The sequence below is a fragment of the Oreochromis niloticus genome, linkage group LG3, assembly GCF_001858045.2.
Source record: "Oreochromis niloticus isolate F11D_XX linkage group LG3, O_niloticus_UMD_NMBU, whole genome shotgun sequence".
Taxonomy (NCBI): domain Eukaryota; kingdom Metazoa; phylum Chordata; class Actinopteri; order Cichliformes; family Cichlidae; genus Oreochromis; species Oreochromis niloticus.
Window position 1 is genome coordinate 1,803,411 of NC_031967.2, and position 106,315 is coordinate 1,909,725.

Consider the following 106,315-nt stretch of genomic DNA (forward strand, 5'->3'; position numbering starts at 1 on the left):
TCTCTACTGCTTCTTACGCCTGCTTGGCTGTCAAAGCCTTGACACCAGGACTCCTGACGAAGCCATGCAGATAGGTCGTACAGAGTGTAGGTGCTCCCAGGCTGCTTGAACTGGTGTCGACAAAAATCAGGTCTCTGTTCGGCAGGAAGCTTACTTATTAGTCGGGCAACGTGGGACCCACAGTTCAACTCCACTTCTCCTTCCAGTCCTAATGTTTGTAACAGCCCAACTAGTGACTGCACCTGAAGGGAGAACCTTTGGAAGGCTACTGTGTCACCTCTCCTTATTTCAGGACCATCCAGGACACTTGCTATCTTTCTCAAGGCGAGCTGATGAGGTTGTCCAAATTTGTCGTGGAGGGCTGCCATGGTGTCAGTATAAGGCTTGGGTGAGTTCAGGTAAGCATCGGCGATAAGTCGAGCTTCATCTAGCTTGAGGTGGTCCACAAGTATCTGATACTTGAAGAGCTCAGTAGCATTAGGAGGGAGTAGGTTCTCTAACGCCATGCGGAGCCTAGCAAACTCAGAGGGATCAGAATGAATGAACCTTGGAGTGGTTGGTTTGGGCCCTGTGTACACTAGCTCAGCTGAAAGAGGAGCAGATGGGTTATTGCAGTGCCCAGTGGTTACTCCAGCGACCGGAGAGGGAGGACTGGCTGGAACATGCTTGGTTGGGAGCAAACCTGTCTTACTTGGTGCCCAGCAGGAGGCTGGCACAGATTGTTGTGGAGGGGCATAAAACGTGTTTCCATCCTTAACCACAGGGTCCTGCGGTGGGGTGCAGCGTTGGCTTGGGAGCGAAGGCTCACCAGCGAAATACGCTGTGCGGGGCAGAGGGTGGTACTGTACACCATCATCGGGGAATTGGTTGTCAACCTTCATTTGGGAGAATCCTGTGTGCAACTCTTCCACCGTTTCAGGCCATGGTGGTGGGTCAGGCCACACCTCCTCATCGTCCTCCTGTGGCATTGTCTCAGGGGTGGTGTATACCTCTCCTGAACCGCACTTGGGGGGATGACTGGTGCTATACTGTGAGGCAGTCAGCTGAGCCATATCCCTCCTCAGCAGGTGTGCCACTTCAGCTCTCTGAGGTCACTCTTTGCCTCCTTCAGTTCTCTGAGGCCCTCCTGTAAAACTTGCTGTGACTGGAGTAGCTTCTCTTTTTCGGCCTGCAAGGCTCTGAATTCCGTATGGAATGGGTGTATTGAAGACCCTGGCCAATTAGAAGGTGGAAATTCAGGTGAGAGGCTCCTATTAAGGTCCAAATCTTGTTCACTTCTTCCCAGTAGAAGAGGTGTATTGTAATACGTCCCATCCCTGTCGCTGTAGAGGGGTGGCGTATGACTATACTGAGGCTGAACTCTCCCGCTTCTTGTGTGAGGCTGTGGGGTGTCCCACTGCAGCATTTCCCTAAAGGGGTGGCCTGTGTAGTTAACATCAAAGTCCTTAAACCGGCTTGGTCGACGTGTGTGGCATTTAGGCTTTACATCCAGACATGTCGCTCCATCTGGCTCCATCTTGATAACTGCTCCGGCTCGAAGGACCAATGTTGAGGAGTACTTGGTGAGGGCTAGTTCTTTTAGGTTCAGCAGCTAACAAGATGGCGTATCGGTCAGGATACAGGAAGGAGGACAAGAGGCTTCCACTTTGTTGTATTGTCACCGCCAGCTGTTTATTGCCACTTAGATGCTCAGTGTTGCCAGCAGTCTGTAGTAACAAACAAATTGCCATGAGTATATAAATACATACAGCAACAGCTCCACCAAGATAAACATAAAGTAGTAAATGAAATAAACCAACACATCCATCTGAATATTGAGAGGAATAGAAATATTTTCCTGCTATTATTTGCTGCTATTTTTATAATCATCATTAACATTTCAGTGTTAATAGTGATGTTGCTTTCCTAGATGCATTCAGATGTTCAAACATATTGGTATCATATTAGTCTTTATTACAGGTCCAGTAAGAACCACTTTAAACTGTTGAGTTGAATCTATAACCCGAAGTGCAGACTGCAGGGTGAAAGAGTAACTCTGTGCTAAAAGAAGACAGGAAGTTATATGTCTTTGAAGTTGCAGGCTTCTGCAGAAGTGAAACTGAAAGCAGAGTGAGCGCAAGCCAAAGAGTAGGGTGTTTATTCAGTAGATTACATATATAGTTCCAGTTAGGTTATTATATGTAAGGGGGAGCCTCTGTTCTGGTGAAAGGTCAGAAGTGTAATGGGTGAGATGTGAGAGCATTTAAGGGCGAGACACATACATACAGACACAAATAGTGAGAGGTCATGACACGTACGCAGTACACAGCATGCACGCGCCCCCGCACGTGCACACACACACAGATATAAACTCTTACCTAAATGAGTCTAACTGCGGGGTTGTGCCTGTATGAGTGACATTTTGTACAGGAAGTGCACCTGATGTCCAGGAAGATAAGCCTGGGCAGGATGGAGACAGGAAGCATCAGCCGTTGACACGAAGATGATGTTCTATGTTAAAAGTCATGGTGGTTTTGGAGTGACGTATGCTTTGTTTAAATCTGCCTAGTAACAGAAAAGGGGCTGTACTATCTTAACCCTATAAAACAGTTGTCTGAATATGATAAAGACAGTTCAATACTGATTGGGTTGTTGAACTCACACATGTGTTCATTAAAATGCCGTCTAAATTGCACACGCCTGGATCTGTGGTTATTTATGGATTCCTCTCTCAACATTGAACCCTAACAATATACACATAATATAACATATATGATTTGAACTATGCCAATCTTACATCTCTTGCTCCAAACACAGAAAGGACACAATTAAACAGTGAGAAAGTCATACATGGTCGAAACATCCACTCTAACTGTGGACAAAGGGACTTTGGCACCATCGTGTGGCGGAATAAAATTACTACATAATGGCGGTGGCCAGCGGCACATGCCTCTAGTCACGAGATGAAAAAAAACTCGCTGCTATAACGCGGTAGAAAGTAACTAAAGCCGCGGCAAACACCAGGATCGGAAAATAACCATATTGAAGGAAACTTACTTCCAGTCATGAACTTAACACTCGGAGCATCACCGGGAAGGATGGCAACCAGGAACACAGCTTACAAGGTAAATAGAAATACCACGGAAAACAAAAGCCATTTCTCAATTCTCAAGTACGCGAGTATGTACTCGCGTTCTCGGTGAGTACGTACTCGCCGAGAACGCACGGGAGTACGTACCCACCGAGAACGCGAGCACGGACTCGCGATATGTACAATTGGAACACCTGCGTACGTGATGATGTCACAGGTCCGGAGTTTTTACTGCCGTCCCCTCTTAATTTAACTGTGAGTAACATGTTATGAAGCTTAACTGTAATCACAGCCAAACCGGTTTACTCAGGAACAAATAAAACACTGAAATAAACCAAACATTAACATTTAGAAGTGATCTAAGTGACTTATATATCATTTTTAACCTCAGTAGTGAAACCTCTATTAATAAAAATAGTGTACATGTACATACGTGTACATACCTTAATAAAAACAAGTAGGTGAGATGTTAGAACGCTTTTATTTCTATTTTAGTGGACACTCAATACTATAGACAGCTGCTGGAGTTTCTTTAACCTGAGTAGTGAGAAGACCGCGAGCGGGGGGGGGGGGGGGGTTGAAAACGATGTGCCGGGAGTCCGCTGTTGAGTTCTGGACGAAATGCATTCTGGGATATTTAGCTGTACCAAGTCCACACCGATGCATGCTCAATAAAACGGGCGGAGCGAGAACACATCCGGAACTTTTTCGCGTTCTCGGCTTGATGCGTACTTCGAATTGGAACAGTACTTGGTCTCTGACTGATGACGTATCACGAGTACACGAGAACGCAAGTACGCACAAGTACGCATATTGAGAAACGCCCAATCTCCCCTTCTCGAGTAGCATCGCGTTACCCCCAACTTCTGCCTACGTCATTTCCTACGGCTCCACCCCACACAATATTGCAGAACATAGTTGTAAAATCCCAGACCCTTTTATACAAGTGCATATTATGTTAGCGCGATCTGCCTCATTACAAAACCTGCCATTACTGTGCATTTAGGTGACCATGATGAGAGAGACAGACAGAGTCTGGCTGGCGCTCGCTGGCAGTTCTTGCTGCAGTCTACCGGTAGCGTCTCCTTTCAGGCCCGAATGTCACCGAGCAGTGACTAAGTTTGTGGTAAAAGCCTTGCACCCGTTTGCCACAGCAGATGGTAAGTGAATGTGTTTAATTGTAGGCAGGGACATTACTCGATATTCTTGTGTAATTGCTACAGAATAATTTATGTTATACTTTGTTATTGCTACAGAAGAATATTTATTTTATTATTTTACATTTACAATTTTTTTCCCCCGGGGACCCTGTGACACCCCATTGAAGAGGCGTAGGCTGGATTTCTTAAGGATCTCTTAAGATCTCACTGTTGGGTTTGTAAGGCCATATTACTCCTAAATTTCTATTTTGTTCAAAGAGAAGATATAAAACAAAATTCTAAGCTAATCGACCTTAGTGTTCTCCTTTTTAAAAATAAGAATCGATAAGAGAATCGATAAAGAATCGAATCGTTAAACAGAATTGAAAATGGAATCGGAATCGTGAAAATCTTATCAATACCCATCCCTAATCCTGCCTTGATGAAAAAGGGCTTTTTGTTGCTGATTATCAAAGAAATCAAAGAAATATCATCTCAATATTAACTTAACACCAATTTAAGATCAACAGCACCATCATGTGGCCAAATGCTTGTACTACCAGTTACCAATCCAACCCCCATTTTCAAAATGGGAGCAAAGCATGTAAATGGTAGCAAAACTGTAAATGTGTAATGTTTGTGTCTGGCTAAATAAGCCATATGCAGAACATGGGCTAGGTTCTATGAATGTGCTGCAGTGGTGGTTTGAAGGGCAACCCCCTCCCTCCACCTGAGCATTGTGCTCTATTGCTAGTGAAGCATAAATGGCTGCACCTTGCTAAAAACCAAAGCAAATTCAGTTTTTTTTGGATTGCTGGTTTTTGGTTTGTTTTTTGTCTTTTCGGGAGCTGACACAGTCTCAATGGAGATGGGTTTTTTTTTTTGGGGGGGGGTAGCAGGAGGAGAGAAGCTGCAGAGAGGCGTGTAAGACTGCACCTCTGCTTCCTGGTCCCAACTCTGGATAGTCATATTTTGTTTTTTTTTTATAAATTTGTCCATATTTATAGAAATGAGAGCTGCTCCATCCAAAGTGGGATGGATGCCGTCTCTCCTAACAAGACCAGGTTTCCTCCAGAACATTTGCCAATTATCTATGAAGCCCACATCGTTTTTTTGGACTCCACTCAGACAGCCAGCAATTTGAACAGAATTCAAACTATGAGTTTGTCTGTGAAAAACTAACTGCCGCAATCATTCTGTCTCTCTATACTGTCAAGGTTTGCCAGGGCAAACCGTGGGGATATGAGGAAGGAGGACCCAGGCGCGGAGCTCTGAATATTAGCAGTGCGTTTATTTACAGAAAGTGGAAAAAATGACAATAAATCCCCATGCTCTCCATTTCTTTCCCTAAAAAGTCCGTGGCTTTGTGCTCTCCGCTCCCGTGTCTCAGCACTCCTCATGCTGGCTGCTGTCTGGCGCTCCACACTTCTCCTGGGGAAACAACAGAAGCAGCCGTGAGGACATTTTGCATCTGCGGGCATACACACACTAACTGTACGAAGCGGAAGACTAAGGTGGAGTCTCATGCAATAATCCCGCATCGAGAAGCCCTCAGCAACACCCCTATGTAGCTTCCCCGACGAGCCAGATCAGCTGCAGGTGTGTGTAATTTTCCTCTGCAGGTGTGGCCAGGCTCTTGGCAGATACACCCACACACATCCACCTAGAGCAGGGGTGGGCAACTCCAGGCCTCGAGGGCCGGTGTCCCTGCAGGTTTTGGATGTGTCCTTGAACCAACACAGCTGATTTAAATGACTAAATTAGCTCCTCAACATGTCCTGCAGTTCTCCAGAGGCCTGGTAACAAACTAATCATGTGATTCAGGTGTGTTGACCCAAGGCGAGATCTAAAACCTGCAGGACACCAGCCCTCGAGGCCTGGAATTGCCCACCCCTGATCTAGAGACAAGAACCTGGAAACAGGGAACAGCAACAACAAAAACACACGTCCATAATGCCTTGGAGGCCCTGGGTCACCCAGACCCAGGTCCCATGACATATACAGCATGCACTCCGATCTCCGCTGACTGATCAGAAATCTGTTTTTATTCTCCTCCCTCCACAGACCCGGACAAAACATTATTTTTTTTCCCCCACCGGATGCAATTAGTCACACATATGGAATCGATTAGACACTTCCAGAGTACCCCCCCCACGGGATGCAATTCGTCACGCATATGGATCGTATTACACACATCTGGAATCGATTAGTCACTTCCGGAGTACTTCCAGTAAGGTCAAAAGGTCAAAGCTAGGGTCATCAATCGAATTGAAGACACAAGGTGGGGTGGATATCTCTCTCATGTAAATGTAGTTCAGTTAAACTCTAACACATGTATCTTGGAGAAATCTCTACTAACAAAATACTGAGGATTTTTTTCAAAAGGACCCACAAGATAATTTGGCTGATATCACAGGTGTCAGAAGTGTCCAGCTCAACCTCAGCGATCGGCAGCGGCTGATCAGATGAATCTGGGCACGGTCACTTTTATGTAGCAGATATCAAATGGAAGACTGCGTTGTGACGACAGACACAGACTGGCTGGATTTATTTTCTAAAAGACAAAGTGCAGCAGCAAAATCAGTGCCACACAGAAACAGCAGGCCTTTCCTCATCCCAGTGTGGAGTCCATGCAGCTCTGCTCAAAATATATAAAAGAAAGTACAATCTATCAAAACAACGGTGTGGTTTCTCTCAACAGCCACTTTAAAATAAAATGTAATAGTGGGGTAAAACAGAGACAAATATGAAGCAAGGTGTAGTCAAAAATAAGCCACTAATAATAACTTGTAATATTTAAATTCCCACTAAGATGGATCAATTACACAATACATTTTCAAACAACTGTAACTTTTCCCAACATGCCTGAAAATACTATTCAGTGTGCAGCCTCAGATCATGAACTCATTATACACATGAAACAAAACCTATACATTTACACATGCCTAAAAGACAAAGTGCAGGAGCAAAATCCGTGTCACACAGCAACAGCAGGCCTCTCCTCATCCCTGTTTAGCACAAGTAAGGAACACATAAGTGGATGGTGTAACAGATAAAAGGCAGTTCCAATTACTATTTTCCTCGTTCAAAGTAATCAAAAACACTTTAGCCATGAGAACTAATAGTAAAGAAAAATACACCAGATTTAAACATATAATTTATTACCGGGAGAGGAGCTACAGAAAGTGTGCCTTACCAGTGTGGAGTCCATGCAGCTCTGGCTGGGAACCCCCACACATGCAGCATGTTTTCAAGTGGTGTCACACTGATTAATGCCCCACTTCAACTGTGACATGTGGAACCTTAGTTTTACAAAAAATAAATTTTCACAATAAAAAATAAACTATATACAGTACATTTTTGAGAATGTTCACACTCAGTATATTATATCTCAGCTACACATGTGCAAACCATTTTTAATGCCAGGTTAGCCTTCACCATCTTGTTCATGCTGTGATTGCAGCCATTCCACAACTCTGTGTTTATCTTTAAACCAAATCATCAGGGCTGGAAGGATGCAGCAGTCTGTACTTCACCTGCTCCTTTCTCCTGTTCTTAGAATATTATACTGTCTTATCAATTTCAGTGAACACATCAAAAATCCTCACAGACCAAAATAACCACTTTGTATCCAAAATAACTCAGCTGGACTCTGAATGCTCCGTATAACAGCCACACATGAGTCTGGATTCACTCAAAGCATTGAACAAACTTTATTGTGACATTTATTCTATGATATTTGCTCTTCGGCTCGAGTCTCCATCAGTGGGAACATTTCCTGATTCAACTTTTCTTCTGTTCAAATCAAACTCCATGAGAATCAAAGTGTGAATCAGAGTCCTGATAATCAGATTCTATAGAAACATGGAGACTGCAGAGGATTTACACTCAATATGTTCATTTGTTCCCTTCAATAAAAATCAATCAATTCATCAAATAAAATCAGTCATTGATTGACTCAGTTTGATTGACAGGACAGATGATCAGAGGTGCAGAATTTTTACCTCCATCATTCAGACAGGGTTCGAAGAATGGGTGGAGTTTCTGAGTGAAGGAGTAGCCAGTAAAGGAGTAGATCAGAGCTGCAGCACCTACATCATAAAAGGAGACCAGACCCTCCTCATAATCCACAAACACCCCCACCTTCTCAGGACCAGGATGTAGACAGAGGCGGACTAAAGAGTTATCACAAGCACTGTACTCATTTCCATTTCTCAGCCATACAGTCCAGAAACCATTCTGAGGACTCAGTGTGATTTTTCCCTTCCTGTTGATCGTCTCTCTGGCCACTCCTAAAGTCCACTCAGTCTTTCCTTTAACCTGAACCTCAAAGTAAAATCTGCCTGAAGAGAAACTCTGCTCTCCTAAAACCATAGCACAGTAAGAAAATCTCCCTGGGTTGTCTGGAAGTTTCTTCTTCACATCCCTGTGATAAACTTGTTTTCCATCATCAGACAGGATGAGTTTAGCATGAGCTGTATCAGGATCCAGAGTCACATCCACTGCATACTGCTGGACCCTCTTCAGCTCAGCCTCAAACAGTTTCTTCTTCATGGGTTTCCAGAGTGTCTCCTCCATCTTAGCCACAGCTCTCCCCACAGTCCCCTCATATGATGGTGGACGGACTCTAACCTCTGTCCAGCCCTTGGTGGGTGGAGCAGCTTTCAGGGAGGAGAAGCTTTGGAGGAGGTGGAGGTGGTCTTCAGAGCATGAGAGTTGCTCCACCTTAGAACTTCTCTCCATCAGCTCAGAGATTTCCTGTTCCAGCTCTTTGATGAGACCTTCAGCCTGTTTCTCTGTAGTTTCCTGTTTGTCTTCGATCTCCTTTATGAGCTCCTTCAGGAGTCTCTCAACAGACTTCTTTAGAGCATTGAAGATCTGAACACCTTCTGCTTTCTGTCTGTGTGCAGCACCTTTACTCATCTTCACCGACTCTTTGATCTCCTGAATTTTCAGTCGTCTCTTCTGGATCATTTGCTGAATCTCAGCCTCTGTCTTCCCCAGCTCTGCCTTCTTTACTTCATATTCTTCTTTCAGAGGAACAACCTTGTGGTTCTTGTGCTCTAAAACAGAGCAAAGCGCACAGACACATTTCTGGTCAGTCTTACAGAACAGCTCCAGAAGTTTATCGTGCTTCGTACACATCCTGCCTTCCAGCTTCTCTACAGCATCAATCAGCTGATGTCTTTTCAGACCTTCCTTTGTCTGATGAGGCTCCAGGTGAGTCTGACAGTAGGAGGTCAGACAGACAAGGCAGGACTTCAGGGCCTTCAGTCTGGTTCCAGTGCAGAAGTCACAGGGAACTTCTCCTGGTTTGGCAGCTTGTTTCTCCGAGCTGCTGCTGCTGGCTGTCTGCTGAACTTCACGTCTGAACTGAGTGACCATCCCAGAGATGAAGGTGTTGACCCTCAGCTGAGGTCTAGTGTAGAAAGTCTCTTTACACATGGGGCACTGACACCTCTGATTCGTGTCCCAGTGCTGACTGATGCAGGTTTTGCAGAAGTTGTGTCCACATGGTGTAGTGACTGGATCAGTGAACACATCCAGACAGATGGAGCACAGAAACTGATCTTCAGATCGCATATTGCTGGCAGCAGACATGTCTGCAATCTGGGGGAGAAAGAAAAAACATTTTATATTCAAAATATACTTTAAATTTCAATTTATCAAAGAGACAAGATGGCGGTGCATGAACAACGCGAGGCTCAGTATCTCTCCAGAATCTGCTATTTAGCGGCATTTTATCTACTTTTGACCGGATTATTCATCCAGAATTGCTGTGCATTTCTCACCTACAGCAGACAACAGCTTCTGGACATTTGCACTCATAACTCCAGTAGTTTTATCGCATCCCAGAGATCTCCAGAACACCGGAGGCTGCCCACTCTTCCCGGCCGGGCGGAAGTGCATGCAGGGGGTGCCGAGAACGTAAACAAAGACGAGGTAGGCACGGAGGGCTACGAGCTAAGCTAAAGCTAACACCACACCGTCTGCCATTACCCAGCATTTTCCTCACTAATGTCCATTCTCTGGCAACCAAAATGGATGAGATACAGCTCTCCTTCACCAACAACAGACGTATTATGGACTCAAATGTCATGTTTTTCACCGAAACATGGACAATGCTATTGAGTGAGCAGGACGCCGCACACACAGAGCCGACAGGCTAGCAGATGACTCTGGCAAGACCAGAGGTGGAGGTTTGTGCATTTATATTAACAATGCTTGGTGCATGAACTCTACTACTGCTGAGAGTCACTGCTCACCTAATGCAGTTTTTAATGGTCAAATGCAGACCTTAATATCTCCACAGAGAACTCACTACTATCATACACACTGCAGTGTATATCCCCCCTGATGGCTATGACAGAACTTTATACAGCCATTAGCAGACTAATGGAGAGCAGACACCCAGAGGCTGCTTTTATTGTTGCTGGTGACTTCAACCACCAGCCATGGTTCTCAGCCAGAAAAGGGTGGAGTGCCCACTCCAGGTGAGGGATGAGTTCCTGCTCCAAGTGGAGGAGTTCAAGTATCTCGGGGTCTTGTTCATGAGTGATGGGAGAAAGGAGCAGGAGATGGACAGACTGACTGGTTCTGCTGCTTCACCACAACGATGTACCAGTCCGTTGTGGTGAAGAGAGAGCTGAGTGTAAAAGCAAAGATCGCGGATACAAACGGCGGAAATGAGCTTCCTCCGAAGGGTGGCAGGCCTGTCCCTTAGAGATAGGGTGAGAAGTTCAGCCATCCTGGACTAAGAGTAGAGCCGCTGCTGCTCCACATCGAAAGGAACCAGTTGAGGTGGTTCGAGCATCTGCCAAGGATGTCTCTTGGGCGCTTCCTGGGTGAGGTGTTCCAGGTATGTCCCACTGGGAGGAGGCCCCAGGGCAGACCCAGGACACGCTGGAGAGATTATATCTCTCAGTTGGCCTGGGATAGCCTTGGTGTTCCCCCGGACAAGCTAGAGGAGGTGGCTGGGGAGAGGGAGGTCTGGGCTTCTCTGCTTAGCCTGCTGCCCCCGCAACCTGGCCTCGGATAAGTTCAAGTTCAGATTTATTTATATAGCACTTTTTAAAAACAGCACGTGTTGACCAAAGTACTGTACAATAAAATGGACAAGGCAGTAAACATAAGAGAAAAACATAATACTGTTTTAGAAGAGAATAAAATCATAAAAATAATAATAGTTGCAAATTCATAATGAATCAAAAGCCAGAGAATAAAAATGGGTCTTTAAACGAATTTTAAAAATATCCAGTCTTGGGGAGGACTTGATATGCAAAGGCAATGTATTCCAAAGTTTGGGGGCAGTCACTTTAAATGCCCGGTCTCCTCTGTGTTTTAATCTGGACCTAGGGACAACCAAAAGCATTTGGTCTGCAAACCTCTTGGGGGAGAATACCAGGTTAGGAAATCAGCAACATATGTAGGGGCTAGTCCATGCAACAACTTAAAAACAAGTGTTAAGATCTTAAAATCAATTCGAAAGCTGACTGGCAGCCAGTGTAGTGATGCAAGTATAGGAAACATATTATCTCACTTGCATGTCCCAGTTAGGAGCCGTGCTGCAGCATTTTGAACTAGCTGCAGTTGGCCAATTGATGAAGAGGTAACACCAGAGAAGAGGTTGTTACAGAAGTCGAGGCGCGATGAGATGAAGGGTTAAGCGGAAGAAGATGGATGGATGGAAATAGTTTTTTGAACTTTAAGCTGAGATTCTTGTATTTCTGGCAAAATACATTTATATTTAAAAATCAATTCAGGATTTAATGAATCGTTATCACTTTATTCAAGCTAAAATTGATTTGAATCTGACTTTGAATCAAATTATTGATACCCATCCCTAGTTTGAAACAGCAGCTCGATGTTCCTACAGTGGATGTGTGGTTACATGAGCAGATTTCCATGGAACCAATGTGACTGTGCAACACGTTCTCACTCCCAAAGCTTAACATATCATCCTATGTGACAAATTGTTGGTATGTTTCGCTTTTGGCCAACCAACACGTTCCTATGTAACACGTTCGGAAACAGAAGGAAACACTTTAATTGCTTTGGAAAACACCATTTTCCAATCATTAAGGTTGTGGTTAAGGTTAGGATTATGGTTAGGATTGGGGATGGAATACATGGCTGGAACGTGTGTTACCACAGGAAGCGAAACTCTATTCGATTTCATCAACAATCTGGTGCGTACCATAGGAATGCAGAAGGTTACCTTTCGCGTTCCCATGGGACGCCTCAGGACGTGACAAATCGTCGGTATGTTACGACTGTGGGATCGACGGTGATGAGTCAACATGAACAGGGCTCTAGACTAACTTTTTGCCATGGCTGCACTGGTGCGCCTAACTTTTTTTTTATGGTGAACGAGCACAAAACTTAGGTGCACCCAAATTTTTCAACTGCATCACTTAACACATCAGTTTTACATGTTCACTTTCTTATTTGAAAATTGCTGTCCATGCAAACAATATTGATTTGTAAGTGATTTACTAACAATCTTGTCAACACAAAGTTCTTTAGTTGGAACACAGATCTACAAGAAAGAGAAGTTACTGAAAAAATGCTTGAGCTTAAAGTGCTTTACTGAGCTAAAATTTAAACTATATTGTAGGCAACGTTAAACTTACTCATCATCTCAGCCTCCTCTGATGACCTGTTTGCTGCTGCCTGCCACTGAAAGGCAGCGGGGAGAGGGGACAGTTGAGCAGGGCATTTATCGCATTCCTGACGTAGGGGAAACATATTCTGTCAGGGATGCCTACCTTGGCACAACACCAGCTATGGTCTTTCCACACTCACCACAGTAAATTCAGTGCATCATGTTGTCAGCTTGACTGTATCTTAGCCAGGGAAACTGGTGAAGCCACTATATGCCGAATGTATACACTTCCCCTTTTACTTTCAGTGGGCTCTGGCTCGGAGTTGATCATATGTAGCTCATTATCTGAGTGTGATCTGCTGTACTCACCACTGTTGCTGACAGAAACCTGATGGAGTCTGGTGAATATTCTTTTAGAGACAAACGGGACTCGACTGCAGCTCTGGTGCTGCTCTCTCACACTTTCACTTCTGGAAAATGACGTTGAAACTCTCGTCTTTGCTCCGCCTCTTCCTGTCTCTCACTTTACAGGAAACAGCTGGGCTGTACTCAGTGACTTTGTACAGTGGGTGGGAGGAAAGGTGTGTACGTAATTTCCTTTTTCCACAGTAGACTGACGCTGTGTCCAAATTCAGAGGAAGGATGCTTCAAATGCCGTATTTGTAGGCAATTATGTCACAGTTACGCGATGAAGGCTGTCCAAATTTGAAGAGTCCTCCAAATGAGGTGACAAATGTGTCCTACTTTTCCCCAGATTTGAAGGATGGGTCGGGTGTGTACTACGTGGCCCAACGTATCCCAGGATTCATTGCGGGTCATGCAGGAGAATTTTTCTCATAAAATCAAATCAAATCAAATCACTTTTATTGTCACGTCACATGTGCAGGTACACTGGTACAGTACATGTGAGTGAAATTCTTGTGTGCGAGCTTCACAAGCAACAGAGGTGTGCAAAGTACAATAACATAAGAACAAGCAAATATAAGAATGGCTAAATCTGAGAATTATATGAATAAATATATGTACAATATAAGAGTGTATGCATATTACTGAATGTGTATACTAAATATGTATATCTACGTGTGTGTATATGTGTGTGTGTGTATACATATTTCACAAATTAAATAGAGTAAAAATAAAATAAATATATAAAATATACAGAGGTTGGTAGTTGGATATTGTGCAAAACAAGTGGCATTTATATACAGTATGGAGTGCATAATGTTGAAGTTCCAGTAGTGAAGGTGAGGTGTCTATGAAGTGTTCAGCAGTCTGATGACCTGGTGGAAAAAGCTGTCTCTCAGTCTGCTGGTACGGGACCGGATGCTGCAGAACCTCCTTCCTGATGGAAGTAGTCTGAAGAGTTTATGGCTGGGGTAACTGGAGTCCTTGATGATCCTCCCCGCTTTCCTCAGGCACTGCTTCCTGTAGATGTCCTGGAGGGAGGGAAGCTCACCTCCAATTATCCGTTCAGAGCACCGCACTACTCTCTGGAGAGCTTTGCGGTTGTAAGCACTGCTGTTGCCGTACCAGGTGGTGATGCATCCAGTGAGGATGCTCTCAATGGCACAGCAATAGAAGCGGCGGGCTCATGCCAAATCTTTTCAGTCTCCTGTTTATGAGCATAAACCATCATGATGGGGAGACATGCATGCAGAGGGTCACAGCAAATCTCAAACTGGTGGAGGGTTACTCAAGCTCTTATAGCCTCTAGTGGCCCCCACCTAGTCGTAAAAGCCTAAACATTCACATTCTTTCTCTCACACGGCGCCTAAGTTATGACCTCGGCTCCTTGTTTTTCTGCTCCCAACAAGGTGGTGGGGTGAAGCTCCTGTGGAATGTGCTCTGTCTTCTCTGCTATCAGAACAGCAAGGCCCTGACTCTCTGCACACAATATTCTCTTCTTAACTCAGCAGTATAGTGCATCATAAAACAATATCATCCATTCACAATAAATCAGCAGTCTAATGTAATACAAATCAGTTTAACAAATGTAATAGTTATCACCTTCTTCTAATTCAGGAGAATAACGCAAACTAAAACTACATAACAATTTTACAATCATTAATCAGGGGTATAACATGGCATAAGATAATATTATAATCTCACATTACATACAGCTAATTTTTTATGTTTTTTTAATTAACCTTTTTGTGATATGTTTTAGGGAACAATGACCAGCTCAGTTTATCAAACTGAGAGAAGAAAATTCTGCCACTGTGGCATGGAAGTACAAGAATAAATCAATATTACACATTATGTTCATCTGAGTATGGTTTTATTAACCCTCATGCTGTACAGAACCTGTGATGTCCAGACGGTATTCCTCTGGTGTTCTGCTGTGAAAACCTTTGGATTTAGGGATTAACATAGTTGCCATGGTTTTCTCTCTCCTCTTATTTTTGGTGTGTGATCAGGACAATTCTGGAGAAGATGGGCCAGCAGGGGAAAGTCACCCCCAGAAATAAATGGGGATAATTTGTAGGGGACCTGGCTCTGAGGGACCCAGGGTCCATGAGCAGTTTTGGACTTATATTATTTGTTATATGTATATTTGATGTATTGGGTGGTTGTCCCTGGTTTCCCTGCTTGCAGGTGTGTGTGGGTGTGGGTGTATCTGGAAGGCTGGTTTACAGGCACTATCTTCCCATACGGTAAAAAAATATATTTTGAAATATATAATATGTGGGTGTGTATGAACATAAAACATACTTAAAATGTATTTTAAGTGTCTGAGTTCCCCAGGCTTTAAATTCACTGCAATCCCCTCTGGATACATTGGGGAACCTCTTCCTTACTGCCACTGCAACAAACAAAAGTCACAGTTCTAGTACTTTTATCAGAGTTAAAATAAAAACATGATTTAAATTAGCTAGCTTCATTTAGCAAACAGATATTTCTGTTCATTGAGATACGGATATATCTTTCACATAATTTTACCTTTTTTTTTTCCTCGATGGAAAGTCTATCCAGTTCACATTACAGTAATACTAACACCCCTTTTGGTCATCTATCCTTACGCTCCAGCATTAAATCTCTTGACCTTCTTTGTCTGAGACCAACCACTACAATGCATCATCACCTATTTGTGCAACTTTTTTATGGTTGCAAAGTGAGCTACTTGTGCAGTATGCAATTTTAGATACACAGAAAGTCTTCACTTACTACATATGGCTGCCATGGTTTCTTTATCAAGGGCCGTTCTTTGCTCTGCGCTGATGTCTTTTTTTCTGTGTCCTATAAAAAGCATGAACATTTGAGTGTCTGACTAGTTTTAGATTTCCAAAAATCTGATCTTTGTTCATCTAAATATTATGCTTTTTGGTAAAGAAACTGGTGACAGAGAAGTAGGCTTTTTAAAATACAATTAACTAACCATTTGAACAAAGTTTCAAAGTTGTTTACCTTTTAAATTGCTCTGGATCAAATGGGAAGGCGGCCATCAGAAGAACACGCACCATTCAAGTGGGTGTTTGGGCCTGAAGAGCAGCAGCCCACTGATGTTTAAGAATTTTTACCCCTGTAGCATGTGCTATCTCGACCTGTGGTTGCAATCACATAAAAAGAGTGTTTCAATATAAATTGTTTTTAAAAAACACATTTGAGTATGCACCTACCTAAATTCTCAGCAAACATTAGTTACATATTCAGCATCACAACCCTTTAAATAAATAAATAAATACATACAAAGTCAACAATGTTGTTACAGACAGAGTATTACTGGTAAACTAAAGGAAAGAAGGAAGAACTTAGGATAACTTAGATGATCAAGTCTTAACACTTTATTAAGAAAGAATGACATTTCTTGGTGGCACAAAGCAGAAGCAAAATACTTACTTTAGCATAACCAGACATAGAAGCTTTGCATGAAGAGTTTGGCACTTATAAAGGAGAATATTTAAAGATTAAAAACAATACACATAGCATTGACCACCATAAAACCACTGAATAAATATCAGAATGTGACAATGTTGCACAACAATCTAAACCTTGTAAGTCATGTGACATATTTTGATGACGTGAATATATCTATACAATGCAAGTAAATAGGTACAGCATAAATATTTGATTAGTATTAGAATCGGCCCGCAGGTCACAGCCGCCTGCTGGGGTTTTGCACGCACCAATACTCCATTTCCCACAATGCAACGGAAGCCTGCGAACTCACTGCAGTGCCGCAAGCGGGGCTCGGCTTCATTATTCATTCAATATTCATCAGCATTAAGAGCAGATGTCAACTTTCAGCAACCCCCCTCCCCAATAATGGCTAAACGGAAGGTGGACAGTGAGAACAGGGAATTTCAAGCCAGGTGGGAGGCAGAGTACATGTTCACGGAGGTAAAAGGCAAACCTGTCTTCTCTGTGGAGAAAGTGTGGCTGTAATGAAAGAATATAATCTAAGAAGGCACTATGAAACGTTTAAGAAACACAAAGACAAGAATACGGACAGGGAACAAAGACTACAGAAAGTGGAAGAATTAAAACGAGGTCTTAAGTCCCAGCAGGCTCTGGCTGTATCCCAATTCAGGGTCTGCAGCCTTAAAGTACGCAGCCTCAACGGTCCTCAAGGGCTGCGTACTCAAATATCTTAGGCCGGAAGTGCGAGGCTTGTGAAATGGGATGGTCTAGCCTCCGTCGCGCTGCCCAGGTTGCCTAGCAACCATGATAGCTGGAAACGTGTGGTTGACAGAAATGAAGGAGAAAATATGTTGTTCGTTTGTTTGTTTCTACATGAGCTTTGTGTGATTTGATAAGTATCTGAGGCTGAGACCACAGGACTGTAAAACATGATTGCTGGCCTTCATATCTGTACTGAACAGTCATTTCAAGATTAGCTAGTAAATAACAATTAGCTAATGTTGTTCATGAGACTAAAGTCAGTTGTAAATATGATATGGCCAATATTATAGTTATTATATTAATCATTATTAGTTATTACAGCAGTGAGTTTGAACTCTCAAATCAAATCACTTGTTTTGTCACATCACATGTGCAGGTACACTGGTACAGCACATGTGAGTGAACTAAAGATTCAAGTTCCAGTTATTTATATGTCCTATTACCTTAAATCTTCACTCAAAGACAAGCATCTTTGACAGTGTATATACAGATGTATTATATATAAGAGACAAATATTGTTCTTTTGATTTGTTGGCATTACTGAATTTGGCTCAATGCTTACATATATGTATAAAAAGCAAATGTACGAGCTGTGATAACTGTTTCTGATAGAATGAAGATCAGACTGATATATTAAATATTCCTTTATTGGGTGATAAAATCAGACCATGTCATAACTGCTTTAAGTCATACAGAATAGATATCAGAGCCTTAAACAGGCTGACTTCTGCTAAATGGGTCAAACTGGGCAGAAAGTCTACAAACACATAACATCCTTATAGAATATGATGTAACACTATAGATCAACTTACCTCAGAATATATAAAGCATATAAACAATTACAGCAATATGATGCAACAAACACAGCAGTGCTACTAATCCAAAATACTCAAAGCTTCATAGAACTGAAACAAACATTTATTTTTAGCTCCATTCTGCTGCTGATACATACTTTAGGTTTCTGAATATTAAACTTGTTGCTGCCTTTCATAGTGTGTAGCTTGAAGGCCCTGAGTACTTTCTCCCACACTGAAAACACTGGGATGATAACATTATTTGAACATTACCTAATAAGACTGATTCAGGACAGACAATTAGTTATGTTAAACTTTCCTAGCAGTCCTTCACAAACAGTGAACAGTCTGTCTATTCTCTCCATCTGTCAGCTGCTGCTGGCTCTTCCTCCTCCTCTTCCTCACACACTGCTGAGTTTGTCCTGGTGGATCATCAGGGGTGCAAAGCCTCACAGATGATGTGCAGCAGTGGGTCCCTCAGTCTGTCCTCACTCTGGACACTTGTAGTTGTCACACATGGGGTGGCTGTAGCTCAGGTGGTAGAGCAGGTCATCTACTGATCGGAAGGTTGGTGGTTCGATACCTGGCTTCCCCTAGTCTGCATGCCAAATATCCTTGGGCAAGATACTAACCCCAAATTGCTCTCCGATGCATCCATCGGAGTATGAGTGTATGTGAATGTTACTTAGAAAGCACCTAGAAAAATGTGCTTGTGTGAATGGGTGAATGCACAAGTTGTGTAAAGCGCTTTGAGTGCTCAGAAGAGAAGAAAAGCGCTATATAAGAACCAGTCCATTACACATGGAAATCAAATGTGTGATAAGCTGCAGGATTCAAACACAAGTGTAACTTATAAATACATGTTCATACTTTTATTCCACAATCAGTGAGAAAGAAACAGAGAGAGAGTGCAGGACAGACAGACAGGTGACAGTCTCAGGTGTACACACTGCTACAAAACAGCACAAGAGAAGGAGGATTTAGTGTTTGTGTTATTACGAGTGCTAAACAAGAAGAGTTCCCAGATGGTCCAGTGGACACATGTGTGACTCCTGTGATTAAAGCATCTTTCTTTCAGCTTAACGAGTGAACCGTCAGCTCGTTCAAACACACGTTAAAGTCCGTTTGGCTCGACACCACCGAACAGAGGCAGCAATATAACATAGCTAACATTAACAGTGCAGTGAATCCTGCTTGTGCCGTCATATTCAGGACTGCAAACCGAGCAGCATCACTGACTTTCAGCTTGTTGTGTTTGTGGATATATGACTGACTTTAATTATCCATAAAATCATCACATTCTCTGTAGGATTAAGGTCGACTATTGAACAGCGAATATTTTAAAATAAAGGCTTTAAAACCAAGTAAACGCTGAAAGTACAAACATCACTAATGTCACATAACTTTGCCAACATGTGGCCAACAGTAATGATTTAATGTTCTTCATTATTAAACATTTGCACATAAATAAGTGACATAATATTCAGTACTTACTTTAAAAGTTTACTCTTCCGCCGTTTTTTTTGGCAAAATTATCCAACTATGGAGTCTGGGATATGTTGGGTCATGAAGTCTACACCGCCACAGCCTTAAAATTCAGGGAAATGAAGGACACATTTGAAGGCCGCATTTCGAGCAGTTGCGTCGCTGTGACGTAATCGGCCTTAAAATGCGGCATTTGAGGCTGCAGACCCTGAATTGGGATAGAGCCCTTGGCTGATTGTGACCTACACCCGTTTTCACAACTTGGCTCGTGTGATTAGGCAGAGGATCAATAGGGAGTCCATGACACTCTTAGGGGGACACTCACACGGGACCTAAACCTGGGATTCTTCACGAGTCGCTCTCAGAACTGAAGAAACTTCTTGGATAAAACGTCTTCAAGAAATTTAAAGCAGCTCAGACACTTTTCTTTCCCAGCTCCTCAGACTGTCCACCCTGTTAGCTTGGTTAAGTAGCCATGAAGAGTAGAAGGCTAAGTATGAGTTTCAAACAGTAAACACATTTATTTTTAAACCCTGCAAATAAACAACATTAACATCAAAAGTTTTACATGTTCTAAATGTATCCCACAAATAACACCCACTTCCCTACATTTGATCCGCTGTGTTAAATATGATTAAGAACAGAATGCAATCATTTGCAAATCCTATAAACCAGTATTTTAAATAAAGTGAGAAAATGAAACATTTAAAGAAAAATATTAGCCCATTTTGAATTTGATGGCGGCATCCTCTCTCCAAAAACTAAAGGCTTTGCGATGTTTAGTGCTGGACCATGTTGGGTAATAAGTAAACCTCTGAAACGTTCAACAGTTTCCATTTTGATTAACCTGACCAACATATAACATAGAACACCTTTGAAGTGGACCTTGCACCCTGTCGATAACTTCAAACACGTCGAGGTCTTCAGAGGCTGAACTTTTACCCAGCATCACAAGGAGCGCCATAAACACTTGTTACGGTTATTAGAAGGAACCCAGCCTTTAGACATCCCCACAATGACATCGTGACCAAGGGTCTGTTGCATGATTTTTAACATGGCTACAATGTGTCGTCTGCTGAGTCATCGTTTAATACAACAACGTACTGAAAGAGAGCATTCAGCCTCTGACTGAGCTGGACTAACCTTCCCTTTCAAAAGTGAAAACTGCAACATAAAACTGGAATACAACCAACTTCTAATGAAATGTAACATTTTATAACATGAACACAGATTCCAGGTGAGCTGTGTCTTCCAGGACTGGATTTACCAGAACAGGTATGAGGATGGTGCCTGATGGGCATGTACGAGCTGGAGTGGATCCCAGCTAACACAGGGTGAGGAGACAGACGACCGTTCACGCTCACACTTATTCGCCAGTTAACCTAACCCCACTGTGTCTGTGAACTGTGGGAGGAAGCCAGAGTCCCCTGAGAGGACCCACACAAACACGGGGAGAACATCCAACCTCCACAGAGACTCTCTCTGCACTAAAAGCACAAAATAAAAATCACACCGTCGTGTAATTGAAGAAACTGGTCTTAAAAAACAGTTAATCTAATATGTCCACATGGAGCCCGTGTTAAGGTCCGTACTGGGCTTCAGAACATCAAGTGAACAATGTCAAATGGGACCTGGGTGCGTTGTCTCCTGATAGAAAGTGCTGAGGATCAGAAGGACTCAGGGACAACACGATATCTGTCCAGCAGAGGGCGGCATTATTCCAAACGGCTCCATCCTAGAAACATGATGTGGAACAGCTGACCTGTAGATCTGCTCAAGACAGGGGTGGATCTAGAGAAATTTTCTTAGGGTGGCAAAGAAATCAAATGGGGTGGCAAAATCAAAGCCTTTTTTTTTTTCAAACACATATGCAGGTGGTTACATATGGTTAAAATAATTCAAATGCAGTAAGTATACACGTTTTTCATATAAATATAGTCTATAACTTAATTATTGTCTGTAGCCCACATAATTACACACATATACATATTACACATAATTACATATGTACTGTAATAATAAATAAATATGTAGCCCAATAAGTATAAAATCCAGAAAGTTACACAACACGGGGCGGTTCATTTACAAACACAAGTTTAACTTAAATTTCACACTGTTTTTTGTTAGTAAACAATCACATTGTTACAGCTTAAATTACACAAAATGTCAGAAATCTGCACCGTCATGAGCAAAAATTTAAACCTAATTTTTCATGATTTGTTGGATTCACCCTCTGAGGTCTGAAATACAACCGGACATTTTTGACCCTTTAGAGTTTACGTTTGTATTTCACCCTCAGATTGTTTCATTTTATTTTTTCCTCTTGCCTTGTTTGGTATCTTTTCAGCTCAACTGAATTTAGTTGTTTTTTCACTGACATACTGCATTAGCATTACCGATCTGAAATCACACAAAGAACTTAAAATCCTAGTAGTATTTTTCTATTGTAAGAAAAACCACAGACATGTTGAGTAAATTTTTATAACTTGAAATGCAAATATAAAATGTAGATTTTGTAAAAATATACAACTATTTATCTAAAAATGCAGCCAATACACCTGTCGTTTTTTTCATTTTGTACAACCATTTAAAAATATTACTAAAACTTAAATGAGAGAACAATCAGGTGTCGCAATAAGATGCCCCACAAATGATGTGTGCCAGTAAAAAAAAAAAAGTTTGTCCACCAAAAGACAGAACAGCACAGGGACAAACCTGCAGGCCTGACAACAGCAGGTGTATGTAAAGAGGTGGCTTTTTTTCCTTTCTTTACTGTTTTCGTGCTGTCCTTAGAAAACGCTTAAAACACACACACACAAAAATGTGACGACAGTATTTAGTAAAAAGCGTGGGTTGTATATATTATCATAACTCTGGATTTACTGGCCTGTAATTAAAATTTAAAAACTTTGAAGTCCGAACTTTCAATGTGGGCTGAAACAGAGACTCAGCGTGGCTGCAGCTTATTGCTATGTCAGCTTACATCAGTCATGTGATTTGTAGGTGCAGCGCGGACCACAGAGGGTTAATAACACTCACCTTCCTTCCATTTCCAGAGTGTAACATCCAACCACCTGTGTAAAAAGCGAAATTCCCATGGTGTTGTTCAAAATGTGCTCTGGCACAATCATAAGCATGCTTGCTACTGAAAACAAGAAAAAAGCCGGTCCTGCTATGGGCTGAACCATTTGTTAATGGTGCAGGGGGGGAACACTAGGCAATATATTCAGTTTTATGATTTATATTCACTGTTGACTGTAACTATGCTCAAACTGTTAATGCTATCTTATTTTAATAAACAACACTGTCATATGCAAAACTGGGGTGGCAAGGGATCATTTTAGGGTGGCACTTGCCACCCCATGCCACCCTTCTAGATCCGCCCCTGGCTCAAGAACAATCGTTACAGTCTGATCACAGTCAGTCCCACATCTGCCATGTTCTCAGCTTCCTTTAGTACAGGTAGCTTTAATGATCATTTCAAGTGTGGTTGTTTCATGGAAACAGAGAGCAGACTGCAACATCCGTGACACCACCTCTAACACTCTGATGGACGTGTGGACAGCAATGCTGCCTTGAACAGTAAATTTGCTTTACAGAAAAATAACAGCATTTGTCATCCCTTCACAAACACACACATCGATTTAAACCTGACAGACACATATTTGGAAATTAGACGAGATGAATCAAATCAGAAAAACAGTTATTAGTTATTAAGTTTAGTGACGGCAGCAGGGACAAAGCTGCTTTTATAAGACTTTGTCCTGCATCATTCTCATGATAAAACAGACTCAATGGCCCCAAGATATTTATATGACTGCACTTGCTCAGGTTTGTCCGGATTTCAAACTGTTCTAAAAGTCTTTTGATTCTAATCTGGCGCTGTGTTATTGAAAGCAGAAGAGAAATCGATGAACTGAAGTCCTTTACTCTCTACATGTTTGACAGTCAGGTGAAGTAGAATCAAAAAGTAGAATCAAAAGCACATCCTCCACTCCTCTATTGGGCTTATGTGCAATCTGCATTGAATCAAGCTTAAGTTCAGTGTCTTCCATAATCACATTTCTGATGATGTTTTCAAAGACTGAGGTGAGGGCAGCAGGCCTGAAGTCGTTTAGAACTTTTGGACGACTAGATTTAGGAACAGGAACCACGACAGCTTCTTTCCAAAGAGAGGGCATGAACGATTTATTCAGAATAACCTAAAATATAGGACTGAGTTCTTTAGCACAAGTGTAGGAGCCATATGAGTTGTTCCTTTTTGTTTTGGATTAAGAGGGTTAGTTTAAATGCACACCTTGTATTGGTGCACGGGTGTGGGACGTGACTCGTGGGCGTGTTAGGTAATAAATGTGGTTGCACTCACCTGTTCACCACACCTGATGAGCAGAAAGGTAGGGTGAGCATGAGGGGAAACCTGTTGACCCCATCTTGAGTCATTTTGATGCATTTTTGACTCTAACTTGATGTATGTTTTATGCACTAATTGATGCCATAGGCTGATGTTGTAGTTTGGTGTAGTAATTGGTGTAATTCTTTGAGAGTTGCAGTCATTGTGTTTGTGCAGTCTGTGCATTTGTTTAATAGTTTGATGTGCTGATTTGTAGTGATGGTGAGATGAAGCCTCATGATGAACTGAAGCTTTCCACCCAATTGGTCGACTCATGGTTCGAAGCATTGTGATGATTCATTTGCTCTACTGCGTCATCAAGTGGACAATTCAAGTAAAGCGGGCTCTGTGATTATAATGATGTGTAAACCTCTAAACTGAATAAATAAATTGTTTTCATGGTTATTTATCCCGAATATTGTCTCAGTATGTGTGATACAAAAGAGAAAGTGGAAACTATCAGGACAGAGTTTTGGTATGATTGTGTAACTGTAAGCCTCAAACTGTCAGTCAATAGTATAATTCACATCATAGATCAGTACATTTGCATATTTTTATAACTATAAAAAGAAAGCTGACACTTTCGAGACTTTATCTAATGTGTAAGCATCACAGCAGATGCCTTTGTTTCAGCGTAGCTGAGGCTAAAACAGCGCTGTAAACAACGGTAGTCGTATGCGTAACAAACAAGCGAATAATGCAGAAAACAGATTTTTAGACGGGAAACTGTTCTTGAAGTATACTGTGTGTGTGTGTGTGTGTGTGTGTGCGTGTGTGTGTGTGTGTGTGCGTGTGAGAGAGAGAGAGAGAGAGCTGTGCATGAAGTGTAATTTTTATCCTGGTGAAAGCAAAACAGCAAAAGTAAGAGGAAATCCATGACGATGTTTATGTGAAGCGTAGTTTGGATCTTCTTTTGCTGCTGGTTCGGTCAATATTGTTTGAAGAGAAATAAAACCTGCAGCTTCAGAATCAGCGCAAAAAAGGTGTAAACACGAAGCACGGACCCGCCGACAGATCAGAATCAGTGAGCTGTCGGCTTTCACCCCCGACCGTGTCCATGCCTTCTGGTGAGAAAGGCGACATCTCACTGATTCTGATGCGTCAGCGGGTCCGCGCTTTGTGTTTACGTCTTTGTGCAGAATCGGTGTACCTGCTCTCATTTACTGTTTTAGCTGTTTGGTGGTTGTTGAAATGTAGTAATATTTATATTAAAAATCAATTCAGGATTTTAATGAATCGATATCACGTTATCCAAGCTAGAATCGATTTTAATCGATAATCAAACCCGCTCCTAGTAACTGTGTAATCATGCTTATGTACATCTGGATAATGAGACAAACTAGTGTTCTGTTTGTAGGCCAAATTTAATTACTTGAAAGGTTAGAGAAGGGCAGTCAATATTTTTAGAGGTTAACCAGTACTGAAAATCATCCCAAAAAGATCTGGAACTTTCACATGAATAAAAAAGGTGCTCTGTTATGGAACGCCAGGACTGCCAAAATGAATTAATTAAATACACCATTAAATAATTAATTAAATGTGGCAATAATTAATTAAAATTGGAATTAATTAATTAAATAAATAGTTATGACACATGTAATTAATTAATTATTGACACATTTAATTAATTATTTATGTATTTCACATTTTAATTAATTATTGACACATTTAATTAATTATTTAATGATATATTTATTTATTTCATTTTGGCAGTCCTGGCTCTCATCTTGAATTAATTTTATCTGTCAGACTCACCCATCAAACCCAGGGGGCGGGGTTAACGCTGATCGAGTCAAAACCATTGCTTTGGCCTGGTGGCCATTGTTTTTAGCACACAACAACCGGCATGTGGAAACTAACAGAACTGAACTTTGAAAAACCCTGTTTGTGTGTCACCAAATACAGTTTTAATATTTTTTTAGCCGAGAATGTAGCGGTTTAATCTTCATATGTCTGGTCCGTTTGTCAAGATACAGCCTCTTTGCAAAAGTGCTTCGATGATTTCGGAGATGTCTGCCCAGTCTCACGGCAAAGCGTGGGATAGACCCGCTCGCCTCACAAGCAATCGAGCTGTTATTACCGCCGACAAAGCGCAGGCCCCGGTACACAGCTGTAATAACCCTGCTGTACACTGACTTCTTTTACTGAGGTTATATTTATCGGGGTTTTATTTCCTGATGTTCGTATGTGTCCTATGTGTTTCAGTCGCCAATTCTGAATTATAACTAACATTAAAAACATGTTTAAAGAGGAGAGAAAGCAAATAAATTCGATTAACAGCTGATCTTTGGGTTTTTGTTCAATAATCAGCGTGACCTGCGTATAAACGCATAAAAGAGAAAACGTTGGTGTTTCCGTCATGTAGTAATGCTGGCTTTAACTGTACAAAGGTTGTTCGACACTATGAAACACATACAGACTTCATGATGTTCGGCTAATATTTTTATTGTGAATATTAATCATGGGTTGGTATACCACGGAGCAAGGTCAGCAGTTGTCTACTTTTCATTTTACTAAACGTTATTGAAAATTCTCTAACTTTAAATTTAAAAAATTCCCATCTTTGTATGGAAGTACCAGTTGTTCCATCATTGTAAATTGTATGGAGGAGGTCTTTAACCATCTTAACATACCCATCATCAATTAACAGATCTGCATTGAATTTCCAGTAATCTTTTTTAAATTGTGTTTTATTTTCAGGGTTAAGCTTAAGAGTAATAATACTGTGATCTGTCAGCGGGGCTGCTGAGATGGAAACATGTGAAACATATCTATATAGTACAGACGAGACCAACCACAGATCTAATCTGGACATATTATTACCATTTGGTTTAATCCAAGAGAATTGAGTAACTCCAGGGTTTTTCTCTCTCCATATGTCACTTAAATTGTTTGAATCAATGAACTTTGTTAGAATTGGATTCCTCTGATTAATACTGTATCTAGGAGGATTTCTATCCTGCCATTCATTTGGAACAAGATTAAAGTCACCGCCTAGTAACACATGGTCTGTGTGGTATAAAAGTTTATACTCGGAAAGGACATCTGTTATTTTTTCCAGCATGAGCTTATTTAGAGTTACAGAGGAGTACCCATAAACATTTACTAGAATCACAAATGAACCATCAATATTCAATACAACTGCCAGCCAGTGTCCTGAATTATCAGCCTGAAAAGTCACGACCTTCCCTGGACAACGGTAGAAAGAGAGAGCTACTCCAGCAGAGTGGTTGGATCCGTGGCTGAAGAGGATTTTTTCACCCCACTGATTTGACCAGAAGGTGGCATCAGCGTCACTTGAATGAGTTTCTTGTAGTAAGGCGCAATTCGCTTTTAGCCCTTTGATAAACATAAACATTGCTTTTCTTTTAACATTATCCCTGAGACCTCTAACGTTCAACGACACAAAGGATAAACACGTGTGTAGCATTAAAAATAAACAAAAATAGAGTTCAAAATATTAAGAATATCAAACTTGAATATATACAAAAAAGAAAAATTTAGTTTACTTTGTTTCCCCTGCGTCGGGAGCACACGCTGGACTGTCCAAATCACGGACAAACAGTATCCCACATTGTTGATTTTTAGTTTACAAACACTTCTTATAATGACTAACTACTCCTGACATTTTTGAGATATTAGCTCTTTATACAACGAAGTTATACTGGGATACAAATAATATCAGGCTGATCCTGCCACAATTTGTCCCCCCTGTGTAAATCACGGACAAACAGTATCCCACATTGCTGATTTTTCGTTCACAAACACTTCTTATTATGACGCATTACTCCTGAAACTTTGGAGGATTTAGCTCTTTATATAGTAAAGTTACAGGAGAATAAAAATAGTTATCAGCCAAAATGTTAATGGTTTATTAAAATAATCCCATCTGATACCCTGTGAGCAATAAATATATAATTTTCTGTTGTAACCCTCAAACTGAATGGTAATGTAACGATACTAATTTTTCACTTTTTCACAAAATGAAAACATCAGTACTTCCTGCGTGCTCCCAGCACAGGGGAAACATTCTGTCGGGGATACCTACTTTGGCACGACACCAGCACCTCCTATCCCGTTTAAAACTGTCAAACGTCCCTCTTTATGTAGAGTTCAGAGAACAAGTAAAAGTGAACACTTTTCAGCCATACGCCAGAACGCGACGGCCGTTAATATAACCGACAGCTCCTCTGTAGTAAGTCTTCTCCCCCGCATTTCTGGCTTGTAAAATTTTCGGCCAAACTTTCTCCTTTTCCATACGATCCCCCTTCGTCAAGTCCTCCGGAAAACGGATTTTTTCACTCTCACAAATCTGAACATTTTTGGACTTCTTCCATATTCCATCTCGGTGTAGGCGCTTTGTGAACTGAATTATGACTTGGCGATTTCTGCCTTCTTCTTTTCTTCCAATCCGGTGCACAGTGTCCACAATGTCCTCCATATTATCTGACCATTCTGGGGCGATCAGAAACAGAAGAGTGAAAACATTTCGTGTTTCTAGAAAGATCTTTCAGCTCATAGCTGCTCACAGACTGTATTTACAAGTGACAAACTGCAACTCTACAGTACATCTACAGTATATATCAAATCTATTCTGTATTCAAATCTATTGAGTGATGTTTGAAAGTCTTTCCAGGTGAGTTTGATCCAGGAGGGTCTGAAGCCAGAGTCAGACAGAGACTGTGCAGAGACTGTAGAAGGACAGAGCAGCAGCAGAGCAGTCCAGATACACTGATGATCCTCTGTCAGATCCAGAGGGACACACAGGGATGATGCTGGACTCTACATTGTGTCTGACAGTGGAGCTGTTCTCAGAGCAGTTCACTCTGCAGCACTGACAGTCATCTGCACTTCATTCCTCTGTCAGTCACTGCTGGATGAAGCTCTCCTCTCCACCTCCCAGTAACATGGCCCAGTCAGAGCGTCTCTACACACAAGCTGCTGCTGCTTCAACCTCTCTGGATCATCAGGACACAGCTCCTCCTCTCTCAGCACACACACCGTCCTGTTTACCATCATTACCTCAACCTGCAGAGAGAAGAAGGAAGAGCAGAGGAGATAAACGAGTGTTTCCAGAGACTCTTCATCAGCTGTCAGTCAGTGATGCAGCACATCCAGTATAAAGAGCAGCAGGGACTTCAGTGCTGGGACTGTACTAGGACTCATTGTTGCTTCACTTTTTCTAATCTTTGGATTTTTATTGAAGTTGATGAAAATGTTTTTCCCTCCTAGTTTGAGTTTGGACTTTCATTCATTAGAAGAACCTTGGTGTGTCCACTCTGAGCTCTGTAGGAACCCCAACAACAAGCCCAACAATCCAGATGGACGGTTCCAGCTGTTAACTGGAGGAATTCCATCCAAACATCTGCTCTCACTAAAGTCTTCCTCACCTACAGACTGTGTTCTTCACTGCTTTAAACTTGGAAATGAATGCAGTCATTGGTCTGCGTGCTGCTTTGTTCAGAGAGCTGATTGGCTGTTGACAGTGTTTGATCACAGCATGTAGGCCGTTACTATGGTGACCATAAAAATCAGAAACAGCAAGTGTTTGTGTCCAATCCTGAAGCCTGTCACCATTCTCCTCTCACAGCTTCACTGAGAAGCTGCAGCTTTACAGGAAACACTGGATCTTTGTTTCATACTGACTGTGTTTAGTACAATACTGCTGACAGCACCACCCACTCACTCCATCACTCTACTTACACCAGAGTCTCCAGTCTGTAGTCTGGACTCTGCTGAAGATCAGACAGCTGCTTCACATCTGGATCCTGCAGGTTGTTGTTGTTACTCAGGTCCAGCTGTCTCAGATGGGAGGGGTTGGACTTCAGTGCTGCTGCCAGATAATCACAGCTGATCTCTGACAAACCACAGTCCCTCAATCTGTATAAAGAATGAAAGATGTAAGTTTATTAGACAAAGTGTGAGCTTGAAATCATTCAGTGTTTCATCATCTGTTCAGAGCTGAAGAAGGTTCAGAATGTAGAAGTTTAGAAAATGGAAACTCCAAACAGCTGAAGCCAACAGGAAGCAGCTTCAAACAAACACAACAAGAGAAAAAACTCTGAATGTTTCACATTAAAGTCGTACATTTCTCATAAAAACAGGACAAAGACTTGAAAAAGTCGTGTTTTTCCTTCCAGGAACCACAAGGCTTCACTTTTAAAGGTGAAGTGTGAAAGAAACGGACATATTTGAAGTCCAACACCTTTTTCCAGTCACATGATTAAAGCAGACAAACTACAAGCTCATTTTCATTCCAACAAGTCATCTTCTGACCTGGACTAACAACACTGGTCTCTATGTGCAGCTGGCTGTGAGACCAGTGCTCAGGGAGCGTCTACAAAGTGCAACACTGAAAGAACATCACACACTCATTTGCTTCCAGCACTTTCACACAAACATCTACTGTCATTATTGTCACCAAACTCTGTGGATCCTTTATTGCTAATTCAAATGGGATCAAATGGTCAGACAAAAGAGGGTTATGAGGAAATATGATGAAATGTTGTGTATTAGCAGCAAGTTATTGAATCATTTTCCTCAGAAACCAAACAAAATGATTGACAAACATGTTTTTACAAACTCAGTGTTGGACTTGGATCAGCAGGATAAGCTGATGTTTAAAGGCATTTGAGTCTCGCTGTATGAGAGTCCAGTTATTCCTCAATATTTATGGATGATGTTCTTTCAGTGTTGCACTTTGTAGACGCTCCCTGAGCCTCACAGCCAGCTGCACATGGACCAGCTGACATTACCCAGCATTAGAGGCGGCTGTAAAAAAATGGATTTTCCTATTTAAATGGTTTTAATTTGAATAAAGCGATGTTGATTCATTCAATCCTGAATGGATTTTTAATATAAATGTATTTTGCCAGAATCTCAGGTTAAAGCTCCCAAAAGTATTTCAACAACAAGCAAACAGATAAAACAGTAAATGAGAGCAGCTAAACACACAAAGATGGAAACACAGAGCGTGGATCGTTCACTCGACGGCACGTACATGGACACGCCGTCGGGGCTGAAAGTGGACAGCTCACAGATCCTGAAGCTGCAGGTTTCATCTGTCTCCAACCAAAACTGAGTGAACCAGCAGCAAAAGAAGATCCAAACTACGCTTTACGTTTGATGAACATCCTCATGAATTCTCTCTGACTTTGACGTTTACTTCCTGCACAGCTCTCTCTCTCTCAGTGTACTTCAAGAACAGTTTACCTTCAAAAATCTGTTTTCTGCATTATTCACTGCTTATTACGCACCAGTCTGCTGTTGTGTTCACTGCTGTCGGCCTCCGAAAACAAAGCCTCATTTCTGCTGTTCAATACTGAAGAAATTGAAACCTTTTAAAATGATGACAGATTACAAACTCTCAGCTGTGTCTGTAATCAAACCTCTGTAACTTTGCTTCACTTCAGCAGCATCAGCTCATGTTCACATGTTGATTCATGGTTTGCTTCAGTTTTTGATCGACTGCAGAATATTTTGAAGGTTATCTGCTATAAAAAGCCAGAAGAGGAAAATCTGCTTCACGTGTTTCTGTTTGATCCTCAGTGACTTTGACACAAAGGCCTCTGCTGTGATGATCACACCTCTGATCAAGTCTCACAGTGTCAGCTTTGTTTTTATACATATGGATATGTGCTGATAAATGATCAGAATTAGAATATTTCCCACTGTCTGCTGTGTGCCGTGACCTTTGACCTGCTAAAGACAGTCAGCTGTGGATTATTCATTCTTGTGTCTGATACTTAGAACTGTGAGGAAGAACACTACACAGTTAATCAGGGTCCCCTCTCTCTGAATCAGGAAAGGTGGGCAGGCCGCGTGTGGGCCGCGGGCCATACGTTGAGTCTCACTGTTTGAAATGTGAACATTGTTCTGCTGCAGTCAATGGACTAAACCAGAGAAGAAGAAAACAGACTTTACCATGAAGATCCTCAGTGTGGATCAGTATAATATCAGCCTGATGTCTGCAGTTTAGTGTCAGCACAACTTTCACATCATATTCATCTCAGCACAACTAAAACATGCTGACTGACCTCAGAGTTTCAAGTCTACATCCTGGACTCTCCAGGAAACCACACAGATGCTTCACTCCTGAATCCTGCAGCTTGTTGTTGATGCTCAGGTCCAGCTGTCTCAGATGGGAGGGGTTGGACTTCAGTGCTGCTGCCAGATAATCACAGCTGATCTCTGACAAACCACAGTAACTCAATCTGTATAAAGAATGAAAGATGTAAGTTTATTAGACAAAGTGTGAGCTTGAAATCATTCAGTGTTTCATCATCTGTTCAGAGCTGAAGAAGGTTCAGAATGTAGAAGTTTAGAAAATGGAAACTCCAAACAGCTGAAGCCAACAGGAAGCAGCTTCAAACAGGAAACTGTGCAGAGTTTCAGACTATATGTCCTGATGCAGCCAGTTGGATTTTGGAGATTTGAATCTCTGTTCTGTGACTAAGTCCTTGAATCATTTCTTCCAGTTGGTCCAACAAGACAGACTAAGTATTGGACATGTGTTGTGGCTCCATCAGGGGAGCTTCTACATGTGATGTGATGGCCCCTCTGGGTCTGTCAGGTCACAGGACTGAAGAGAGCTCAAACTGGGCACACAGTTGTTCCAGTCTGGACCAAAGACTCTATACTGGGACTGAGGGACTGCTTTGACTGCACCCACTGGGACGTTTTAAAGGCTCATGTTCTCACTTAGATCATCGATTTCTACTTACATTTCTTTCTGGGAAAAATGGCGATTACTTTGAAGTAACAGGAAGTTGCAGGATTTGGGCTGAAATGGGGAAAAGTGGTTAGCACTAGTGCCTTAAAGCAAGAAGGTTGTAGGTTGAAGCTTGTTGGCCTTTCTGTGGAGGTTGGATGTTCTCCCACAGTCCAATGAAATGCTGCTTAGGTTCATTGGTGCTTCTAAATTGGCTGTAGGTGTGGATGTGAGAGAGTGCTTCTCTGTCTCTCTCTGTTGGCCCTGTGATGGACTGCTCACCTGTGCAGGTGGACCACACCTCTTGCCCTATGACAGCTAGGGCACAGGCTGCAGCCCTGTGAGCCTAAGCTGAATAAACAGTTAGCAAAAATGATCCATAGATGGCCTGAAATCCCCCAGTTAGCAGTTTGGTAGATAGCTATGACATGCTAATCCCATCCAGCAGCTGTATTCTACCTGTAAGCTGATCCCTGCTGAGCCAAAGCACTTTTTCAGAGACAAATTACAACCTTTAATAGAAACCTATTGGTCAGCATCTTATTAGCCTGCTGTTAGCTTCATTCCACAGAAAACTGAGAGAAACTAACAGAGTTGATAAAGAATAAAGAGAAATGTGCTGATTTAAAGCCTTTGAAGTGCTTCAGATGATCTGTGTCCACTTCTGTCCACTCATTCATTCATGTAAGCTTCTAATGCAGCTTTGATCTTCACAGTCTGCTTCATGAAACTCATTCTAACCCTGAATGTCAGAGTGTTCCTCCTTCTCTTTCCCATCATTCATGCTGCAGTGGAGGAGATTTGGATGTTGGACTGTGTTTTGGATGATGTGTGTATGTTTGTGTTGGACTGCTGTCTGTAAAGCAAACGCACATTTTGCTTTGGATTTCAGTGTCAGACAGACTTTAAGGTGGAATGAAGAGTTGGAGAGTTTCACAGTGAATTATCCAGTGGAGGATTTTTCTTCTTCTTTGAAGGTTTGAAATGTGAACATTGTTCTGCTGCAGTCAATGGACTAAACCAGAGAAGAAGAAAACAGACTTTACCATGAAGATCCTCAGTGTGGATCAGTATAATATCAGCCTGATGTCTGCAGTTTAGTGTCAGCACAACTTTCACATCATATTCATCTCAGCACAACTAAAACATGCTGACTGACCTCAGAGTTTCAAGTCCAAAACCTGGACTCTCCAGGAAACCACACAGATGCTTCACTCCTGAATCCTGCAGCTTGTTGGAGCTCAGGTCCAGCTGTCTCAGATGGGAGGGGTTGGACTTCAGTGCTGCTGCCAGATAATCACAGCTGATCTCTGACAAACCACAGTGACTCAATCTGTATAAAGAATGAAAGATGTAAGTTTATTAGACAAAGTGTGAGCTTGAAATCATTCAGTGTTTCATCATCTGTTCAGAGCTGAAGAAGGTTCAGAATGTAGAAGTTTAGAAAATGGAAACTCCAAACAGCTGAAGCCAACAGGAAGCAGCTTCAAACAAACACAACAAGAGAAAAAAACTCTGAATGTTTCACATTAAAGTCGTACATTTCTCATAAAAACAGGACAAAGACTTGAAAAAGTCGTGTTTTTCCTTCCAGGAACCACAAGGCTTCACTTTTAAAGGTGACGTGTGAAAGAAACGGACATATTTGAAGTCCAACACCTTTTTCCAGTCACATGATTAAAGCAGACAAACTACAAGCTCATTTTCATTCCAACAAGTCATCTTCTGACCTGGACTAACAACACTGGTCTCTATGTGCAGCTGGCTGTGAGACCAGTGCTCAGGGAGCGTCTACAAAGTGCAACACTGAAAGAACATCACACACTCATTTGCTTCCATCATCCAACCTGAAGAGGAAACAGAGACCGCTCCCCTTCAAAGTAAAAGCTGCTCCTTTTGGACACAGTATCAAAGAAAGTCTACAGTATAACATAGAAAAGACAGAACAATGTTTTGGTTGTTTTTAAATTGTGCAGAAATGAAACTACACTAAGCTCAATTATGTGACAGACATTTCATCCCATGTCAGTTTGGCCTCATCCTGGGCGGATTATCCAGCACACACTCTGACCACAGGCCCAGGGGCCACGCACAGCTGGGCTCCATCCAAGAGACAGGAAACAAACCAACACAATAATAAAAAGCACCATGTGATCTCCTTACATCTTCAAGACAAACATAGTAAAAACATGAGCATATTTGTTTCCTGATAAAATGATGTGACAGGTAGAACAGAGTAAAGTGGTGGTGTTACAGCCTTTCTCCCCTCTGCTGCCGAGGCTGTTAGTCTCTCCCAAACTCAGCTACAGGACTTCCAAATGAATGAAAGCAGCAGAAGTGGCTTTACAAATGAAAGAGGAAGAGGAGAAGAAGAGGAGAGGGAGGCCACCCTGACCATCACTCCAGCTGAAAACATCACACTTCCATTAAAGTTGGTGAGGAAATGTTGAGCAGGATGAGCTGCTGGCTAATCTGGAGGCTGTAGCAGCAGCTCACAGTCACAGTGGATTTCCACTCATGAAAAGCTCTGGCTGCTTCATTTCTCATCTCATATCAGAGACTTTAGTGAAGCTGTACTGTGATGCTTCCATATTCCAGTGAGGCCTCCAGAATGATTTCAGCTGTTCTGTACACACACTGTGTGCCCTGTATGGCTCAAAGTCTCTGCAGCCTGTTTTTATCTGCTATCATCAGATCTTCATCATCCTCATTCACATCCCTCACACACTCTACAGCCTCATCAGCACTGACTTCATCTTCACTGACTGATGGAGCACAACATGAACCTGTGGAGGCTGAAACACTGTCCTGTCAAACATCTCCCCGTCACCACTCCACTTCTGTCAGCCTTTAAATGAACCCTGCTCAAGTCTGTCACTTCTGTTTGGAGCCAAAAGGAAAAACTGTTGTTCAGTTGTTTGGAAAGACACAACATTTCTGAAAGCACTCAAACTTCTTCACATTTGTCTTCAGACACATCCTGAACATTTAGGAACTAAAGAAAGTTTCAAACATCAATCAAAGACCTGAAATATAGAAAAACAACAACAGCCGCAGTCAGTGAACTCACCTCAGAGTCTCCAGTCGACAGTTTGGACTCTCCAGTCCAGCACACACAAGCTTCACTGCTGAATCCTGGAGGTTGTTGAAACTCATGTCCAGCTCTGTCAGATGGGAGGGGTTGGACTTCAGAGCTGAGGCCACAACTTCACAGTGAGACTCTGAGAGTTGACACTGAGTCAGTCTGTGATGATAGAAAATATAAAATGTGTTATTATAAAACAACCCGTTCTCACTCCCAAATCGTAACATTTTACGCTAGGTGACAAATCGTCAACATATTACGTTTTCGGGCACCCAAGGCGTTCCTACGTCACGACATCAGAAAACTGCGGACACATGAGAACCGTTTGGACTCAATCTACACATCTTCGCTTTTCCCCTTAAAATCGCTTTAGAAAACACTATTTCACCTCATTAAAGTGCTGGTTAAGGTTAGGAATAAGGTTATGGTTAGGTTTAGCGATAAGGTTAGGTTTAGGCTTAGGTATACGGTTATGGTTAGGTTTAGGCATAAGGTTATGGTTAGGCTTACGGATAAGGTTAAGTTTAGGGCTGCAATACAGGGCTGGAAACCGCCGCGTACCATAACAACGTGGAAGGTCACCTTTCGCGTTCCTCAGGAACGCCGCGGGACATGACAAAACGTCGGGATGTTACGCCTCGGGAGTGAGAACGGGCTCTATGAAAGCAAAAAATCTGCATCATAAACACAGACTGAATGTATATGAAGACAAAACAGAGTGAGGTCATAATCTGATGAATCTGCTCTTCACATCTGTGCTTCAGCTCCTCTTACTGTGTTTGACATGACACAACGATTGAGTCTCTCTCAGACCTGCAGACTTTTAATGAGAATCTTTGTTTGGCTTTAATCTGCAGATGAAGGAGGAAGATGGTGTCACATTTAGGCTTCCATAATGTCCACAGTCTGTCACTGAGATCTGATCCAGAGTCAGAGTGAAGACACACATTTGGACTGTTTCCTGTTTTGACTCCAGAACATTTTGAATGAGTTCAGCTCAGTGAAGAGTTCCAGCTGGAAAGATGATCTCTGTTTGCTACCTGCTGTCAGGTACGACTGTTCACGTCCACACGCAGGAAAAACCTGCTGACTGTCACCAAACGGAGCAGAAATCTCATCACTGGACAATAATGATGAATGAACTCAGAGCTGCTGATATCAGATCTGATTTCAGGGGAACTAAACACAGAAATGATTGGCTCATTTTAGCTTTCTGAGCCATTATCTGCTGGTGTGTCGCTAGTTGGCAGAAAATGATTTGTATTCCTGTTCAGGGCTTCAGTGTTTATGAGTCCAGATCCAGGTGACAGCAAGTCAAAATGATGTTACCTGTCTGTGTCCAGCAGCAGCCTGTATTCACTTTGAATATTGTTATAACCTGACATGGATCAGTTTGTCTTTGATTGGTTTGTAAATGTCACTGTTTCCATTGGACCTGAGTGACGGTACAAAGACAGAGAGGGAGAGAAAGGAGAGAGAGGATGGAGACAGCAAAGAGAGAGCAAACACAAACAGGTGAGAGTGGACAGGTGACCAAGGTCAGCAACCAATCAGAGAGCTTCTGTTTGACCCACAGTCACTGATGATGACTGCACATAACCAAGCAGTGTGTTACTCTGATATCAAATATGGATCCTGCTCTTATAATAATGATCATCAGATGATATTATTGTGTTATTTTGTAGCTGAATACGATGTTTGTGTGATTATCAGTGAAAGAAGCAGTGAGGAGGATGGAGAGAGAGAGAGGACAGAGGGTGAAGTTAGAAACACTAAAAGGATTTTTCATGGATTTCATGGATGATTTGAGTGATTTCCAGCAGAACACTTAAACATGTCAGTGGACGTCCTAAAGAACATATTCACTGATATGAAACGTGTCATTGAACAGGATTAATATCAGTGGAAACATGGTGGAAACAGCTGTGAGTGCATGGATGTGACACACTTCAAATCTGTTCTCCACTCTTGGATTTGGGATCCATGGAGCTGCTGCTGAGTCTGTACAATAAAGGATGGTGTGGAAGGTTGCAGCGTACGGACACAAACACTTTGTGCTTACAATCTGATTTTATTTTCAAACTTAAACTACTAACCTACACTGATCAATGATGTTAATGATCACATCTGGACTCACCCAGCCTTTCTGCAGTTCCTCACAGCTGGAATCAGTCTCTGTCGTCCCCGCTCTGATGTGTTGTACTTCTGCAGGTCCAACTCATCCAGAACCTCCTCTGACATCTGCAGCATGAAGACCAGAGCTGAGCACTGGATCGCAGTGAGTTTCTTCTCTGATCTGTTCTCTGACTTCAGGAACTCTTGGATCTCCTGAAATAATGAGAGGTGGTTCATCTCCATCAGACAGTGGAAGATGTTGATGCTTCTGTCAGGAGAGATTTCATCACTGTTCATCTTCTTCAGGTTGTTGATGACTCTGTGGATGGTTCCTGGACTGATCTCTGTCTGACCCAGCAGACCTACTAAGAGTCTCTGGTTGGACTCCAGACAGAGGCCATGAAGGAAGCGAACAAACAGGTCCAGGTGGCCATTTTTACTCTGGAGGGATTTCATCATGGCTCTCCTCAGAAATACATCAAGGGATTGGAGATCTTTGTTATCAAAAACACTGAAAATCATCTTCATTAAAGATTTTGATTTTAGAAACATCTTCACCACCTCTGTCTTCCTGTTGGTGAAACAGTGGAACATGTAGACAGCAGCCAGAAACTCCTGAATGCTCAGATGAACAAAGCAGTAGACTGGTTTCTGGAAGATCACACACTCTCTTTTGAAGATCTCTGTACAAACTCCTGAGTACACCGAGGCCTCTGTCACATCCAGACCACACTGCTCCAGGTCTTCTTGGTAGAACATGATGTTTCCTTTCTCCAGATGTTCAAACGCCAGCCTCCCCAGCTTCAGAAGAACTTCCCTGTCAGCCTCCGTCAGCTCCTGTGGACTCGTCTCATGTCCCTCATGGTACTTGTTCTTCTTCCTCTTTGTCTGAACCAGCAGGAAGTGTGAGTACATGTCAGTCAGGGTCTTGGGCAGCTCTCCTCTCTGCTCTGTAGTCAACATGTGCTCCAGAACTGTAGCAGTGATCCAGCAGAAGACTGGGATACTACACATGATGTGGAGGCTCCTGGATGTCTTCATGTGGGAGATGATTCTGCTGGACAGCTCTTCATCACTGAATCTCCTCCTGAAGTACTCCTCCTTCTGGGCGTCAGTGAAGCCTCGTACTTCTGTTAGCCTGTCAACACATGTAGGAGGGATCTGATTGGCTGCTGCAGGTCGGGAAGTTATCCAGACGAGAGCCGAGGGAAGCAGATTCCCCTGGATGAGGTTTGTCAGCAGCTGGCTGACTGATGACTTCTGTGTGACATCAGACAGCAGCTTCCTGTTGGTGAAATCCAATGAAAGTCTGCTTTCATCCAGGCCGTCAAAGATGAACAAAAGCTGAGAGACAGCCAGCTTCTCTGCTGTGACCTTCTGTAATGTTGGATGGAAAACATGGAGCAGCTCCAGAAGACTGTACTGCTCATCTCTGATCAGGTTCAGCTCCCTGAATGAAAGCAGAACCACCACACTGACATGTTGGTTCTCCAAGCCCTCTGCCCAGTCCAGAGTGAACTTCTGCACTGAGAAGGTTTTTCCAACACCAGCCACGCCGTTGGTCAGAACCACTCTGATGGGTCTCTGTTGGTCAGGGAAGGCTTTAAAGATGTCCTGGCACCTGATTGGAGCGTCATGGAGGGCGTCCATCTTGGAAGCTGTCTCCAGCTGCCTCACCTCATGTTGGGTATGAACCTCTTCACTCTGTCCCTCTGTGATGTAGAGCTCAGTGTAGATGGTGTTGAGGAGGGTTCTACTTCCTGTTTCATCACTTCCTTCAGTCACACGTTCACATCTCCTCCTCAGACTGATCTTATGTTCATCTAAAACCTCCTGCAGACCAACATCTGCTGAAAGAAAGAAAAACAATGAGACTAAAGAGAAAGAAAACTCTTCAATGTCTGAACAACACAAGAAGTCCAGTTTTCAGAAATGAGTCCATCAGCAGACAGATGTTCAGTCTTACTTTGTACACAGCTGCTCTGACTGGCTGTCTGCAGTCCAGCTCTGCTTCTGGATCTTTCTCCACACTGTGCAGAAGCTCTGATGGTGACACAGAAAAGTCAAAGTGGAGATACTTCTGTGCACCTTTGATTAGACTCATTATAAAAAGGAAAAGTTTGAACACAGTCATGTTTCCAGTTCACTGACTTACATTTATTCCATGGACACTCACTCTAACCTGAACCACAGCTACAACCCAACATTGTTGAGGCCTCATCTCCTCCTTTCCTGACTGTAGAGCTTAAATATGCAACAACCAACAAATAAAAGAATTTGGTTCATTTCAAAGAAATTCACACGGTGACCAAGTAACGTAACCGTAGTAAAGGAGACAACATCCCGTTGATGGTGGGATTATTTGAAAGATTTGCTTTAGTCACGTCACCAAATGCAGTTGAACCACCCGTGGATCCATGTTTGACCATCTACCACTCTGAGCTCTGCTTTTTAATCATTTTATTATTATCATCATTCATTCATTCATTCTTTGGAGGGGGGCTATTTCCTAATGCCGCACTAATAAGGTGATGTTCAAGGGGAAATATAACAGAAACTCTTTCAGTGTTATTCATGAATAAATTAACAGATAAACTGTGAAGAAGAAAAAAACTGAGATTTAAAGGAGAGAGTGAGAAACTTGATCATCCATCCTCATAATCCATGTTTATCAGTATCTGCTGTGACCATCCTGCAGTAATAACTACAAGTCTACATTTCTGTGACTGTTGATCAATCACAGCAGGAATCTGAGCTCATCTCTGCACACAGAGCAGCTTCAGCTCTGGGATAAACTGCTCGCTTCACGTCCTTCTCAGCTCACAGACACTCATCCTGATATTTTCCTTTAACATTTGATGGTATAATTCATCTGAGTTTACACTTTATCTGCATAAAACACAGGAAGTCAAAGCTGTTCTCAACATGAAGAAGTAGGCTTTCAGGAGCAAAGTGAGGAGATGAAAGCAGCACAGCGGGAGGTGAAACGCTGCCTGAGGGAAGCAAAGGACACCTACAGGAGGAAGGTGGAGCAGAAGTTGGAGAGAGACAATATGAGGGAGGTCTGGAATGGTGTGAAAACCCTCACAGGCCACAACACCAAGAAAAGCAAAGTGGGGGGGACTGTGGAGAAGGCAAACAAACTCAACAACTTCTTCAACAGGTTTGACCAGCCCACAACCACCCCCACCCTCACCTTTACCACAGAGCCCTCTCCCCACTCTCCTACCTCCCTCGCTTCCCCCCTTCCTGACACTATGACACCCCCTCCTCCAACCCCTCAACAGCAGGACACCCCCCCTTCCAATCATCTCCCATTGTCACAGTGGATCAGGTCAGGAGACACCTGAGGAAGCTTCGCCCCAGAAAGGCAGCAGGTCCAGACAAGGTGTGTCCTAGAATGCTAAAGGCGTGTGCTGCTGAACTTGGGGAGCCGCTACAACGAATCTTCAATCTCAGTCTGCAACTGGGGAGAGTGCCCACCCTATGGAAGACATCCTGCATCGTCCCAGTCCCCAAAAGGAACTGGCCCAATGAGCTGAATGACTTCCGACCGGTGGCACTGACGTCACATCTGATGAAGACTCTAGAGCGGCTCTTCCTCAACCTCCTCCGACCACAAGTACAACATGCCCAGAACCCACTACAGTTCGCATACAAGGCGGATGTCGGAGTGGAGGATGCCATCCTGTACCTCCTGCATAGAGCCCACTCACACCTGGATGGGAGAAAAGGCACGGTCAGGATCCTGTTTCTTGACTTTTCCAGTGCCTTTAATACCATCCGGCCCTGTCTGCTTCAGGAAAAACTGAACAGGATGCAGGTGGACCCCTGCCTGGTGGCTTGGATCTCTGACCTCACTGACAGACCACAGTACATCAGGCTGAAGGACATCACGTCTGACACTGTGGTCAGCAGCACAGGAGCACCACAGGGAACTGTGCTGTCCCCTCTTCTCTTCACCCTGTACACCTCTGACTTCTGCTACAACTCTGAATTATGCCACATTCAGAAATTTGCAGATGACACAGCCATCATGGGGTGTATCTGGGATGATCAGGAAGAGGAGTACATGAGTCTGGTGAGGAACTTTGTCGCATGGAGTCACACAAACCACCTGCAACTCAACACCTCAAAGACCAAGGAACTGGTTGAGGACTTCGGGAGGTCCAGAGCAGGTCCACTGCCGGTTCAGATAGAGGGGGAGGAGGTGGAGGTGGTCAACAAGTACAAGTACCTCGGGCTGTGACAACAAACTGGACTGGTCATGCAACACAAAGCACCTGTATAAAAAAGCCCAAAGCCGACTGTACTTCCTCAAGAGGCTGAGGTCTTTTAACATCTGCAGGAAGCTCCTGAGGATGTTTTACCAGTCGGTGGTTGCTGGAGTACTTTTCTATGCTGTGGTGTGCTGGGGGAGCAGCACAGCTCTGTGGTCAGCATGAAGCTGGACACTCTGGTGACAGTGGCAGAGAAAAGGACACTAAAAAAACTGCTGGACATTATGGACAATGCTGGGCATCCTCTGCACACGGCCATAAACAACCAGAAGAGTCTGTTCAGTGACAGGTTGCTTCTCCCAAAGACAAGAACCAACAGACTTAAAAACTCCTTTGTCCCACACGCCATCAAACTGTCCTCTGTGGAGGGGAGAGGGAGGGGAAACAGGAGGACAAAGGAGGGGGGCGAGACTAAGCTGTAGTGCCTTTTCTCTTCACTTCACTGTGCAATACTTTTTGTTAATAGTCAACGGTGCAATAGACTTCAATACTTGAAATGTGCAATTCACTTGTATTCATATTCCTATTTATTCTATTTAACCCCTTCGTATATTTTATTTATATGTGTCTCTGTATTTATATATGTGTATTTATATATGTGTGTGTATATATATATATATATATTATTCTGCTCACACTCTGTAACTTCTGTCGGTGCTGTGCTTTTGGAAACCGAATTTCCCAGAGGAACCCACCCGAGGGACTAATAAAGTTTTATCTTATCGTATCTTATCTTATCTTAAATACAGAAAAACAGGCCCAAACACCATAAACCATCAGTTTCACCATGTAGAATATATTGTTGTTTCCTTGTTTTTAATTCAGAGAAAAACTCTGATTTTGATTTTCTCTGTTCTCTTTGCCACAGCCCATCCCAGCAGCAGCTGAAGCAGCTGACTGTCACAACACTGAACAACCTGGCTGGCACACATGTTAATGTTAGCCATTTAAATATTAGCAGTTAGCTGAGGCCACAAGAAGAAGAGGCCCTAGAAGAACAATGGATGATAAGATTAGATTTTCAAGACTAGGCAGAGACGTGTTTTCCTTTACTGTCTCTTACAGAGGAGGGAGCAGATACCAGACGAGGTCACGGAGGTACGGGGAGGATTCGCAGCAGACAGCAAGACTGCCACGTCCATGCGAGAGAGCGATGGCTACGATAATCTCTGTTTTTGTCTCACTATATAATGTTGTACAGCCCAATTGAGGGTTATCCTCTCTGTGAACCAGATGCTTGATTTCACACAGAGGTCCACCAACTGAATTTGATCAGTTATGGAACGATTTACCTCGACAGGCTCCTTCACTCGCTGCTTTTAAACCTCCTTTAAAACACACTTTTACTCCCTGACCTTTGACGCACGCACACACACATCCTCCAACCACACACACCCATATTTTGTTCCATTGCGGTTTATTTCACACCTCAGACATTTAGTAAACAATTAAGCAAATACAAGTAATCTGTAATAAATTACAGGTAGTAATAACATAAACTACTAACTCTTTTACGCTACGTCCGCACCTACACGGGTATTTTTGAAAACGCAGCTGTTTCGTCCACACGTAAACGGGGTTTCGAATCACCGAAAATGGAGATTTTTTAAAACTCCTTTTTTGCGTTTACGTGTGGACGAGGAATACAGAGTTCGTCACGCAACGTCAAAGGTATGTGCCTTTATTCACGTCACGCTGTGCGCCACGTTATTGTTTACATGAGAGGAATTGCAGAATGACAGATAGTCAGATTAACAGTATTTTGTCTCTATCTTCAGGTTTTACACGCTTACATATACACACGCAGTTACTGTCCCTCCATTTACAAAGGCAGAGGCGTCAAGGTGTAATTATTTTACATGTAGTTTTTTTTCCCTGTTTAATAATATTCAACATTGCTATCAATACATTTTTCAAAAAATGCCTCTCTGTGCAAAATGGGTTTAAAAACATAAACAGCTGTTAGTCCGTGATTTAGACCGGCGGACAAATCGTGGCAGGATTAGCCTGATGTTATTTGTATCCCGCTGTAACTTTACTGTATAAAGAGCTCCAAAATGTCAGGAGTAGTTAGTCATTACAACAAGTGCTTGTGAACTAAAAATAAAGAATGTGGGATACTGTTTGTCCGTGATTTGAGTTGGTTTGGATGCTTCATCTCCTGCTTTGCGTTTGTGTGGGAGCCTCGTCAAAAACCTGTCAATTATGCTAGCAGCATCCAAGCATTCTTTTTTTTTTCTCCTTTTGATACCCCCCCCCCCCCCCCCCCCGCTGCAATGGCTCTGCCCCCCCGTTCAGCCTCAGATACTCAACAAATCAAAACATGTGATAAAAAACCAAACATTTTTTCCCTTCATTTCTGTCAAATAATTCTGTATGAAATGTTTCTAGCTGTTAGTGTCATGGTTACTAGGCAACCTGAGCAGTGCGATGGAAGTTAGATCATTTTGCAAGTCTCGGACTTCCGCCCTTCTAGCTCTTCGGACATGTAGACCGCGAAGGCTGGGTACTCCGAAGTGTGCAGCCCCTCAATTGGGACACAGCTATCAGCAGTTTGACTGAGCCTCTGGTGGGCCTTCACCATCAAAGGCTCAGAAACAAACTGTGAGGAAGAGGAAGAGATCTGGCAGACCCAAAGACACAACTGAATCAGAGAACAAGTTTCTGAGAGTTAACAGCATGCGTGATAGGCGGCTCACAGGACAACAGCTTCAATCACAGCTTAATAATGATCCTAGTAAGTCTCAGTTTCAGCTGTGAAGAGAAGACTTCGAGCTGTAACTTGTACAGAGTGAGAGGCACCCGGACCCAAACAGCTACCACAGCATTCTGCAGCATCATGCAATAGAGAGACTGCAGCTGCAGATCTTTTTTTCACCTGGAAATTTACTTTAAATGTTAGATGGAAAATGTATTGCTCAGTTTAACCAAAGTAAGAACAATAATCCATAAACCTTCATAAAGACAAACATCTCCCCAGAACATTGAGCTGCTGAAGTGTCACTGAAGGGAAAAACTATTTGTCCTCCTCCATCCAGCAACACCTGAAACACCCGAGTGGAAGCTCCTCCCTACACTGTGTTTGACGCAAAGCACAAAGGAGACACCTGCTGGAGCAGCTGGAGTCCTACAGACACTCAGCCTCTTCACTACACAAACACCTCCTACAACATCCACTCTTTCCACTCTGACTGCTGTGTTTGTGGAAACACTCCAACACACACCGCTTCACACACCAACATAGAAATGTGTGTGAAAAAGAGCTGAGCTGATATTAAACATGAGGATTTATTCAAAAATACAGAGTCAGCAACAACATCTAGACACACATTACCTCTCAGCAGCAGAAGAACAGCCTTTAAAGTTTACAACAACTTCCTTCGACACGTTGCTCTTTAAGGAAACACAGCTGGGTTCAGGTCCAGGAGATTCTGGCCTCTTATTGATCCTAAAAGAAAAACAATAAATGTAACAGCTTCATGAGATAGGAAGGAAAAACTGGAAATATTAAATTAAAGACATGATGAACAATCTGAAACTCATAAAAATAATGTACTTACTCTTTGTCACATAACAGTCTTTTGTTAAAGTTTACAGCAACATCCTTCGACTCGTTGCTCTTTAAGGAAACACAGCTGGGTTCAGGTCCAGATTCTGGATTAGTTTTAGGGTTATGTCCAGCTGAGCCTGGTACGCCCCACAGCTCTGGGCTTTAAAACAACACACACAGAGGTATGAGTGTGAATAATGATGGAGCAGTGATGTGAGTGCTGAGCTGTGACATGGAGAAGAGTCACGGACAGTTAGAGATGGTCATCTCACCTCTGAGCTTTGGTCTGGCTCTCATGTTCCCCACACAGAGTGCTTTTAGAGGGAGGGACTCCCTCCTCTCTGTCCTCACACTCATCCATGCTGCTCAATTCACATCAGCTCACACACACTTTCTACCTTCACCTGCAGAGGAAACACAAATCAGCCCAGCAGACACACTGACTGACCCACTCAGCACCCACTGATTAATTCAGACACGTTTTAATCCCCAAAAGTTGATTCTGTACATCTGCATGTTTTCAGTGGGAGAAACGTTTCGTCACTCATCCAGGTGACTCCTTCAGTCTCAGCTGACTGCAGGTTTCCAACCTTATAAACAGGAAATTTGCACAATGGCTGGGAGGTCATGACCATTGATCAACAACCACTGATCAGTGGCCATGAGTCCCATTCACAGAGAGTTGGGGAATGTCTGCAATCACAGCATTGCCTAACCCTTACCTGGATGATTGAGCATCAAAACACTTTTTAATATTTTACTAGTTTCTGAAGCATTTTACCAACTTTGTTCAAATTGGTCTGCTGTCATTTTATTGTTGACAAAAAGAGATTTTAAGTTTGACTGTTGACGTTTTCATGTGGGACTGTTGCTGCAACACCATAGGATGTTACTACAGAATACACTTTATATTGTGTGAACTTGGATGTTAGTCCTAAACTGACACACCTGCATTCATTCTGACCAGATTACCTCAAGAACAACAGGCTGAAGAACATAAAAACAAACGCAGAATTTCTGTCTGATGGTTTGAACATGAAACAGGACTTAGAGAGCAAAAACGGCCAGTTTACTAACTAACTTTATGAACTAACATCAGCGCATTCACCTACAATACACGAATGAATATCACCAGTTAAACTGAAAAATGAAAAAGGAAAATAACCTGCATACAAATACGACAGCAGACTATAGCGAATGAGCAGAAAAATGCATTTTATAGATGAAATGTTGGCAGCGACTTCCGAAAAGCAACTCTTAGGACAGCCCTGTCTCACTGTCAGCAGTGAATAAACATCCGCCTATGGGCTCAAATTGTGGTCATAAATATTTTGCACTTGTAAATCAGGATTAAAAACTGTAATACCATTCAAGGACCTGAAGCTTAAAGCACCCCTCCAATAGCCAAACCCATCTGTTCTCTGATTGGATTGTTAAATTTGTGATTGACATGACATTGGCCAATCAGATGAAAGGAAGAAAAATAGGGTCGTACTTGTAACTTGAAACCTGAGTGCAGAGTTTCACACGTATTTCTTGGCTAAGTCCACACACAAATTCTTTTTACACATACAAATAAATGTAAATGTACTTGTAAATCCCGATTTACAAGTACAAAATATTTATGACCACAATTTGAGCATACATCCACAGACTGATGGAGGCAGGAGAAGCGACGCAAGGAAACGATCAGAGAGGCGTTTGAGGGACGTTCAGAGTCAGGAACCTCAGAAACGGATCAGACTGGAGTTTAATTCTGTTTTCATCTTTAGAAACATCTGGAAATAGTTATAAAAATGCTGCGTAATAAAGAAAAATAGTGTAGATTAGTTTGAGTTGTGTTTAGCTGAGCTGTGTCATTTTGTGGAGGAGCAGCAAGACTTTCAGTGTGACTCTCAGGAGAAAGCCTCCCACATGTCTGTTGTCTTAATAGTGGAATTATCTGGAAAATGAACCAGTTCTTATAAGCTGCTTTTCTATATGAGCAGTCAAAGCATTTTATACAGCGTGCTTCATTCACACAAGCACTTCTTTTTCTAACAATGACTCTATGATGGATGCATCAGAGAGGAAGTCGGGGTTCCATATCTTGCCCAAGGATACCGTGGCGAGCAGACTGGAGCAGCCAGGGATCAAACCTCCAACCTTCTAGTTAGTAATTCTACCTGCTGAGCTACAGTCTGTACTTCCTGAACACCACACCCTCCTTTTGCTTCTTTGTTTCCAGTGGCAACCAGGACCATAATGAACCCTGACTCCACAAGACACTCAGGATCCACCTGCCCAGTAAGTCACCCACTAACTGTAACTATCAGAGCCCTGACCTTCTGCAGAGACGAGTCACACTGAACACAGCAAGTGTCCCTGCTCTCAGATACAAAACCTGCCTTTAAAAGTTAAGAGTAATGAAATCAGCAGTTCTGATTCTATCATTTGTAGTCTCACACACTTGTGCACTTTTGTTGTTTGGTTCACATCGGTTGATATTCTGCTGCAAACAACTAATGAGAACATTTTATGAAAGCTTTGAGTGTCCATCAGGATCCTGTAGAAACAGCTTCCATGTCAAAGATCAATATTCTGAATTCTGTTTAGAAAGAAAAAGATTTCTAGAAAATTCTGTAAAGAATTCAACATCTGTCCCTCTAGCACAGATTTCTTTAGCCAAACGTCTTTCTGTGTCTTCCATACAAACTTTAAACATGCAAACTCTCAACACAGCAACACTGAAAGCATTTGAGAGTAACTTTCATTCAAATGAAACTTTATACACAATTACAAAAATGGAAAAAATGACTAAATATTAAAACACTACAACCACTGAAGAAACAAATAAAACCAATCACAATCAACATCAAAATATGATCATAGAAAAATAGAAGAGACATATCATACAATTCATATACGTTGATGTGATCTCTACGTTCAAAAAACCCAATAACCTTCAATCCTTCATTTAAATTACATTTAAATCTCAGCTGGCAGCTGTTGGAGTCAAATTGTTAAATGTTGTCATTGTGTTACTTAAATTTGTAAGTCTTAGTTCAAGCAGCTGATCAAAGACATTCCTTTGTCTCTGACCACCTCTGCAACCAGCCTGTTGGTGGGGAGGCTGTAGTGTTTTATTATAGGGACATCCTATCTGAAGGTTCTGTTTTCTTGGTTAATAAGCTTCCTGCTTTTATGACCCTTTTGGTGAGCAGGAGGTCACACAAACGCACCTCCAAACACAAATACACACACACACACACACACACACACACACACACACACACAGTGCCTTATCTTTCGTAACCATAGGGGGGTTTTACAATGGGAGGTGCTTGTGTGTACTGTAACTGTTTTCAATAAAAGGCACCAAGGAAGGCTGTTTATTTGATGCTGGCTAGCAGACAGATGATGTCAGGTTTCCTGGGTCGCTGACCCAGTGATTCAGTTCTGTTCATGTTCAGTTTAGTTTGCCACATTAATGTTCTCACTTCCTGTTTTTCCTGTGTCAGCTTGTGTCATTAGTCAGATTATGTTCAGCCCTGTACTCACCTGTTTCCAATCATTGTCATCATTCAACCTGTGTATTTAAGCTCCTTGGTTTCACCAGTTCTTTGTCGTGTCATTGATGTTCGTGTGATGTTGTGCTTCCCGTGTGTTTTCTCAGTTCATTCAGCCATTCAGTTGTCCAGCCAGTCAGTGTCCGTCCACCCCCTGTTCATCCACTCCTTATAATAAACCTTCACCAGTCCTCACCTACCTGTGAGTCCTGCGTTTGGGTTCTTTCTTCCTCGCCTCCACACAACACCTGACAGGTGAGGAGCGTTTAGCTCCAAGAGCCTGGTTCCAACCAGCCTCCCTTGCTACAAGTAAAAACCGGTTGAAGATGTTCGTCTTGTTTGCTTGCTTGTCGTTAACGAGAATAAGTTTCTAAACCAGGAGGCCTGTGGAAGTGCAGACCCGACATTTATTTGGTCCTTCCGAGCTGGAGCCCAACGCATCGCGTCCACCGAGGAGAAGGAGAGGAGACACTGAAGTCTGCTAGCAGCCAGGAGGTCTGGGACACCTGATGAAAGATGGTGCTTAATTTTGTCGCCAGGCCGGTGAGTTAGCGTCTGAACTCCCCTTGGGTTGGATGGCAATTGACGGGATCCAGAGACTCTTCCCGTGAATGAAAAGCAACACAGACTGTAAATACAGAAGGCCTTATGCGTCACCGTGACTGCGCGTGTAGACGCGAGTCCGGGGGAGCGCTGGTTGGGCAGGTGCACGTGGACCTAAAACAATAGAGCGGCTACGTGAGCGTGTGGTTAAACGCAGGTATGGGAGCGCGCTAGCTGTGCATGCAGACGCAAGCTACCTGGTTTCTCCACCAGTTTTTTTTTAATTTTTCTAAGGACGTCTGGTTTCTTCGCCAGTTTTCAAGGAGGGTTAAGGATGGTTTCTCCACCGAAAGGAGGTTTTTCCTCCGCTGCTGAGGGTGTTGAGTGTTTGGTTTATCCACCAATATGTAAGGAGGATAGAGCTCTCATTGGTGTGTGAACGCACGTGTGAGCGAGTGCAGGCCAGACGTGGTCTGTGTGAGTGTGGCTGATTGTTGTCTTGTAATGGGGAATAAACTGAGTACGTCTGCCTTGAAAGGGGATGGAATACATTGCAAAGTATTCACTGGGCAGCACGTAGTATGTAGATCATTGAAGGAAGAAAGTAATGAATTTGTTCACAAAGGAGATGAAACAGTGAGTGTGAATGTGTCTGACATCACTGTGTGTGTGAGCCACAGAGAGGTCTAAAGACAAAGTCAAACATCCAAACTCAGCCTGCAGTTCTGTTCTGTGATTCTACATTTGACTGTCCATTGAGTTTGGTGTGCACTTCTGCTTTGTTCAGATGCATTTAGATGCATCACCTCCACTCTCCTGTCTTTCCTTCTCTACCATTGCCTCCTAACTAGGGATGGGTACTGGTATTCGATGCCATTATAGCACCAGATCTGACATAAACAGTAGTAACCAGACCGAAAAGCAGCGCACATTTCGGTGCTTTTTTTTCCTGAGATGTCATACACTTTGGATTCTAGCCAATCAATTTAACCTTTCCAAGGATAGTAGGCGGGCCCCGGTACGTACGTTCTTTTAGAGCAGAGCTACAGATTAAAAATGCCCAAGGTGAAGCGGTCAATGTCTGGCTGTACTTCACAGCAAAAGATGCAAACTCAGCAGCCTGCAACAAGTGCTTTAAGGTGATACTGTGCAAAGGAGGTAACACCTCGAATCTGATGAAACAGGGTGGCTGTAGCTCAGGAAGTAGAGCTGGTCACCTACTGATTGGAAGGTTGATGGTTCGCTGCCCGAGGAGCCTGGTTCGATCCCAGGCTCCTCCAGTCTGCGTGTCAAGTATCCTTGGGCAAGATATTAACCCCAACTTGCTCTCCGATGCATCATATATATCTATATATACATATAGATATATATAGCGAATCAGTCCATTTACCATGAAACACCTGGCAACACATAGTGGTTTTTTAAAAGCCGAGAAATGCACCGTATTTGATAGCTTCCTGCAAGACCTCACACCGAGCACATCTACTGCGGGTGTGGTGCTGTATTCTACGCTAGATTCGACACAGCGAACACCATGAGACCGGACAGTGTGCGCACCGCGGATGACGTCAGTGCGCACACTGTGTCTGAGGAGGATGTGCGGAAGTACTTCAGGAGAGTGAACCCACGCAAAGCTACTGGTCCGGACGGGATTCCCGGCCGCGTCCTCAAGTCATGCGCGGCTCAGCTGGCTGGAGTGTTTACACACATCTTCAACCTTTCCCTCTCTCTGTCTGTAGTCCCAGCCTGCTTCAAAATGGCCACCATCGTCCCTGTACCCAAATCCTCCACCATCTCCTCATTGAACGACTGGCGAACTGTAGCCCTGACCCCCATCGTGAGCAAATGCTTCGAGAAGCTGGTCAGGGACTTCATCTGCTCCGCACTACCCGACTCACTGGACCCTCTACAGTTCGCATACCGCCACAACAGGTCCACTGATGATGCCATAGCCCTGACACTCCATGCTGCCCTGTCACACCTGGAGAAGAGAGACACGTATGTGAGAATGCTGTTTGTAGATTACAGCTCAGCATTCAACACCATCGTTCCCTCGAAGCTGGACAGGAAACTGCAGGATCTAGGACTGAGCAGCTCCCTCTGCAGCTGGATCCTTAACTTCCTGTCTGACAGACGCCAAGTGGTCAGACTGGGCAGCACCACCTCATCCCCCATCACACTGAACACTGGTGCTCCACAGGGGTGTGTACTGAGCCCTCTCCTGTACTCACTCTACACCTACGACTGCACGGCCACTAACAACTCCAACATCATTGTGAAGTTTGCGGACGACACTACAGTGGTGGGTCTTATCACCAACGGTGATGAGACGGCCTACAGGGAGGAGATCAGCGCCCTGACCCACTGGTGTCAAGACAACCATCTCACCCTCAACGTCGCAAAGACAAAGGAGTTGATAGTGGACTTCCGGAGGTGCAGAGGAGTACACACCCCCATCACCATCAACGGCGCCGCTGTGGAGAGAGTGAGCAGCTTCCGCTTCCTTGGTGTACATCTGGCTGAGGATCTTACGTGGTCAGTACACATAAACAAGACAGTGAAGAAGGCGCAGCAGCGCCTCTTCTTTCTCAGGAGACTGAAAAGATTCGGCATGAGCCCCCGCATCCTCAGGACCTTCTATCGCTGTGCCATTGAGAGCATCCTCACTGGATGCATCACCACCTGGTATGGCAACAGCACCGCTTACAACCGCAAAGCTCTCCAGAGAGTAGTGCGGTGTGCTGAACGGATAATTGGAGGTGAGCTTCCCTCCCTCCAAGACATCTACAGGAAGCGGTGCCTGAGGAAAGCGGGGAGGATCATCAAGGACTCCAGTCACCCCAGCCATAAACTCTTCAGATTACTTCCATCAGGAAGGAGGTTCTGCAGCATCCGGTCCCGTACCAGCAGACTGAGAGACAGCTTTTTCCACCAGGTCATCAGACTGCTGAACACTTCATAGACACCTCACCTTCACTACTGGAACTTCAACATTATGCACTCCAAACTGTACATTAATGCCACTGTTTTGCACATACCAACCTCTGTATATTTTATATTTTATATATCTTATTTTATTGTTTACTCTATTTCATTTGTAAAACATGTATATACACACTCACACACACACACACACACACACGTAGAAAAACATATTTAGTACACACATTCAGTAATGTATATACCTTTATATATGGTACATATATTTATTACTTTTTAGATTAACCATTTTTATATTTTGCTTGTTGCACGTTATTGTATTTTGCACAACTCTGTTGCTTGTGAAGCTCGCACACAAGAATTTCACTCGCATGTACTGTACCAGTGTACCTGCACATGTGACGTGACAATAAAGGTGATTTGATTTGATTTGATTTGATTTGTTATCGAAACCGGAGTTAGCAACATCCCCCAAGAACCCGAAGAGGAGAGTCCTGGCCCCTAGCCCTGCCAGTGTAGCAGAAATGATGAGGATGATGATGATGGCAGCAGCAGCCGTTCTTCTCTGCATGAGTAGCTTAATGTTGTTCGTGTGTAATTTACGTTGAGTAGGCTAACCACGTTATTACATTAATGTAAGGTGAACTAGCAAACACGTCGTAGTTACATGCGGCTGTCTTCTTGTTTGATAGAGTGATACCATATGTGCACTATAGCTGCAGAAAAGGCTAACATTGTTATCTTTTTACAAAAAAAACAACTAAACATGAGAGCTTTTTGGAGTTTGTGTTTTCCATTCTTTAAGCACCGGTTCCAACCAACGGATGTATATTGTTTCAACAGAAAAGGCTGACTTGGTTATCATTTTGCAGAAAAAAAAAGACTGGTAAAAATAAAAACATGAGAGGTTTTTGGACAAAGTTTGTGTTCTCCATTCTTTAAGCACTGATTCGAGCACCGATTAAGCACCGGCACCGTTTCAAAAGTACCGGTTTGGCACTGGTGTCGTATAAAACCTAAACGATACCCATCCCTACTCCTAACATGCCTCCTTCCTCCTCTCCTCTTCCTTTTCTTTCAGCCATCAGTAGCATGACAGTCTTATTCATTATGATCCACACATTTTATTTGGTACAGCTTTAGTTCAGAAGGCCCTTACTAATGCAACACTGCTGCACAGGAAATAACTTTATTATAAAATAAATAATAAGACCGAAACTTTATTTTTCAAACACAAGCTTTACACAACTTGTACATTCACACAAGCACGCTTTCCATGTTTCTAAGTGCTTCCTGTCTAACATTCACACTCTAATGGATGCATCGGAGAGCAACATGGGGTTAGTATCTTGCCCAAGGACATCATGCAGACTGGCATTAAACCACCAACCTTCTGGTTAGCAGGTGACCTGCTCGACCACCTGAGTTACAGCCGCCTCATCAAAGTGACCAATCACATTAGAATCCTGTCCTGCTTTGGGCTCCGCCTCCAAACCATCCAAAGCGGGTTTATTTGCACCATGTATGCAGGTAAACTCAAACATCCATTCAGCTGCTTCAGAAGGAAAATGTCAGCTTGTGGTTTCAATCACAGGAAACTCACAGGTTAGAGTCCAGCCAGAGGGCTGCTGTTGTTTATCTGTAAAGTCTTTACATTTACAGAAATAAATAATTATGTGGACACATCTGGATCATCAGCAAACATGAAACCAGGCGACCACCAGGACCAAGCTGACTGCTGACACAGAGTTCATACTCTAACTGCTAGCTGCTCTGCTAGCTAAGTGAGCTGATGTTAAAGGTCAGAGTAAAGAAATGACGTGATGCTGCTGGGAGTGACACCACAGACTAGCAGCATTTAGTTACTCAGCATATAATACAGTTAATCTGAAATCTCTTTTTCTCTCTGAAACAAAGTGACAGCAGCCTGAGTCAAAGACAGAAACCTTATTTAAACAGCGAATATTCACCGGCTTCACTTCCTGATCCAGGATTCAAAGAGGACGTTGCACTTACTCAGCTTCTTCCCACGAACGTCTTCACTCTGCAGCTCTGCTGTCTGGACCAGGTCTGTGTAGAAACAGAGACAATCTTCTGCTTCATCAGTCCTCTGTGTCTGCAGGCTGAAGTCACATTAAACACTTCACACCAGCAAAGAGTCTGAAGCTCACAGGTCAAAGGTCAGCTGCTGCACCTTGTGTGATATTGTTTGATCAATAATTAACCTGCAGCAGGTTTCTGCTCCAACTGCAACACACTGAACAACCCTGAGAACAAATCAGATGATGTGGGTGTGTCTGCAAGCTTCAATAGTATTAAACACCTCACACCAGCAATGAGTCTGAAGCTCGCAGGTTAAAGGTCAAAGGTCAGCTGCCACACTGTATATAACATTTCAACATGTATACAACCTGACTGTGGGCGTGTGTGCAGCCATAAACAGTTTAAACATTAAACACTGAACCATAAAAGAAGCTTAAGCTGCAGCTCACAGGTCAAAGGTCAGCTGCTGCAGCCAGTTATGACTTTACATAAATCATCATGTTTTCCCTCTCAGCACTTGGGCTGTTTTGACTCAGCTACACTATGGGAAACGGCCAATGGTTCCACAGCTGTTCTTGTTCACAGCATCATCCAGTTAGAGAGGAAACTGTATAATGCAATGATGTTGCTCCTCCTCCACATGCTTACCTGCCACAGTTTAACTCCGCCTCTTAGACAGTCATGTCACCTGATCTGCATGTTTTGTTGTACGATGACGTCATCTTGCCGTTGACGAGGAGGGCGAGAAAAACTAGTTTTGTCCTGCAGATGGCGATCTTGCACCGTGTTCAGAGAGCCGACACTTTGATGATGCTGGTCTACTCAGCTTACTTTTAGCCTGGGTTGGACTCTATATGAGCAGCTTCCACTCTGGTTTTCATTGTTAAATACACTTGTTTGATTTCACTTGTAAAGTTGGAAAATAAATATAAAACATTTGTTGGTACATTTGTTTGAGGGTCAAATATCTTGCTTCATTTGAAGAATGAACTGTTAAGGTGGAGAAATGAATCAGGTTAAAATACTTTAAATCAGTGCAGATGTATAATGTAATTTAAATGTTGATAATGGTTGTAGTGGGCTTGTAGTGTAAATGTGGTCTGATTAAATGTGACATTAGTGGTGACGCTGCATAAACCTGATAAAACAGTTCTATTAGTGGGTCTGTGTGATCAGCATCAGTGGGTTAAGGTGAGGCCGTGACTAGTAGAACGTCATGTTGGTGTATGACAACCAGTGTTGGGTAAGTTACTTTAAATTAGTAACTTAGTTACATTACTAGTTACTTCACTAAAAAAGTAACTCAGTTACTTCAAGTTACTCGTTACTTTCAAAGTAACTAGTTACTAGGGAAAGTAACTTTGGTTTTACTCAGAATTCTCTTGTTAATGTGTTGCTTCCGTAACTGGATACCCAGCAAGAGTACCAGTCTTCTAGCTTGCTTACTTGCCACAAGTGCACTGTGCCACCTACCAATAGAAAGGAAAAAATAATGTGCACATTTCCACGAGAGAAATCCCACGCCTGGACCGTCGTTGACCGCCGCCATGATTCTAGCCTGCTTTTTACATCCAACACAAAAACTGCAGTCGTGGTGCTTTTGATTGTACTCAGAACTTGGAAATTCTGCCTTCTGAATAGGAAGATGTAGGTAACACCAGACTGCAGATGAGCTGCATACAGAGCTGGACTGGGACAAAAAAATCGTCCCGGGCATTTTGACTAGAGACCGGCCCACCATTATAGGAAAAATCATAAAGCCTTTGAATGAAAATAAACACTGTTGTGACAGTGATGTACACTGTTCTGATGGTATATATGTATCAATCTATCAATTGTTTGTTGTAAGACTCAGATAATTATTTTTTTTAAAAGCGAGACATTTTAAATGAGAATAATAAAGAAAAGTGTTTCCTTGTCCCCCCCCTTTCCCTGTTAATGCCCTACATGGACCCCTGGCAAAAATTTGCTAGACCCGCCCCTGCACAGTTACCAGCTGTCAGCTACTTAGAAAAGGATCCTGGTGTTATTTGTCTCTCAGAAACAGTTCATAACTTCCCTTCAACTCATTCATGTCACCTAAAAGGTAAACCTGTTTCTCCATCACCTGTTCAGCTCTGATGATTCAGTAAGGACATCTCCTGGTTTCATCTGCATGTTTCCCTCTCACCAGATAACCAAACCGATATCATGACCAGCAGCTTTACAGCTGTGGCTCCAGCAAACATCAGCTGATACTAGAAATTAATATTAAATAAATTCTAACAACAGCTGATCAAGCTTAAACGTGCTGCTGTTGTTTAACGCGACATCCGCTGGTTTCCTCTTTCTGGCGTAAAGTGGGCGATAAATAAACAAGAGAGAAAAGCCGATCAGCTGATCATTGATCAGTTTCATGATTGAAGTAGAAACAGGAGAGAATGAGAGAAGAAGAGGCAGCTGTGCAGCTTCAGCTTTGTGTCTTTTTCATTGTAGCTGAAGTCCGGGACAAACTGTGTTCCTTTTCACCTCAGTACGAAACGCGTAATATTTTCTCTGAATACCAGACGATTCTGTTTTTTACGGGACGGTTGGCAACTCTAATAATTAACCATATGAACAAAATAAAGTTCAGCATCAGTAACATAGCACCCACCCAGCTGTATAGAAACTCCGTCATGCTAGCTAGCACGCAGTACGAAAATGTCAGCATACCGAAAATAAACTCCACCTAAACTTGGTTTATATCTGACCCAGATAGACTGCAGGTCATAACTTCTTACCTGAAGTTCAGTTCACCTGACACGCGGACCGGCGGCCGCTTCGGGTCTCTCCTCTTGCCTCCCTTTTCCTTCATCCACCTGCTGGCCTCCACCACTTGCTAATGCTCCGCGATATCCACCACACGAAGTAACGAGTAACGAGCCTATCTAAATCCCAGTAACAGGTAACGCGTTCCTGGTTTTGGCATAATAACTAGTTACCGTGCTCGTTACCACAATAATAACGTAGTTACTGTAACGCGTTACTTAATAACGCGTTAGTCCCAACACTGACGACAACACATGAGCAACATCAGACTCCGAGCGCTACGATGCTAAAGATCAGAAGATCCAGTGTGACATCATCGTTACCTGGCAACAGCAGCCCTCATCTGACTTTATTGGAGGATATTTACACCAGCAACACTGTTTAGTTTGATATGACGGATTAACAACATGCTGTGATATCCAGTTCATCTGTAATAGATACTGGATCTAATCAGTCAGCAGATATTTGATCACCTTATTTATAACTGTACTAGAAACAAAAACAACTGTGTTGGTGATTCATGCAAACTTGCATATCAGCCTTTTAAGGTTTTGTAGCATTGAGAACAAAGAGGTTGTGTTAGGGCTGAAAAGCCCGACTTGTTCTCCTCTGCAGGTCATCAAATGCACCACAGAAGTTTGTATTTGCACAGCCTGTATATGTTTGATGGCTTTATTATTCTCTGTTCAAAGACAATAAATGTGCAAAATGTCTCATGTAGTATCAGCTTCATTTAAAATGACTGCAAACATTTAGAGAACATGAGCTGCTGTTTGTCCTACATTTCCAACACTGAGTTAACCCTGAAAACGTGATGGCAGGTGGCAGATTGGAGTCCACATGAAATATCGGCTGTATGAAGACTGGAAAATACAGATGATAAAAATATGCAGCCAAACATTTGTGGACATGGATAAACTATCTGATCCAAAAAGCAGGAAGTGACACAGCTAGAAAATGAAAGTGTGTAACAGCTGAAGTCAAATGTAATGCAGAGTTGAATCTGCACTTGGATCCATGTGTGAAAGGTCCACATGTAGGGATCACATGAGTCCTGATGTTTGTCAGTCCAGCTTGATAACTCCATCTACTGTGGGCTACATATACTGGGCTGGTAGCTCCATAGTGTTGGAAAGAAACTATTCAATGTGCAAATTTTAAAATCAGAGGCTCTTCTAACACAGGAGCCATGTTGAGTTTAGATCACAGCGACCACCAGCAGTCTGAAATGGAATGAAGCCCATTGACAGCCAGCAGGTCTGAACAGGAACGCACCCATGGATAATACACCACTTTATTTGAAGACATCTGTAGCACTGCCTCAGTTCTGGATGTTTCCACAGACTCCTCTGTGCACCTAAAGAAAAGGTCAAAGGTCAGCAGCACATGTAGTTGGGACAATCCTTCATTTACAAACAACAGTCGCACAAACTATACAATTATTTTCCTCCAATTACGACTTTTGACTTGCAGAAATGGTCCTGTGTGATTTCTAAGCTGTGATATGAAAAACTAGTTCCTAATGGCAGTGATTCACTCAGTAAACATGTGTTTCCTTCACCAACCTCACACACAGATCCAATAAGATCAGGAAGTGGGCAGTATAGTACAATATGTGTTATTTTGTACTGTACTGCCCAAACTAAAGATCTGCTGAAGTGTTGGAAATGATTCAGATGTTTATTTTGGACGATACAGCAGAAGATCAGACATGAAAGTGGAGATAACACAGAAGACCTGCAGCAAAGGGTCAGAGGTCAGACTGGGCCACGTGATTCAACAATGAGCCAATGATCATCAAGTAGTGACTAAAGCAGAGCCCTGACGTTCTGACATTTATCACACAGTTAGAACAGAAGAACAAATTGTTTTATGGTTTATGCTACAAACCTATCAGACGTCATACAAAATGCACTTGTTTCCTTTTTCAATGCTTTCAATGCTGACAATGAATCACTACATATTTTTACTTTTGAACTTCTGCTGTCATCCACCCATTCTAAAGCCAACAGTGTTCATTATAAAATTCTTGACAAATATCTGTTGTAAATTTCCTCCTCTTAGTCTCAGTTAGTCATCTGTCTACTTTAATGTGTTCCCATGTCCAAGTGGGCCGTAAAGGCCACAAGACTGTCTGGCTGTTACGCCCCTTGTCTAGGCGTGTAGAGACGCACAAAAAATGAGAAGCAAGTACCCGCCAGAGAAAACTAAACCCTAAGAAAGAAAGAAAAACAAACAAATGACAACAACTATCCCTCGCTTCCTAGCCCAGAAACAGGAGAAAAACAGTTCAAAAGAAAAGGCGGCTCACCCCTTCAGATTCAGCCTATGCACACATAAGCACTGAGTTTATACACACCAGTGGCGGCTCTCACAGAGCACGCTCACACATACACAAAGTAACGCAAAAAGTTGGAAACCAGGGCCAGGTCAGCGTCTGCTTTCAAAACTGCTCACTCGCTTCTCTCTCTCTCCCAGCAGCTGTCAGAGCAGCTTTTTTAACGCAGTCACGTGCTCCATGGTTCAATCAGCAACTCACTGCTCTTCATTATGGGAAGGACCTGCAGAGATTCTTAAGAAACAGTAAAGAGACCCAGAAACACAGTAGCTCACACAGACTTTTTACGGCCTCAGGCCGTAACACTGGCTGAATTCTTTTTTTTTTTTTTTAGTTTTCGTATTAACATCAAACAGACATAAGAAAATAATTATCATTACATAAATAATCACAAAACAAAACACCTGCACAGCTCAATATATATACAAACTTACAGCAGATGTAGGAAATATGGGAGGAGGCCATCTCTCTCAGTTTACTTATTAAAGTAATCTATAAAGGGTTGCCAAATTAGGTAAAACCGTTCTACATTATCCCTCAATGAAAACTTAATCTTCTCCAACTGTAAATGATACATTGTGTCTCTTAACAAAGCAGAGTGAGTTGGGGAAGCTTTATTTTTCCAGTTTAGAAGTATAAGGCGTCTAGCGAGCAATGCTATAAAACCCAAAGCAGGAATTTGTTTGTTATTTAAATCTTTAACTGTAGCTACACCAAAATGTGCCATTACTGGGTCCGGGGAAAGCTTTTTTTTTTTTAAATAACACACAATGTTTTAAATATTTTGGACCAGTAGGTGGCGATGTTGGGGCATGTGCAAAACATATGTGAGGCAGAATTCTGGCCACACCGATCACAGCTTGAGTCCGCCCCTGGAAACATCCTTGAGACCTTCAGTTTGGACAGATGGAGCCTATGCAGGACCTTAAATTGTAGTAGTCCGTGTCTGCAGCAAACAGCTAGTGTGGAAGGTTTAATGGAGGGGTTTAAAAGAGAGTTATGTGGGTCTGTCAGTGGAGGTCTTTGTTCAACACGTGCCTGCTTTGTATTTTCATCATCAGGGGTTATTAAAGCTGCTGCTAATTGTTTTTTCTTTTCTCCTTTCTTTTTTTTGTTTTCAGTTCTCTTTTCAGTTTCGTTTTCCCATGCTTGGAAAAGTCAATACTCTTCCTTACATTTTATTTTTTTCTTTGGGTCTTTTGTTAATGTAATTTCTTGTTTCAGGGCAGCTCTCAGCTGGGTAACAGCTGAGGGATTGCATTTCCCTTCCCAGCTATTTTACCTGCTCTGTTTTGTTGTTTTTCTAACCATTCCTCATCAGGTGTTAATTTTTGCTTGTTTATTCCCCAATTTTAAAGATTTTGCTGGGCCGTCACTGGCACGCTTGACTTCAGAGTGGTTGCTGATACGGCCTTCGACTTCACCCTAGAGGTGAAGCGGTATCAGTTTTATGAGATGAAACTCAATCGTTGTCCTTTATCATCAGTATGTGAGCCTTAAGCAAAAAAAAATAAAATGGAAGTAGTTCAGCAGCGTATTGTGCTGAAAAATCAACTTACTTCCAGACATATACACACATAGACATTTGTGCGCTTTTACAATTTGTTACAAAGTAATTACGGCTACCTCTAAAACCTAAGTCTAATTCGGTTCATTTCGGCGAATCCTAAACTATTTTGTTCTTCTATTTTGTTTGTTACTTTAAACCTTTGCGGCAGTTATATACCAAAATAGTGTTTCTCACCCTCAGACGTCTCACTGGTGGTTCGGATCGTCAGACTGAATCCCTCCGCCGTGGAGCAGACTATAAACACCGGCCTGGACCCGAATTCACCTCCCGGGGCTTTCGTCCTCGTCTAAGAGGGCTGTGCACAGACTTCGGTGCTGGCTTCCCGCGGCATCAGGAATCAGTCCTGCCAGATCCTGGAACAGAGTCACAGATAACAATTCTGATGTTTCTGATCCGGCTCTACGAAGGACCAAAATAAATGTTAAGAGATATATTCTTAAACACTTCTTCAGCTTCGAATCAGAGAGGAGAAACACACAGTAAGGGCAGTCACAGAGCACTCGCACAGGAGTGAGGGCTCCGAGACTCGCGCCCTGCCACTGCCCTGGTCTTCATTTATATACATCAGTGGGTGCGTTTGTTCATTACATTGGAATGTGGATGTGTATACGTTGCAATGTGGATGCGTATATGTGTGTGTGCGCGTGTGGGCGTGTGACAAAGGACAGACTCCTCTGTCTGGTACGAAGTGAAGATAAGAGTGTCCAGCTGTCACTATCGCTGTGGGAAGAAATTTATAACAAGTCTTGTAGTGAACAACAGCCTAAGTCATCAAAAGGTCAACATGCAGTATTCTACAGTATGCAAACTTATATAATTAAAAGATTATACTGACTACTAAGTACAATTTTCTATTGACACATTTTAAATGAAATTAATGGATAATTCATTATTATTGTATTTCTTTAATTGATTATGTACATTTTTTAATTAATTACTGAAATAATTAATTAATTAGTGATATATGTATGTAATACAACCATAAAATTATTGCTAGTTCACGTAAAATAAATTTAAGACATCAATTTTAAATGGTTAAATTATGATAATGAATACATGCAACTATAACTGATTACATAAAAATGAGGATTTCTTAAGCTAAAGCCAAAGTGCTGACTCACTTGGCATGTTTCTCTCAAATGTTTTCCTTAATAACAATAACATAATTACACTTTAGCCACAAGAGGGCAGCAACATTAATATAAGTCACATGTATATAAAGGTACAGTGATTATATTACAGTGATTTTGACAAAAACAAAACACAAGTTGATGGCAGTGTGTTTTTCCATGACAGAATAATTACGCACACCCCACTTTGCAGTTATTTATTTGTAAAACATGTTTGGAATCATGTATGATTTTCGTTCCACTTCTCACGTGTTCACCACTTTGTGTTGATCTTTCACGTGGAATTCCAATAAAATTGATTCATGTTTGTGGCTGTAATGTGACAAAATGTGGGAAAGTTCAAGGGGGCCGAAGACTTTTGCAGCCACTGTAAAGTTCACTATCAGTAACATCATAGCACCCACCCAGCTGTATAGAAACTCCGTCATGCTAGCTAGTACGCAGTACGAGTTATTGTTACTGACTGTAAAAAGTCAGCACAAGGAAAATAAACTCCACCTAAACTTGTTTTATATCTGACCCAGATAGACTGCAGGTCATAACTTCTTACCTGAAGTTCAGTTCACCTGACACTCGGACCGGCGGCTGCCTCGGGTCTCTCCTCCTCCTGCCTCCCCTTTCCCTCATCCACCTGCTGCCTCTGTGGAAGCTCCGCCATAGCCACCACCAAACGACTGACCTATTTTTACACATCGACCAGAATCTGGCCAATCCACCACCTTTCATTGTTTATGCCGTTACAAAAAAAAAACTAATCATAAAAAAACATCATCGGCCCATAAAAACGAAAAATCACCATCGGTATGCCTGATGGCCAGTCCAGCTATGGTCGTGCCATCAGTTAACCCTTCACGTGCCAGCTGTGACACGCGTGCCCAGGGTTGCCGACCCCTGCTCTAAAGCATCTGATTTGGATTCCTGAGATCAAATATATTTTCCCTTGGGTTTGTTTTCTTCCCATTTGTGGCTTTAATGTAGTGTTACATCCTGTTTGTTTGCTCCCATCTGTACACATGTCCAGATTCACTGTTATGTTTCTATTCTTACATTGCTGTGTGATCACTGTTCCCTCTGCTGACTGATGTGACCTTTTGTATCTCACACTGATACTTGTCATATTTGTATCTGCGCCTAAAAGATAAAAAGTTTTCCATGCTAAAACACAGCTCCACCTCCTGCAGTTCTCCCTCTGAACCACTAGATGTCTCTGTTATCTAAATGAAGACGTGCAGCACAGCAACCACAGCAGCGCTCAGATCACACGTGTCCTGTTCTTATGTATAAAAGCATGAAACAGGTGAGACAGGTGGGATCAATATTAATGTTGTGGAAATATATGAAAAAGCAACAGAAGAGTGAAAACATTTCGTGTTTCTAGAAAGATCTTTCAGCTCATAGCTGCTCACAGACTGTATTTACAAGTGACAAACTGCAACTCTACAGTACATCTACAGTAGGGGAGACCGGGGATAGTTGTAACATTTTTGACATTTCTGTCTGTAAATTGGAGCTCTTTTAAGGTAGTGGATTCAAACTGTAATGCAAAGTATTTACATGTCTCTGCTATTAAATAGTGCAGCTATTTTCTCTGCAGCACAATTACACATTGCATGGTATGGTCTCAAACACAAAGAGTGAAATGTTACAATTAACCCCATAGTCTGGGTTAGTTGTAACATATCCTGGGGGGAAATGTAACACAATGAAATAAGGGTACTGACAAAACATTAACATGTAATCTTTTTTATTCAACACATGAATGCACATAGAGCCATTTATGTAGCTATGTGTGTGTGACAGAATGCAGAAATCTAGCTTTTGCACATATTCCAACCCCCCCCTAAAAAAGACAAATGATGGAATTTTCTGCAACTGAATATTTCATTAATTTTGGTTGGTCTTCCTTGAGTTTGGCCTCACTGGCTCAGTGGGCATTGTAACCTACAACTCTTGCACCAACCTTTGAACATAACAATGAAGCTGAAAAAATGTAGTTGTGCACCAGCATCGCAATTCCATTACATTTTATCATGGCTTACCTTGGTGTGGTTTGCAAAGTGCTTGAGAAAGATGAGGAAATCTGTTTCTTGCACCCATCCAGATTTATTTCCACTACCAATACTTCCTACTGGTCCATCTCTGACACAGTGGTCTGCATAATGTATGTGTGGGAACACAAACAGTGGAGGAATTGTGTTGCCAATGGCATTAACCGCATATACAAAGGCGACCAGTGAACCTCTCTCTGCTGATGTCATTGCCCCAACTTGTTTAATATAAGTTAAAGTAATAGTGTGGTAAGTTGTAACATCTGCATTATTGTTACAACTAACTGTTGCTGTTACAACTGACCCAGACTCCTATAGCCATGAACTAGCTAACATTACAGCCAACGGCTAAAACATTAGCACTAAAGACCTACACAGAATATATCCCCATAGACATACAAATAACATAATTTAAGTTTGATGAGTTTAACTGCAAAGCAGATAATGCTATTAGAAATTGAAATAAAGTAGAAAAACTTACTTTTTGGCATACAAATTACTTTTTTCCGTGTTAAATTGTCTGTGTTTGACAAAACGTGCTGATTTTTCACATGTGATAGCAGAACTGAATTGGGCATGCACAGGATGAATCACATCATTTGAAACTTAGCCCTGATTGGAGAAATTGGAAGTGTTACAACTGACCCACGTTACAACTATCCCCGGTCTCCCCTATATATCAAATCTATTCTGTATTCAAATCTATTGAGTGATGTTTGAAAGTCTTTCCAGGTGAGTTTGATCCAGGAGGGTCTGAAGCCAGAGTCAGACAGAGACTGTGCAGAGACTGTGTGTCATCCAGGGAAGGACGGATGTTGTTTTTGCTTTGTGTTTTAATGTGAAGTGTTTATTTATTTTGTATTGCATGTTTTGGTTATATTTTGCGTAGTGTTTTATTTATATTGCATGTTTTTTAGTTACACCGTCAATCTGTCCTGGAGAGACTCCGCCCTTTTCCCATTTTACTGATTGGACACACCTGAGAGAAAAGGAGTGAATGGTAAGTTACAGGGAGTGCTGAGTAACACAGACAGGCTGGGAGAGCTTGGCGTGAAGCGAGCCAGGAGGATACAGCGCCGATACGCAAGGACGCAGGGCGAGGTGTCCGACTGCTTCAGCAACTGGAGGCCAGATTTCGCGTCTGCGGAAACTAGAGGCAGCGAGGCGGGCCGGTGCCGATTGGCGATTACAAAGAAGCAGCGGGCAGAGTTAAGAGCTCTGCCCACCTGGGGTAAGTCTTTTGACTTATCCCCTTTAACGAATGATAGCTGCCGAAAAGAGTAGTGACTGCCGCTGCCTTTCTTCCTTTAGCGCACCGGGGCGCAGAATGCGAAGAGGAAGACGAGGACGCCGCCGGGTTTTCCTCCTGCACCGCTTCACTAGATTTTTAAATTTTTAGTGACTTTTGTACTGTGGCGATCGCCACTGGACTTTTAATCTTGTGTTTTATTGATGTTTATTGTGTTCTCCCCTGGCCAGGGCTGTTTTAATCTATTTTGTAATAAATTATATTTTATCTTTATGGTTTTTAAATTTGTGTGCATTCCCTTGGCTGCCCCACTGCTCTGTCCGTTTTAGGAGGGTTTCTCTCTTTTTAACATCTGTGCAAAGAAACACCTTCCCCCTCCGTTACATGTGCAGAGACTGTAGAAGGACAGAGCAGCAGCAGAGCAGTCCAGATACACTGATGATCCTCTGTCAGATCCAGAGGGACACACAGGGATGATGCTGGACTCTACATTGTGTCTGACAGTGGAGCTGTTCTCAGAGCAGTTCACTCTGCAGCACTGACAGTCATCTGCACTTCATTCCTCTGTCAGTCACTGCTGGTTGAAGCTCTCCTCTCCACCTCCCAGTAACATGGCCCAGTCAGAGCGTCTCTACACACAAGCTGCTGCTGCTGCTTCAACCTCTCTGGATCATCAGGACACAGCTGCTCCTCTCTCAGCACACACCCCGTCCTGTTTACCATCATCACCTCCACCTGCAGAGAGAAGAAGGAAGAGCAGAGGAGATAAACGAGTGTTTCCAGAGACTCTTCATCAGCTGTCAGTCAGTGATGCAGCACATCCAGTATAAAGAGCAGCAGGGACTTCAGTGCTGGGACTGTACTAGGACTCATTGTTGCTTCACTTTTTCTAATCTTTGGATTTTTATTGAAGTTGATGAAAATGTTTTTCCCTCCTAGTTTGAGTTTGGACTTTCATTCATTAGAAGAACCTTGGTGTGTCCACTCTGAGCTCTGTAGGAACCCCAACAACAAGCCCAACAATCCAGATGGACGGTTCCAGCTGTTAACTGGAGGAATTCCATCCAAACATCTGCTCTCACTAAAGTCTTCCTCACCTACAGACTGTGTTCTTCACTGCTTTAAACTTGGAAATGAATGCAGTCATTGGTCTGCGTGCTGCTTTGTTCAGAGAGCTGATTGGCTGTTGACAGCGTTTGATCAGAGCGTGTCAGCTGTTACCATGGAGATCATAAAGGTGACAAAAAGGTCAGAAACAGGAAGTGTTTGTGTCCAATCCTGAAGCCTGTCACCATTCTCCTCTCACAGATTCACTGAGAAGCTGCAGCTTTACAGGAAACACTGGATCTTTGTTTCATACTGACTGTGTTTAGTACAATACTGCTGACAGCACCACCCACTCACTCCATCACTCTACCCACCAAAGAGTCTCCAGTCTGTAATCTGGTCTCTGCTTAAGATCAGACAGCTGCTTCACATCTGGATCCTGCAGCTTGTTTCCCCACAGCTCCAGCTCTCTCAGATGGGAGGGATTGGACTTCAGTGCTGCTGCCAGATAATCACAGCTGATATCTGACAAACCACACTTCCACAATCTGTATAAAGAATGAAAGATGTAAGTTTATTAGACAAAGTGTGAGCTTGAAATCATTCAGTGTTTCATCATCTGTTCAGAGCTGAAGAAGGTTCAGAATGTAGAAGTTTAGAAAATGGAAACTCCAAACAGCTGAAGCCAACAGGAAGCAGCTTCAAACAAACACAACAAGAGAAAAAACTCTGAATGTTTCACATTAAAGTCGTACATTTATCATAAAAACAGGACAAAGACTTGAAAAAGTCGTGTTTTTCCTTCCAGGAACCACAAGGCTTCACTTTTAAAGGTGAAGTGTGAAAGAAATGGACATATTTGAAGTCCAACACCTTTTTCCAGTCACATGATTAAAGCAGACAAACTACAAGCTCATTTTCATTCCAACAAGTCATCTTCTGACCTGGACTAACAACACTGGTCTCTATGTGCAGCTGGCTGTGAGACCAGTGCTCAGGGAGCGTCTACAAAGTGCAACACTGAAAGAACATCACACACTCATTTGCTTCCATCATCCAAACTGAAGAGGAAACAGAGACGCCTCCCCTTCAAAGTAAAAGCTGCTCCTTTTGGACACAGTATCAAAGAAAGTCTACAGTATAACATAGAAAAGACAGAACAAAGTTTTGGTTGTTTTTAAATTGTGCAGAAATGAAACTACACTAAGCTCAATTATGTGACAGACATTTCATCCCATGTCAGTTTGGCCTCATCCTGGGCCGGATTATCCAGCACACACTCTGACCACAGGCCCAGGGGCCACGCACAGCTGGGCTCCATCCAAGAGACAGGAAACAAACCAACACAATAATAAAAAGCACCATGTGATCTTCTTACATCTTCAAGACAAACATAGTAAAAACATATTTGTTTCCTGATAAAATGATGTGACAGGTAGAACAGAGTAAAGTGGTGGTGTTACAGCCTTTCTCCCCTCTGCTGCCGAGGCTGTTAGTCTCTCCCAAACTCAGCTACAGGACTTCCAAATGAATGAAAGCAGCAGAAGTGGCTTTACAAATGAAAGAGGAAGAGGAGAAGAAGAGGAGAGGGAGGCCACCCTGACCATCACTCCAGCTGAAAACATCACACTTCCATTAAAGTTGGTGAGAAAATGTTGAGCAGGATGAGCTGCTGGCTAATCTGGAGGCTGTAGCAGCAGCTCACAGTCACAGTGGATTTCCACTCATGAAAAAGCTCTGGCTGCTTCATTTCTCATCTCATATCAGAGACTTTAGTGAAGCTGTACTGTGATGCTTCCATATTCCAGTGAGGCCTCCAGAATGATTTCAGCTGTTCTGTACACACACTGTGTGCCCTGTATGGCTCAAAGTCTCTGCAGCCTGTTTTTATCTGCTATCATCAGATCTTCATCATCCTCATTCACATCCCTCACACACTCTACAGCCTCATCAACGATATACGATAGAAACGATATAAATTTGGCCAACGATAGAGATTTTGACTATACCGCTCTATCGCGATAGCATAGCGCATGTTGATGATGTCATAAAGATGCGCCTGTTTTGGTCGAAAGCATTGCAGCGGCTAAAACCATTATTATCTGCAAATTATGCCGGGCGACAGTCATGGCAAAGAGATGAAGCACTTTTGAAATATGGGGAAAGCCAAAAAATGCGCTTCCTCCACTTCCGTAACATTGATTCATTAACCTCCTAAGACCCGAACTCTCTCTCTTTGATATTTGGGCATATTGGGGCCCGATGAATATAAAAACAAAGAATTTCCAGGTTTTTTTTTTTTACCTTATTTTTGTTTTTAAGAAAAATGAGAGCCACAAATGAGGATATTCATTTAAAAATTTGATAGAACAGTAGCAGTATAATGTCCTCTTAAGTGGATATCAGGCCCATGTAGAGCAAAATTGAGTATTTTAGTCAAAATAACCAAAAATGTGATGTCCACATATGTGGACGGCAGGTCCTAGGAGGTTAATGTTGAATTCTCTCGCTGCTGTTCTATTCCCATATTGTTGCAGTATATTAATAACTGACCTCGTATTGTGGATAAATAATCTCAGTTGTTCTCCTGACTGAAGTTTGGCCCGTGTATAGCATCCTGCTATGCGACTGCATTTGTCCCTAGCCACCAGAATCCCTCACCTTAACACCTTAAAAAAAATTTGGCGTTCATTCTCCAGCTTCACTGTGCTAATGTTATGCTAACATAGCTGTGTCGCTAGCAATGACATAGCACAACATTATATACCAGGATGTCCAACTTTAGTAACCCTGCAAATGCCATTGCTGTTTAGTTTTCTGTCTTCATTTATGTTGGAAGTGACAGCAGAGCTGTACGTTTGAATTAGTTTCAAAAATCTCTCAGTCAGAACATGATGTGTCATGTTTAGGTGGAAACTAGCGAGCTAACTTCCTGTTAACTTCTAACTTCGTTAAATTTAATAAATTCTGTTTTCATGGATGCATGGATGTTAAACTTAACTGTTACACCTGGTAAAGCAGCAACGCTGATGATTTTATTAAAGATGGAAGAATTTAGACTGTTTTTAAATCTCAGTGTTCGTTTGACTTTGTGGCCTGAAGCAGACGGAGTTTTGGACTGAGATTACTCCGCGAAGCTCCTCACTATGGCAGACATAATGCTCTGACATCAAAACATTTTTTAACGGATTTCCGCACGCTCTGGTCTCCCCAAAAAGAATATTTCACCTTTACAACTTTTACAAAACTCTGCAGCTCGTGTGCTGACGAAGACCAGAGGGCGGGCCCACATTACACCGGTTTTAGAATCGCTGTATTGGCTCCCCGTGTGTTTCAGGATCGATTTTAAAGTTCATTTATTGGTTTTTAAATGTCTTAATGGTCTTGGGCCTTCTTATCTTTCAGATCTGCTTTTACCATATGAACCCTCACGGACCCTGAGGTCCTCTGGTACTGGCCTTTTGATTGTCCCTAAAGTCAGGACACATACTCACGGAGAGGCAGCTTTTCAGTGGTATGGTCCTCGACTGTGGAACAGCCTGCCGGAGGAGCTCAGGGCCGCAGAGAACGTACATGTTTTTAAGAACAGAGGGAATGTGTGTATTCATGATCATTTATGTTAATGAGTGGGAGGGTGGGGTGGGCTGCTTTTAACCATGTAAAGCACTTTGTGCTACAGTTTTTTGTATGAAAAGTGCTTTATAAATAAAGATTGATTGATTGATTGAAAATCAGTCTGAGGTCAGTGAGCGCAACCAGAATTCATACATAAGGCACAGTTGATTTTTGAGAAAATTAAAGGATTTTAAGTGTGCCTTATAGTGGGGAAAATACGTTATACAGAAGAAAAGAATATATTGCGATATATATCGTTACCGCACGTGCTTCAAATTATATCGCGATATGGATTTTAGGCCATATCACCCAGCCCTAATCAGTACTGACTTCATCTTCACTGACTGATGGAGCACAACATGAACCTGTGGAGGCTGAAACACTGTCCTGTCAAACATCTCCCCGTCACCACTCCACTTCTGTCAGCCTTTAAATGAACCCTGCTCAAGTCTGTCACTTCTGTTTGGAGCCAAAAGGAAAAACTGTTGTTCAGTCGTTTGGAAAGACACAACATTTCTGAAAGCACTCAAACTTCTTCATGTTTGTCTTCAGACACATCCTGAACATTTAGGAACTAAAGAAAGTTTCAAACATCAATCAAAGACCTGAAATATAGAAAAACAACAACAGCCGCAGTCAGTGAACTCACCTCAGAGTCTCCAGTCGACAGTTTGGGCTCTTCAGTCCAGCACACAGAAGCTTCACTGCTGAATCCTGGAGGCCATCATTTCCACTCATGTCCAGCTCTGTCAGATAGGAGGGGTTGGACTTCAGAGCTGAGGCCACAACTTCACAGTGAGACTCTGAGAGTCGACACCAAGTCAGTCTGTGGTGATAGAAAATATAAAATGTGTTATTATAAAAGCAGAAAATCTGCATTATAAACACAGACTGAATGTATATGAAGACAAAACAGAGTGAGGTCATAATCTGATGAATCTGCTCTTCACATCTGTGCTTCAGCTCCTCTTACTGTGTTTGACATGACACAACGATTGAGTCTCTCTCAGACCTGCAGACTTTTAATGAGAATCTTTGTTTGGCTTTAATCTGCAGATGAAGGAGGAAGATGGTGTCACATTTAGGCTTCCATAATGTCCACAGTCTGTCACTGAGATCTGATCCAGAGTCAGAGTGAAGACACACATTTGGACTGTTTCCTGTTTTGACTCCAGAACATTTTGAATGAGTTCAGCTCAGTGAAGAGTTCCAGCTGGAAAGATGATCTCTGTTTGCTACCTGCTGTCAGGTACGACTGTTCACGTCCACACGCAGGAAAAACCTGCTGACTGTCACCAAACGGAGCAGAAATCTCATCACTGGACAATAATGATGAATGAACTCAGAGCTGCTGATATCAGATCTGATTTCAGGGGAACTAAACACAGAAATGATTGGCTCATTTTAGCTTTCTGAGCCATTATCTGCTGGTGTGTCGCTAGTTGGCAGAAAATGATTTGTATTCCTGTTCAGGGCTTCAGTGTTTATGAGTCCAGATCCAGGTGACAGCAAGTCAAAATGATGTTACCTGTCTGTGTCCAGCAGCAGCCTGTATTCACTTTGAATATTGTTATAACCTGACATGGATCAGTTTGTCTTTGATTGGTTTGTAAATGTCACTGTTTCCATTGGACCTGAGTGACGGTACAAAGACAGAGAGGGAGAGAAAGGAGAGAGAGGATGGAGACAGCAAAGAGAGAGCAAACACAAACAGGTGAGAGTGGACAGGTGACCAAGGTCAGCAACCAATCAGAGAGCTTCTGTTTGACCCACAGTCACTGATGATGACTGCACATAACCAAGCAGTGTGTTACTCTGATATCAAATATGGATCCTGCTCTTATAATAATGATCATCAGATGATATTATTGTGTTATTTTGTAGCTGAATACGATGTTTGTGTGATTATCAGTGAAAGAAGCAGTGAGGAGGATGGAGAGAGAGAGAGGACAGAGGGTGAAGTTAGAAACACTAAAAGGATTTTTCATGGATTTCATGGATGATTTGAGTGATTTCCAGCAGAACACTTAAACATGTCAGTGGACGTCCTAAAGAACATATTCACTGATATGAAACGTGTCATTGAACAGGATTAATATCAGTGGAAACATGGTGGAAACAGCTGTGACTGCATGGATGTGACACACTTCAAATCTGTTCTCCACTCTTGGATTTGGGATCCATGGAGCTGCTGCTGAGTCTGTACAATAAAGGATGGTGTGGAAGGTTGCAGCGTACGGACACAAACACTTTGTGCTTACAATCTGATTTTATTTTCAAATTTAAACTACTAACCTACACTGATCAATGACGCTAATGATCACATCTGGACTCACCCAGCCTTTCTGCAGTTCCTCACAGCTGGAATCAGTCTCTGTCGTCCCCACTCTGATGTTTTGTACTTCTGCAGGTCCAACTCATCCAGAACCTCCTCTGACATCTGCAGCATGAAGGACAGAGCTGAGCACTGGATCTCAGAGAGTTCCTTCTTTGATCTGTTCTTTGACTTCAGGAACTCTTGGATCTCCTGATGTACTGAGAGGTGGTTCATCTCCATCAGACAGTGGAAGATGTTGATGCTTCTGTCAGGAGAGATTTCATCACTGTTCATCTTCTTCAGGTTGTTGATGACTCTCTGGATGGTTCCTGGACTGATCTCTGTCTGACCCAGCAGACCTACTAAGAGTCTCTGGTTGGACTCCAGACAGAGGCCATGAAGGAAGCGAACAAACAGGTCCAGGTGGCCATTTTTACTCTGGAGGGATTTCTCCATGACTTTAGTCAAAAAGACATCCAGTGATGGGAAGCTATTAGACCTGAACATGTTCCTATAAAAAGATCTGTTTTTGTATTCCTCTTGGAAATTCCCTAGAAAACCTTGTACCACCTCTGTCTTCCTGTTGGTGTGACATTGGAACATGTAGACAGCAGCCAGAAACTCCTGAATGCTCAGATGAACAAAGCAGTAGACTGGTTTCTGGAAGATCACACACTCTCTTTTGAAGATCTCTGTACAAACTCCTGAGTACACCGAGGCCTCTGTCACATCCAGACCACACTGCTCCAGGTCTTCTTGGTAGAACATGAGGTTTCCTTTCTCCAGATGTTCAAACGCCAGCCTCCCCAGCTTCAGAAGAACTTCCCTGTCAGCCTCCGTCAGCTCCTGTGGACTCGTCTCATGTCCCTCATGGTACTTGTTCTTCTTCCTCTTTGTCTGAACCAGCAGGAAGTGTGAGTACATGTCAGTCAGGGTCTTGGGCAGCTCTCCTCTCTGCTCTGTAGTCAACATGTGCTCCAGAACTGTAGCAGTGATCCAGCAGAAGACTGGGATACTACACATGATGTGGAGGCTCCTGGATGTCTTCATGTGGGAGATGATTCTGCTGGACAGCTCTTCATCACTGAATCTCCTCCTGAAGTACTCCTCCTTCTGGGCGTCAGTGAAGCCTCGTACTTCTGTTAGCCTGTCAACACATGTAGGAGGGATCTGATTGGCTGCTGCAGGTCGGGAAGTTATCCAGACGAGAGCCGAGGGAAGCAGATTCCCCTGGATGAGGTTTGTCAGCAGCTGGCTGACTGATGACTTCTGTGTGACATCAGACAGCAGCTTCCTGTTGGTGAAATCCAATGAAAGTCTGCTTTCATCCAGGCCGTCAAAGATGAACAAAAGCTGAGAGACAGCCAGCTTCTCTGCTGTGACCTTCTGTAATGTTGGATGGAAAACATGGAGCAGCTCCAGAAGACTGTACTGCTCATCTGTGATCAGGTTCAGCTCCCTGAATGAAAGCAGAACCACCACACTGACATGTTGGTTCTCCAAGCCCTCTGCCCAGTCCAGAGTGAACTTCTGCACTGAGAAGGTTTTTCCAACACCAGCCACGCCGTTGGTCAGAACCACTCTGATGGGTCTCTGTTGGTCAGGGAAGGCTTTAAAGATGTCCTGGCACCTGATTGGAGCGTCATGGAGGGCGTCCATCTTGGAAGCTGTCTCCAGCTGCCTCACCTCATGTTGGGTATGAACCTCTTCACTCTGTCCCTCTGTGATGTAGAGCTCAGTGTAGATCCTGTTGAGGAGGGTTCTACTTCCTGTTTCATCACTTCCTTCAGTCACACGTTCACATCTCCTCCTCAGACTGATCTTATGTTCATCTAAAACCTCCTGCAGACCAACATCTGCTGAAAGAAAGAAAAACAATGAGACTAAAGAGAAAGAAAACTCTTCAATGTCTGAACAACACAAGAAGTCCAGTTTTCAGAAATGAGTCCATCAGCAGACAGATGTTCAGTCTTACTTTGTACACAGCTGCTCTGACTGGCTGTCTGCAGTCCAGCTCTGCTTCTGGATCTTTCTCCACACTGGGGACAGGAGGAGTCTCCTGATGAAGCAGACTGGTCCCAGTATGAGGAGATACACTGTCTGCAGAACCAGTGTCCACAGCTGGTAGAGACTGGATCCTTCAGCACGTCCTGACACAAAGCACAGCAGGACAGCTGCTCCTCCTCACAAACACCACTTCTCTTCCTCTCTCTGTGAACACATTTCTTCATCACTAAAAACATTTACTGTCAGTGAAAAACATCCAGATGTGACCAAACTGCAGTTCCTCACAGTTCCTTTGATTTCATCAACACTAATGAGCTGCTCTTACTGTCTGCCTGTCTTATTAAACACTGAGTGATGAATACAAACTCAACACTTCCTGCAGACTTCCTGACTTCACAATAAAAGCTTTCCATCAGAGAGAGACACTTATGACTTTCACTGTTTTACAGCCGCTGTGTGCAGATTATCTGGGTCAGTTCACTCTGAAGCAGCTTAGAAGTGTCCGTGTAGAGCCGTGGTCTGACTCACAGAGACTTCTGATTTTCTCTATTTAAATAAACATGATGAAGATGAGCAGGTTTGTCTTCTAGTATAAACTCTGTGTCTCTCTGGCTGGCTCATGATGGCTTTTCAGGTTTTATGTTTTGCTCTCTCCTGCTAGCGTTTTGCCTGCCTAGGTGGAGCTTGTAATGGCCTCTCGCTCTTGGTCCACACAGTTCTGATTATTACACCACCTGTTGCTGATTCACCTGGGCTTACCGGTAACCATTTAACACTGCGGCATGGAGCAGTTCGTCGCTGGGACATTGAACCTCCTGTGTTTATGATGTCAGCTCCTTGCTAAGAAATCTCTCTAAATTCGACAGTTGGGTTAACTGAGTTGAGAGCAGGATAAGAGTGACTGAAGAGGAGTGAGTGTGGACTCCCTTCCCTCTTTTCCCTGGAGCCCTGGACCCCCTCCCCAACTTCCTGTACATATATAGAGCACTGTGGTTCACCCTTTGGTAAATAAACTGTCACCTTTTTGTTTGTCAGAACTCAGTCTGTGCTTGAGTTCCTCTGTTAGCCATGACATTTTGTTGGTTCTCTCTCTTCAGGTCCCTGTAAGTGTTTGATCTAAAACATTATATTTATTCTGCTTTGATTGTTTTGTGTGCTGAGGGACATTGTTGCATGATCCACTTTTTCTTATCACTCAAATATCCTGATACTTTCAGAAAGTTGGAGAGCTCTCCTGGCTTGCTTAGTCTTTGCTCTGTACTGCAGTACTTGCATTGGTTTCACTGGACAAGTCTGCATGTGACTCTACAACTGATCTGACATTGTGGCACAAACACAGTAAACAAACACTACGAGCACCTTGTTTCATGTGCAGTGGCTTTCTTCTCATTCTGTTACTGAACACTGTATGAAAAGCCTCTCACTGCCAGCATCCTTCCAGCCCCACGACAACAGGACCAACTCACATCTTCACAACACCAAGAAATTTTCTCCTTTTCGTTGGAGAAACTGAGAAGCCAATAGGATTGTAGCTCAAACTTGCCCACAGTCCTGCTTCATCACTGCTCACTCCTACCTGTGTTGGTGCTGAGTGGACAGTCATAGCCTGCTGCTAGCATGAATGCTAAACGTACCGCTGTGGATGATCAGCAGAAAAAGATGTTGTCAGTTTGACTGTTTGCTGTGTTTAAAGTGTTTTTCTCAGTTCATCTGTATTCAAAGTGCATTGGGGGCTTTAGCTGACAGCTCTTTGTGCTAACAAACTAAACTCTCTTAGTTTAAGCCAACAGACTTTACCAAACACAAAGCTGCTGCTGCCTCCATGGGTTAGCTTGTGTGACTGGTGTTTGCACCAATGAAATCTAAATCACACTAACGTGTCCTCCAAGGTGTTTGGTGGGAGCACTGAGTGAAACATAAGAGCCGTGGTAAAATAACAAACAGGGCTGTGAGAGCAACTGAAGTGATAAAAATACTGTTTAAAGATAAAAAACAGTTTGATGTTCTCTCGTCACCTAACAAAGTCCAAACCCTGTGAACTATTTTAGCTTTAATAATTGTGGATTCAGGTATCCTGAACCCATCTTTGGACATTTGTAATTAAATATTTTAAAACTCCATCAAAGACTCCTGATGTGGCTGTTTGGAGAAGCAAAAGAGGGACAAAGTGGAGCGTCGAGCTGAGGCTTCATTCACTGCAGACCTACAGTTATGTTTTCTTATTTCTGCTGTTTGCATGTTCACAGCTGAAACAAAGCTGCCTCTTTGACTTCATCCTGTTGTGTTTGGGTCCAATCCTGCCTGCCACACAGCGCTACAGGACAAAGTCTAATATTTTTTATCTTTTTAATGAATCCTTGGTCATATTTATGCAGGAAAACACAAACATGCAAAGGAGTCATCACAGGTCTCTGACCTCATTGGTCCAGGTTCACCACTGAAGTGTGGAGGGTGACCTTTGGACTCATCACTCCTTATAGACAGACAGCTGGATCCTGCAGACTGTGACCTCTGACCTCTGCAGACACAAACATGTTTTATTCAATGATCAATTCTCTGATAAAGTGATTGAAGCAGCTGTGATCACACAGACTGCAGATAATGCAGCTGTTTGCTGTCAGTAACAGTCCTCTTAGATTAGAGTTCAGCTTTTTACAGGACAACAAATGTCCCTGAATGCAACAGTGAGACACAGTCTGCCTGTGTGGCTGTGATAGCTGCCGTTAGGAGCGCTCATGTGTTTGCAGTTAGACGAGGAGATGTTACCATCATGGACATGTTAACAAATCCTGCAGCATCACGTGGCACAAACACTTTGTGTTCCTGTCATCTGCAAGCAACAGGAAGTTCTTGCTCTTGACGAAGGCGGTCGCACTTTTTTTCCTCCTCCTCTCCTCTCCTCTCCTCTCCCTTAGCTTCCCTGCTTAGCCTCTTGTGTCCTTGTCTAGTCTCGTGTTTTTTGTGTTACTTTCCCCTGGAACACTCTCTCACAGTCTGTTCTCTAAAACCTAAAAGAGAATTATGGATTTGATCAACTGGTCCCTGAATGCAATTGACACCCTTTTCTCAACGAGAAGTTTGGGCTTGGGTGAGCCTGAGTGCTGAAGATATCTACCTATTCTGAACCATGATAACAGGGTTCTTGCTGATCGGAGCTGGCTTGGCCCTGACTTATCGAAGAATTAAGGAAGCGGAACCGGCTGTTCAAACCCCCACAAGGCTGCCCGTGAGTTCTCAGAAATCGGCTCTTTGAGCACAAGAATGACAACACCACGGAGCGTAAGTTTGATAACATCATGGAGAAGCTCACGGCTCTCCAACGGGAGATTGAGAGACCAGTGTTGGACTGTTAGAACAGCTTTGAAATTCATATGAGTTGTTCGCAATGAAGTAAAAAACACCATCACTTCATGCGGATGCCCCTTTGGCGCCAGCTGCGGTCTCTAGGCTGGAGCTGAACAACAACACCCTGATAATGGACTGTGTTGAATCTGTTCCTTCCCATTCTATGCAAGGCCACCTGGGTTGGCTGGAAGACCGTTTACTTAGCCTGGCAGGGCGAAGGACACTGTCTCAGCTGAACTCTGGACACACACACACACACACACACACACACACACACGCACACACAGACATATATACACTCATCCCCCCTCCCCCTCCAAACGCCTTCGACGCTTATTCCCCTCCGATGCTGACGGTGGATCATGGAGACCAGCGCATAGGCTGCAGGCCCGGATGTACTGTCTACATCGGCTGTCTCTCACCCTTTACCCACCCCTGTTGCTTGTAATATGTTTCTTTGGTGTATTAAGAGTTTTTTCATGTGCTATGTGCAGAGGTGTTTTTTTTTTTCTGTTCTCAAACTGATCTCCCTGTTGGAGCTCAGTCTGGGGGGGGGAGGAGGAGTTATTTTTTTCTCCTTATCTTTCCTCATGTGGTGCATTTTCCATTGTTATACCTCTCTGACCTGTCTTCCCCATGTGACGTTTTTGTGTAATGTATGTACGGTCGGAGGGTAAGATGGCGCCGCCATTGCGTGCAATAGGTCGGCAGCCTTAACATGAAATTTCCCCTTGTGGGACTAATAAAGGTATATCAAAGGCGGGATGGAGATGTGATGTGATGGTTCTCCTTCATCCAGCTGTTACACACATCTGGGCTCACACAACGAGCCTTTGTCTAATACAGCAGCTGCTCTCTGAACACTTTTCTGAAGAGGAGCTGCACAAACCTTTGTTTGCTTTCTAGAGCAGCATATCAAAGTCAAACTACCCACTGCTAGCAGCTGTTTCTATCATAGTTTAGGATCCAGATGTGTGAGGTCTAAATTTAAACCTGTGATTAAAATACATAGTTAATATCAGCCAATTGAGTCCAAATGTGTCGTAAAACCATATAAACTGACAGTTACAGCTGAGCCTGTGTGTCCTTGGAGACACTGCTCTCCTGCAGAGATGCATTTTAGAAACCAGGAAACATCAAAATCATTTAAATCAGAGAGTTCTTGTTACTAACAGCTCACCTCTCTGCAGCAGAGACTTTAAAATCAATGAGGAAACCTCCAGGCACGTCACTCTTACAGGACACAGAGCTGGGTGGAGGTCCAGGTGGGTTCCTGTGAATAATGATGGAGCAGTGATGTGAGTACTGAGCTGTGACATGGAGAAGAGTCATGGACAGTTATAGATGGTCATCTGACCTCTGAGCTTTGGTCTGGCTCTCATGTTCCTCACACAGAGTGCTTTTAGAGGGAGGGACTCCCTCCTCTCTGTCCTCACACTGATCCATGCTGCTCAATTCTCATCAGCTCACACACACTTTCTTCCTTCACCTGCAGAGGAAACACAAATCATTCATGTGCACATCAACTGAGTGTCACGGGACCGAGTGGTCTGTACAGAACAGGACTCAGGTGCAGAAATCCAGAGCAGAGACAGCAGAAGATGTAACAATAATTTATTAGGCTTAAGTGCAAGAAACATAGCAAGGACAAAAAAAACAATAAGACGTGGAGTTTGACGTGGCGTGGCGTGGCTAGGGCGAGGGAACGGGGCCTGAGATGCAGAGTGGAGCTGAGCAGGGAACAGTCACACTGAAGAGAGAAGACAGTGGAGTTAGGGAAGTAGTGGAGGTAGTTCTGAAGTGGTAAGTTGTAAGAGTAGCAATTCTTACTTGCAGTTGGGGACAGAGTGTTGAGAGGGGGGTGATGAGAATCCAGGGGGGCTGAGTGGCGTGACAAGGCTGACCTGAGATCCGGGGTCTTCAGTGTGATGGCAGGAGGGCAGGCAGGTGAGGCACAGAGTGATTTTCAAAATGTTTGCTTGGTATCCTGAGTCCAGAGGTAGAGCGTGAGGCAAGGTGAATCCAGCAACTGCAGCACAAGAAAGTCTTGTTAGTAAGATAAATCACAGCGAGAACTTGAAGCACAAGGCCTATTACCAAGATGAGTTGATGACGAACTGGCAGTGAATGAACATCAACGTGTGGCTTAAATCCCTCTGGCTTGATTGCCTGCAATAGGCTCCAGGTGTGCAGGAGCTGGGGGAGTTGGCCCTGCCCAGGGGCGGATCCCAGGTAAGTTCAGGAGCCTTATGGAAATTCCAGCCACCCACCAGCACACTGGACAGTACTGGTCTGACTTGGGAAACATGAAAAACTGGGTGAATCCGTAGACTGGGAGGAAGCTTGAGTTTCACAGCAGAGGGCGAGACGACCGAGTGGATGACATACGGCCCAATAAACCGAGGAGCCAGCTTGCGGGAGGAAACCTTAAGGGGAACATCTTTAGCCGACAGCCACACCTTCTGCCCTGGAGTGTACTGAGGAGCTGGTGATCATAGACGATCCGCATAGCGGCAGTGGCGGGCAGCAGCTTTCTTCAGTGCCTCCTGAGTCCGAGTCCAGATGCGGCGGCAGCGCTGGAGATGGTGCTGGACGGAAGGCACAGCCAAATCAGCCTCTTCCTCAGGGAATAGGGGAGGCTGATAGCCTAGGGACACTTCAAATGGGGAGAGACCAGTGGATGCAGAAACATGAGAATTGTGCGCATACTCTACCCATGGGAGATGTGCTGACCAAGTAGCCGGGTTATGGGAAACCATGCAGCGGAGCATGGACTCTAGTTCTTGGTTGAGCCTTTCAGTCTGTCCATTGGTTTGAGGGTGATAACCAGAACTGAGGTTGGTTTGTGCACCTAGAGCAGAGCAGAAAGATTTCCAAACCTGGGATGTAAATTGAGGTCCCCTGTCAGAAGTGACCTCGGCAGGAATTCCGTGGAGTTTGAAGACGTGGTCAACCATCAGTCTTGCAGTTTCCGTGGCTGTGGGTAGTTTTTCCAGGGCAATGAAGTGAGCTGCTTTAGAAAACCTGTCGATCACAGAGAGTATTACTGTTTTACCTGCTGACCTAGGCAGTCCTGTGACAAAGTCCAGGGAAATGTGGGACCAAGGACAAGAAGGTACGGCTAGAGGTTGTAGAAGACCGGAGGGTCGCTGATTTCGGGTCTTGTTCCTGGCGCACACGTCACAGGCAGAGACGTATTCCCGCACATCACGTTCCAGAGTTGCCCACCAGAAGTGACGACGTAGTAGTGCGATGGTGCGGCCGATTCCAGGATGGCAGGAAAACCAGGAGGTATGTGCCCACTTAATTACAGCCGAATGGGTTGCTGCGGGAACGAAGCGGCGGCCTGGAGGACCTGTGCCAGGGTCTGGTTCATCCTGTAATGCTCGCTGGATGGATTCCTCTATGTCCCAGGATAAAAACGCTACGCGGCAGGACGTAGGAAGCACAGGAGCTGGTTCGGTGTGTTCAGCATCTGGGTCATAAAGACGAGACAGGGCATCGGCCGTGGTGTTCTTGGAACCTGGACGGAAAGAGATGGCAAACTTGAAGCGATCAAAAAACAGAGACCAACGGGCCTGGCGGGCGTTTAGACGCTTAGCAGTTTTGAGGTAAGTAAGGTTTTTATGATCTGTGAAGATGGTGAATGGGTGTTCAGCTCCTTCCAGTAGGTGACGCCACTCTTCCAGCCCTAACTTAATAGCCAGCAACTCTCTGTCTCCTACATCATAGTTGCGTTCAGCTGACGAGAGTCGACGTGAAAAAAATGCACATGGGTGTAACTTGGCCTTGGGACCTGAATGCTGTGAGAGGACCGCTCCGACGCCAACGTCGGATGCGTCTACCTCCAGAACGAATGGTTTGGAGTGGTCTGGGTGACACAATACAGGAGCTGAGGTAAATAGTCGTTTGAGTCTACTGAATGCTACCTCAGCTTCAGGTGTCCAGATGAACTGTCTTTTGGTGGATGTGAGTGTAGTGAGAGGAGTGGCTACCTGGCTGCAGTTGCAAATAAACCTCCGGTAGAAATTGGCAAAGCCGAGGAAACGTTGTAGGTGCTTGCGTGACGTGGGCGTAGGCCACTTCAGAATCGTGCGGATCTTGGCAGGATCAGTCTTCACCTGCCCTCCTGCGAGTATATAGCCAAGAAAAGTGACGGATTGTGCATGAAACTCACATTTCTCGGCTTTGACGTAAAGTCGGTTTTCCAGGAGGCGTTGGAGGACTGCTCGGACGTGGACATGGTGTTCCTGGGGGGTTTTGGAGAAAATGAGTATGTCATCAAGATAAACAAAGACAAACCGGTTCAGGAAATCACGGAGCACGTCGTTGACCAGGTTCTGAAAGACAGTGGGGGCATTGGTTAACCCAAACGGCATGACCAAATACTCAAAATGACCTAGGGGCGTATTAAAAGATGTTTTCCATTCGTCCCCCTCCCTAATGCGGACAAGGTGGTAGGCATTGCAGAGATCCAGTTTGGTGAATATGGTGGCTCCATGGAGGGGTTCAAAGGCTGAGCTGATAAGGGGTGAAGGATATTTGTTTTTAATGGTGATTTCATTTAACCCTCTGTAATCAATGCATGGACGGAGTGATTTATCCTTCTTTTCCACAAAAAAGAAGCCGGCGCCTACTGGAGATGAGGATGGGCGGATGATACCTGCAGCTAGTGACTCGTGGATATACTTTTCCATCGACTCTCTTTCAGGTCTGGAGATGTTGAATAGCCGGCTAGAGGGAAGCGGAGCACCAGGTAGAAGGTAGATAGCGCAGTCATAAGGTCGGTGAGGTGGCAAAGATGATGCTTTGTCTTTACTGAAAACTTCCTGGAGGTCATGATACTCAGGTGGGACGAGGGTGAGGTCGACCGGATCTGTGTCTGAGGTGTTAGTGTCAGGGGTACCTGGCGGTAGGGCGGACGTGAGGCAGTGGGCTAGACAAAAAAGGCTCCAACTAGCGATTTTACTCCCAGACCAGTCTATGTGAGGGTTGTGTTTCTTTAGCCAGGGGTAGCCTAGGATGAGTGGTGAATCAGGAGAGGAGAAGGTGAACAAAGTGATGGCTTCACGGTGGTTTCCAGAGGTGACGAGGGTTACCGGGCCAGCCTGATGGGTTATCTGAGAAAATATTTGATTGTTTAATGCAGTAACAGGGATGGGAGGATCGAGTGTTTTGAGTGGCAACTGAAGGCGTCTAGCGAGAGCTAAATCTATTAAATTTTGCTCTGCTCCGGAATCAACGAGAGCGTGGAGAGGGTGAGAAACCTGATTTAGACAAAGGGGGACTGTTAGAATTAACCGGGGTTTGGAACTGAAAGAGGATCCGCTCACCTGTATCCCCGAAATTACCGGCAGGCAGAGCCTTTTGGCCGAACCAGGCACTGTGCTAACCTATGCTCCACTGAGCCGCAGTAAAAACATGCACCCGACCGAAGCCGTCGCTCTCTCTCCTCAGGTGTGAGACGAGAGCGGCCGATTTGCATAGGCTCCGGAGCGGCGTCCGTTTCTACGGAAACGGGGGCGGATGTGGACACTGGACGTGATGGCGGAGGACGTGAAAAAGTACGAGGCGCGGGTTTACGATGTTTATGATTCTTTTCAGCTTCCCTTTTCCTCAAACGATTATCTATCCTAAGGGAAAGGGAGACCAGGTCTTCAAAAGACTTGGGCTCATCGCGGGAAGCTAGCTGGTCTTTGAGCTCATCACTTAAGGCGCGACGGAACACTCCCCGAAGGGCATGATCGGGCCAATTGGCGTCAGCGGCTGCGGTACGGAAGTCAATAATGAACTCTGCGACGCTCCGGCTCCCCTGCTGTAACCTTAGCAACCTTTCATCAGAACTGCCCTCAGATTCTGGATGAGTAAAGGTCTTTTTAAACTCACACAGAAAATCATCGTACGAGCAGGTCGGGAGTGGATGAGCCGGCAGGTAAGCCTCAGCCCATAACAGTGCCTTGCCCTGAAGCTTAGCCACCAAATATGCTACCCGAGCTGAATCGCTAGCAAAAGAACGGGGAGAATGTGTGAATGCGAGAGAACATTTTAGTAGAAAGGCAGTACAGCGACCCTGCTCCCCGGAGTAAGGCTCGGGTTCTGGGAATGCAGCATCACGGAAAACGGCGCCTGAAGGGGTTGGAGCTGGTGAAGACTGGGGAGGTTCTGCCACAGGTGCAGGAGACGCAGAGGATGGGTACGGAGTAGTGGAAAGAGCTGACTGAATTTCCTGGAGGGAAGCTAAGATCTTAGCCTGAGTCTCCCCTATGGCTTGGCACCGGGTGTCGAGGGCCTGCAACGCTTGCTCATGAGCCCCTAAAATGGCTCCCTGCTTGGAGACTGCTGCACGTACTGGGTCTGCTGAGTCCATTTTCTGGCCAGTTCGTACTGTCACGGGACCGAGTGGTCTGTACAGAACAGGACTCAGGTGCAGAAATCCAGAGCAGAGACAGCAGAAGATGTAACAATAACTTATTAGGCTTAAGTGCAAGAAACGTAGCAAGGACAAAAAAAAAGCAATAAGACGTGGAGTTTGACGTGGCGTGGCGTGGCTAGGGCGAGGGAACGGGGCCTGAGATGCAGAGTGGAGCTTAGCAGCGAACAGTCAGGAGCTGGGGGAGTTGGCCCTGCCCAGGGGCGGATCCCAGGTAAGTTTAGGAGCCTTATGGAAATTCCAGCCACCCACCGCAGACCATGACACTGAGAGCTGCAGACTTCGTGCCTGATGTGTTGGACTAACATCCATCTGAGACACAGCTTTCATCAGTTCACTACAAAAAGTGTCACAGAGCCGAGTTCAGCCACCAAATCCTCCATTACTGTAGTCCTACAAAGCAGCAGGTCAAACATGGCTGCAGAGAGCAGCTTTATGTCAGTAACAATGTCCAGGACCGAGCTGCCTGCTTACAGAGTTCATACTCTAACTGCTAGCTGCTCTGCTAGCTAAGCTAACTCAGTAACAGTGACTGTGACAGCAGTTACTGTGGAACAGCGGCCGAGCTCAGGACACATTCAGTGTGTTTAGTCTGAGTCCTGGACTCTGATTCAATGGATTCAATCCAGCTCAGAGTTTCATGTCATCAGAATAAAATACACGTACTAATATAACAGAAATAATCCTCTGAATGCAGGACTGTAATGGAGGATAAATCAGGTTTTTACAGCCTGAAACATTCAGTTCATATATTTGTAGACAGTGAAGCAGTTTTTAATACTGCAGCTGTTTCCTTCACCTGTGTGTGTGTGAACCACACCTTCATGTGCTGCTTTAGAAATATGTGGTCTGACTGCTCAGACTGAGTCTAGGAGGAAAGTTCACACGCTGGAGAAAGTTTGGTTCCTAACTTTGTCAGAGTTCGGCTCCAAAGACAAAGAAGACGGAGCTCACAGTCTGTAGATGGTCCTCAGTGTGTGTGTGAAGCCAAGACAGCACACAGGAGTGTGTTTATGTCAGCAAATCAGTGTGTGTGAAGAGTCTGAGGGAGTGTGTGAATGAGACTAAACACTGAAACCAACAACATCTGGATTTCTTTAAGTTTAACTTAAAGAAATCCAGACGCTTTTCTTTTTGTCTCCATAATGCTGCAATGTTATCTGCCCCAGAAACACACTGTGCAGAAGCTCTGATGGTGACACAGAAAAGTCAAAGTGGAGATACTTCTGTCCACCTTTGATTAGACTCATTATAAAAAGGAAAAGTTTGAACACAGTCATGTTTCCAGTTCACTGACTTACATTTATTCCATGGACACTCACTCTAACCTGAACCACAGCTACAACCCAACATTGTTGAGGCCTCATCTCCTCCTTTCCTGACTGTAGAGCTTAAATATGCAACAACCAACAAATAAAAGAATTTGGTTCATTTCAAAGAAATTCACACGGTGACCAAGTAAAGTAACCGTAGTAAAGGAGACAACATCCCGTTGATGGTGGGATTATTTGAAAGATTTGCTTTAGTCACGTCACCAAATGCAGTTGAACCACCCGTGGATCCATGTTTGACCATCTACCACTCTGAGCTCTGCTTTTTAATCATTTTATTATTATCATCATTCATTTATTCATTCTTTGGAGGGGGGCTATTTCCTAATGCCGCCCTAATAAGGTGATGTTCAAGGGGAAATATAACAGAAACTCTTTCAGTGTTATTCATGAATAAATTAACAGATAAACTGTGAAGAAGAAGAAAACTGAGATTTAAAGGAGAAAGTGAGAAACTTGATCATCCATCCTCATAATCCATGTTTATCAGTATCTGCTGTGACCATCCTGCAGTAATAACTACAAGTCTACATTTCTGTGACTGTTGATCAATCACAGCAGGAATCTGAGCTCATCTCTGCACACAGAGCAGCTTCAGCTCTGGGATAAACTGCTCGCTTCACGTCCTTCTCAGCTCACAGACACTCATCCTCATATTTTCCTTTAACATTTGATGGTATAATTCATCTGAGTTTACACTTTATCTGCATAAATACAGAAAAACAGACCCAAACACCATAAACCATCAGTTTCACCATGTAGAATATATTGTTGTTTCCTTGCTTTTAATCCAGAGAAAAATTTGGATTTTCTCTGTTCTCTTTGCTGCTGAGTCTCTATCTCATCTTCGCTCTCAAACATTTAAACAGCAGTGAGTCTGCAGCTGAGGGAATACAAACTCAAACTGTTGGAACAGGTTTGATCGTTTCTTGCATGTATTAATTTGGTGATTTATTAAATGTATAACTGTTAGTCTAATCTGCTGCTGAGTCTCTTACGCTGATGAAAACGCAGATAACACAGATCACGAACACCTGTTCAACCAATCACATTCATTCCACTTTGATCTGCGACAAACTGGCACGTGCATCTCTGTTACAGTGTTGCGTTAGACTGCTATATTTTTGTGTTCTTTATGCTGTAGATTTTCACGTCTCTGGACAAGTTGGCAGTAATAAGGATGATTTTCTGTAAAATCATATTGATATGACCCGTGAATTATTCGTAGATGACAGTTAGATTAGTCAGCTGTGAAACTCTGGGTTAACTCAGAGAGCTGAAGATATCGTGGACATGCTGACCTCGCTCCGTGGTGTACAGGACCGTTTACCCTCATGATTAATATTCACAATAAAAATATGAGCTGAACATCATGAAGTCTGTATGTGTTTCATAGTGTCGAACCACCTTTGTACAGTTAAACCTAACAGTTACTACATGATGGAAACACCAACACTATTTCTTTTATGCGTTTATACACAGGTCACACTGATTATTGAACAAAAACCCAAAGATCAGATGTTAATTGGATTTATTTGCTCTCTCTCCTCCTTAAACATGTTTTTAATGTTAGTTATAATTCAGAATTGGAGACTGGAACACGTATGACACATACGAACATCAGGAAATAAAAACCCAACAAATATAACCTCAGTAAATGAAGTCAGTGTCAGTGGGGGTTATTACAGCTGTGTACTGGGGCCTGCGCTTTGTTGGTGGTACTAAATATTTCAATAAGAAATCACTTTTTTGATCAGATTGAACGTTATATTCCAAAATTCTGTATTCAGAGAAATTTGTGATATATCACTGGATGACTTAGATCAAGCCTTAAACAAACTGAAAATGGACAAAGCTCCTGGTCAGGATGTCTTGACTGCAATCTTTTATAAATTCTTCTGGAAAGAAAGAAAAGAGTTTTTCTTCAAAACTATTAATGAAATCATTAGTAATGAAATGTTAGCAACGACAATGAAACAGGGTCTTATCTCCGTTTGGGAATAAAAGACTAATCGATAATCTACGACCAATAATAATAAATTGGTTTTAGATCTACTGGATTCTAATCACTTAATTGAAGATGATGGTGTGATTCTTTTTTTTAGACTTTTATAAAGCATTTGATATGGTCGAACATCCTTTTATTTTAAAAGCTCTACCCTATTTTGGTTTTGGTAAAAAAATTCAGAGATTTAATTTTCTTTATTATACTCTGACATCAATAGTTCTGTTTCTTTACCTTTTGGAACATCTAAACGCTTTAATGTTAGACGAGGAATCCGTCAGGGGTGTCAAGCTTCTCCGTTACTTTTCATTATTGTAACTGAACTTTTAGCTATTTTTATGAAACACAATTCAAATATTCAACCACTGAATTTGATGGGAGCCTCATTGATCATAAGTCAATGTAGCAGTAGCAGATGTAGTAGCAGATGATACTACACCGTTTTTATAGAACATGTCACAGGTTCCTCTTGCACTGAATGAAATTTCATTATTCCCAAAGGCTAATATTCAGGTTTGTACCTGAATATTAGAAAATGTGAATAATTAACTATTCATGATTGTAAACCTAGTAGCTCTCTTAACATAGCTATTAAAACTGACATTAAATATTTGGGTATTATAATGTCAAAGAACACAAATAATAGAGAAAATCTAAATTTTGAGCATATTACCCAAAAATCTAAAAATATTTTAAACAGCTGGCTACAAAGACACCTCTCTATCTTTGGACGCGTCTTGCTTACTAAAACAGAAGGTGTCTCTCGATTGATTTATCCATCACAATGTTTATATGTTTCCAATAGACTAATCAATAATATAAATCTAATTAATTTCAATCACATTTGGAGAAACAAGCAACATTATATTAGGAAGAATGATATAGTAAAGTCATTTGAAGAAGGAGGTTTGAATGTGATTGATTTTGAAGCAATGATGGTTCCATCAAACTCAAATGGTTTCAATCTTTCATAAATAATTCAAACGGTATTTGGTTTTATTTCCCCAAAGTAATTTTCGAGAAGCTGGGTGGCATTGAATTTCTTATAAAGTGCGACTTTGAAATTTCCAAATTACCAATTAAATTATCCAATTTTCACAAACAGGTTCTCCGGTACTGGAAAATGATATACAAGCATCATTTTTCTCCACACAGATGTATATTGATAAAAAGAAAATCCATCTTTTATAAGGATTGGATGGATCATGGAATTTGGACGGTTTTACACCTTTTAGACAATGACGGAAATGTGTTAACATATAACAAATTCATAGATAATTATGGCATATCATGTACTCAGATAAAATTCATTAAAGTTGTGAAAGCCATTCCCCCTGCAATGATTCAGATGTCTTCCCCCGATTGAACAACAACCCTTCAACAACATGCTGAGCTGTGACTCTTCTTCCCTCTAAAGTCCTGGTGTTCACACTCACCCTGCATCAGCTTCACCTTTTTTAAAGTTGTTTTTACTTTTCAAACCGACGGATCATTTGAAGCCAACCATCCAAAAACTGCTTCAGCTGTGTTTGATGTTTATGTCTACAGCCTGTTTAGAATGTGTTACATACTTAAAAGGATAAATCAATATGAAGAACATGAAAGTAATTTGGGCTAAATGTGGAAGGAAAAAATTTCATTGCCATTTAGTAGTGCTGTATATTGCTGATTATACTGATTTGTTGTTTAGTTTTGCATTATTACATAAAGATACATGTTAGAGGGCTTTTTGGGTTGTTGGCACCAATGTTCCCTCTAATTTTCCATGTGTCCGAGCGAACACACAAACTCCCTGAGCGTCCCTTGAACCACTGTGAGGGACATCAGACGTGTGCACTGTGGTTACACCAGCATCTAATCCATCCAAGTTACATGGTTTATTAAAATAATCAAATTACAGCATTTACATTTATGTTAGACTACTTTTAATTAACTGCTTTAGCCCACTTACAATGAAAATAAAAAAAAAATCTAGTCATTGACCTGTGTAGTATGTTAACACTATTGGAAGTAAAAATAACTTGAACTCCAATTTGAAAACACAACTTTCTTTTTTAATTTTTTTTATAAAGCTCTGACTTGTATTATGAGTCTGTGGTCTGGGAGAGAGTCCTGTAACTCTCTGTCTGCAAAATACAGTATATAATGACCAATGTTGGGCAATTAATTATATAGTTACTCCTCAAAAAAGTAACTCAGTTTGGCAAACAACAAAGTTTTTTGCAGCTATTTATTTTAAATGCAGCCAAGGCATTTTTTAAATAAACATTTCAAACTATTTACAGAACAATCAGCTGTTCTGCATCAAATTTGATGCCACACAAATTATTTGTGCCACTCCAAAAAATAATTTCAGTCCACTATGAGATAAAGGAGAACAACAGCCTGATACCTGCAGGCCTGACAACAGGAGATGTATCACTGCTGTAACACCTGTAACATTCAGCAGTCGCCTCATTGTTCTGACACACAACAAAACTATTGACTACACTACACACTAACTACACACTAACTACACAAGGTTTGCGCTAAACGTCTCAAATCTCTCACATCTCAGAACACCGCCGTCACTCTTAAAACTTCCCCCCCTTTCTTAACAACTAGATGCCACATTGCCATATCATGTTTTTGATTGGTCGACATGGTACTTTTTTGGACAAATAGGAAAGGAAGAGGGGGGTGGGGTTTGTTTTTGCTCACAGGCGGAGAGTGCTTTCCTTTTTTTTCTTATAAAATGCCGTTTTTACCGTTTCTTCCCGCAGTAAATATCAACAACGATAGTATTCAGGAAGAAAACCAAACATTGCAGATATTTTTATCATAACTCTGGTTTTACGTGGCCTATCAACACAATTAAAAAACTGGTACAAAGGCCACACTTTTCCCGTCAATTGTTCCGTCTGTCCTGCTCACATCTCCATCTCTGGTTGTGCACGTTGTCATTAACGTGGCTTCACTCCACATCAGCCACGCCGCTTTGCCAGCTCAAACACCGTCGGTGTCGGCACATAAGGACGCTGTCATAGCCTGTCAACAACGTTGATTGGCTACGTATATACGCATTATTGGCTGAACTATGGGATAAGGTGGCATCGTTCTAATCCCATATGGGAGCAGCCAGTCACTCACTGACTAACACTGCAAAAACAGAATTGTTAAAGCATTAATTTCAATTTCAATTCAGGTTAGATTTTTTTTTGTGCACAACGCAGATTTTCTGTGGGCAGAGACCATGCCAGCAGTGCGCAATTGCGCATGTGCGCAGCTTAGAGGGAACATTGGTTGGCACCCTCTTGTAAGAATATTTGGATTGCAGATAGGGGGCAGGTGCTGACAAGAATTTATTGTTCTTCCTACTCCTTTTCACCCATGGGTGCAGTGTTATATTAATGGGAAGGAGGATCTGTATGTAGGAAACGGAACACTGTTGAACCACATGTGAAATAAATAAATAAATGAAATGAAATATAATCAATATAAGATATCAGAGCAACCGAAACCTCGGTGATCAGGACACTGGCACTGAGAACAGGAAGTGGCTCAAACGTCACAGTTTCAAAAAGTCAGCCTGAACTCCACTCACGGAGACTCTTTTTAACGTACATAGCTTGATGCGCACTTTGAATTGGAACAGTATTTTGTATGTGAGTTATGACCTATCACAAGTCCACAAGAACGAAAGTACACACAAGGGCTGTATCCCAATTCAGGGTCTGCAGCCTTAAAGGCCGCATTTTAAGGCCGATTACGTCACAGCGACGCGACAAAGGCTGTCCCAATTCAAAGGCTGCTCGAAATGCGGCCCTCAAATGCGTCCTTCATTTCCCTGAATTTTAAGGATGTGGCGGTGTAGACTTCATGGCCCAACGTATCCCAGAATGCATAGCGCGGCGGTGGGTGTGGATAATTTTGCTGAAGAAAAATGGCGGAAGCGGATCGGCCGAAGAGTAGACTGTTAAAAGTAAGTACTGAATATTATGTCACTTATTTATGTGCTGTTAAGGTTCATTTTGAGGACGAGAGAGATGTGGGAGATCGGAATAACAAACTGACCCAGTCAGGTGGAGTCAACGAATTTTAATGAAGTACACGCAGCGTGGGAGATGGACACTGTATACAAACAGCATCCAAATCTCATCTCCAAAACGTCAGAACACAGTTTTTATGCATCGGGGTATTAGAACGCCCCCTCTTGTGTAAATTACATGGATACGTCAACTCAAAACCACAAATGTTCTATTTGACAACTTGTGACACAATTAAAAGGACACTGGCTTCCATCTTCTCCCCGGTGGTTTCCCGCAAGCCAGCTCAGCTCTCGCATCGTGCATCTGCTTCTTCATCAAACAGTCATGTACGCAGGCACAATTTTGCAGCCACCAGCTGATTAAACTTTCACCTACAACTGAACCTCTCTAACCGTATGTGGGTGTATGTGTGTGTGTCTGTGGGCTAACCACAGTTGAACCCCATTTCACCTCGCCGACTAGCTCCTGACCTCTCACCAGACAGAGAGACAGAAGCCGCTCTCATGTATGTAATAACCGAACCAAAACTATGTATGTGTACTCTACTGAATAAATGTTTTAATCAAGAACCTCTACTAAAAGCTTAATCAAAAGATATAAAAGTATAAAAGATAATAGCATCATCGAACTGCTCCTCAGACTAACTTTCACTCAGACTCTGGTTTCGGTTTCACTTCCTTCAAAGCATACTCTGCGAACCTGCCGTTTCCTGTCAAGACCTTTAGGCCCAGATTATATTCAGAGGTGAGCCTTTCAAATAATGCAATGTAATCTGCCTATAAACATTTTAAGATTATAGATTCAACTCAACAGTTTAAAGTGGTTCTTACTGGACCTGTAATAAAGGCTGATATGATACCAATATGTTTGAACATTTGAATGCAATATCAATACCTCTTGTATCAATACTTCTTGTATACATATGCTTGCTATATGCTTATGATGCAACAGTAATAACAGTAATAACAAAATAATAAAAATAGAATTAATAAAAATAAAATAATAAATGGAAATAATAAAAATAACAAAAAATAATACTTTCTTCCCAACAATGCAACTGTTTAATAATGAAGAACATTAAAACATTACTGTTGGTCACATGTCGGCAAAGTTATGTGACATTAGCGATGTTTTTACTTTCAGCGTTTACTTGGTTTTAAAGCCTTTACTTTATACGCCATTCAATAGTCGACCTTAATCTTACAGAGAATGTGATGATTTTATGGATAATTAAAGTTAGTCATATATCCACAAACACAACAAGCTGAAAGTCAGTGATGCTGCTCGGTTTGCAGTCCTGAATATGACGGCACAAGCAGGATTCACTGATCTGTTAATATTACCTATGTTATATTGCTGCCTCTGTTCGGTGGTGTCGAGCCAAACGGACTTTAACGTGTGTTTGAACGAGCTGGCGGTTCACTCGTTAAGCTGAAAGAAAGATGCTTTAATCACAGTTCAATTCAATTCAGTTTTATTTATTCAGCGCCAAATCACAACAAAAGTCGCCTCAAGGCGCTTTATATTGTACAGTAGATCGCACAATAATAAATACAGAGAAAAACCCAACAATCATATGACCCCCTATGAGCAAGCACTTTGGCGACAGTGGGAAGGAAAAACTCCCTTTTAACAGGAAGAAACCTCCGGCAGAACCAGGCTCAGGGAGGGGCGGGGCCATCTGCTGCGACCGGTTGGGGTGAAAGAAGGAAAACAGGATAAAGACATGCTGTGGAAGAGAGACAGAGATTAATAACAGATATGATTCGATGCAGAGAGGTCTGTTAACACATAGTGAGTGAGAAAGGTGACTGGAAAGGAAAAACTCAATGCATCATGGGAATCCCCGGCAGCCTACGTCTATTGCAGCATAACTAAGGGAGGATTCAGGGTCACCTGATCCAGCCCTAACTATATGCTTTAGCAAAAAGGAAAGTTTGAAGCCTAATCTTGAAAGTAGAGATAGTGTCTGTCTCCTGAATCCAAACTGGAAGCTGGTTCCACAGAAGAGGGGCCTGAAAACTGAAGGCTCTGCCTCCCATTCTACTTTTAAATACTCTAGGAACAACAAGTAAGCCTGCAGTGTGAGAGCGAAGTGCTCTAATAGGGTGATATGGTACTACAAGATCATTAAGATAAGATGGGGCCTGATTATTTAAGACCTTGTATGTGAGGAGCAGGATTTTGAATTCAATTCTGGATTTAACAGGAAGCCAATGAAGGGAAGCCAAAACAGGAGAAATCTGCTCTCTCTTTCTAGTCCCTGTCAGGACTCTTGCTGCAGCATTTTGGATTAGCTGAAGACTTTTCAGCGAGTTTTTAGGACATCCTGATAATAATGAATTACAGTAGTCCAGCCTGGAAGTAATAAATGCATGAACTAGTTTTTCAGCGTCACTCTGAGACAGGATATTTCTAATTTTAGAGATGTTGTGCAAATGGAAGAAAGCAGTCTTACATATTTGTTTAATATGTGCGCTGAAGGACATGTCCTGGTCAAAAATGACTCCAAGGTTCCTCACAGCATTACTGGAGGCCAAGGTAATGCCATCCAGAGTAAGAATCTGCTTAGATACCATGTTTCTAAGATTTTCAGGGCCGAGTACAATAACCTCAGTTTTATCTGAATTAAGAAGCAGAAAGTTAGCGGCCATCCAGGTCTTTATGTCTTTAAGACATTCCTGCAGTTTAACTCATTGGTGTGTGTTACCTGGCTTCATGGATAGATAGAGCTGCGTGTCATCTGCATAGCAGTGAAAATGTATGCTATGTCTTCTAATGATGCTGCCTAGGGGAAGCATGTATAATGTAAACAGAATTGGTCCTAGCACTGAACCCTGTGGAACTCCATAATTGACCTTAGTGGGTGAAGAGGACTCTCCATTTACATGCACAAATTGGAGTCTATTAGATAGATATGATACAAACCACTGCAGTGCAGTACCTGTAATACCTACAGCATGTTCTAATCGCGCTAACAGAATATTATGGTCGACAGTATCGAACGCTGCACTGAGGTCTAGCAGGACAAGCACAGAGATGAGTCCACTGTCAGAGGCCATAAGAAGATCATTTGTAACCTTCACTAAAGCTGTTTCTGTGCTGTGATGAGCTCTGAAACCTGACTGAAACTCTTCAAATAAGCCATTCCTCTGTAGATGATCTGTTAGCTGTTTGACAACTACTCTTTCAAGGATGTTTGATATGAAAGGAAGGTTGGAGATTGGCCTATAATTAGCTAAGACAGCTGGGTCTAGAGATGCTTTTTAAGTAAAGGTTTAACTACAGCCAGCTTGAAGGCCTGTGGTACATAGCCGATTATTAGAGATAGGTTGATCATATTTAAGATTGAAGAATTAGTTAATGGCAGGACTTCTTTGAGCAGTTTTGTAGGAATGGAGTCTAAAAGACACGTTGATGGTTTCGAGGAATTAATTATTGAAGTTAACTCAGAAAGATCAATTGGAGAAAAAGAGTCTAACTTAACATCGATGGTACTAAAAGTAGCTGTAGATCAGGCGTGTCCAAAGTCCGGCCCGCGGGCCAATTTTAATTGGCCCGCAAGTAATTTTATAAATAGAATAGAAAATGGTCCGCACTTCAACTTTTGCTTGAGTGTATTGCACTTCTTAGTTTTAACACCAGGGGGAGCTGCTGTTGATCAAGGCAGTTGCTCCACCAAAAAGGACAATCACACAAGAAATTTACCCCCAAGTTACTAAACATGGCAGAACCAAAGAAGCGAAAGGTAGAAAGTGAATGCAGAAAATTTCAGACAAGGTGGGAGAGTGAATATTTCTTCAAATAATTCAAGGGGACGTGTGTCTGTTTGATTTGCACTGAAACTGTGGCAATTATGAAAGAGTATAATGTACGACGTCATTATGAAACCAAACATCAGGCCTATGCATCCTACACTGGTGCTGAGCGAGAGCAGAAATTAAAGCAAATGGTAGCTATCCTGCAGGGTCAGCAACAGTATTTTTTTCGTGCTCAAATTGTCCAGGAAAAGGCTCCATTAGCCAGCTATGAGGTCGGGATGGAGACCTCATAAAACACGACCAAAATAATGTGCCCGGAAAAAGTGCAGGACTTCAACAACGGTTGAAGTTGTGCGACGCATTGAAGACTCGTCAGCCAACATTAAACTGCAGCTGTCTGATAAAGCTGTGCTCTTGATTTTTACTCCATTGCATGCGATGAGAGCATCGATGCCACAGACGCCGCACAGCTGCTAATTTTTTGTGGGGAGTGGATGAGAGCACGAGCACTTTAGGTGAGTAAAAAATATATTCCACAGTACCCGTGTGTTAATGTGCAGGTACACATGCTTCAAATATCAATAATGCGCATCGATTCTGTCACTACCCTGCTTTTGCGCACCACTTTCTTATATGCATTTTTCTTGTTAACACACAGAGTACACACCGCTGTGCACAGCGCACGCACACGCAAAGTCAGCTGATCTCATCTGATGCAGATCTGCTCCTTGATCAAGTGACATTTGTCCGGATTTTTTGGCACGAGTGGCGATCAGCATTGCAGCTGGATGACCCGATTTACATACCCAGCGCAGCTGATACTCCAGAATAATTTACTAAAATTATATGGACTCCTGTTATTAAGTCCAGTGCAGTCTGTTAATGTTGATAATCGTTTCAAACGAATGTTAATAGATGTTTTGCTAAGCCTAATAACTTAAATAACAAACTTGAAATTTACCCGTCCCATTTTCCCCTTTATTGTTTTTTCTCTGTGCTGTAAATATTCCCTCTAAGAAATCTGAGGCTGCTGTTCTGAGAATGAGCGACCAAAGCTTTTTCTGCATAAATCAATAAAGATCCATTTATGGAAAGCTGTGATGAAGGCAGTTTTGTCTTTAATTATATTCAACAATATAACACATTTGACCACTTTTAAGTGATTTTTAAAACAGTAAAGTAAAGGTTATATACCTAATTTCTAGTAAGTGGCCCAGCCCCTCCTATATTTTTATGTATGTGGCCCTCAGCGAAAAAAGTTTGGACACCCCTGCTGTAGATAATATTACATCTGTGGGATGATTATTGGTAATTTTTTCTCTAATGTTAAAAATTTTATTTGTGAAGAAGTTCATGAAGTCATTACTAGTTAACGTTAAAGGGATTGTTGGCTCAGTAGAGCTCTGACTGTTTGTCAGCCTGGCTACAGTGCTGAAGAGAAACCTGGGGTTGTTCTTATTTTCTTCAATCACTGACGAATAGTAAGATGTTCTGGCTTTGCGGAGGGCTTTCTTATGAAGCAGCAAACTATTTCTCCAGGCTAAATGATGATCCTCTAAATTTGTGACACGCCATTTCCTCTCCAGCTTACGAGTTATCTGCTTTAGGCTACGTGTTTGAGAATTATACCACGGAGTCAGGGACTTCTGATTTGAGGCCTTAGTTTTCACAGGAGCTACAGTATCCAGAGTCGTACGTAGTGAGGAGGTAAAATTATTAACAAGATCATCGACCTCTGTTGGAGTAGCGTTCAGATAGCTGCTCTGCTCTATGTTGGTACAGGGCATTGAAGATGATAACAGTGGGTGGATTATATTCTTAAACTTAGTTACAGCACTTTCAGAAAGACATCTACTTTGATAAAGTCTACTCTCCACTGCTGTGTAATCAATTATTGTAAATGTAAATGTTATCAGGAAATGATCAGACAGCAGAGGGTTTTCAGGAAACACTGTTAAATGTTCAGTTTCTATGCCATATGTTAAAACAAGATCTAGAGTGTGATTAAAGTGGTGGGTGGGTTCTTTTACATTTTGAGAGAAACCAATTGAGTCTAACAACAGATTAAATGCCATGTTGAGGCTGTCATTTTTAGCATCTACATGGATGTTAAAATCACCCACAATAATTATTTTATCTGAGCTGAGCACTAAATCAGATAAAAAGTCTGAGAAATCAGAGAGAAACTCTGTGTAAGGCCCAGGTGGAAGATAGATGGTAACAAGTAAGACTGGTTTCTGAGTTTTACAGCTGGGGTGGACGAGGCTAAGCATCAGGCTTTCAAATGAATTAAAAGTCTGTCTTGGTCTTTGGTTGATTCATAGGCTGGTGTGAAAAATTGCTGCCACACCGCCCCCTCGGCCTGTGCTTCGAGGTTTCTGGTAGTTAGAATGACTCGGGGGTGTTGATTCATTTAAACTAACATACTCATCCTGCTGCAACCAGGTTTCTGTAAGGCAGAGTAAATCGATTTGTTGATCAATTATTAAGTCATGTACTAACAGAGACTTGGAGGAGAGAGACCTAATATTTAATAATCCACATTTCATTGTTTTACTCTTTGGTTCAGATGTGGATACTGTATTGTTCTTTCTTTGTGATTTTTTATGTTTAAGTTGTTTATTGCTGGTTTTTAGTTTGTTTTTTGTCTGTTTGGGAGCTGACACAGTCTCAATGGAGATGGGTTTTTGGGGGGGTAGCAGGAGGAGAGAAGCTGCAGAGAGGCGTGTAAGACTGCAACTCTGCTTCCTGGTCCCAACTCTGGATAGTCATATTTTGGGGGGTTTAATAAATTGGTCCAGATTTCTAGAAATGAGAGCTGCTCCATCCAAAGTGGGATGGATGCCGTCTCTCCTAACAAGACCTGGTTTCCTCCAGAAGGTTTGCCAATTATCTATGAAGCCCACATCGTTTCTGGGACACCACTCAGACAGCCAGCAATTTAAGGAGAACATGCGGCTAAACATGTCACTCCTGGTCTGATTGGGGAGGGGACCAGAGAAAACTACAGAGTCCGACATTGTTTTGGCAAAGTTACACACCGATTCAATATTGATTTTAGTGACCTCCGATTGGCGTAACCGGGTGTCATTACTGCCGTCGTAAATTATGATCTTACTGTATTTACGTTTACCCTTAGCCAGCAGTTTTAAATTTCCTTCAATGTCGCCTGCTCTGGCCCCTGGAAGACAATTGACTATGGTTGCCGGTGTCTCTAGCTTCACATGTCTGAGAACAGAATCACCAATTACCAGAGTTTGACCCCCAGCAGGTGTGTCGCCGAGTGGGGAAAAACGGTTAGACACATGAACAGGTTGGTGGTGTACCTGGGGCTTCTGTTTAAGACTATGCTTCCTCCTCACTGTCACCCAGCCGCCCTCTTTCCCCAGCTGCTTGGGGTCTGCCGGGGAACAGCTAGCGGGGCCTACGCTATCTTTGGCTGCACCAGCTACAGGGGCCTGGCTAGCTACGGGTGAATGAAGGTGCGAAGCCGAGTCTCCAATTCAGTAATCCTGGCCTCCAGAGCTGCAAATATGCTACATTTGTTACAGGTATCATTACTGCTAAAGGAGGCCGAGGAGTAACTAAACATCTGACACAATGAGCAGGAAAGTGCAGGAGGGACAGGTGAAGTAGCCATGGTGCTAACGAGTCGGCTACGAGCTAAGCTAAGCTAGCGAAACAGTACAGAGACAGTGAGTGAATACTTTGGCTATAAATTAGGTAGTGAGCACACAGAAAGGGTGATTCAGATGAAGCACGTGAAGATTATACTATGAAGAAGGAATGTATCAAAAGATTTTAATTAAATTGCTAAGCAGAAAAGCTACTCAGAAACACCACTGTGTTTGAGCAGGAACAGGAAGTGATACTCTACCACAAAGCGAGCGAACACCAAGTGACAGCGCCACCAAGAGTCAGGAGAGCCTCAGCAGTCACACATGTGTCCACTGTACCATCTGGGAACTCTTCTTGTTTAGCACTCGTAATAACACAAACACTAAATCCTCCTTCTCTTGTGCTGTTTTGTAGCAGTGTATACACCTGAGACTGTCACCTGTCTGTCTGTCCTGCACTCTCTCTCTGTTTCTTTCTCTCTGATTGTGGAATAAAAGTATGAACATGTATTTATAAGTTACACTTGTGTTTGAATCCTGCAGCTTATCATACATTTGATTTCCATGTGTGACGACTGCAAGTGTCCAGAGTGAGGACAGACTGAGGACCCATGCTGCACATCATCTGTGAGGCTTTGCACCCCTGATGATCCACCAGGACAAACTCAGCAGTGTGTGAGGAAGAGGAGGAGGAAGAGCCAGCAGCAGCTGACAGATGGAGAGAATAGACAGACTGTTCCCTGTTTGTGAAGGACTGCTAGGAAAGTTTAACATCACTAATTGTCTGTCCTGAATCAGTCTTATTAGGTAATGTTCAAATAATGTTATCATCCCAGTGTTTTCAGTGTGGGAGAAAGTACTCAGGGCCTTCAAGTTACACACTATGAAAGGCAGCAACAAGTTTAATATTCAGAAACCTAAAGTATGTATCAGCAGCAGAATGGAGCTAAAAATAAATGTTTGTTTCAGTTCTATGAAGCTTTGAGTATTTTGGATTTGTAGCACTGCTGTGTTTGTTGCATCATATTGCTGTAATTGTTTATATGCTTTATATATTCTGAGGTAAGTTGATCTATAGTGTTACATCATATTCTATAAGGATGTTATGTGTTTGTATACTTTCTGCCCAGTTTGACCCATTTAGCAGAAGTCAGCCTGTTTAAGGCTCTGATATCTATTCTGTATGACTTAAGCAGTTATGACATGGTCTGATTTTCTCACCCAATAAAGGGATATTTAATATATCAGTCTGATCTTCATTCTATCAGAAACAGTTATCACAGCTTGTACATTTTCTTTTTATACATATATGTAAGAATTGAGTCAAATTTAGTAATGCCAACAAATTAAACAAACAATATTGTCTCTTAGATATATATATATATAATAATCTATATATACACTGTCAAAGATACTTGTCTTTGAGTGGAGATTAAGGTGATAGGACATATAAACAACTGCAACTTGAATCTTTGCTGAAGCTCAGTATTGACAGAGAGTTCAAACTCACTGCTGTGATAAGTAAAATGATTAATATAATATATATAATATTGGCCATTTTATAGTTACATTACCAAAGTGAGATGACTTTAGTCTCATGAACAACATTAGCTAATTGTTATTTACTAGCTAATCTTAAAATGACTTCAGTACAGAATGAGGTTAGCACATGGTCTCAGCTTCAGATACTTATCAAATCACACAGAGCTCATGTAGAAACAAATGTACAAAATATGTTCTCCTTCATTTCTGTCAAACAAAGCTGTATGAAACGTTTCCAGCTGTTAGTATCATGGTTGCTAGGCAACCTGGGCAGCGCGATGGAGGCTAGACCGTCCCATTTCACAAGCCTCGCACTTCGGCCTTAGCGGTCTTTAAGTACGCGGCCCTTGAGGACCGTTAAGGCTGCAGACCCTGAATTGGGATACAGCCAAGTACGCATATTAAGAATCGCCTGCGACTTTTCCACTGTCGCCATTTTAGTTTCGTGATGGGGTCTTTCTCTCATTGGCTAATAGCTAATAGCTCGAGATTGACACATCGTTATCCAATGAGCGTGCGGGAACTTCCGACATAAAGTTGTTTCCTTTGAAAAACCAAAGTCTGATTATTTTTGCCTCCACTGGCGGAGCCTGTTGTTCCCGCCACAGAGACACAGTAATGTCAGAGCGGTGTTAACACTCACCCTGCCTCAGCACAGCTCTCACTCTCCTCCTGCTCTCTCACACTAAACGGAGGCTCAGCTAAACTCACTTCCTCTCTACTTACAGGAAACCAGCGTTCAGAGAGCCGACCGGCCTCACATTTCACCACAGACACGAACAGCGTGGAATTATTTTATGTCATAAGAAGAAACATGGCACTTGGGGTGGCAAGGGCTTATTTTAGGGTGGCACTTGCCACCCATGCCACCTTTCTAGATCCGCCCTGCTCAGCTCTGATTAAGTCTGTGTTCACATAATTAAAGTGTTGATGAGTGCAGACATGTATATATGTAAACACAACTTTTCTTTAGTAAAACCAGTCAAACAATACTTTGCAGCTCCAACTTAGCTGACTGACATTAGTGCGGCAGTCACTGGATTTTATTTTATTTAACCTGTTTTAAGTGGTATAACCGTAGAAGTCTTAAGTTGATTTACTAAACCAGGATACGTCAACAGTTTCCACACAGTGTAGTTAAGTAAATTGAAATGACAGCACTTTAGTGGAACAAACGTTTGTTACCAGTGAAACACAGACATCCACCCTCTGCTGAGTATATCAATAAAGATGTTCCTTCTTCTTCACTGAACTTAATGTTGAACAGTTTGTGTTTCACTCTCACATTAATGCGGTCATAGCTGGGATTTTCTATGCAGTGTTAATATTGTTAATGTTGCCAAACCAACAAACAAATTGACTCGTAGCAGAAAGGAACTGGAGAGAAACAGAAATGTACACCGATGTAGGAGCGGTGCTGAGCAGGATCAATGTCCACAAGGCTTCAGGTCCTAATGGCATCCCCGGGCGTGTTCTCAGAGCGTGTTCTGGGGAGCTTGCAGGAGTGCTCACAGACATATTCACCTGTCCTTGGCCCACGCTGTGGTACCGGCCTGCTTCAAATCCACCTCCATTGTCCCGATACCCAAAAACTCCAACCCATCTAGCCTCAATGACTACGCCCAGTAGCACTCACCCCCATCATCACTAAGTGCTTAGAGCAGCTGGTCCTAGCACACTTCAAATCCTGTCCCCCCCACCCAGAACAGGAGCACAGAGGATGCAGTCTCCATCGCACTGCACTCCGTCCTCTCACACCTGGACAACAACAACACCTACGCCAGAATGCTGTTTATAGACTTCAGTTCAGCATTCAATACAATCCACCCCTCACAAGCAGCTCCTGCTGCTCTGAACGGAGGCTTTGGAGCGTGATGTCACGGGGGTGGGCGTGGAAAGGATTTTGGCCTGATGTGCCATTTTCGGGGTCAAAACAAAGCGCAAGGGAAAAAGGAGCCAAGGCACACACAACAGCCATGGTTCGTATTTGCTGTGTGGTCGGCTGCAATGTTCGATCGCACGACCGGCAAGAGAATAAGCTTGAAAATGGTTTATGTTTTCATTCTTTCCCAACCTGGAAGCAACATGAGGCAGCTGTTACCAAACGAAGGCGTCTAGCCTGGATAGCAGCTGTGAGACGAGCTGATATCCAGCTCTCTTCCATCTCCAAATATCTGTTGGTGCTCCAGACATTTTCATTCCGGTAAGTTCTAAATATGTTCACATCACTCTTTATAGCCTATTAGTTTTATTTTCGATGCCCTCTGAGGTCATAACAAATTAGAACAAACATCCTACTGAGTGATTTTGCAGAACTACCTTCTATTTATAGAGTTGCTAATTATTTGGCATTATTGCAGCAAACCAGCCTATGAAATGGATAAAACACATCGTGAGTGGGTTCCAGCGCTACACAAGAGACCTGCTTCAAACATACCACCATGCCAATCAGATTACTTCTTCCATGTGAGGGTGAAGAGGTGACCCTTCAGGATAAGATGGTGAAGGTTTGCTGCGTTTGGTGAACAGTGTGGTAGTAAAACCAGGGAAAAATGAAACTTGCTCCTGTTAAATATTCTTAAGTCTTTGCTGTTGCAATTGCTGTATTTTTCAAAAGATACAGTAATTAAAGTAATGTTAGTAGTGGGTGATATGATGTAAACACTGTCATGATTTTGTGTAAACATTTTGTCATTTATAAACTATAAATGAGATGGATTCTACATTGTAACTGATGTGATGTTCTATAAAGTGGTTTTAATAAAAAAAAAAAAAGAGGCAAAAATTAGTTTGTTTCTTTATTCAACTTTTGAACAGTGGTACTCAGTCAGTACATATTCAGTAAATGCAAATTATTTACATGGCAGTGCACTACAGGCATAAATCTAGACCCTACATGAAACATTATGGGTCATTCCCACAACCCACAGCTTTACTGTGTTCCAGCAAAGTATCCAATAGCAGTGACAACTCCTCCACAGTAGCAGCTGGATTTTTCTTTTTTTCTTTTACGTTTCAATACGGATGGTCTGTTTATGTTTTGATCAAGAGCCTTTTTTGGGGCAGCTGAAGAGGAGAAGTCCATCTTATGGCCAACCTCTGGCTGTATCTTGGTCATATTACCCAGCAAAACTCAGTATGCAGGTTCATCTGTAACAGTCCTTGTGCCACAGATCAACACTGTTGCTTCTACATTAAACAGAAGAGCAGCGACATGGCTGCAGGTCTCCGCGACTCCGGCCATACAGGTGCAGTGGGCGCTTCAACCTTCCCTGTGATGCTCACAGTGACCCACGGCTGCAATGCTGCTTCATTCAGTCTTTGAGAGTGCAGCACCTGAAACACACACAAAGTTCATTTAAAGACAAGAACTATGAGCCAAGGCCGACATAAATGTGTTTTATCTACTTTATCATAAATGTAACAAAGTGTTTAGAAAGTTGGCACATACATGTAGTTTTTCATTTCTTCATGCATCCATCTATAGAAGGCTGCATATTATAGTCTAAATCTGCCTGCAGAAAATGAACCTAAAGTATGTAATGCAAGGATGTCATCACTGTCAAGATGGAGAAAGCATAAAGTGACAATTATGAATCACTTAATATAAGGAGATTCTGCAGGTCATTAATCAATGTATAAAACTAAAATAAATGTATTTTTAGTGACACAGGATACAAACATGGAAGCAAGATGTCTGAAAAGAATTATTTATAATAAATATGAATAATTATTGCAATTTCTTTAATCACAGAGAATAACTAAATCCTTCAGGACAATGTCACATCAATGCACTGAACTCACTATGTTATCCACCTAACAGCCTCCACATGTTCTCACTGTAATTTCCCCTCATGAATGAAGAACACCAGTGTGCTATGTGAGAAACATGCATATAAGTCTGCACCAGTGTCCAAAGCCCCCACGGAGATCTAGTATAAGGCCAAGCTATCACCCCAGTCCCGCCCGCAGACCCAGCACCCAGATAAGTCTCCACCCCCCGTAGCCAGCAGGAGCAAGACGAAGGTCCAGAAGGTCCACCCAGGGAATCCCAGAGGGGCAGAAAGCAACCAGAGAGAGGTGGAGCAACAGAGAAACCAAGTAGGTGGAGAAAACAAGCCTGCCAGAGCTACAGCCGGGCCTTGAACATGTAAAATAAGCACAGTCACTCCCCATCCCACGCCATCAAAATGAATACCACCAACATGTTGAAAGATGCAATGCCAGCAATGTGGATTGTCAACACTAAAAACAATCAGTAAGCAAAGACAACAGGGATCAATTTTTTCTGTTTATTTAGCACCCACAACATTTGTAGTCGCCTTCTGCACAGGGGAAGTCCCCACACACTGTGTGGTACCACTTTCCGCAGATGGTGCATTCAATCTGCAAGACTGAATGAGATTGTCAGAGTCATTGTCTGACTGTTATTACTAATCACTGTGTACCTGCTGTACATTCACAGTAACTGCCATCTCCTTACAAATGTTTATTAGATTGACTACACTTATACAGACTGTATATAACAACCAACTCTAAAATGTTTGTTCGCAGAGAAAAGACCCAGGCAGACTACGCTAACGACATGTGATGTTACAACACTAGTGAAATATTAGTGTCATTTCATTCATTTCAAAGGTTTATTTGCATGACGCACAAACAGACACAATTGAAAGGTACAAATGTGTTGTGCATGAAACGAATTCAGACGTGCTGCAGATGTGTGTCACAAGTTGATCTGGCTGTAGGCTGTGGCACTTGGCCAGAGGTGGCGCTGGTTGACTCGAGTACATGTTAGTGCACACAAAGTAAACTGCACGCTTTAGTTGTGCAGCAAAACGCTGAAATCGGAGAAATAAAACGTGCGAGGGAACGATAACGACGACAAGAGTCTCCCGATCGTTTACTCTTGCTGTCCTGTGAACAACATTGGCGTGGTGTTAATTGTTTGCTGTTTTCGCGATCGCGTCGCACATGAGGATATCACCAGGTAAACTCGCGACATTTTTAAACATTTTGTTGTTCAGCAGCATCAAGACTGACGGAGTGTGTTTGAGATAACCTCGAGATTTGGACCTCGAGTCCTTGAGATTTGGCGTTTTTTTTGCTGGTTTGTCGGTAGCAGCTCCTGAAACGCAAGACTGCCACACATCTGTTCGACCAACGCCAGTTAATCTAAACACCAGTAGATCTGGAACACCGGCTCCCACACGCTCCGCATAGTTGCC

General features: G+C 42.8%; 2 protein-coding genes and 4 long non-coding RNA genes across 10 annotated transcripts; 1 reads left to right on the plus strand and 5 right to left on the minus strand.

Moving 5' to 3' along the window:
• Nucleotides 1-5,337: 5,337 nt before the first annotated feature.
• On the minus strand, nucleotides 5,338-13,333 carry LOC100694914 (E3 ubiquitin-protein ligase TRIM39). 4 transcript variants are annotated; one of them, XR_002057808.2, is made up of 5 exons: nucleotides 13,184-13,333; nucleotides 8,214-9,819; nucleotides 7,406-7,511; nucleotides 6,602-7,217; nucleotides 5,339-5,640 (listed from the first exon to the last, which is right to left on the minus strand). XR_002057808.2 is itself a non-coding variant. In XM_025899816.1 (4 exons), the coding sequence occupies exons 2-4, from the start codon at nucleotides 9,808-9,810 to the stop codon at nucleotides 5,606-5,608; spliced, it is 1,695 nt and encodes a 564-aa protein (XP_025755601.1). In that variant the 5' UTR covers nucleotides 9,811-9,819; nucleotides 13,184-13,333; the 3' UTR covers nucleotides 5,343-5,605. The 4 variants fall into 4 exon arrangements, 1 of the variants encoding a protein (XP_025755601.1); XR_003214637.1 differs by lacking the exon at nucleotides 7,406-7,511 and having other exon boundaries at nucleotides 5,338-5,640; nucleotides 13,184-13,202; XR_003214636.1 differs by having other exon boundaries at nucleotides 6,602-7,511.
• A 1,197-nt stretch (nucleotides 13,334-14,530) lies between these two features.
• LOC102080573 (uncharacterized) lies at nucleotides 14,531-17,429 on the minus strand. Of its 2 annotated transcripts, XR_267933.3 has the most exons (4): nucleotides 16,652-17,429; nucleotides 16,220-16,356; nucleotides 15,980-16,051; nucleotides 14,531-15,617 (listed from the first exon to the last, which is right to left on the minus strand). It is a non-coding gene; the product is annotated as an uncharacterized LOC102080573 (long non-coding RNA). The 2 variants fall into 2 exon arrangements; XR_003214787.1 differs by having other exon boundaries at nucleotides 16,220-17,429.
• Nucleotides 17,430-29,027: 11,598 nt separating this feature from the next.
• On the minus strand, nucleotides 29,028-74,830 carry LOC109196268 (protein NLRC3-like; the record flags this gene model as incomplete). Its single annotated transcript, XM_019350210.2, has 4 exons — nucleotides 29,028-29,131; nucleotides 29,807-29,983; nucleotides 35,884-36,057; nucleotides 73,041-74,830. Coding segments are annotated over 4 exons (2,151 nt in total), but the record flags the coding sequence as incomplete, so codon positions are not given.
• Nucleotides 46,207-55,021, minus strand: LOC112842772 (uncharacterized). Its single transcript, XR_003214792.1, has 2 exons — nucleotides 54,891-55,021; nucleotides 46,207-46,247 (listed from the first exon to the last, which is right to left on the minus strand). It is a non-coding gene; the product is annotated as an uncharacterized LOC112842772 (long non-coding RNA).
• Nucleotides 54,992-55,657, plus strand: LOC112842781 (uncharacterized). Its single transcript, XR_003214803.1, has 2 exons — nucleotides 54,992-55,047; nucleotides 55,369-55,657. It is a non-coding gene; the product is annotated as an uncharacterized LOC112842781 (long non-coding RNA).
• Nucleotides 74,831-74,847: 17 nt separating the features above from the next.
• LOC112842766 (uncharacterized) lies at nucleotides 74,848-77,872 on the minus strand. Its single transcript, XR_003214784.1, has 3 exons — nucleotides 77,445-77,872; nucleotides 74,997-75,232; nucleotides 74,848-74,880 (listed from the first exon to the last, which is right to left on the minus strand). It is a non-coding gene; the product is annotated as an uncharacterized LOC112842766 (long non-coding RNA).
• Between the last annotated feature and the right edge of the window lie 28,443 nt (nucleotides 77,873-106,315).

Coding starts and splice junctions, on each gene's coding strand:
- LOC100694914 (XM_025899816.1), bottom strand. CDS start 9,810: ATGTCTGCTGCCAGCAATATGCGATCTGAAGATCAGTTTCTGTGCTCC. Junction 7,218..8,213: donor ACCCTGTCTGAATGATGGAG/GTAAAAATTCTG, acceptor TGTGCTAAACAG/GGATGAGGAGAGGCCTGCTG. Junction 5,641..7,154: donor TCCTGCACTTTGTCTTTTAG/GCATGTGTAAAT, acceptor TTGTTTCCCCAG/GAGAAGTGTGGAGCGCCAGA.